Source organism: Emys orbicularis, chromosome 19, assembly GCF_028017835.1.
Source record: "Emys orbicularis isolate rEmyOrb1 chromosome 19, rEmyOrb1.hap1, whole genome shotgun sequence".
Taxonomy (NCBI): Eukaryota; Metazoa; Chordata; order Testudines; family Emydidae; genus Emys; species Emys orbicularis.
This window is the reverse complement of record NC_088701.1, coordinates 229,142-344,333: the sequence shown is the minus strand read 5'-3', so window position 1 is coordinate 344,333 and position 115,192 is coordinate 229,142. Positions and strand designations below refer to the sequence as shown.

General features: G+C 46.4%; 5 protein-coding genes across 8 annotated transcripts; 1 reads left to right on the top strand and 4 right to left on the bottom strand.

Annotated features, from left to right (window-relative positions):
- Positions 1-8,682: 8,682 nt before the first annotated feature.
- On the bottom strand, positions 8,683-11,315 carry CHCHD5 (coiled-coil-helix-coiled-coil-helix domain containing 5). 2 transcript variants are annotated; one of them, XM_065419508.1, is made up of 4 exons: positions 11,212-11,315; positions 10,997-11,133; positions 9,948-10,080; positions 8,683-9,112 (listed from the first exon to the last, which is right to left on the bottom strand). In XM_065419508.1, exons 1-4 carry the CDS (start codon positions 11,293-11,295, stop codon positions 9,020-9,022), a joined length of 447 nt encoding a protein of 148 aa, XP_065275580.1. In that variant the 5' UTR covers positions 11,296-11,315; the 3' UTR covers positions 8,683-9,019. The 2 variants fall into 2 exon arrangements, with proteins under 2 accessions (XP_065275580.1, XP_065275579.1); XM_065419507.1 differs by having other exon boundaries at positions 9,001-9,112; positions 9,929-10,080.
- Positions 11,316-11,439: 124 nt separating this feature from the next.
- ATP13A1 (ATPase 13A1) lies at positions 11,440-38,872 on the top strand. Its single transcript, XM_065419056.1, has 26 exons — positions 11,440-11,754; positions 18,277-18,366; positions 18,752-18,942; positions 19,290-19,362; positions 19,976-20,131; positions 20,902-20,971; positions 21,656-21,762; positions 22,437-22,566; positions 22,855-22,910; positions 23,491-23,617; positions 23,875-24,012; positions 24,636-24,756; positions 26,199-26,356; positions 27,106-27,281; positions 27,765-27,875; positions 28,556-28,681; positions 29,145-29,253; positions 31,626-31,822; positions 32,319-32,415; positions 33,576-33,757; positions 34,413-34,527; positions 34,962-35,158; positions 35,665-35,807; positions 36,645-36,756; positions 37,205-37,348; positions 38,440-38,872. The coding sequence occupies exons 1-26, from the start codon at positions 11,440-11,442 to the stop codon at positions 38,548-38,550; spliced, it is 3,552 nt and encodes a 1,183-aa protein (XP_065275128.1). The 3' UTR covers positions 38,551-38,872.
- Positions 38,873-39,837: 965 nt separating this feature from the next.
- Positions 39,838-44,660, bottom strand: MVB12A (multivesicular body subunit 12A). Of its 2 annotated transcripts, XM_065419057.1 has the most exons (9): positions 44,549-44,660; positions 43,936-44,034; positions 43,473-43,569; positions 42,743-42,869; positions 42,512-42,643; positions 41,040-41,146; positions 40,508-40,572; positions 40,209-40,265; positions 39,838-40,084 (listed from the first exon to the last, which is right to left on the bottom strand). In XM_065419057.1, the coding sequence occupies exons 1-9, from the start codon at positions 44,630-44,632 to the stop codon at positions 40,022-40,024; spliced, it is 831 nt and encodes a 276-aa protein (XP_065275129.1). In that variant the 5' UTR covers positions 44,633-44,660; the 3' UTR covers positions 39,838-40,021. The 2 variants fall into 2 exon arrangements, with proteins under 2 accessions (XP_065275129.1, XP_065275130.1); XM_065419058.1 differs by lacking the exon at positions 43,936-44,034.
- A 360-nt stretch (positions 44,661-45,020) lies between these two features.
- Positions 45,021-56,580, bottom strand: DSN1 (DSN1 component of MIS12 kinetochore complex). Of its 2 annotated transcripts, none has more exons than XM_065419414.1 (12): positions 56,496-56,580; positions 56,024-56,060; positions 55,378-55,438; positions 54,479-54,841; positions 53,438-53,511; positions 51,543-51,615; positions 50,650-50,737; positions 49,973-50,032; positions 49,401-49,472; positions 48,625-48,772; positions 48,079-48,166; positions 45,021-45,384 (listed from the first exon to the last, which is right to left on the bottom strand). In XM_065419414.1, the coding sequence occupies exons 1-12, from the start codon at positions 56,528-56,530 to the stop codon at positions 45,278-45,280; spliced, it is 1,206 nt and encodes a 401-aa protein (XP_065275486.1). In that variant the 5' UTR covers positions 56,531-56,580; the 3' UTR covers positions 45,021-45,277. The 2 variants fall into 2 exon arrangements, with proteins under 2 accessions (XP_065275486.1, XP_065275487.1); XM_065419415.1 differs by having other exon boundaries at positions 55,378-55,423.
- Positions 56,581-59,300: 2,720 nt separating this feature from the next.
- Positions 59,301-87,656, bottom strand: PBX4 (PBX homeobox 4). Its single transcript, XM_065419071.1, has 9 exons — positions 87,427-87,656; positions 80,532-80,605; positions 69,938-70,179; positions 69,373-69,563; positions 68,915-69,050; positions 68,455-68,611; positions 64,494-64,600; positions 62,312-62,398; positions 59,301-60,127 (listed from the first exon to the last, which is right to left on the bottom strand). The coding sequence occupies exons 1-9, from the start codon at positions 87,654-87,656 to the stop codon at positions 60,035-60,037; spliced, it is 1,317 nt and encodes a 438-aa protein (XP_065275143.1). The 3' UTR covers positions 59,301-60,034.
- Between the last annotated feature and the right edge of the window lie 27,536 nt (positions 87,657-115,192).

Below are 115,192 nucleotides of genomic sequence, written 5' to 3'. Positions count from 1 at the left end.
TGATGTTGTTTAGCTGTAACTGTAGCGGTTTGTCCAGTGTTTATGCTTTAGAGCATTACATTCTTCAAACGAGACTGGCCAAGTTGCCCAGAGTCAGGCTGGGAAGCAGCATCTCCTCTGTCGGCTGCATTTATTTAAACCTTGGTGCAGCTGATCCATTTGTGGTGCCATTGTGCCCCGCTGCGAGGGATTTCACCAGCCTGCCCCCTCCTGGGCCTGCGTCATGGGACAACATTAATTTTCCTTGGGGAAGGCCAGTGACTGAGGATGCCTCTATTTGATACTACTGCCATTTTGGAGGCTGCCTTCAAGGGGGGTGATTTAGGCTTTTTAATGGCTGACACCATGGAGAAATGCAAGACAGGTTGGTCCCTGAGGGAAACGGCTTTGCTTGGGGACAGTATTCACCTTCAGGAACAAAAGATTATTTGGTCTCTATTATGATGCGAGGAAGCCAAGGGACATGTCCCTGAAGAGAGTAACACATCTAGAGAGGCGTATCTGCCTCTCCCGACTGCCTCTGCACCCCTTCCTTTAAAAGGAGGCTCACTCCTTCCATTCAAAGTAGAATGAAGACCTCATTCTCACAGCTGTAACACTGCAGATGCGGTCTGCACTGGCTGCTGTTTGTTTCTTTTAAAACTAGTGGTGTGAACAGATCTTATTTAAAAATGTTCTTACCAGAAACCCCTCCCTACATGTTTCCATCTCGAGTGGGATTTCTCCCCCTAACCATTTACCCAGTTCACTGGGACCGTCCACCATTTTGCTTCCCTCAAATACACGAGAAGAGGAAAGGGTTGAATTGTGTTATCTTGGAATGTGCTCTGTGCCAAGTCACTTCCACTCCAACAGCCTGAGTTTGTTCTTGACTTTGAAGGCAACAGGTAGGATGCCCAGAGTCCGCTGAGAGACCGCACTCTTTCTTTGGATGGGGAGGAGCAACACTTCTTCTCCAAGCATGAAGCTCTTACAAGCTCTCAGTGTGGGGCAGTTTAGGGTTAGAGATTAGCAGGCAGATTTGGGGTTATGACACAGAAGATTTATAAAAGATGCCACAGACAGCAGCAAGAGAGAGTGAGTGGAAGTTTAAATCAGATATTTAAGAAGAAAATTCTTTACTCGCTCACCCAGTATTTTATGTTTCAGATACTGTATGGACAGTTGGCACCCCCAGAAATGGCAAATGGTTCCCTGTGAGCCCCTTTTTGTGCAGGCTGGTGGAAGGAGTAAGAGCCTCCAGAATTTGCCTTCCCTCAGTTATTCAAACACTCATTGAGGAGAGGACATCTCCAATGGAAAATAATAACTTGGCATGAGCAGGATGTTTAAACCCTGATTCCTAGAGTTGCAAATCCAGCAATTAGGTTTGTGTGGCAGCTATCAGAGAACCTGGCTCACTGATGTTTCTGTACATAGTGTTGATTTTGGTTCTAAGCTCCCCTGCCTTATCAATCTGGTTTCAAAGTTATGCAAACCCTTCTCAAATGGAGAGGAAGAAAAGGCTAATCGTTATCATTGCTGTATTTCTGTGGGAGCCATTTGTGAACATTAATAATCATGAGCTGTAGGAGCACAGGAGACCCATTCCCAATATGCATTGCCATCTGTCAGGAGTTCCCCATCTAGTCAAGGGAGCTCAGATTGTGGTGCATAACTGAACCACAATCTTCATAAAGCTCATACCATCATTGCTTCCCCCATTAATACAGTTGTGTAAATGTGCCATTCACCCACGGGCAGTCCCTTGCCTCTTTGTTTACAAAACGATACTTTTTATCTGGATTCTCCTACGGTCATCAGTATTGGATGATTTTTGCCTTCCAGGCAGTTGTGTAAATAGTTTACAGATATTTTGATGTTTCGTTTAAGGGAAATGTCTTCTCCCGGGGAACTGGCAATTTGTGAGTTACCTCCATCCCCGGCGAGTTCTGTGGAAGCAGATTTTCCCTGCTCCTTCCAGCCTGAGTTGCTGCACTCGGTCCATTCCCACCTCTGTTGTGTGTCTGTCCGCCCATAAGAAATGAGACTGAAAACTCCCAGCGCTGTTTCTTTCTTTCTTTCGGTGGCTTTTGCACTAGAAATGGTCTCAGTTTAGATTAAATTTTAAGAAAATGTTTCAGTGAACCATGTGCAAATTGATATGTTTCCTCCAAGTGCTGGAGGCAGCTTCACCCCTGAAATCCTACCCTTGCTCCCGTTGTGATCTAGTGCTGTAATGTGCCAGTGTTTTTGCATGTACATTTGGAAATAAAAACAAACTTAAAGCTGAAGTCTAAAGTTTGCCTAAGCACAAACAGACAAATTGTCTGTACCTTCACTCTGCTTAGATTAGATCTAAGTAGGCCTGTCCATCTAGCTACTTGCTGTGCAATCCCATGGGGATTTGGCCTGAGGTCTTCAGGGGGACATTTAATCAGAACCTCATCTTTCCCTGGGGTCAGACATCCTGGAGCAAGAAGTGAGGAACTAGTGCTAACAGCTGTTCTTACTTTGATAAAGAACCAGCAAATACAACACCAAGAGTCAGTTACAGTTAGCTGCAAGAGAAACTGAATTCCCCATAGGAACAAATAAGACACTGGTAAATGATGTGAAGAACTATCCTAGGTGCTGGACCACTAGTGCCAGGGAGTCTAAAAAGATGACAGTGACCTGAGCTTCAGAACCAATGTTGAGATTCACTTGCAAGAACTGAAGGAGGAGATCACGGCCAGACAGACTGACCCCAGTTAGGAGAACTAGCAGGACTTCACCCTGGCATAGTCTGAACTTGTGCTGAATCAAGAAGTGGCTAGTCAGCCCGTAGGCACCAAACCAACAGCTGAAGTCCTTATAGTCTGAAAAACTAGCACATTTGCCAGGCAAAGTCCTGTTGCTTCTCTGATCTCAGCATCATTCTGAGGGACAGAGATGCTCTTAGTATCATCAGCATTGCCAGGTAGTTTCTGTGGCTCCCAAGGGCTGCAGTTCGTCCCAATGTGTTTTGCAGCAGCAACTCTCAGCTCTTGCCACCAAGGAATGACAAGGCTTGGAGCAGAGACAAAGGGCCGGTTGACATCAGTGCCAGTGGGAAGCAGCTGTTGTAAATGTGAAGGGGCAGGAGGAGTAACTGTGCATGTGAGACGATCCCAGGATATCCCCCGTGTGAGCTCTCGCTGTCATTGATCACTTTGTGCCCTCCGAGCTGGCCCTGAATCACCCGGATTGGTAAAGGGTGGCTTTTCCTGGTGCGTGACTCCCACCTAATGGACAATCGAGTGCTAGCTGAGTTTCAGTTCTGTCCCCCCGGACTGCGTGTTCCTGAGTCGTCCAAAAGTTTCTGACTGGATCACAACTGCTGGGTTCTCTTACTGATATGCCCCAGGCCTCTGCTTTCTTGGTTTGTTTGCTGTCATCTTCCTAGGCTGTTCCTTCCTGTCCGTCTGCTCTGGTATTTGTGACTCGGGCGGCTAGTGTGGCTCCACAGGTGTGGCATTGCTGAGTCCCGGTAAGTTGGCGTTTTCAGGGAGGGAGGCTGTCAGCCTTGCCCAAGGCTCCAACATACCAATGGCTTTGCAGGGAGTAAGACCTGGGAGTTCCCGACTCCCAGTCTTGTGCTCAGACGTGTTTGTTTTCTGTGTGTCTAGCTACACTTTCAAGATGACGGTTGACCAGAAGACAAGGGTGCTCCCCTCTGCCCATGCAGCCTCTCTCATGCCTAGCAGCGACTTGATGTCAGCTGGATGAGAGCCAAGTAAAGCAACCGTGTGTGTGAATGGAATGTGGTTCTGCACAGCTCTCTACCCTCTGCCACTGCCCATGTCAGCCCTGGGCCTGCCAGCAGTACTAAATCTTCCCCATGACTGCCGACACCAAAGGAACATGCTGATTTATGGCTCTTTTAAATAAGAGAAACAGAGTGTAAAATTAGAGCATTTTCTGGATGAAAAATTAAAGGGATGTTTTTGTTAGTTCCTCATTCTAGGCTCATGTGTAATTCACCTTGTTGGTTTTAAAGTTCCACTTGAAAGGAAACTTGACTTCAACAGAAGTTAAAGTACCAGGCTGCAAGACTCCCAGCACACTTAATTTCATATTCAGAGGGTTCTAAATCAAAAGGAAACAGAGGAAAAACAGCAAAGAATTAACTGAACTAATGATCTTTGGCTTTCTCTCTCTTGTGGACCTCAAAGCCCTTTACATGCATTAATTAGCTAACCCTCATTACTCCCTGACAAAACAGGTGTTATGTGTTTCAGAGATGAGGAAACAGAGGCAAAGAAAGGTGCAGTGGCTAGTCCTAAGGTCACACAGCAAATCATTGGTTGAGCTGGAAACAGAACCCAGGAATCCTGATGCCCAGGCCCCTGTTATACCTATCGGCCAACACGGCCTCTTGGCTGGAAATAAGAATCCAGAACAAGTGAAAGGGGAGAAAAGCAAAGTGCAGCAAGGTAGTTGAGAGATCATTCTTGGGCAGAGGAAAGGAATGTCCATGCTTTGAAGGGGGGAGGGATAGAACAGTGGTTTGAGCATTGGCCTGCTAAACCCAGGGTTATGAGTTCAATCCTTGAGGGGGGGGCCACTTAGGGATCTGGGGCAAAAATCAGTACTTGGTCCTGCTAGTGAAGGTAGGGGGCTAGACTCAATGACCTTTCAGGGTCCCTTCCAGTTCTAGGAGATAGGTATATCTCCATTTATTATTATTGAAATAAAGCTTCCACTTCCATTTCTGCCCTCTGTGGTGTGGCCTCCAAAGAAGCCTGTTATTGCAGTGGCACAGATGGGTTGTGTGTGAATTAAAGGGCGAACACCCCAATAGAATTAACCCCCAGAGTGAGAATGTGTCAAATGTCTGTGACAGCCAGAAATGTTCTAGCAGTTCTGAAGTAACTTAGAACTTGGGGCTTTTTAGGCGCCTATCTGTGGATTCTGCAAGGTTTGAGTATTTATTTCAGGTCTGTTCTAAGTTTATGAGAACAATAAGATTGCCAGTCCACTAGAAGATGGCTCTAAATCCATTTTTGTGAGGCTCCCACCATGGAAAACACAGACTTACTCACTTATTGATTTGGGCCCTTTGGGATTAATTTCGCTGAACCTCTCTGCAGCCTTTGGCAATGGAGCAGAATGTATGGGTTTGATTGACTGCCCACGGACTTTTCTACTGCTCAGCCCAATGCTGGTGCATCTCTAACTTCTAACAGCTTCCTGGAGTTGTTTGTATGGGTCTATTCTCTCTTGACTTGGGATGCAGTTTGTACCAGAGTCCAGCCATAAGGGCTGTAAGCATCCTTATGCAATAGATTCTCCATGTCCTAAGACACAGGAAATGAGGATGGGCATTTCCTGGATTTCTAATGTTTGTGTTTTGTTGCATGTGTTTTCTGGTTCTCAGTAGTTTCAGTTTTCACCATTGTGGAAGGGAATCAAGCATCACTAAACAACCTGAACAGCCCAAAAACAGCAGTTGGATGTAAGAGTATAGAATTTGCATTGTCAGATCAGACCACTAGCCTGTGTAACCCAGAACCCTGACTCTTGCAGGAGCCAATACCTTATGTTTCAGAGCACTTGCTGGTTCCATGGTGCTGGCTCCTTCTTATTTCCAACTGCTACACTGCGTTAAAGCAAACCAGATGCCCACTGGTACTTCCCTAATGTTACATACCCATCCCAGCAACTGCTGGCACCATGATCTTATTCTATCACAGGCCAGAGGAGATGGCCCACATGTTTGCAAAGGGAAGAGGAGGTGGCCATGAAAAAAAAAAAACCCTCTATAAAACTGTACTCCACCCTATGAAAAGATTTGAGACCCCACTGCTGCAGAGCCAGATGACGAAGACTACTGCTGATCAGCTGTGCAATACTATGCAGAGCTAAAAAATCCTTCAGGTCAAAGGAGTGAAAAAATGCCACATGCTCCCTGCAGCCAGTCCCTGTGCATGTGCAACTTTAAAGGAGACGGACTGCGGGTGATGATCTTCATTTATAAGTCCATTTGCCCCTGCCTTTCCACAGAGGATTTGCCAAATGCAACGAGGCCATTGGTTCATTTAGTTCAGGAATCTGCCTCCAGCAGTTCTTGATAACTTTGGGGGAAGGCAACCTTTTAAAAGCTGGCCACCTATGCAATTCTGCCCCATGAGGGCAGGTTCCTTCCTCAGTCCTGCAACACAGGGCTTTATGATCCTAGTCTACGCAAAGGTGCATGACGTACATTCTGCATTCAGAACATAACCTACCACCGCCTTGTTACGATGTCCTCAGAAGACGTGGTTCTCCTTGATTGTCAGAGCCTGAACACACAGGGCACAAGGGGCGGCAACCCCTGCATTTTATCCTCCCTGTTCCTCAGTAACTGGTTGACTTTGTGACCAGTTGTCAGGGTTCAGCTGATCAGCTGCAAGCTGACATGGACAAATGCCTGGCAGCGTGGTGGTTAAAGCAATAGACTCTGAATAAGTAATAATGGAGTGGCTCAGTCTGCTGAGCAGCAGGAGACGTAGCTGGGCTTAAAAGGGGGCCCAGTGCACCCTAAGCATAATGAAAAATGGCTTTTCTGCTGACAGTCTGACATTTCAATACAATTTCAACAACATGTAAAGCACCTTCGTTCCTGCATAACTGCGGCCTTAATAAAGCTCTTCCCACTACAGATATTTATGACTAAAGAGACCCTAGCTGCTATAAATAATCCCAAGGGATCAGCTAAAAATAGATTTTTCCATCTCTACAGGCAGTTGCAGACTCTCTCTAAATTCACTCCGAAGCTGAGTGGCCATCACCTCCTCTTCCAACTTTCCTACCACTTTGCCACTAAGCAAATTGGATTCCCTTTGAGCAGCTCACAGTGCATTAAAGGGATGAAAGCAGAAAAATGCTCCCTGCCTAATTTGTTTATAAAATACCCTTAGTTATAAGTGATCCCACACACACAAATCATATCACTACTGAAATGCAGCCACCTCTGGGGTAGAGGACAGCAGCTAACAGGGTTACAGCAAGCAGCTCAACAGCATTGTCAGCCAGCTGGAAGAGACAACCTTCAATCTGCCACCACCTCCCTGGAGAGGGGAATCTCTGCCAAGATGGGCTATTGGAAGATGGCGAATTATGTTCACCAAACACCACATGCTCAAAGGCAGGAACCTGGCCACCTGCCTCCGCTGAAAGGCGAACAAGGAATGTGTCCTGGCCAGGGAGAATGAAATAGTTGGGAACCAAGTCAGAGATAAACCTATCTTGGTCCTTGCTGAGCCCATGTGAAAGGTGGCTGCCTCAAATTAAAGCATGCTACAGAATTACAGTGGGATTTAGAATATTGGACTCAAGTAATATGTGATCTGACATCCTTGTTTCTATACAAGGCATAGAGATCACTTCCCTGAGCAAGGTTGCATTGCCTGGGTTCCTGGCCCCTTACCCGTCTCACTTGTTGGGCGGCCCCAGCAGCCTGGCAAGCTAAGTTCTCACGTTTCTAGTGCTCACAGCCATGAAGCTGTTGTTAGGAAGCCAAATGGTTGGAGTGCAGAATCTGTATAAGCGTATCAGAGGGAACAGTGCTGTCCTTCTCTAGGGCCTCTGAGTGTCTCAAAGCATCTGAAGAAGTGAGGTTTTTACCCACGAAACCTTATGGCCAAATAAATCTGTTAGTCTTTAAGGTGCCACCAGACTCCTTGTTGTTTGAGTATCTCAAAGAACTTTAGAGCCCAAATTAAGCCTTACACTTCCGGCGGGAGGCAGAACTTAACCCCGTTTCACACACAGCACGTTACACAACACCGCAGAGACTCATCCAAGGACGGAAATCAAAACAGCAGAAGCGCTGGGAATTGAATCCAGGAGTCTTAACTCCCCGTACTCTGCCCTAACCAGCAGACATGGTGTTTCTTGCACATCCATCCTCCGCTTTAGGCATGCTCAGGATGGCTCTCTTTGCCGGGTGAGGAACTCAAAGGATTCACAAGGCCAAACCTCCTGTTCTTAATTCATTCCTCTCACGAGAACAATCCACTGTGTTTTGTGTCATTTTAATTCCCCTACATGGTTTGCAACCTTGAAATAACCTCTCTTTCCCGGTCCCCTGTTTCCCCTCCCCCATATGGTGAACATCAATGTTTCCCCAGCATTTAGGAATTTGTTTGTTGTCTTGTTTCTACAATGGTCAGGTTTTGTAAAGCATTTCAAACATGTGCAGTGCTAGTTATTAGATATCCCTACAGCTCTGCTGCTGACAAGGCTCCCTCTGCTGGCTCCAAAGCAGAGCGTAAGACATGCTAGTCCAGTGGTTCTCAAACTTCTGTGCTGGTGACCCCTTTCAAATAGCAAGCCTCTGAGTGCGACCCCCCCCTTATAAATTAAAAACACTTTTTTATATATTTAACACCATTATAAATGCTGGATGCAAAGCGCAATTTGGGGTGGAGGCTGACAGCTCGCGACCCCCCATGTAATAACCTCGCGACCCCCTGAGGGGTCCCAACCCCCAGTTTGAGAACCTCTATGCTAGTCTATAGCCCTTCCAGAACATTTGTCAGCAATGGGAGTGAGGAATAGTTTTGATGCTGTTCAAATTTGGGACCTAAACAGATTGATGTTCTCTCTTCAGTTATCACCTGGATTTCAGTGCTGTCAGCCAGACCCTCACAGCAGCTCCCCATATCAACTGGAGGAAGGCAGAGCCAGCCCTTTAGTCTTTAAGAATTATTTTATTAGGGCGCAGAAATACTGTGCCTAAATATTGCAGGGAGTAGGAAAGAATACATGTTACAGTAAACAGGACAAGTTAAGGACCAATTTCAGCCTTCGGTCTCAATTTCAGTGCAGAGTTGAGCCTTTATTGTCATTTTAATACAGTTTCTGTAGCTTATTAATTAATGGTGCTGTCCAGGGCTGTGCGACCAGCAGAGACAAGAGGCGGCACTAACAGCATACTGACAAATGCCGACAGATTCTGATGTCCTGCTGCAAATCCAACTGTTCAGGTGCATGTGACCGGAAACTGATGAAAGCCAGAGCGCAGGGACTCGTATCATTCTGTGTTTTCTGCCAGGAACCATAAGAATGAGGCTCCACAGCTGGGAAAGCCTGTCTCATTCCTGAAGGTGAAGGTTCTCAGTGTCCCCTGTGGAAAGACAGCAGGAATGAAAGTCAGTGGTTGTGCATATATGTGAAACTCTAGTCCTGAGAATACAGCGTTTACACAGACAGCTGACAAGTAATTTTGTAGCTTTCTAGGGGTTTCCACAAACTTAATAAGATTTTATTTTAATACTGCTCCATCAAAGCACAAATCCTTTGAAAGAAAGTGCTCAGTGTAGTAATGTAAGCGGACTCTACTGAGAAAGCTTGATGTACATTACTGCATAAACTCACTGCTCCAGATTGGTTCATAAAGTTAGACTGAACTCATGGCAGCAACCAAGATGGCTCAAGGGCTTGGCAGCAGTGTCAGGGCTGGAGCATAAGCTTTCGTGGGTGAATACCCACTTCGTCTGACGAAGTGGGCATTCACCCACAAAAGCTTATGCTCCAATACATCTGTTAGTCTTAAAGATGCCACAGGAGTCTCTGTTGCTTTTTACAGATCCAGACTAACACGGCTACCCCTCTGATAAGTGTCAGGGTTTTTCATCACATGGCTGTCAGCTCAGAGTCATTACCTTCTGATACCCATTTGGAGACCTAGGTGAAATGAGCTAGCTGGTCAGGCGGGCGTCTAGTGGTCAAGTGTCACTACCACAAGAACCACCGTTACAACTGGCATTTACTGTCAGTCTCAGCAGAGAGGCCAAGTAAAGAATGAGCACTGATCTCCAATCTCACTCCTGGAAGGAATCTCTAGGGCAGGGGAGGGTGGTAGATGGGGAGGCTAACCGGGAGAGTGCCCGTGCTGGAGATGAACAGGGGATTTCAAGTTTCCAGCTAAGCCTTCATTCACCTTAAGTCATTAGCTTCACCTGCTCAGCGCAGAGCAGGAACTCGTTGACGTGTTCGGTGCAGTTCACCACGGAGGCCTGGTTCTGTTTCAAGCACTGTTCAAATGCAGCGAAGGGCTCAGCGCAGTCGTGGCGGATCTTCTGCACAATCGGGCTGCAACAAAGCAAACACACACAGACACTCAGCTCCTCACGGGGAGCTTTGCTGACGGTCACAGGGAACTGAACAGACCCTGGAATAAGCCTAGAAAGAACATTTTAAAATCTCTAGACAAAGCAGCTGTAGGGAAGTTAGGAATGTGCCCAGTAGCGGATGTGAACCCCCAGTGATTAGCTGCCCAACAGGTGGAGCAGGCTGGCCTTGCGGTTACAGCATTGGTACCACCCTCAAGAGAACAGGGTTCAAGACCCTGCTCTGCCGCAGAGTCCCTGTCTGGGCAGGTCATGTCTTCTCCCTGCCCCTCAGCTGTACAATGGGGTGTGACGCCAGGGAGCAGGGCGGATTGACCTGGGAATGTCATCTAGTTTTACTGGGACTGTCTGCATGGGGGATGGGAGAGCAGGAGGTAACTTTACTTGAGGGACGATACCTGAGCCAGGAGGGGGATTGGGCCAGGTGACACCTTTGCCCGGGGAAACTGGACAAAGGCGGGGGGAGGAGCCGGGGGAAGAGGAGTGAGTCGGCTGCAGGGGAGTTTCAGTTTTGGGCTGGCTGGGGAATCGGAGGGAACCCCAAGGTTGGGGTCTAAGCTCCCTACCCCCTAGAAGGACCTGACTAAGGGGTCCTGTTTATGCGGACAAGCTCTGGTTTAGACCGTGTTCCTGTAGTCTAATAAACCTTCTGCGTTACTGCCCGGCTGAGAGTCCCGGTGAATCGCAGGAAGCCGGGGGTGCAGGGCCCGGACTCCCCCACACTCCGTGACAGCGGGTGAGCGGCCCCTGGCTCGCAAGGGCGGGGGACAAACTGGGGCAGGTGCGGGCGCCGCCCAGACGCCGCGGGGATGGGAGGAGAGCGGCAGGGCGGGGGGACCCGGGGCAGAGCGGGGGGACCCGGGGCCGGCCGCACTCACTGCGAGGAGGCGCAGCGGGCCATGCTGAGTTTGAGCTGGTGACAGTCCTGCTGCCAGGTGGCGGGGCTGGCGGCCACGCAGCGCCCGTACTGCTCCAACTCGCTGCGGCAGTGCCGCGCCGTCACCTCCAGGGCGGCCTGCCTGGGGAAAGACCGGACAGTCAGACCGGACCGGACCGGACCGCGCCCCCTCCCCCGTCCCGGCCCCACACTCACATGCTGCCGCGCAGAACACACCCGGAACACGCCGGGCCCGCGGCCCGTCCCAGTCCGCATGCGCGAAAACCCAACCGTGGCCATGACACTAGAGGCAGTCGGGCTCGGGCCGGTCGCCGCGCATGCGCGCCCCCGTCCGCGAGGTTGCTGCGCACGCGCGGTTTGGACGCCAGGGCGCCGTGGCCCCCGGAAGCGGAAGCGGCGCGTTGCTAGGAGGGCTCCCGGAAGATGGCGGTGGCCGCTCCGGCTCCGGGCCCCGCGGACGAGCTGGTCTCTGCGGTCACCCTGTACCGGCGGCGGCCCCGGCTCCTCCACGGCACCGTCCTGCCGTTCGTGGCCGGGCTGTACCCGGCCTGGCTGTGGCTGTGGGGGCCCCGGGTCTGGGCCGCCTGGGGGGAGGTGGAGGAGGAGGAGGCCGGCTCGGGCCGCGGCGCCCCCGAGGCCGCGCTGCTGGCGCTCGCCGCCATCGGGGTCGCGCAGCTGCTCACCGCGCTCTCGGGGCTGTGGTCCGTCCACGCGCACTGCGCGCTCACCTGCGTCAGAGTGAGTCACGGGGGCGCGAGCGGGCGGTCGTTTGGGGTCAAAGGTCGCCACGTGTGAGGTCTCCATTGGTGCGGGCTGAGCCCCTCGGCCCGCCCAACTACCGGGACAGGGCCCAGGGCAGCCGGGGGGCCCCTGGGGGCCGCGAGCAGGGCCGGTGTTGGACTAGCGGGGGCCCGGGGCAGGAAGCCCAAGCGCCGCTGTGCAGGGCTGAAGCCGGGGGCCCTGAGCCCGAGCCACTCAGCTTTGTGGGGCCCGCTGTGGCGTGGGGCCCTGGGCAGTTGCCTGCTTGCTACCCTCCAATGCAGGCCCTGGCTTATAAGAACGGCCAGACTGGGTCAGACCAAAGTCCATTCAGCCCAGTCTCCTGCCATCCGACAGTGGCCAATGCCAGGTGCCCCAGAGGGAATGAACAGAACAGGGAATCATCCAGTGACCCATCCCCTGTTTTAAAAGAGGAAAAACAGTTGTTGGGGCACTGATGGACTGTGGAGTTTTTATAGCATGTTGCAGGGGCCTCAGAAAGAAAAAGTTGAGAACCTGTAACCCAGGGGATGCCGTGAAGGCCAAAGGTATAACTGAGTTCAAAAAAGACTTAGATAAGTGAATGAAAGGGTTGGTCCATCAATCGCTGTTAGCCAAGATGATCACTGTATTTATGTATGGCTGTATTTTAAAGAATCCTTATTGCGGTTGCAGGAACAAACCATCCCGATGTGTAGAAAGAATAGTAAATATGGCAGGCGACCAGCTTGGCTAAACAGTGAAATCCTTGCTGATCTTAAACGCAAAAAAGAAGCTTACAAGAAGTGGAAGATTGGACAAATGACCAGGGAGGAGTATAAAAATACTGCTCAGGCATGCAGGAGTGAAATCAGGAAGGCCAAATCACACTTGGAGTTGCAGCTAGCAAGAGATGTTAAGAGTAACAAGAAGGGTTTCTTCAGGTATGTTAGCAACAAGAAGAAAGTCAAGGAAAGTGTGAGCCCCTTACTGAATGAGGGAGGCAACCTAGTGACCGAGGATGTGGAAAAAGCTAATGTACTCAGTGATTTTTTTGCCTCTGTCTTCACAAACAAGGTCAGCTCCCAGACTACTGCACTGGGCAGCACAATATGGGGAGAAGGTGACCAGCCCTCTGTGGAGAAAGAAGTGGTTCGGGACTATTTAGAAAAACTGGATGTGCACAAGTCCATGGGGCCGGATGCGCAGCATCCGAGGCTGCTAAAGGAGTTGGCGGATGAGATTGCAGAGCCATTAGCCATTATTTTTGAAAACTCATGGCGATCGGGGGAGGTCCCGGATGACTGGAAAAAGGCTAATGTAGTGCCCATCTTTAAAAAAGGGAAGAAGGAGGATCCGGGGAACTACAGGCCAGTCAGCCTCACCTCAGTCCCTGGAAAAATCATGGAGCAGGTCCTCAAGGAATCAATTATGAAACACTTAGAGGAGAGGAAAGTGATCAGGAACAGTCAGCATGGATTCACCAAGGGGAAGTCGTGCCTGACTAACCTAATTGCCTTCTATGAGGAGATAACTGGCTCTGTGGATGAGGGGAAAGCAGTGGATGTGTTATTCCTTGACTTTAGCAAAGCTTTTGATACGGTCTCCCACAGTATTCTTGCTGCCAAGTTAAAGAAGTATGGGCTGGATGAATGGACTGTAAGGTGGATAGAAAGCTGGCTAGATCGTCGGGCTCAATGGGTAGTGATCAATGGCTCCATGTCTAGTTGGCAGCCAGTTTCAAGCGGAGTGCCCCAAGGGTCGGTCCTGGGGCCGGTTTTGTTTAATATCTTTATTAATGATCTGCAGGATGGTGTGGACTGCAGTCTCAGCAAGTTTGCCGATGACACTAAACTAGGAGGCGTGGTAGATACACTAGAGGGTAGGGATCGGATACAGAGGGACCTAGACAAATTAGAGGATTGGGCCAAAAGAAACCTGATGAGGTTCAACAAGGACAAGTGCAGAGTCCTGCACTTAGGACGGAAGAATCCCATGCACAGCTACAGACTAGGGACCGAATGGCTAGGTAGCAGTTCTGCAGAAAAGGACTTAGGGGTCACAGTGGACGAGAAGCTGGATATGAGTCAACAGTGTGCTCTTGTTGCCAAGAAGGCTAACGGCATTTTGGGCTGTATAAGTAGGGGCATTGCCAGCAGATCGAGGGACGTGATCGTTCCCCTTTATTCGACATTGGTGAGGCCTCATCTGGAGTACTGTGTCCAGTTTTGGGCCCCACACTACAAGAAGGATGTGGAAAAATTGGAAAGAGTCCAGCGGAGGGCAACAAAAATGATTAGGGGTCTGGAGCGCATGACTTATGAGGAGAGGCTGAGGGAACTGGGATTGTTTAGTCTCCAGAAGAGAAGAATGAGGGGGGATTTGATAGCAGCCTTCAACTACCTGAAGGGGGGTTCCAAAGAGGATGGAACTCGGCTGTTCTCAATGGTGGCAGATGACAGAACAAGGAGCAATGGTCTCAAGTTGCAGTGGGGGAGGTCTAGGTTGGATATTAGTAAACACTATTTCACTAGGAGGGTGGTGAAGCACTGGAATGCGTTACCTAGGGAGGTGGTGGAGTCTCCTTCCTTGGAGGTTTTTAAGGCCCGGCTTGACAAAGCCCTGGCTGGGATGATTTAGTTGGGAATTGGTCCTGCTTTGAGCAGGGGGTTGGACTAGATGACCTCCTGAGGTCCCTTCCAACCCTGATATTCTATGATTCTATGATCAGTCCCATGCTCTCCCTGTCCCTAAACCTCTGACCGCCAGAAGATGGGATTAGATGACAGCGGATGGATCACTTGATAACTGCCCTGTTCTGTTCATTTCCTCTGAAGTGTCTGGTATAGGCCTTTGTGGGAAAAGAGGATACTGAACTAGATGGATCATTGGCCTGACCCAGTATGACTATTCTTATGTTCTGACACGGGGTTACCTCCCTCCTCGCTTGCCTTTAGTTTTCTTACTCTGGAATGGATCTGCCCATTGTCTGGAGGGCTCTGAGTGAGACCCTGCCCCTGTCCCGTGTGGACATTGGAATGTTCGCTGGGCTCTCTACGTAATCGTGGGAGGCTGCTCTAATGTCTTGAGCTTGGATTCTTCCCCTGCTGGCCATGAGCTGTCTGCCACTTCCAACCTCCAGGGCGCTGTAATATTCTGGTGCTGTGTGTGAAGAATTTCTGGATGGAAGAGGCTGTAGAGGTGTAAAGTAACAGTAATGAGTGATATCAGTTCTGAAGAGCCACCATGGATATCAGAAACTATCCAGCAGGATTGCTTCCCATACTGTGGAAATGCAGCCACTTCTGAGGTAGGAGGTGGCAGCCGAGTATACAGGGATAACTCATTTGCTGTGACATGGCAGTGGTTTAATAGCTGTATAGCAACACTGCACTTTTAGACAGAAAGTGAAACAGAATGGGAGGGTGATTATGGGTGGGGGTTATGAAACATTTTCTTGTACAGAAATATCTCTCCATTGAAACTGGTCTGCTTTTACTTGGGACGTGTAGGGGAGAAGTGTGTGTGGCTGAGCTGGCCCTGCTTGCAGGTGTGATAACTTTTTTAGCACAAAAAAGTTGCTTTATAACGACTGAACTGCTCTGGGTGCAGCTTAGCTTTCTCTGGCTGGTTTGCCTCACTTCATGGCAATTCCTGTAACTGTCTGTGTAGCTTCCTCTTAGGAACTGCAAATCGTCTCGGCAAAAAACATCTGGTACAGCTTCATTAACTAGTCTCCCGAGTAGTTGGCATAGGTCTGCAGCTGTATCTTGGGCATTTATTCAGACAATCAAGGAGCTCTCAAAGCAAATGAGCCCCTGGAGCCGGCTGCCAACACTGTGGGCTGTATCCTAGAGTTTTCCCAGTGTTCTGGTAGTGTTACTGACTAGACAACTTGTTACTGCTTTGGATTGCAGGAAGTGGTTACTAGTGTTGCCAACCCTCTAGGATTGTCCTGCAGTCTCCAGGAATTAAAGATTAAACTTTAATTAAAGATTATGTCATGTGATGAAATCTCCAGGAATTTGTCTAACCAAAGTTGGCACGCCCAGTGGTTATTCAAAGGCCTTGGTAGCTGTATATGTTGCAAATATAGTTATCTTGATCATTAGAGTTAAAAATCCAAACCGTGAGCTACAGGAATTAACAATGTAAACAGCAAGGAAACAGGGTGGCTGAAGGGGTCCTACAGGCAGGTAATTGCATGAAAATGAGCAAAGGAAAAACTAGGCAGATTATTTGGCAAAATGCTCTGAGATTTGTTAGGCTGTGGATTAGTTTCTTCAGGACTGGGGTGGAAGCTACATCGTGTGGAAAACTTAAACTGACAAAGCCTTGGAGAACAGAGTGTCGGGAACATTCCTGCTGTGACCGCCAGGGTAGGGGCAAGATTTGACCTTTGACTAGTCACTAAAGTCCTCCACCCAGCCATGCTGCAACAGTACCCCTCAATGAGGTTGAAGATTTCTCTGCCCTTTGTGCTTTCCCTTTTGTGTTGTTTTGGATGTTATTTTTAGATGCTGGGATAATGTCAGATTAAATAGACTAAAGTCTGGGTCAAACTGTGCAGCTGGATCCAGAGGAAAATGTGAAGAATAAAAGGGTTAAAATGTTGCTTCTCTTGATTCCTTTTATTCAGGAAATCCCCTTTTGCCAGAGAATCTGCTAGCGCAGGTTGAGCTGCAAGAATGAAACTAAAAGTAGAGTGTGCCCTGATGGTTTCATTGTAATGTGAGTGGGCTGTCACAATCCTCCATTCAGGGTATTAATCTGGTAACCTTTGGTCAGCATGAGTTTGAGATGTGACATGGCAGAGTTTTATGAGATTTTCCTTATGTCAGGGGACAGTGTTATTATTTCCGATGTGTTCATAACTAAAATCTGAAACTTGCTGTAATGTGGAAAGTAGCATCTCCGAGCTTTTTTTGTTAGTCAGTTACCTTTTATTATTAGATGCTTTTGTTGCACTTGTAAGCCTTTCTTCTAAGCAATGGATCCTCCTTTTTTCATGAGTATATAGTAAAAGGTGTTGTCTATTCACATGCCCTCCCAATATTGCTAAATGTCAGTTGAGACCATTACAGACTTCATTATAATGGCAGATGGAAAAGCTCTGTCGGTTTCCATCTATTCCACTTTCCTGATCCTGGGGGCCAGGGCAGGGTTGTTCTCTGGTCCTTTGCCTAGTTTGCCCAACAGGGCTTCCATCACTCCCCTTAGGAGATTCTGCAGCCTAATACATCTCACTGTCAGAAAGTCTCTCTCCTAATACTGTCTGTTGCCCATAAGGAACTGAAGATACCATTGGATTACATCTTCCCCACCACCACAACCTGTAGTCAGCCTTTTCTCTCCTTTATGTCTGAAAACTAAACTCTCAAATTGGTGACAAAACCGGGAAACTGTTAACAAAATAGTCTGGTATGATGAATGGTCTGAATTTAACAGTCTCCCCTCTCTGTTCCTCACCGAGCATCTTCAGAGCTCATTATAACGATCCTCCGCTCCCTATTGTTCCTCCATGCTAGAGTCCCCAAGCTGTTGAGTGAATCCTATGACGTTTGCACTAATCTAGCTCAGTAGTCGTGAGTAGAAGGGAGACCGTTTGACATTGTTTGAACATGGCTTGTGATTTTTGTTAGAATGGCAGTGGTAGGTTTCTGGGAACAGGCTCCTGATTTTTGTTTAAAGCAGCACCAAAGGTTTTCTGATATTGCAAGGATGTAGATGTATCCATCCCAGTTACAGAGAACTGTGTAATAACATCTCTCTGCAAAGCCAAGTCTTCTCTCTCCTGTGAGGTGCCCAGCCGCCTAAGGATGTGCGTGTGGGGGGGGGGGGGGGGGGGGAAGGGGCACATCAACAAAGTGGTCCAGGTGCATCCTGACCTTCCGTAGACAGATGACAGCAACTCCAGGCGTGCAGGGAAGGGTTGAGATTGCTCTGACAATACTTGTGTTTTTTACTGGGCATCGTTAGAGCACTCAGAAGTGGAGGCCCCTGTTTGAGGAGCAACTGTGTTGATCATGTCAAAGTTAATGGGACATTGAGTTTGTTGATCAAATCTGAGACTTTATCAAATTTATGGGAAACTTTCATTCCAGCAAGATGTGACCTGACCGTCAACAATTGCTAGGCTGGGAAGAGTTTGTGGTTAATTGTTTTTGCATTCAGAATCTCAAACTGTGCAGTTATTCCCATTCACTTTTCTATCCTCTGCAGCATGTTGGGTGGGCTAAGTTCATCTGATTCCTCTGCCTCACTCTCCCCCCTCCCCTCTAGGAACTCAGTCTTTCCTTGGGAGTCAGCATACAGGGTAATTTTCATTGCAAGTGTTGGTCTTTCCTGGGTGGTTTTAAAATATCAATGAAAAGTCCAGATAAGCCAGTAAAAATAGAGGAATGTTCTCTGTGTTTGAGTGTTGCTCACAGTGGCTCATAATGACTGTATATGGATCCCTCCTGGCTTCCACTTACCTTGTGACCTGCTTTACAGAGTGCATGTTTGCTTTGTGTTTTTCAGGAACCCAGTCCTAGGAAAGCCACATTAGCTAAAGTTGTGCCAACCCCAAATAATGGATCTGCAGAGCTTGTGCCACTCCATCGAGACCAGGTACAGACTTAGACTCCAGCTCTTTATAAGAGCTGACAGCTGCCTGGGAACTGCTGTTCCTTAGCAAACGTACTCATCTCCAACCTGCCTTTCCAAAGCCACTAATTTAAATTAAAACCTTAGAGCTTGGCTGAAAACCAGCTGATATCCATCACAGGCAAGGAAGAAGAGGTTTTAGAAAGTGCAACATTTGTAATTAACACCTGTAGTCTCACAGACAATGTTGTTTAGGAACAAAAGTTGTAAATGTCTAGTTGGTCCCATCTAATCCAGCCTTCCCAGCCAGTGCAGTTCCCTATAGTATATGTGAAGTGATGTGGCCCTACTGTAAGGGCCCTTTGATGTGAAAGTCTAAATGCTCTTCCCTTCTGCATAATCCCTGCAGGGGGAAGATGGGCAGGAAGCCCTTTCCTTTGAGTTTCAGAAAATTAAGTACTCTTACGAGGTCGATGACAGGAAACAGTTTCTCCCTGTGGCTTTCCCTGTGGAGCACCCCCTCTCCTATTACCAGAGTGCCCGAGGCTACCAGGAGGACAGAGAGATCCGAGTGGCTGAGAAGAAATACGGCACAAACAAGTGAGTGTTCGGGGGTAGTAACAAGGATTTCAGGGACTGGGGGTTCCAGGCACTGGGTTTTGAATGTCCTTGCTCCAGATTATCAGGTTTTTGGGAGCTAAATCCCCCAGAGGAAGGAGATAGCTACTTCCTACAGCAGCATAAAGTCTGGGGTTTATCCCTGAAAGAGCCCTGGTTACAGAGTCAAATTCCTTACATCTAAGAGTAATGAAGAGAAGGGGAAGATGTTCTGGTACAAAGGGGAACAAAGCCCCCCGTTCATACTCCAGAGGCTGCAATAGCTTTTGGGTTGGGATGGTGCTGTGAGGCCTGAACACCAAGATTAACAAAATTTTATTCTTTCCCAGGGCAGAAATGGTGGTGCCAGAGTTCTTGGAACTCTTTAAAGAGAGAGCCACGGCCCCTTTCTTCGTCTTTCAGGTAAACAAGAGCTGTAACTGTTGTTTGTAACTGCAAAGAAGTGAATTCCCTCCAATCTGCAGTCTTAGTTTGGGAATCTGAAATCGGCTGGCTGTTTCCAAAAGCCAAAAATGCACCGTTCATACACTGCAGTGTCTACTGTGGGGGAGACTTTATTATTCTGGGGATAAGGGCTGACATATCTTTGGTCAGTCATAACTGAAAGTTGTTACCGTCCAATGTGTGGTCCAGAGCCCATCATAGCTGGCATGAACTGTCCCCTTTGGTAGCCTCAGCAGAAAGGCCAAAGACCAAGGCTAGAGAATGCCCTTCTGGCCCTCTGAGTCAGGGCAGAAGTAGAGGAGGTGTTTGCCTGGTCACTGCACAGACTGTATCTATTCTCTCGAGAACAAAGGAGTTCAATCCCCAGCAAGCCAACACTGTTCACTGGCTCTAAAAAAAAGACTTAATATTGTCTGTTTTCTCCTGCTGGGCTGTTACAGTGACATTCTAGTGTCCAAGCACGTGAACAGTACAGGATGTGCTGATCTACTGATGGACTTGAGTTCTCAGGGACATGTTAGCTTCTTTATGGGGTGAGTGCTGGAATGGCTTCCACATCTGTTTCCTCCAGGTGTTCTGTGTGGGTCTCTGGTGCCTGGATGAATACTGGTACTACAGTGTCTTCACTCTCTCCATGTTGGTGGCATTTGAAGCTTCTCTGGTCCAACAGCAAATGAGAAATATGTCAGAGATTCGAAAAATGGGTAACAAGCCATACATGATTCAGGTACGTGAGTGCAGAGGGATGATGATCAGAAACTCAGCACTGAGAAACTGGGGAATGTAATATAGAGCCCAAGAGCATGCAAGGCCCTTTAGACATGGCCTGTAAGAAAGAGCAGAGTTTACCCTCTAAATAGACACACCTTGCTGAGGGAGCAACAAGACTTTCCTGTGTTTCCTGTTTTCTTATGTCCAATTTGCCTTTTGACATCTGTTGCCTTTGCATGCACTTGTTTAACTCTTAAGTTCAGATTTATTATAAAACAGCAAGATTATGTCCTGCGTGTGTGGGTGCTCAGCTGGGGGAAAGACAATTGATTGGGAACAATTCCAAAAGAGCCAAGCTCAGCTTGAGGCCCCAAAATTTAGTCCCCTCCTCCTTCGGTACTTTCTTTTTCTTGTATCTGTTTGGAAAATGCATGTGATTCTTGTGTGTTACACATATAAAATGATATTTTATATATAAATATACAGACGGAAACACACATAGAATGAGCACCTACAGCAACAAAACACTCTGTGCCCAAGGAAGGGAAAGAGACTTCAACTCTGCGCTTCCAAGGGGTAGTAATGGGGAATTCCAAACTGTAAACTCAGGGATGGTTTGTTGATAGCTGGGTTGAGGAGACGGTTTATGCAGATTCACTGTTTATGTGCAGAGCTGTGCTTTTGTTGTCTTGTCATCTATCGCTCTCTCTCCCCTGTCATACGTTTCTCTAGTACCCGTCCTCATAGTATCTAAGTGCTCTTTCTCACATTGCTTTTGTTCTACAGGTTTACAGAAACCGGAAGTGGCGTCCCATTTCCAGTGATGAGATCATCCCAGGGGATATTGTTTCCATTGGTAACAGCCTGCATGCTTGACACAATCAAAAGCCCTTATGAAATCAAATCACTTCTACCTGTATTGACTGAGGTTAATTAAATTTACAATTCAACCCAGTCAAAATGTCCATACAAATTCCAACAAAGAATCTTTAAATGCCCATGAATGGCTGAAAACTCATAGGCCTGAGAGAGAGTCCTTCAAGTTCCGATCCCACAGATCTCTAACTTTATTCTCAAAGATTAGAGTCTAAATATTAGGACTAAAATCAGCCACAGCTGCCCTGCTTCAGATCAGAGGTTCTAAGAGTGGAAAGTTCCATCCAAAAGCAGAGGATGGGGATGGAGGACAAGGGGGAATAGGATGCTGTCCCCATCCCTGTACTGTGATTCTTTTTTAGATTGCATTGGCCCAGAAGTGTTGTCCCCAGTCTAAAGCTTGAGTGGCAGTAAGAATTGTGCTCCTTTACTTTTAAATCCCTCTAGTTTCAGGGCTTTCTCGGAAAGCTTCTGGTTCACATCGAAGCTTGTGTTTTGGTGAGGGTCATGGGACAGATTTGGGAACTTGCAAGTGCGATTTGCCCTTAGAAATCCGCCGCATCTCAGCCAAAGCAAAGGGGAATTGCATCCTGCCAGACAAACGGGCTAACAATGGCCAGCTCTCACAATGAGCCACTTCTAAGCTTTGCTCTCTTGATTTCAGGCCGATCTCCTCATGAGAACCTAGTGCCATGTGATGTGCTCTTGCTCCGTGGAAAGTGCATTGTGGATGAAGCCATGCTGACTGGAGAGTCTGTGCCTCAGATGAAGGTGAGAGACAGGTCCTCAGTAATGCTTGATACGTCTTCATTGTTTATGCACCAAGTTTCATTCCAGCCACCGCAGCATCTAAACAGTGCAGGGTTTATAGGTGCAGATCAATCTTTGTGTAAACTCTGGCCCAGAAAATCCGGGTCTGTTGAGTGTTATCCACCCCCATATCCATGACTGACGATCTAGTAAATGAGAAACAGACTGTCTGTTTTGTCTGGCTGTGGCTGCGGCCTCTGGGGCTGGATTGCAGTGTGTGGGCACAGCCCACCACTCCCCCACATTCCCCAGTCTGGGCTGCTTTGACTGGGCAGACAGGGGAGGGACAAGCACAGAGAGCTTCAAACCCAGTGAATCTCCCTTGTTTTTATGCCAGTGCGTGATTTAAACATGATAAAATCACATTTAGAATAGCCTCCCTGTGGAGGCCGGTGATCCAAGTGTGAGCAAATTCTCTGACCCCAGGATTCTCATGGGTACCAGGTATCTGAGCTAGGACAAAGGCAGGAGCTCAGTATCCTGTTCAAGTCCAGGGTCAGTTCCTGCAGACTGCTCGCAGGGGAGCTGAGAGTGCCTCATGGAGATGGGACCGTAGAGGAACGTTAGGAGTCCAGTTGTTGGCAGCTAACTGGAAACAAGTCCTGCTTCTCTGAGTCCCGAATTCTCTCATTCAGGAGCCCATTGAGGATCTCAATCCAGAGCATGTACTGGACATGCAGACAGACGCCAGACTGCACATCATATTTGGGGGAACAAAGGTCGTGCAGCACATTCCACCCCAGAAAGCCAGCACAGGACTGAAACGTATGTACTGCCAAGCAGGCGGCTTTGGTCAGATGGAATGCCATGGCCTGGCCCACTCCTTTTAAACAATGTAGCTTCTGGGCGATAGTGCTGAGTTTGTCACCCTGCCCCGTCCTTTTAGATGGCAGCTTAAATTGAGTGTTAAAATGAAATAATCTTTTGCTGAAGGCCACCGTGTTCTCCTGGAGGGTGAGAGGGACATGCAGCCCCAATTTTGTTCTAGCTATAATGTGTGTATAAAAAAGATCTCTACTGAGCTTAATGCTGCTGTTACTGCTCCTGTTCCAGCTGTTGATAACGGGTGTGTGGCATACGTTCTGAGGACTGGATTCAACACATCTCAGGTAAGAAGTGCATGAGAGAACACCCGTTTAAGGGAGGTAGTTCTGATCAATTGCTGGAGAGAAATTCAAATCAGGGTGACACAGTTACTCACCTGTTTGGAACAGTGAGGTTGGTTCTTGGAATTCCTTTGTTGTGGGTGGGCGGATGGAATGGTCTAGAGGATAGAACACAGGGCTCCGAGTCAGGATTCCGGGGCTCTAATCCTGAGTGCCACTGAGTCACTAGGACTTTGAACAAATTACTGTGTAATAACAGTTACTGCCCGTGGGTGCTGAGGTGTGTTTTGTAAATACCAGACAAGTGCAAGGTAATACGCTTTTAAAATCTGATGGATGGAAAGTCAAGGCCACTTAAATAAAGAGCAGTGAGAAACACACTTAACTGACCTACAACTGATTAGCATGCTAAAATCCTGCCCGTGGGTGGCACTGCATTGTCCAGTGAATGGAATGCAACACGTGCAGCAGAGAATCAGAATGCAGGCTATCTTGATTTTATACATTTGTCATGTATTTTACAAGAAACTGTACTGCATGCTGCAGAACTAGCTTCGTGCATTGAAGGCAGTTCTCCTTTCAGGGGAAGCTGCTGCGAACAATCCTCTTTGGGGTGAAGAGAGTGACAGCCAACAACTTGGAGACCTTTATTTTCATCCTGTTCCTTCTGGTCTTTGCCATTGCTGCTGCAGCGTATGTGTGGATTGAAGGTGAGCACTCCTCGCACCTCGTCCTGGGAGTTAGCTTTTGCCAGGAGTGTAGGAATAGCTATTGGTGTATTGGCGGGGAAGGGAGGAGATGGTAGCTGAAGAAGCTGGGCTGTTTCCGTGCGTGGGTGTGAGCCGTGGCTCATTCCATTTTTCTCCCACATTCCTCAGTAGTTTGTGCCCTCTGACGCGTCCATTTGTTGTCCTGTGGCACCTTGTCTGGAGCGGAGAAGCAGCATGTCTCTGGTTTTATTTTGTAGGCACCAAGGACCCCAGCAGGAATCGATACAAACTCTTTCTGGAATGCACTTTAATACTGACTTCAGTAGTTCCACCCGAACTTCCTATTGAACTTTCTCTGGCTGTCAACACCTCCCTTATTGCCCTGGCCAAACTCTGTAAGTACTAAGCCCAAAAGCAGGAATAGAAACACTGTGCACTCTGGTGTCCAGTATCCCCGGGACTGCAGCACATGGCCACGTAAAGTGTGTGAAATTGCTGGCTTTTATACACCATGGCAACCTCCTCTCTCCAAATAGCAACAACTGGGTTGGCTCCCTGGTTCGCCGTGTGTGCTGTGTGAGTGTCTGCAGGATTCCTGTGTCATTCAAAGCAGGGAGGTGACTCTCAGGGTCGGGTAGAGGTGGTTCACACTGTTTTGAAACTTGGAAATAGCTCCTAAGTAGAGTGCGTGAGGGAAACAAGCTCCCACTCAAAAATCCAGGTTCGGTTGCTTTTTCAACAAGTGTTCCGACCCGTAGTGATGGTGCCCGCCTAAGAACCTACCTGGGTAAACGGCCTCCAAATGTATCACTGCTCTTCCACACCCCTTTGGGGTTAAATCTGACTGTAACTTCACAAGCTACAGAGCAGAAGGTTTGAGGTTGTTAAATAAATTGTGGCTGAGCACCAGGGTTTTTGGCTTGTATGTTGTGGAAAAGATTCTAGGTGGCTGCAGACCCCAATGTGCCCCTGCTGTGTCTCTGTGATACACGACAGGGTCCCATCTCCTCTCTTTCAGACGTGTACTGTACAGAACCTTTCCGAATCCCCTTTGCTGGGAAAGTTCAGGTTTGCTGCTTTGACAAAACTGGCACCCTCACCAGTGACCACCTGGTGGTAAGAGGTGTGGCTGGGCTCAGGTAAGCCATGGGATGGGTTCCCAGGGGTAATGTTAACCATATTGTACAGTCGACTCAGGGTGTGATGGGGGGTTCACTGCCTTTTTAGCGTCTGGTAGTGGGCCCTGTCACAGCCGGGATGCACGACTGGGTGGGCCAGTGATCCAAAGTACCAAATCCCGTGTAGCTAAGTAATCAAATGTGGGTGACATTTGAACAATGGAGGCCCCAGTGAGAGCTTCCCTCCGCTGGAGGCGAAGTGCCAGTCCAGTGGGGAAGAGAGGATGAATTGGGGGGAGTGAAGGAGATGAGCCAGAAGCGGGTTCTAGGCTAGGGGAAGGGGGATCCTGCAGGTTCTCTGGCTATGGCACTTGTGCAGCAATTTGCAGCGTCAGAGCCCTTGAATTTGGTGGTTCTTTTGGGATTTCATAAATACGTTCTTAATTGCTAAAACCCTCTGTGCCTCTCTGCACCAGCCTGCAGCCCCCACCCTGGTGAGCTGCACCTCAATGGCAGAGTCCCTCATAGAGAAACCCCTCTGGTTTATTTCATTTTAAATCTTACCCCTCGGATTATGGGAATGTTGTGCCTTGTACACTGAGGAGTCAGAAGTCCTCACGCTATGGAACATGTGGAAAATAAATATAGAAAATCACTGTAACCAAAATATTTCAGGGGTCGGAGCAGTTACTTACAGAATGAACAAAACCCTGGTGAGCGAGGCTGAGTGATACTCACGCACTCTAGTCAAAGGGTTACAATGAATGTTGAGCTGGTGCAGCTGTTGTAAACCACAAACACTTGTGACTTCGTGCCCACTTGTTCTCAGGCTTATGAGAAATGGTTTAAAGCCTCTCGTGTCCTGCGAGTCTGTTAATGAGCTACAGTGAGGGTGGGACATTGCCCAGGTGACATAACCAGCCTGGCATGTGTGTATCCCTCACTCTCCCCCATCTCAGACTGTAGCCTGGCCACTGACTGGTATGTGTTCCGCCCTAGCACGCAGGGGGCTGTGTGGGGAGAGCAGTTTAGAATGACTTCTTGCACTAGAAACACCCCTTTGGAGGCTGCACATGAATGTAATCTAAGTACGATACACATCTGTCTGAGCAGACCCAGCTAGACAGGCTGGTGAATTACACATCTGTCTGAGCAGACCCAGCTAGACAGGATGGTGTGTTACACGTGCATTCAGTTGCCTTGAACAGCACTTCTTGGTGCTCCAATTAAGGCCTCTTCTTTGAGGAATCTGCTCCATTGGGATTGCTCAGGGGCAGTGGCTGTAGTTGCAGCATTGAGAAGCTGAGTCATTGGGCCAGCTTTCCCACAGCTTTGCTGTTGGTGTGAGAAGCTCTAGCAGTTCAGGACACTGGGACAGTAATTATTTGCTTGGAGAAATTGTAGAACACGTATAGCTTTGACGGCCTGTCCAAGCCTATTAACGTAGTCTCTCCCCACTGTAGGGATGGGAAGGAAGTGACGCCAGTGTCTGACATTCCTGTAGAAACCCACCGAGTGATCGCAACTTGCCATTCGTTGGTCCAGTTGGATGACGGGACGTTGGTGGGAGATCCGTTAGAGAAAGCAATGCTGATGGCTGTGGATTGGACTCTGACCAAAGGTAGAGACAATGGCCAATTCCTACATGTGTCCAGTTGCACAAACTGGTACCACGTGTGTGTGTAGATATTAGTGATAATAAAGCTGCTCCTCCCAATTTCGTTCCTGTGGGTGAAATTCACCCCCCTTTGTAGGCTTATGTGGGCTTTGTAGTAGTCCTCTGCATGGGGTGAGCTTTGCCCTACATAAACCCTGGCGAGTGCTCTGGCACTGCCGTGGAAGGGCTGCGGGAGACCTTGTACAGGATCTCTGCAGGGACGATATGTGTACGCAAGCTGTTAAAGTACACTTGCACTAGCTCAATAAGAAATAGTGTAGCCGCAGAAGCACGGGCAGCAAGCGAGTATGTACCAGTGGGGATCAGGTGGGTTGTACTTGGCATGGCTAAGATGTGCTGCCGCTGCCCGTGCTATTGCAGCTACGCTATTTAGACCTGAGCTAGCATGTGTATGCAAGCTGGGTATCACACCCCAGCTCCTAGTGTAGATGTAGCCTAAATCTAGAAATCTACCACGTGCTGCAGATGTGGCATGCTCAGAAGCAGCTCTCTGTTCTGATCCCCAGAGATCGTCCGGGCAATTCCATCCCTCAGTCACTGGGGCCAGAACTTCCATCATCACCATGCTGCAAGGCTTGGGTGGGGAGACTTGTTTGTTCTTAGTGAATGATTCGTTCCTGGGAGCCGAGGGAAGTGATGCTGCTTGCAATGCTGAGAAACCTTTCAGGATTTCCCGATCTGTTTGTTTCCAGATGAGAAAGTTTTCCCCAGAAGTATTAAAACTCAGGGACTGAAAATTCACCAGCGCTTTCATTTTGCCAGTGCCCTGAAAAGAATGTCCGTCTTGGCTTCATATGAGAAGATTGGCTCGACTGATCTCTGTTACATTGCAGCTGTGAAAGGGGCCCCAGAGACCCTGCATGCAATGGTGAGCACATCACACGCAAGGAATGGGCTTTAAGCCAGCGAGATGTGTCCTAAAATGGGAATCGGTTCATGGGGCCTCCACCAGCTTGCCTGGGTTTGGGTGACTCCATCCTCAAATCCAGAACCTGAATTATGTCCTGAAAATGGGCCCAGACACCCCTCTTCCCATGTAAAAACAGTCTCCACTGCAGAGGCTCAACATTTATCCCCGTTAAATCAAGGGTGGCTCAGTGTGTGATGTTCCTGGCCTCGCTGTGCTTGTTCTCAGGCCTGCAAATACGAGTGGCAGCAGAAGGGTGAATATCCGATAAAGTCACTCTCCTGCCCTCGGTCGGGATATTTGCTGCTGCTTTGAGCTCCCCGCTTGCCTCACCCCTGCTCAGGCACGGAAGCGCCTCTGCTTCACAGTGTATTTGATATGAAGCATTGTAACCTGCGTATAGTGTTTAACACATTGGTTTCCCCCCACCCCCATTTTCTGCAGTTCTCTCAGTGCCCGAGCAGCTACCGCACCATGCACACAGAAATCTCACGCGAGGGGGCGAGGGTACTTGCGCTTGGCTACAAAGAGCTGGGGCACCTCACTCATCAGCAGGTACGCTCGGCTCCATGCAGTGGTGCTGGAAATACGGGTGCTGCCGCACTCCCTGGCTTGAAGTATTAGTAATAACCCAAATATGTGGTTTTCATCATCAGCACCCCCACTATAAAAATTGTTCCAGCCCCCCCGGCTCCATGCCTAGGCCCCTAAAGTCCGAGCACCCACCCAAAGGAAGGCGCCCACATGGGAGGGGGTGGCACAGACACCTCATGGGGAGACGATTGTCATAAGCCACAGATGAACCTGTAACTGCTTTGGTTTTTTTATACCTGAATCCTGTTGATTTTATTTTATTTTATTTATTTATTTATTTATTTGATTGTTAGAGCCAAGGGACTGTGGCTCAGGTCTCCTGGTTTCTATTTTCAGTTCTGGCACTGACTTCTTGTGTAACCTTGGGCAACTTGCTCTGCCTGCCTGTGCCTCAGTTTCCCCTCTTGTAAAACGGAGATCATATGCCTGTGAGAGGAGCGTGTGGAGGCTCAGAAAGTGGGGAGGTGACTATATTACCAAAGGGGATGCTGTCTCTAGGGCAGCGGAGGGAGAATCCAGAATCATTCCATGCTCCTCAGGCTGCCCCTGGCGTTCCCAGTCAGGATGGTCTCCAGTGGATGGGGGTCTCATTGCTCGTGAGACGGCGTGTAACACTCCGGTGTGGTTCTTTTCCGTGGAAGGTGCGAGAGTTCAAGCGCGAGGCTCTGGAATGTGACCTGAGATTTGTCGGCTTCATCGTGGTCTCCTGTCCTCTCAAAGCTGATTCCAAGCCCGTCATCCGGGAGATCCAGAATGCATCGCACCATGTGAGTGTCTGCAGGAGAGAACGAGCTCCCGGGGCCGTGCAGACGCCTGAGCTACTGGGCTGGTACCAGCCTCTTCCAGGATTGCGGGGCGTGGGAGGGGCAGCCGCTGCCCTGAGCTGTGCGTCATTCGTGGAGTCCAAAGCCAGACGGGACCACTGTGATCATCTAGTCTGACCCCCTGCAGAGCACAGGCCAGAGACCTGCCCCCATGTAATTCCCAGAGCAGTTGTCTTAGCAAAACATCCAGTCTTGATTTAAATATGACGCTGGGTCGGGGCTCTGCCTTGCCCCTGGTGGTTGGATTTCTGGACAAGGTGCTGTACAAAGCATCTGTGATCATTAGTGTCTCAGATGGGACCTGGTCAGCGTACAGGAACTTCTCTCTGTTCTGTGTAACTAGGGCCACGTGCATGTAGCGTGACCTCGGTAACCTCGTGTGACCCCACCTGTTTCCCTCTCCCAGGTAGTGATGATCACAGGGGACAATCCGCTCACTGCCTGCCATGTGGCTCAAGAACTCCACTTCATCCAGAAGGAGAACACCCTCATCCTGCAGCCTCCCCACAGCAAAGGTGATGGATCCTAGCCCAGACAACAGGCCTGCTCTGATGTAGTATCCAGCCTGGCTGCCTGCACAGGTCACCGGGGTGTAACAAGAACAGGAGTACTTGTGGCACCTTAGAGACTAACAAATTTATTTGAGCATAAGCTTTCGTGGGCTACAGCCCACTTCTTCGGATGCATAGGGGTGTAACACTGACCTCTGGTGGCAGAAAGTGTAATGACTTTGCTGCTGAGAGTCCCAGATAATCCAGTGCCCCTCTGCAGGGCCTTCCTCCGCACATCTCAGAGCAGGTCACAAACAGCAGCTGGCAGGAGCAGTGTGCGTATGGGCTACCCAGCCCATCACTGGGGTTCTGAGCACCTAAGTAACAGCAGCTGGCAGGAGCAGTGTGCGCATGGGCTACCCAGGGGGTCTCAGCACCTAAGTAACAGCAGCTGGCAGGAGCAGTGTGCGTATGGGCTACCCAGCCCATCACTGGGGGTCTGAGCACCTAAGTAACAGCAGCTGGCAGGAGCAGTGTGCGTATGGGCTACCCAGGGGGTCTCAGCACCTAAGTAACAGCAGCTGGCAGGAGCAGTGTGCGTATGGGCTACCCAGCCCATCACCAGGGGGTCTGAGCACCTAAGTAACAGCAGCTGGCAGGAGCAGTGTGCATATGGGCTACCCAGGGGGTCTCGGCACCTAAGTAACAGCAGCTGGCAGGAGCAGTGTGCGTATGGGCTACCCAGCCCATCACTGGGGGTCTCAGCACCTAAGTAACAGCAGCTGGCAGGAGCAGTGTGCGTATGGGCTACCCAGCCCATCACTGGGGGTCTGAGCACCTAAGTAACAGCAGCTGGCAGGAGCAGTGTGCGTATGGGCTACCCAGCCCATCACTGGGGGTCTCAGCACCTAAGTAACAGCAGCTGGCAGGAGCAGTGTGCGTATGGGCTACCCAGCCCATCACTGGGGGTCTGAGCACCTAAGTAACAGCAGCTGGCAGGAGCAGTGTGCGCATGGGCTACCCAGGGGGGTCTCAGCGCCTAAGTAACAGCAGCTGGCAGGAGCAGTGTGCACATGGGCTACCCAGCCCATCACTGGGGGTCTGAGCACCTAAGTAACAGCAGCTGGCAGGAGCAGTGTGCGTATGGGCTACCCAGGGGGTCTCGGCGCCTAAGTAACAGCAGCTGGCAGGAGCAGTGTGCGTATGGGCTACCCAGCCCATCACTGGGGGTCTGAGCACCTAAGTAACAGCAGCTGGCAGGAGCAGTGTGCGCATGGGCTACCCAGGGGGTCTCAGCGCCTAAGTAACAGCAGCTGGCAGGAGCAGTGTGCGCATGGGCTACCCAGGGGGTCTCAGCGCCTAAGTAACAGCAGCTGGCAGGAGCAGTGTGCACATGGGCTACCCAGCCCATCACTGGGGGTCTCAGCGCCTAAGTAACAGCAGCTGGCAGGAGCAGTGTGCGTATGGGCTACCCAGGGGGTCTCAGCACCTAAGGAACAGCAGCTGGCAGGAGCAGTGTGCACATGGGCTACCCAGCCCATCACTGGGGGTCTGAGCACCTAAGTAACAGCAGCTGGCAGGAGCAGTGTGCGTATGGGCTACCCAGGGGGTCTCAGCGCCTAAGTAACAGCAGCTGGCAGGAGCAGTGTGCGTATGGGCTACCCAGCCCATCACTGGGGGTCTCAGCGCCTAAGTAACAGCAGCTGGCAGGAGCAGTGTGCGCATGGGCTACCCAGCCCATCACTGGGGGTCTCAGCGCCTAAGTAACAGCAGCTGGCAGGAGCAGTGTGCGTATGGGCTACCCAGGGGGTCTCAGCGCCTAAGTAACAGCAGCTGGCAGGAGCAGTGTGCGCATGGGCTACCCAGGGGGTCTCAGCACCTAAGTAACAGCAGCTGGCAGGAGCAGTGTGCGTATGGGCTACCCAGCCCATCACTGGGGGTCTCAGCGCGTAAGTAACAGCAGCTGGCAGGCCGCCCCTTTCTGTGGAAGGTTTGCGGGGGCGCAGTGGTGGTAAGGGACTTGGTTTGGTTTCTAGCTCTGCTGCAGACTCCCTGCATGACCTTGGACAAGTCAGCCTCTTGCGCCTCCTCCCCTGTCTGTGAAACATGGGCAGTAGCGCTGCCCTGCCTCCCTGGGGACTGTGAGGATAAAGTCACTAAGGACACTGAGGCGCTCGGGTTCGGTGTGACAGAGGGGCCATATAAGTCCCATAGATAGCATGGGGGCAAGCAGGTGGCCCCAGAGTGTAGACTGTCTGGCGATGTGCCAGCTTTCACTAGGGTAGCTAGTCCCTAGTGATGAGGTGCTGCAGACACCTGGCTCTGTGCAGTCTCCCCCCTGAGTCCCGCATGGCAGTGTCCGTGCTGACTCCCAACCCCCCTGCGCTCTGTTTCAGACTCCTGCTGGCAGTGGCAGTCCATCGACGGTACCACCACGCTCCCCATCTTTCCACACTCCCTGCAAGAGCTGACACGTCACAACCTGTGTGTTACGGGGGAAGGGCTCTGTTATCTGCAGACTGCGAGCAGACAGCAATTGTTGAAGCTCATACCCCATGTTCAGGTGTTTGCCAGGGTGGCACCGAAACAAAAGGTGAGATGCTCGTCCTTTGTAAAATCTCAGTGCTGTAGGACTGGGCTCTCCCCTGGCTGGGCTTCTGCCTGTCTCGGTGCGTCCTACCTACTAACAGTAACAGCACAAACCTTACCTGCGTTCCCAAATCCAGAATGACTCCAGCACACCGGGGGCGTCCGAGAGTCTGTGGGGCTCAGCACCTGCCACTCGCATTCATTGTAACGAGCTCAGCCCCTTGGTCCTCTGCTGAATTACTTCGTTCAGAAGATGCAGAGGGGTGACTAGTGAGAGCTGTAGGTGGCAAGTCAGCAGCATGATTTCCTGTCTTGTTCACTGGAAAGGAGCCCTCTGATCTGAGTCCTTAGCCCCAGTACTAAAAACCGAGTGAGGCATAAGACTGGGTATTTAACAAGGTGCTATTCAGCGTGTGCCCCAGCCCATTTCAGTACCTGGCACACACAGTCCCAGTAGCTTGGGTAGGTGTTCGTTCCTGACTGGGCACTTCTCACTGCAGGAGTTTGTCATCACAACATTAAAGGGGCTTGGCTTTGTCACGCTGATGTGTGGGGATGGAACTAACGACGTTGGAGCCCTGAAGCATGCAGATGTGGGTGAGTCAGCATGAAATGAGGAGGAAGGTTGTGTGTGGCTTCCTGGGTTTGGCTTGTATCCCTGGGTGCAGAATTCAGCATTTGGACCCTGCTGCAGGCATCTCTAGGGACTTACTTATTTACTGGGGATTTTCTCAGCTGGGATTCGCCAGTATTTAATGTGTCAGACTCCGTTTGGAGCTGCATCGTCTCTCCCCGGGGGGTGAAATGAGCAGTAGGCTGGCGAAATATACACACAGCTTCTGCTTCTACATGGCATGAGCCTAACCTAGAGGGGAAAAACTGGCTACAAAGCAGTTACCCTGGGAGCGCTTTATAGAGCAACTTCTTCCCCGCTCCTCTGCTGCTGCTTCAGCCCCTGAGGGTAACATGCCTGATGGGGACCCCAGTCTGGGACCTCCCTGGGTAACCAGACTGCGTATCAATCCTGCATTCCGAGTCGGAGACATCCCTAAATCCGGATTAATCTAAACTTTCCAGATTCTTGTTTCAGTTGGTTCAGTAAATGCCTTCTGTGGAATCATTTGGTGAGAATGCTCCAATTGCTGTCCTCCCCCCCCCTTTTTTTATTCTGTTCTGTCTCCCTTAGCAAAATAAGGCTGAGCTGAGTAATGTGGTATATTTCTACCTAGGATAGTAGGCCAGCTACGGTCCCTTGGATACAGGCTGTGGTTTTAGTGCCTTCAGTATTGACTCCTAGATAATACTTAAAACCTTCCTTCAGCAGTGACGAGAGCTTTACTGAGGCCGGGGGTATTACCACATTCCCATTTACAGATGTGGAAATGTCTGCAGTGTTACTGTAGCCCTGTCGGTCCCAGGATATGAGAGAGACAAGGCGGGGGAGGGGATATCTTTTATTGGACCAACTTCTGTTGGTGAGAGAGAGCCGAGCTTTCGCGCTGACACAAAGATCTTCAGGTCAGCTCACCAACCTTGTCTAAGGTCACACAGAGTTAGGACTGGAACCCAGAAGTCCCACTCTCCTGCTCTAACAAGTGCTACCTTCCCCTTCGTACGTTTGCTCTGCACCGCTCTAAGGTGGGCTGTGAAGGGCGACTCTGCCACTGGGAGCTGAGGGTTCCCACTTGGTGAAGTCATTTTGCCAGTTCGGGTTTTTTCACCTTTCTTTTCCTGAAGCTGACATTTTGGTCTTACAGGGGTGGCGCTGCTGGCAAATGCTCCCGAGAGACTCCCTGAGCGGAAAAAGAGACCTCGCGATGGACCCAACGATGGGAGACCCGCCTTGCCTGCCATAGGGAGCAGTGCCGTGAAGCCCACCTCCCGCGCCGCCAAGCACAGGGTCATGTCCCAAAGAGAAGAGCAACTGGCCATCCAACGGGTTGGTAACCAGGTCTGCCTGGACCCCAGCCCCTTCCAGGTTCAGTGGCTGACTCTGTCCACATCCCTGGGACGGACGCACGCACGCACACAGACACACCCCAGCTCACTGGGGCTTGTATTTTTAATTCTTGAATTGGAAATGGCAGTACACCCCAGGAATGTAACTGATTGCAGCAAGGCCCTCCACACACTCCATTCGGTGCATCTGGAAGGCTTCTCGGGCCAGAAAGGAAGTCAAAGCTAGAGGGAGGTGTCCTGTTCCTGAGCCCCCACCACTGCAGGCTCATTCTAGTCAGACTTGCAGCAGCTGCTCATGACAATATTGTCCTTTCATGGGTCCATAAACCAGCCTTCACATTTCCAGTTCTGCCCAGGGGAGTCCACAAGCCCAGCCTTCCTCCTCCCTGCCCCTAAAATGACACTGGTGGGTGTCGGCTGACAGGCCTCCTGGAGGTGGGTTCAGTCACAAGATGTCTGGGTGGGGTGAGCTCTGTAGCCGGCTCACGGGGTGTAGGCTGAGGGGTTGTCTAAGGTCCTGGCAGTGTGGAGAGCCGCTCAGAGCAAGGATCAGGGCTGGGTCGAGATGATGCAAGTCTCCCTATTATCCCAGTCTGTGATAATGAAATGTCTCCTCCTCTCTCACTGGAAACCAGGAGCGGATCAGCCAGGTCCTGAAGGATTTGGAAGAGGACCACGTGCCTATTGTGAAACTGGGTGACGCCAGCATCGCTGCTCCCTTTACATCGAAGCTCTCCTCCATTCAGTGCAGTAAGTAGCAACAGGGGAGCAGGTCTGTGCTGTAGGATTGCCCCTCGGCTGGTGACCCGTCCTACTCCGATAAGGAGAGCAGCCTGGGCGCATCTCTAGTATGAATCAGAACAGGCCCTCGCAAAGGCAGGAGGGCTTTGGGTGGGGTGGGGAAAAGTGATTCAAACACTGACTCTTATTGGGAGGAAATGCCTCAAACATGAGGCCAAGAGGGTGCTTCCCGTATTCCTAGCTTTCATTTCCCCTGATGGATTTCCCAGCTTGGAGATGTAAACTGAGTGACCATGGCCCACTGGGGTCAAGGGAAAGGTGAGCTCTAGGCTCATAGCAGCTCCCCCGTGCTGGGTCCCAGCGAGTGGAGGGGGCTGTGCCAATGGAGCCACAGAACTTGCTTGCATCCTGAGGACAAACTGCTGTTTCCTCTTGCTCTTCAGTCTGCCACGTGATCAAGCAAGGTCGCTGCACGTTAGTGACCACGCTCCAAATGTTTAAGATCCTGGCCTTGAATGCCCTGATCCTCGCGTACAGCCAGAGCGTCCTTTACCTGGAAGGAGTGAAGTTCAGTGACTTCCAAGCAACGCTTCAGGGTTTGTTACTGGCTGGCTGCTTCCTCTTCATCTCCAGGTCAAAGGTATGTTGCATGGTGGCCTCCTGGACCTGGGAGTGCTTCCGAAGGAGGGAATGGGAAGGGTGGTTGTTGTCTTGTGAGGAATGTGGTAGGGAAAGCAGCTCTTCTGTTCTTACAGTGAGTGCTGTCCAGCCAGTTCACTGCCTGCCCAGAATGTGCAGTGAGTCACTTCGCTCTTCCCCGGATCCTGGCTATGGGAGGCCTTTCTGAGGCCAACACATAGCACTTTAGGGAATGTCTAAGAATGAGATCAGACAGTGCATTTCTGTTCAGTGTGCCAGAGCACATGGTCAGATGCAGGCATTAATCACCTGGGATACACTGTTGCCTGCAGTATGCAGCTGAAGGTCTCACTGTGTGAAGTGGAATTTATAAGAGCTGGGCATTTCATGGGCACAGTTGACACAGGTGGGATCTTGCTGGCAGCTTGGCCAGTGGCACCAGCTTCATCGTCTTCGTACAATATTTCCATCTGTTAAATCCTGGTGTCTCTTTCCTTTGGTTTCCAGCCTCTGAAGACACTTTCCAGGGAGCGTCCGTTACCCAATATCTTTAATCTCTACACTGTTCTGACGGTGCTGCTGCAGTTCCTCGTCCATTTCCTTAGCCTGGTGTATCTGTACCATGGCGCACAGGCTCGCAGCTCTTCCAAGTGAGTGCTGCTTGTTTCTGAAGTACAGAATGTTAGCACCTATCTTCAGGCTGCGACTGAGCACCAAGTTGTTAAACTGGATGGGCAAATCCCATCTGGGAAGGAAGGTGTAGGGAAAATCTGCTGCCTTCATGGTGGTTTTCCTTCTTATTTTCACTTAGAAGCCCCTGCCTGCTTAATCTTAAATTTGGTAGGAAGGAGGGAAATATGCAAAAAGGTGGATTTGATTTGCAAGTCAAATGAAGGTCACCAGACAACTTAGCAGAGTTGAGCTGAGAACTCTTTATAGTAAGACTGGGTGGGGATCAGCCTGAGAGATGCTGAACTCAGACAGAAGTTATGGGCTTGGTGCAGAAATTACTATGTGTGAGTCTAGGGCCTTATGTTATGCAGGTCAGATTAGATCAGGAGTCTCCAAAGTGTTGGGCACGGAGGAACGTTTGGGGGGCGCAGCGGGGACTGGGCCAGCCCCCATGGAAGCGGGAAAGGACCGCCACCCAGCCCCCATCTGCCCCCTACTCTGTTCCAGCCTGGCCTGGGCCCCGGCGGTGGCTTCGGCCCCCCACCTTGGCTCCCAGCTGCAGCCCTGGCCTTGGCCTTTGGCTTCCGGCCCACGGTTCCAATCCTGGTTGCGGCTTCACCTGACCCCTGGCCGCAGCCAGGTAAGAGGGGAGGCGACAGAAAACATTTGGGGACCACTGGACTGGATTATCACAATGGTTCCCTTCAGAGCTTTAAAATTTCATCTGATGAATTGGCCCTAGTCCCAGTTATTCTGAAATCCCAGAACTGGGCTCCATTGATCAGAAAGGGCTTTGTCTGGGGTTTTTTTTTAAGGAAAGAAGAGTTTGTGGATTTGTACAAGGAGTTTGAGCCCAGCCTGGTGAATAGCACGGTTTACATCATGTCAATGGCAATGCAGATGGCCACCTTCACCATTAATTACAAGGTAAGACGGGAAGGAACAAAATTGTATTTAAATTGTAATGTTACAGCAAAGCAAATGCACTTGTAGGAACTGAGCTGTTTGCAAATCTGAAACTTTTTTTTAAACCCATGTGGGCTTAGCAGTATGGCTATGGGTGTGAAATACAAAGATTTGTTCTAAATTATTAACTGCAGTGTCACAGATGTAAATCCTTCAGTAGAGACATCCGTTGAGAGTTTGGAAAAAGTTTGCTTATGTACAACGTTAGCTGTTCTGAATGCATCAAGGCGAGACCCAAATTGTACATCAGAGTATCAGTTCCCTGTCCGGGACACCAGAATTCCTGTCCTGTTTTTAAACAAGCTTGTGAATTTGGCGTTGAAAACTGCCTCCCACTGAACCTTGTGAAGATGAGCTGCAGCGGCTCTTCTGCTCTGATGGTGTCTCAATGCTGCATTTGCCATTTCAGGGCCACCCTTTTATGGAGAGTCTGCGGGAGAACAAACCTCTACTGTGGAGCATTATCCTTTCAGGACTGGCCATTGTGGGCCTTCTGACAGGCTCCTCACCAGAGTTCAGTGAAAAGTTTGGGCTGGTGGAAATCCCCATGGAGGTGAGCAGGGACAGGATGGAGTGTTCCACGCTGGCAGACTCTTCTGGAGTAACTGCTATAGAAACCAATGCTATGGAACTGCTACAGCCAGGACTTTCAAAGTGGCCTGATGAATTTAGGTGCCCACTGATTTCAATGGGAGTCAGACACCTAACTCAACTTAGGCACCTGTGAAATTCCCAACTTCATGCTTCACTTACAGCTCCTCAACACTCATTGGAAAGTAGCCCCTTGTACTGAAGACTAGACCCTCAAGGATTCTCTTGGACAGGAATCCATTTGGGTTCTGAATTCCCCTGTGTACAAACCAAACTCAGCTCGCATCTAAGGGATTAGACTGAATGACCCTTGCGGTCCCTTCTAACCCTATGGTTCTATGATTCTAAGGGGTGTTTCTTTTTAAAGATAAAACTTGATTTAAAATCTCCTTACCTATGGACTTCCCAAAACTCTTCCATAATGTGGCTTGTGTTCTCAGTGTTTGAGAACGATAACAAGCAATTGTTTTCAAACAGCTACAGCTACTTGTTCTAAATACTCTTAAACTAAGAACACCTGGGTTACTCTCCCCAACTTGCCTCTGTGGCTGGGTCTGACGTTGAGGTTCTGAAGATCTGCATCCTCCCTGAGGCACAGCAGCAGCCTCTCAGAACTTTCTGTACAGATTTACTTCGCTTTAGACAGGTTTAAATTCCTGAGTAGTGCAGCTCTGCAGTTACTGGCTCACTGAGCTTTTCATGTCACCCCTGCTCTTCTCTCCTAGCCCCACAGAGCAACCCTGCACTGAGCTGTCTTTCCCCACCTCGAGGGAGACTAGACTTCTGGGTCTGGTCACATGAGGCAATGCATCCCTGCTTCCTTTGTGGCAGTGCAGAGCTGAAAGGGACTGGACTGTCCAGTTCCGTACTAAGTGCTTACTTGCCACCATTCACTGATGCTACATATTGGTTCATTTATTTTGCTGAAGCCCTGCTTGCCCCTTAATAATCTCCCATTAAAAATAAGTTAGTTCTGTTGAAACTTCCAGCAGTTAAAACCTGTTGTAATGTTGTTTAGCCAAAAATAACTTATCTGAGCTGCTTCCCTTTCAGTTTAAGATTGTGATTGCTCAGGTCTTGCTGGCTGACTTCTTCCTCGCCTTGGTGGTGGACCGAATTCTTCAGTTTCTGCTGGGGAGTGCAAAACTTAAAGTGCCTTCCTGAAACAGATTCCAAGCCTCCAACATCCCAGCAGTGCTGAGTATACAAGTGTGAAGGACAACACCGTGGGGACACACTTCCAGATTGCAAGAAGAATCTTTATTCTTTTGACAGTGACTTAACCCTGCTCTGGAGCAGGCCTGGGAAAGCCTTCTGATGTGCTCATTTGGAGACCACTTGGTGTAACAATCAAGGCTGCATGGGGCAATACACTCTTAAATAACATTTCCAGGACGTGTGACATATTGGGAGTTTTGTATTGCCCTATGCTTGAGGAAGCGTTTACAGAATTTGGTAATTAAATTGGAATCAATGTATTTTAAAACACATTTGGAATTTCTTTTTGGGGGCTAGTAGTGTAAGAGCTCGACCTTTTGAGTAACTAACAGCTATTCCCCCTACATGAGTTCTGAGGTTCAGACACTTAAATTAGAATCCCTTAATTATGAAAGAAACAGCTGGAATAGTAGCTAGGTTCACTTAGTCATAAATATGCAAGGAGGGCTTGAACAAAGACTGGTTTTAATTAGTATGACAATATCAGCAACATATCTTTAAGCCCTTAGTTTGCTTAGTATTTCTGCTGTATAAAAAGTTGTGTCCTCAAAAATAAAAACAAAGTTACCTTACCAGGGGCAACATCCAGAATAAAAGAGTTAGTAACAGAGCTAAGAAAAAATGTTCAATACCCAATGTTCATTAATCTTTAAACACAGACTGAACAAAATATTAGTGTCTTGCTGGCTGCTACACAAAAGTAAAACCTATGGTAAACCCCTGAAAACTTGTGCAAGATGTTTGGTTAAGAGACAAGAAAGATGTTCACCAGGTAACATCAGTATGTCTTCCCCCCAAAAAAAAATAAATCTTAGCTTCCATGGAGAACTCAATGCAGGTGACAGTGGAATACTGGACACCATAGTAAAATATAAACAGCAGCGAGTTTTAGACCCAGGGTCAGCTGACTGGCTGCAGGTTTAAAAATTGTAGTGTGGATGTTTGGGTTTGGAGTGGAGCCCTGGCTCTGCAACCTCACGACTTGGGGGTGGGGGGGTCTCCGAGCCCAGGGTCCAGCCCAAGCCTCTCCACTGCTATTTTTAGCCCACCAACCCAAGCCAGCTGTGGCCATGCCTGGGTCTTTTATTGCAGTGTAGACCTAGCCCTAGGCTGCAAGCATAAATGCACTTATTTGACTTTGCTTGTGAATATAATCTATCAAAAGTTGATGGAAACTAGAGAGCACCAAGTGGATTACAGATTTAAATATTACAAAATTAGAAGGCAGAAGCAGAGTTCATTCAGTTCTTTACAGGAGTGTCCTTTAGAGAATTGAGTCCATCACATCGGGTTGTGCAGTTTATGCACCTGTGGCAACAGACAGCCTCAATGGAATGATTTAGTAGGCAGAATGTAACTTTATCTGCTAGAAGGGACATGTACCCTGTGCTTTAGTAGCACTCTGTGCTGCTCGATGCTAACAGATGCTGGGTGGGAGTCTGGCAGCCGCAGTCCTTTCAACTACAAAGGCATAGTCATACTGAAACAAAAAACAAGGGTTATAGACAGAACTCATGTTCAGCCACACTAAAGCTGCCATCCTTTTGTACTCCAACTTGGTATTACCAGTGAGAACAGAGGGCAGGCTGCAGTGAATTACTTACCTCCTTCTCAATGTCAGCAAGAGACTTAATGTTCAAGTCCGTGAAGATGGAAAAGGCCTACAAAATAGAGGTAACTACAATAGGTAATATATTCGTGTTGTCCTAGGAGCTTCCTCTCACACTGGTTGTTTATCCTGTAGAACTGTTTGCAACACCCAGGAAACTGAAGACTTTTGCCACATGAACATATACAGAATCATTAACTCGTGGGACTACATGACCCTCTTACTCACCCCTGAAATAGCAATTTCATTGAAAGGAATTGGTATAATGTCCTTGTCACTTATAGTGATACTCACATTAGTCCTAGTAGTGATGCTGCTTTCAAATCGGGGGTGTAGTGCGAAAGGTACCCCGTCCATGGCTGAGAAAAGAGAAACGCTCATCAGAGAGCTGCAGATGAACAATACTATGAAAGCATGGCGTTGCAGTGCACCGGCAGGCCTGTAGGGAAAACCTGATGCCTGGGACAGTCCCTCAACTGGTGAATGCGAACCTGTGAATTGCCAGAGGGCTGGAAGAGTGAGTGAGAGGAAGACCCAGCTGGACTACCTGATCCTGTTCTCGTAACATCGTGTTATGCCACTCCACTTATGAGAAGGAACATGCGATAGAATACCCAAACTGTCTGCATAACCCTGTCCAAGTGGAAGAGGTTAGAAATTCCAACCCCCAGCCTTTCTGATTACATAGTAGCTTTGACTGGATTTTTTTTTTTTTAAACTAAGCGGAAGAAAAAGAGCAATACGACATTAAGCAACTAATATAATGTGGAGTGTTTCTCCTAAGCTAGTTGTCAGACATTGTACTTAGAAAGAGGGATTCATTTACCTGAAATGCCATAGAGGTTAGATGTATCATAAATGGAATCATCTCGTTTGAGGGATACATATTTTGAGCCAATTCTAGTCAAAGACTTTTCCGATGAAAATTCTGTCCTGCAAGGGATTAGACAATTTACAAATTGAGGCCCTGGAGTTTTACATTTGCAAAACAGCATCAAAAAGAAAAAAAAACTTTTATGTGAAATGAAAAATCTCCCCCTGCAGCAGCAGTTCCTGCCCTTGGGGCTCATTAGGCTGAGCTCCCAGTTTCGGACACTGGCACGCAGGGTGGCAGAACAGCTCGGAACTGGCCTAGCCCCCACCATCATGACAGAGGAGCAGACGGGTCAACGCTGAGTGCCACTGTGATCCCTGTGCTCAAGGGGCCAGTCGCAAGAGCCAGACAGCTGAGCCCAACAGGCAGAGTGCTGTGTAGCTTCAAAACTTGTCCCGCTCACCAAAAATGTCCACACACCCCTCATCTTGCTAATATCCTGGGAGCAACAATACTGCAAAATACTCTAAGATTCATTAGTGCCTTACACCAGAGCTGTGCCCTTAAAGCTATGCAAACCTGAGGCAAACAGTATCCTCCTTCCATACAGTTCCAGTCCCACCATGAATGATGCATTTCCTGTGTGTGAAAAGGGGCTCAGGGCAGTGCTCTTCACTATTTTTGAAGTGGGGGCCACTTTGGCAAAAATCCTTCAACGTGAGAGCCACATCAACCCGACACACAGTTGACCACTCCGGCTTTGTTGGTTGATATGGTAATAGTACCATTATGGGTAATAATGCTTGCGGTGTGGGCTCTGGGAGGAGGCTCAGGGCTGTGGCTTGGGATGCAGGAGGGGGTGTTGGAGGCTGGCTGGGGGGGGCTATGGCCTGGGGCAGGGACTTGGGGTGCAGGAGGGTTTATGGGGAGCTGGCTCCAGGAGGCTGCAGGTTGGGTGGTGGAAGACCTATTCAGAACCTGCCCATTAAAGGGGATGGCACTTCGGGCGGTCCCAGCCCCACGCCGCTCCTGGAAGGGGCCAACGCACCCCTGCAGCCCCGGGGGGGGGGGGGAGGGGGGAGGCATGTGGCTCTGCGTGCTGCCCCTCTCTGCAGGCATCACTCCCGCAACTCCTGTTGGCCACAGTTCCGGTCCAATGGGAGCTGTGGGGGCAGTGCTTGCAGCGCGGCGCAGCATGTGGCCAGGGAAGGCAGGGAGCCTGCCTTAGCTGCAGCCCCACTGCCACCGGAGAGTGTGATCGACAGGGACCCACACTTAGGGTCTATGGGAGCCGCCACTGGCTCGCGGGTTGTGCAGTGAAGAACACTGGGCTAAGGTATTTTCCACAACCCTTGGTAGTAGCACAAGGAGAGAGACATAGGACAAAACATCAGAAGCCAAATGGTCACACCATAACAAACTGGGACTTACTCCTAATTCAAGACCGGCACCAATAAAATCAAAGGTGACGACTCATTACTTACTTTTTGTTATCCAGGTCTGTTGTCTCCAGTGAAAGCCCCTTCATTGCTGGACTGATATTCCTTGGTTTTGGAAGGGGTTTAGGTTTGAGAAGGTGCCCCTTTTTACACCAAACAGCAAAGCTGCTAATTTCCCTGGCGGGGAGTGGGGGAGGAGAAAAACAGATTATACTGAGAACTAAAGCCCCAGAAAGCTGGACTTGCAGCCAGAGTGAAAGGATGGCAGCATCTTACCCTATCTTCATATAGCATGGAACCACTTTACTCTTGCCACTCAGCATAATGTCAAAAACAACTAGTTCTGCCACACCTAAGGGGACAAGCTTCACACAAATTCGTTTCTTCTTGGAAATGGACGTTTCTAACGGGGAAGCAGAGATCATAACATCACAAGAAATTCCTGCAGTTAACAATAAAACTCATGGTATATAACATCAGGCTCTGCTGCTTGCCTTAACTGAACAGTGTGAATGCTGGCTCAAGAAAAAGCCAGGGTTAACGCTAGTGTTATAAAAAACATTACTGTTGGCAAGATGTTCTGAAGAGCCAGACTAGACTGAAATCCTAATCACCCAGCGTTAGATAACAAAGGCCCAGCATCGCCAAAACAGAAAACCTTGCACAACACTGTTCCATAAATGGGGCCTATGAATTTTCAACTCTGTCTATACAAAGACAGGTGCTGTGACATGTCTGCGACCTAATGCCCCTATTACACAGGACTACAACTCCCAAACATAGAACATGGATTAAGGCTAGAGGAACAGGCACCAGAGCCAGGTATGCCTGTGTGCTATTGCCAGCAAATCAATGGCACACCTACATCACATTGTGTGCTGTTGCCTCATTTTCTAATACAGTAGAAAAATGCTATAGCTGAGCTAAATGGGACGGTTTGAGGTGGGGTGGAAGGGGAGAGCCCAACATGCATTTGTCATGGGGGGGGGGGGGCAACAGGACTCACTTGGTTCTAAGAACTCCCTAATGTAAATGTATCCTGTAGGCAGAGGTGTTTTCTCGCTCAGGATCTGTACATCGGCTACCACATCGCCTGGGGAGGTCTGAAAGAAAGACACTCAGGTCAGTCTGTAACATTGGGTGGCCAGGGGGAGGTCGATGCTCTCACGTGCGTGTGCAGGTTACAGTTAGGTCCATAGCCTCGGGGGGGAGAGGGTGTGTGGCTAGGTTAAGGTTGGTGCTATGCACGGAAGTAGGGGGTCAAGGTTAGGGTGAAGGCCTAGCCCGCACACATTGGCAAGTAGCATTGGGTCAAGGCCCTCTGGGTTAGGGCCATGACCGCACGGGTGGATGTGAACCCAACTGGGTAATCACAGGGTAGGGGTAGGGCCATGCCCTGGTGGGGGTTGGGCTAGGGGCAGGTTGCTGGCGGGATAGGTGCAGATGCAGCAGCGCTGGGCGCCTCCTACTTCACTGGCCGCCGTGGAGGTGATGCACAAGACGTAGCCTGATTTCTGCCCAAATCCTTTCCCGAAGTTGGCTGTGGCTCCTTCCAGGGTTGAGGTGATCTGGGGGGGAGTACAGACAGGCTGTGACCTTGAGGCTGGGCCTGGGCACAGGGAGCATGGAGGGGCGGGAGTCGGTTCTCACCCCTTGTGGGGGGCAGGCCAGGGCCTCTGCTACTTCCTGTGCAGTGGGCTGGAAGTGGGGCAGAGGGAAGGGGGTGGGAGGAGTGGGGCTGTTCCTGTCGGGGGAGGGCAGGGCTAGTCATGTCCTGGGGTGTGGGGAGCGGTTCAAAGGGCAGGGGGCGGGGCCTGTTCCCGTTCCCGGCGCAAGGGAGCAGCCTGTTCCCGACGCAGGGGGCAGGGCCTAGTGCCGGGGCGGGGGGGACAGGGGGCGGGGCCTGTTCCCGACGCAGGGGGCAGGGCCTAGTGCCGGGGCGGGGGGTGGGGGGGGACAGGGGGCGGGGCCTGTTCCCGACGCAGGGGGGGCAGGGGGCGGGGCCTGTTCCCGACGCAGGGGGAGCAGGGGGCGGGGCCTGTTCCCGGCGCGGGGATGTCCGTCCGGGGGCCCCGCTCTCACCGGTGTCCAGCCGAAGGGCGCCGCGCCGGGACTGGAAGCCCAGGCCACCCCGGTGAGCGGGGACTGCTCCAGCTGCGCCGCCATCTCTCGTCGCCCGGCGGCTTCGCTCCCCGAGTCCGGGCCCCTCCTCGCCTCACGGCGGGAGGCGGGGCTGGAGGGGACTCGCCCTACCGCTTTCTCCTCCTATTGGTCGTCTCGGCGAACAAGCTCCTCTGATTGGACTCTGCGCTGAGAGTGACACATTCCGACACCAGACAGAGCCGCCCTTCTGGCCAGGGCGCACGCGTCATTTGAACGCGGAAGCGGGAAATCACTCGGGTAGGGCTGATACGCATGCGTCACCCACTTGCACAGTGCGCAGGCGCCACTGTTCTGTTCGCTTCCCCCCCGCCCCTCTGTTGGTTCGCCCCCTTCCCTTCCCCCCTCCCTGGCCCCGCCCCCCCCAGCAGCAGAGCCCACACGCAGCAGCACAGGGGGGGGCGACGCCCCGCAGTTTTATTCACAGCACAGGCACCAGTGACAGCAAGGCAGGGTCAGACCATACAGTTCAGTCCCCTAGCACAATCCCGGGACAGGAGTTCCCCCAGCCCATTTACTAAGGCAAAGTGGTGCTACCCCCCCCCAGGCCTGCTGGACCCACAACCACTTAGAGAAGGGAGGAAAGAGCCTGCAGGGAAAGGTAATAAAGGCAAAAGGAGGCAATGACAACTGTCCACTGCAAGTCTGTGTTTAACCCTCAGGAGGCTGCTGGCATTGGCTGACTGGTGGCTTCTTTTGGGGAACTTTGAGTAGTTTCCGAATAGGTGAGTTTTCCAGTTGCTGAAAAGTCCTTGATGCTGGAAGAGAAGCAACAAAATCCCCAGTTATCTCCACACAGTCTAGGGAAAGGCTTTGGCTAATCTGAAGCAGTTACAATGGAGCAGAGACCTGGATGCCAGGAATGCCAGGATCAAATTTTGGTTGTGCCCCAGCTTGGCTGAGGTCTTGAACAGGTCCCCGTGCTTTTCTGTGCATCAGTTTCCCCACCCCTGGAGCGTATAGTCTGTTTTTAAGGATGTGACCTAAACATGTCTCCACAAACCCATCAGTGTGAGTCAGACAGTAGGGAAAGGGGTCTTAGACATTTAAATTTCCTCTTGCTCCTAAAGGCAGAGTTCAGCATCCATAGATTTAGGGCTGATTTTATGAATCCTCAGACTGGTGAAGAACATAAGAACAGCCATACTGGGTTAGACCAAAGGTCCATCTAGCCCAGTAGCGTCTTCTGACAGTGGCCAATGTCAGGTGCCCAAGAGGAAATTAACAGAACAGGGAATCATCAAGTGATCTATCCCTTGTTGCCCAATTCCCAGCTTCTGGCAAAGAGGCTAGGGACACCATCCTTGCCCATCCTGGCTAATAGCTATTCATGGACCTATCCTCCATGAATTTATCTAATTTTTTTTGAACGCTGTTATAGTCTTGGCCTTCACAGCATCCTGGCAAACAGTTCCACAGGGTGACTGTGCGTTGTGTGAAGAAATACATCCTTTTGATGTAGACCTGCTGTCTATTAATTTCATTTAGTGATCCCTAGTTCTTGTGTTATGAGAAGGAGTAAATAACGCTTCCCTATTTACTTTCTCCATATCAGTCATGATTTTATAGACCTCAATCATATCCCCCCTTACTCGTCTCTTTTCCAAGCTGAACAGTCTCAGTCTTTTTAATATCTCCTCATATGGAAGCTCTCAATACCCCTAATCATTTTTGTTGCCCTTTTCTGAACCTTTTCCGATCCAATATCTCTTTTTTGAGATGGGGCAACCACATCTGCACACAGTATTCAAGATGTGGGCGTACCATGGATTTATAGAGGCAATACGATATGTACATAAGAGACCCGATATGGGAACAGCCTTAAATAGGCAATTGTGAGAGGTGCAATTTGTTATTTTCACTAACATGGCTAGATACCAGGGGTCTCAAACACGCGGCCCGCGGGGCTCTTGCGTGTGGCCCGCCGAGCTCCCCCCCCCCCCCGCCTGCCCGCGGGATTGCCCCTGTGGCATTGCGAGCCCCACGCCACTCTCTGAAGCAGCTGGCAGCATGCCCCTTCCGGCCGGGGGAGGAGGGGGAAGGAGGCAGAGGGCTCCTGCATTGCCTCTTTCCAGGCACCGCCCCCCGCAGCTCCCATTGGCCGGGAACAGGGAACCGCGGCCAATGGGAGCTTCGTGGGAGGTACCTAGAGGAGCGGCAAGAGCAGCCCCCCTCCCCCAGGGGCTGCAGGGACACAGTTCCAGCTGCTTCCTGGAGCAGAGCGGTGTGGGGCCGGGGGCCAGGGCAGGGAGCCTGCCCTGGCCCCCAGTGCGCGCCGCTGCCACCCCGGAACCGCTCTAGGTAAGCGGCACCGGGCTCGAGCTCGCACCCTGAACCCCTCCTGCACCCCAACTCCCTGCCCTGAGTTCTCTGCCACATCCTGCACCCCTCCTGCACCCCAACTCCCTGTCCTGAGCCACCTGCCGCACCCTGCACACCTCCTGCACCTCAGCTTCCTGCCCTGAGCCCCCTGCCACATCCCACACCCCTCCTGCACCCCAACCCCCTGCCCTGAGCCCCTTGCCACATCCCGCACCCCTTCTGCACCCCAACTCCCTGCCCTGAGCCACCTGCTGCACCCTGCACCCTGACCCCCTGCCGCACCCCTCACCTTCTTGCACCCCACACACCAACTCTCTGCCCTGAGCCCCCTGCTGCACCCTGCACACCTCCTGCACCTCAACTCCCTGCCCTGAGCCCCCACCGCACCCTGCACACCTCCTGCACCTCAACTCCCTGCCCTGAGCCCCCACCGCACCCTGCACCCTTTCTGCACCCCCTGGGGGCAACGTTAGGGTGGGGACTTCGGGGAAGGGGTTGGAATGGAGCGGGGAAGGGGTGGGAAGAGGTGGGGCAGAGGCGGGGCCTAATGGAAGGGGTGGGGGCGGGGCCAGAGGCAGCGAGGGGGGGTGTCAGTGATAAGGCCCTCGGGTCAATGCACTAGTCCTCATGTGGCCCTCGTGGTCATTTGAGTTTGAGACCCCTGTTATATACTATGGTCTCTCACAATACAATATTCAGTAAAATGTCCTCAACACCTATAGGAATCCAGGATTTCCTTGTGTAATATACTAGAATGTATACATAGGCAGAACGTCAGCAATGAAGAGGGTGGAGTAAGAGCTTAAGTATAAAATAAACAATAAACCCTTTTTAAGGTAACTTGCACTCAATGTCATTTTTCCCTCAATAGATTTTTAATGCTTCCTAGAGTGGTCTAACAAATACTGTGTGAAGCAAACAGTATCATTTAAAAAAAACAAAAACAAAAAACAACTCTTCTAATGACAGCTTGTCAAGGTACTGCCAAAGCGATTTAGGGGTGAGAGGAAGAGAACAAAAATTAATCCATCTCCTTCTACAGCCTTCGGGGTTTTATTGGTTAACCACAAAGGTTCTGTATTTAATGGATAGGAAGCATTTACTGTCTGATGGCTGGAATGTCTGCTTACCAAGTTGCTCTGACAGATTCCGGAGGTACTGTGTACTGTCTTCTATGAAAGCCTGCAACAACTTCACTGCCTGCTGCAGTTCATCCAGCTGCAAAATAAAACAAAAAAAAGTTTTCAGGGAAACTCAGAAGATAAGAGAGAAAACTCTTTGGAAATTTAGTGAACTGAGTGAATAAAGCAAATGCCAAACCAAAGCATTTGGTGATGATTTCATTAGAAATTTCCACTTATTTCCCTTTCATAACCTGTAATGCAGGTTTGGACTCTAGAATGATATTGAAATACGATAGCAGATTCCTTGTGTTCATTGTGGGAAAACATTTATTAAACAATGTACTATGTTCAGTGACCTCACTGTGTCAATTCCTCATTGGCGTAGAGAAGAGAATCACTTCTCTAAGGTAAACAAGCTAATTAGTGGGTCTTGCATAGTCTGATATCTTCTAAAGACGAATGATTCAGACTCAACAGGTCAGCTGACACTTCTGTGTTTGCACCATTAATGATTTTTAAACTCTTTAGTGCATTTCAGACCCTATAACTCACCACGAGCTCCATGCAGTCAAAGACCTCACCCTGGCTATTTAGTATTTTCTGATAGTTAGGCTTGCTACTGAGAACTTTGGCCTGTGATGCTCCGAGATAACTAGCAGGCTCCATTTGCACTTCATTCGTCTTGCACTGCTCCAGTTGTCTTGAAAACAAAAAGCATGGTACACATATAACCACTGCACATGGGGAGTACCCACTTTCCAATGGCGCCTAGCATAGATATGGCTAGAAGCAGATTATTTGCATTTCTGTCATCTGCCACAAGATCTCCAAAGTGACCCATTAAAAGAAATTTTAAAACATCACAAATACTGTCAGAAAATCAGTTCCTGGCTACACATCCTAATTAAACAAGTTTCCATAATTTACCACATCTCCAATGACAGGACCTGAGTGTACTTTTCATTTCAGAGTCCTTTGCTGAGTATTTTTAAACAAGACTTAATTCCTTTAACATATTATCTTCCATGTGTTCTTCAGGACTGACAGCATGATTAACAACCGGAATTTCTGGTATGACCTTTGCTGCTGCTTCATTATGTAACTGTGGGCTGATGATATTTAAATTAAACTATGCATGGAAAGAACACCTGATTGACAACTGATCACAAAGTGCTGAAGTCTTTTAACATAAACAATTTGGGTTCTAGAGGACTGGAATTAAATACAATAGAGGATCACATTAACCAATGACTAGCACTATTAGATTCTCAATATTAAATCTAATTTTTGGCTGAAAAGGACAGACAGAAAAAGGATAATAATCTAACCTGGACATTTCTTCTGCACTTTTCTGGAAACTCAGTAAAAGCTGATCCCAAGTTTGAGACTCTGTAGTAAACCTTTAGAATGAATGAACAGATGAAAGAGCGTTACTACATACTTTGGGAGAGGAATTACCTCCCTTGCGCTTCACTAATGTAAGGGGCCTATAGAAATTACACCAGAACCCTAGCTTTTACTCTGGGCCAGAATTTTGCCTTCTGATTTACAAGAGACAGATATACAAATGCACAATGGGGACAAATTCAGCCATGAAATAAACAAGTTCTGATTTAAGTGGAGTTACATCACAGCACAGCCAGGCTCTCAGATTTCTGTGTCATGCGAATGCTAGTGATTACCTCCAAAGCAGAAGTTGCTTGCAATTCATGCCCTGCTCGTGGTCCAATACTAGGACTTACAAAGGCAGGCTTAGAGGTTGCCCAATGTCTCTTCACATAGTGTCCTGTCCCCATTTCAGATGCTTGAATCATTGCTGATAACACCAAGAACTATGAGAAAAGGTCCAACTCTGTCCATTCAGACATACGAAACCAGGCCTAGGCTCAGTTATTCTTACCTGTTTATATATTCCTTCATCTGGGTCAATGACGCATTGAGCACAGGGTCTGATAAAATACTAAAGCAGAGAAGTACAAGATCAGAGAGATTTTAAGGAGGTGTTTATGGGCACTATCTACACCACGCAGGATTGTTATGATTGTTTAGTGTTTGTGCAGCGCCTCTGTGTAAATGCAGTGTATTATACTTCATTCAAATTTTTGGTTATTCTAGGATATAAATGTAAACAAGAAAACTCCTGCTGATGTGCCAAGCACTACAGTAGACACTTTGGTGCCATGACTATTAAGATGAACATTCTCCTTTAGAGTCATTAGCATTAAAGACATTAAATACACTTTCCAAATTTTTCACATCTATAGCTGACACAGCCCTGTATAGCACATTTGTCTAATATGTGGACTCTTAGCACTCACAAACGCCAAGTTCCAATGTAAGTTCTGCAAGCAAGAATTGTGGCATTTTAGCCTGCCGACCCTCATTATAAGTTGTACCCAATATCAGACACTAAGAGCCTGCAATAGGTCATTACTGTCTCCAGTGTCTGCAGTATGAATCTTGACAAGTTTCATGAATTGCAATGTAAGATAATCAGTCAGGCACTGGGACAGGAATAGCAAACTCCAGCTCCATGACATGTTGCAACAACACTGTGTGACCACAGGGAGTCATTACCCTTTCAACTCTTCTGTACATTTCTTTAGCGTTCCATCTAGTTTCAGTCTCTCCGTACAACGCATCAGCTCTTCTGAAACTGAATTCACTGGAGGTGGGGACAAGACAACAATAAAACAAAGTGAAGTAGTTAAACAGCAGACAGTACCTGCTCTCTGCAGAACTAACTCACACTAAAGTAAAATACATGGAACAGTAGTACTCAGGGCTCACACGCCAAGATGTTATGTAACCCATGAACCCTGTTTTTACAGCAAAACCAGTTCAGTTCCCTAACAGAAGACATTTCAGATACCAGTCACGCTAGCTTTGGCGGAAAGAGAATATACGTGATCAAAGCTTACTTTGGGCATTCTCTTGGCACCACTGATGATGCACAGGCTGTTATTAGAAGCACCAATTTAAAGGGATTTTTTTGGCTGCTCAAGCTCCTTCTTCCCCAAGACATTTGGTTCCCTCTGGAGTGGAAACTGAGTGTCCCTTCCCCTGTGCAAATTGAGAGCTAGAGATAGATTATTACTCTCCTCAATGTATAGCAGGGGTAGGCAACCTATGGCACACGTGCCGAAGGCAGCACGCGAGCTGATTTTCAGTGGCACTCACATTGCCCGGGTCCTGGCCACCGGTCCAAGGGACTCTGCATTTTAATTTAATTTTAAAGGAAGCTTCTTAAACATTTTAAAAACCTTATTTACTTTACATACAACAATAGTTTGGTTATATATTATAGACTTATAGAAAGCGACCTTCTAAAAATGTTAAAATGTATTACTGGCACGCGAAACCTTAAATTAGAGTGAATAAATGAAGACTCGGCACACCACTTCTGAAAGGTTGCCGACCCCTGACGTATAGCATTACCCTTTCATTAAATATATCACATGGGGACCCACCATTTGCTTTAAAAGCCTCAGGGCTGAAGCCATCAGTCTGCTTCAAGAAGTGCTGAAGCTTCTGGGCAGAGAACTGGGAGAACAGAGAAGAGAGTGAGGTATTTGTTTTGTTTTTCTTTTTTTAGACTATTCAAAATGTCCCATCTGACACTGGGCTGCTTTTCATTAGACCATCCAGTGGGGAGAAGCAGTTATCAAAGTTTTGCCAAGTGCAACAGGATGATGATTATAGAATCTCAGCAGGTTTTCTCTTTCAAGCTTATTACAAACAACGGAAAGCACGACAAAAGTGTCTTTTTTGCACTCGCTCTGTTTTAAAGACTGAACACCGGGCATTGACGTCAGTGTGCAGCCAAAACTAGAGAAAAGCTTTCAGCATTGCTCAGTCAAATGCCTGTGGTATTACGCAGCAGGAAACAGTATCTTGCTAGGAGTGAAATTATAAAATCCTACAAACCAAAAATCACAAAGCTTACTGCACCTGAAAATTTTCTGGCAATTTGTCTTTTGATAGAAACATTTTATTTTCTATAGGGCTCCAATATGTATAAAATCAATCCAAAGTTAATACCTCTTAGTTGGTATGACAAAGTAAAATGTGCCACAGCCTAAATTCTACAAACTATTTAATCTCTCTCACTTGTTTCACAGTTACATCAGTTTATAAGAACATAAGAAAGGCCATACTGGGTCAGACCAAAGGTCCATCTAGCCCAGTATCTGTCTACCGACAGTGGCCAATGCCAGGTGCCCCAGAGGGAGTGAACCTAACAGGCAATGATCAAGTGATCTCTCTCCTGCCATCCATCTCCATCCTCTGACGAACAGAGGCTAGGGACACCATTCTTACCCATCCTGGCTAATAGCCATTTATGGACTTAGCCACCATGAATTTATCCAGTCCCCTTTTAAACATTGTTATAGTCCTAGCCTTCACAACCTCCTCAGGTAAGGAGTTCCACAAGTTGACTGTGCGCTGCGTGAAGAACTTCTTCCTTTTATTTGTTTTAAACCTGCTGCCTATTAATTTCATTTGGTGACCCCTAGTTCTTGTATTATGGGAATAAGTAAATAACTTTTCCTTATCCACTTTCTCAACATCACTCATGATTTTATATACCTCTATCATGTCCCCCCTTAGTCTTCTCTTTTCCAAACTGAAGAGTCCTAGCCTCTTTAATCTTTCCTCATATGGGACCCTCTCTAAACCCTTAATCATTTTAGTTGCTCTTTTCTGAACCTTTTCTAGTGCTAGAATATCTTTTTTGAGGTGAGGAGACCACATCTGTACACAGTATTCGAGATGTGGGCGAACCATGGATTTATATAAGGGCAATAATATATTCTCAGTCTTATTCTCTTATCCCCTTTTTAATGATTCCTAACATCCTGTTTGCTTTTTTGACCGCCTCTGCACACTGCGTGGACATCTTTAGAGAACTATCCACGATGACGCCAAGATCTTTTTCCTGACTCGTTGTAGCTAAATTAGCCCCCATCATGTTGTATGTATAGTTGGGGTTATTTTTTCCAATGTGCATTACTTTACATTTATCCACATTAAATTTCATATAAACTGTAAAGTTTAGCTTTTGTATCATTTTCAAAGTGTTTGCAATCAGTTAACCTTCACAACACTTTTATGGAGTTTATTCCCCCATTTTACAGAAAAGGAAACCAAGGGATAGGGAAGTGGAGTGACCTCTCCTTGCCCATGGAGGGATTCAGTTGGGACTAGAACTCATGAGTCCTGCCTCTTGCTAGACCACCTCACCACATTTCATTACTTATTTACAGATTAAAACCCACCAAGAAAAATGAAGTATAAGAAGCAGAATAATACACAAATAATTTGTTTTTAGCAAAAAGGTTCCTTCAGGGACCTAGGACCTCACCTGGAAACTAGACAGCAGGAGCATGGAAAGCCTGTCAGTCTCAGGCAAATCAAGGCTGATTGATTTGCTCAGCTCTAAAAGTTAAACACAAACACATTTAAAAAGACAAGTTTACCTCAAACTGTGAGCAGCTGAAATGTCCCTGAGCTGGACACTGTAAATACTGATGCATATACACACAAGAGTGGGGACAGTCTATCCAGCAACTTCATTGCCAGAAGAGCCAATCTCAAGTGCTAAACAGGGGGAGGTAACAAATCAGATGCTACATGTTGCATGTCAGAAGGGTAATGAAAACTTTAACATAGAAGTTCCTTTTTAACTCAAGCAGCCATTAAGAGAGCTGTTAACTCCCAAATGCTGAGTCCTGCATTCACTTCTGCACTGGAGGAGGGTCCATCAATCTGGGGCTGGGAGGTTCCTTTCTATGCATGCTCTTGTGGATGAATCTCACACACTACAGAACTAAGGAACTGCTTTGTAAAATAAAAGAAAAAGAAAAGGGTTATGGAGAATCAAATATATAACTCAGTCTCTGGGCTGCCTGCATGGAACATGCTCCTGGATAGGAGCTTCCAACTTCTACAGTAAAAGGTCTGATGAGGTACTCCAGATTTTTATTAAGCAGAAGTAGTGCTTTGCACTCAGCCAGATGCTGCTCCTCACCCTTACAACCTTTGTACTCATTGTATGTTATATGCACACACATTTCTGAGCTGTTCATGCTAGCTGGTGTTCATGTCACCATCTTCTTTTGGGCAAGGACACCTGACAGAGCTATAAATAGCCCTTTAGCTTAAACTGGACCATTGCAGCACTCATGGTCTAAACATCCATTTTAAAGTCAAAATTGCCAGGTCTCATTCAGTGCTGTACTCAGAGAAAGTTGCCAAACATAGCCCTAACTGCAGCAAAGTCTGGGCCCAATCATTGCATTGGTGCCTTTCACATTGCACCCATGAAGTCAGAGTTCCACTTGTCCAGAATTCTCACACAAGGATCTCAGCATAGTTTAATCACAAGGAAGTACATGGCACCTACCAGTGACATCCTGATGGAAAGGAGGCAGCGACTTCCGGCGGTTGGTTCCCTTCAGACTGGAGCGAGACCAGGAGCGACGTGTGATTTGTGGGCTAATGGCAAGTGCCCTTGGGGACAAGTTAAATGAACTTGAAGTGAGGCCTTTCCTGGGACTACCTCTCCAGGGAGATATCCTCTTGGGACTGGGACTCCGGGCAGCTTTCTTGGGGCTGGGGCTAGGACAAGACCTTTTCCTGGTAGCCGCTCTGACTTTGTCATTGGGACTTGCTCTCACATTAGCCTTGTTTCCAGGCCCAGGACTAATAACATTGTTTGGCTCTGAAAAGTGTTCAGGCTCCACTTTCTCCTCACTGCGGTCACGTTCTAGAAGAAATACACATATCAGATAAAATCCACTGAAACACTAAAGTGGAGGGAATGACCTCTCATGGGATTTGGAATGGGAATATAGGGCATTTCACCTATGCATCACTGTTTCAAACCCAGCCCAGGGTGGCAGTGACTGAAAGATATTACAATCTGATGGCTGTGTTACCTTTTTCATGGAACTGCCACAGAGTAAAAGTGTGGACCATTTGAGCCCCCTGTTACCACCCGCTCCTTCAATTCATCTTTAGATCCAGCCTCTGCAGAATCCAGGAAGGGAGGAAGAACAGGACTGTAGAGATGAAGGACGACTGTGCTTTCCCAATCTGGCTCCGTAAACAATCTCACATCTGGATTTGCAATCTAATACTGCAAAGCCCTTCACACTCTGCTCATAGCTAATGTGAACGCTGTGATTATCCCTGTGTACGAAGCAGCTCTAGAAACCAAACTAACTCGGCTGCTGAGAATGTGTCACATCACTATCATTCACCCAGGGAACTAATAATTAGTTCTTTGAAATAATACCTTACCTTGTGTCCCACCACCGTTCTTTCCATCTTCAACACCGGGGAGGTTCTGTTGGAGGGGATTCTGATAAATAAACATTTTCCATATTTTAGTTCTACAAAACAGAAATCCATGTGGACACAAGGGGTGGGAAGAGTTGAATAGGCAGGATGCCTGCGTGGCTGATCCTCTAAAGCTTAAAAAGATGCATAATCAAATTATTTCTTTCCCCAACAATCAATCTCAAAGCCCATTGACAATGGCTAGGCAGCTGGTATGCTGCAACTGCTGCTTATTATGCGCAACATGATCAGTTCAGTGCCAACTTGTCCTTCTCCACATCCCCCAACTGTTGACATCTGGTCTCATTTGCTTAGACCAGTGATGCTCCACCTTTCCTACCTAGCAATACATGAAGCACAGGATGACTGTGACTCCTTGATACCCTGTTTGCAACCCCTTTATGGGTTGTGACTTCCAGACCAAGAGCCCATGGCTTAAGCTGCAAGCTCTTTGGGACAGGGACTGTCTTTTATTACATGTTTCTATGCAGAACCTAGCACAAAGGGGCCCTAATCCCAGACAGGGGCTTCTAGGCACTACTGCTATACAAAGATATAACAAAAATCCATCTTAAAGCTGGGGCAGGGGCACAGTCGGACTCCTCACCTGCAGCTGCGTTTCCTGTAGCCAGGCCTCTTCGGTCCTGCAACACCAAACACACAGGGGGTAATAACCTGGCCCAAGCTCCTGACTGCTGGTGGCCACACGAGGCTTCTCCGACCTGTTTGTTACTCCAGGACACATGTCGTGTCAGACAGTGCGGGATGCCGGGCACGGGGCGCCACCCCGCCCCGCCGGGCAGCTCGGGGGCATGAGGCCTGTCGCCTCTGGGGGACAGCTAGACCCGGGCCCCGGCTGGCCAGGGGCGGCTGCGGGCCCCAGTGGAGGAGGGGTTACACCCTAGCTAGCGAGGGGCAGCACCGCGGGGAGGGGCGGGGTGACCCCGGGGCGGGGATAGGCGGTTAGCTCTGCGGGGGCCACCCCCCCCGGAGCCCGCGGAAGGGAAGACGGGGGACACCGCGGCCGCCACCCCCCGGGGGTTACACTGCGGTGGGGGAGGCCGCTGCACCCCACTCACCGGCCCCGCCCAGATTCCTCCGGCTTCGCCTCCATCCCTGCCGCCTTCTGCCCTCACTCAAACAACCCGGCGGCCGCCCCGCCACAACCGCAGAGCCTGTCGGGACCTGTAGTTCTGGGCGGGAGTCGGGCCAGGGGCGGCGCATGCGCAACATCATCCTGTACGCACCGCGGAACCACTGGAAAGAATAATTTATGCGCGGGGCTAGGGCGCCGCCAACGTTCACCCGCTGCAAGGGCTTCTGGGAGATATAATAGGCAGGGCCTATAGCCGATATCGCGGTGGGTGCTGGGAAATGTAGTTGGGGGGGGGTAGCATCGTGGAAAAGGAGCCAGGGTTCTAAGGCACAGAGCGAGGTTGCAAAGGCGAATCTGTAATGATTCTTTACATAGAAATCCTTGTGAGAGGTCGTCGGTCAGAACCTGAGCCGGCCAGGCATGCTGTTACCAGACTCATAGGCCCTAAGGCTCTCGCATCATGCTATGTATAACAAAATAGCCCAAAATGGACTGACTTGACAGACTGTTTATGAACATGTAGGCCCAAAGACAGGCATGCAGGATTTGATAACTTTTTATATCCTATTTAGAGGGAAGTTGTACGGATTATCCTATCCTAAAAGTCCCTACTGTGTTAGTTTGATAAGTCACTTATGTTTTGGCCTCAGTTTCTCTATAGGGGAATAATGATACTTTCTCTTTAAAAAGGCAGTTTACATTTTGTAAAGTTTAAGCACAATATAAGACACTAATGCAGTCATTTTTGGAGGGCTAAGTCAAATGTTTTAAAGGGTATTTAACGTGGATACACAAACACGGTTGTGTATTTTGGTTAGACATATTCCTGGAGGTTTCATCACATGCCAGTCTTTAATTCCTGCAGATTCTAGGACAATCCTGTAGGGTTGGCAACCCTTTAAGTTATATAACCCCAAAACAGCAAAGAGCTCCAATACTACTGGAGAGAGGGTGCAGAATGGCAGTGAAAAATAGATTAGCTTTTTCCTTAACAGGACTGTCACATGATTTATCCAATTTGTCCATGTTTAAGTTTCCAAATTAAAAAACTAGGTATTATAATAAGATGTTCATTATCCAGATGTACGTATCTCCTAAAAGAAACACGGATAAATTTATTAATTTGATTTTCCCCAACAGATTTTTAGAAGCCTTCATTAGTCCCCTACACAGTCTTTGCTATCTTTCATATTACATTCTGTAAATTGGCAGCCTTATTTAGATCATTCTTATACAGACTTTTTAAGCCCACAGATTTGGGGCAATATTGCTCACAGAAAGTTAAATATTCAAACTATATGATATATATTAATTAGAAACCAGCCCTTGTTAGCAGAAGCAACTTTCTGAAACACCACGCAATCACCTACTATCCAATTCATAATGGTCTAAACCTGTTTAGCTTTTAAGTCAGTAAGAGAGGCAAGACTCCTCTCTAAAGCACCTGTTGTAGGATCACTTGGATTCTATACAATTCAAAAAAACACAGGGAGACAAACATGGCTTCCATTTACTCACGTGTGTGTAATGGCAGAATTGGACCAATTGTTTCTGTACTAAGAAGAGCTAGACAGTACCACGAGCCTTCCTCTCAGCATGTTTTTAAGTGTCACACACTAACCTCTATATTCACCAATGTTCTAAGATTAGTATATGTTTTGTATGAAGTATGCGGTGTGAGGTATCATTTGAAAAGTCATAACCTGTTAAACATTACTGTCCTGTTAAAATGTGTGTATCATCATTGTATATGGAATTCTGATTTTGCCATATGCTTGTTACTGAAACCTGTGGGTCTGGGAAACACCCACAGACCAGCCCCTCAGAAGTAACAAAAACAGTAAACAAAAGCCATACATGTGAAGCCTCAGGTGCACAAGAGGTGTGAGTAATACATTTGCAATCCACCGGACAGACACTATGAATTAATTGTCTGCACCCCAACAGAGTGTATAAATAAGGGACAGTGACATCACCACGGGGCCTCTCCTTCTCCCTCTGTACTCAAGGAAGCAAGATTGTCTGGAAGACAAAAAGACTCATCAGTGAACTGTGAGAGAGGGGCATGGTCCTGACTGGAAGACTGTCCAGTTAGCATGGACAGCTGAAAGATTTGCGTAAGAGAAATCCTTTTGCTTTCAAAACTTATTTATCGTGAAAAAGTGTAGGAATTGGCTTGCAATTTTGTCTTTTATTTCTTTTGTAATCAATTCTGGTTTTCTATGCCTCTATCACCTATAATCACTGAAATCTATATTTTTATAGTTAATAAATTTGTTTTAATATTTTATCTAAAACAGTGTGGTTGATTGAAGTGATTGGGAAATCTCTTTCCAGGTTAAAATGACAGACTTTATGAGCTTGTATTGCTCAGTAACCAAATAGTATAAGATGGTACATTTCTGGGGTGCAAGGCTGGGACTAGGGATATGCAGGTGTTGCCCATATATAATTCAAGAGTGGCTGGGCATAACACTCTGGTATAGGTCTGGGGGTGACTTGCGTGCTAAAGGCTGGGGTAAGTGGGCAGAGTGGCAGCTTACACAGCAAAGCAGGGCATAGTGTACATCAGACTGGAGAATTAAGGGGGCACAGCTGTCCTACGATCCGGATTGTACCCTGGCAGATGTAACAGGTCGTTTTAGCAAATGCTGTTTTGAGTAATGGTGCATGGGTTGTTTTTGCCTTCATATATAGTGAGATTTCTGCACTGTCAAAATGGCTGCACTAAGCTGCTACTAACCAGCAAGTCCATAAGGATAAGGGGAGGCTCATGAAAAGGCAGGAAGGAAAAAGGCTTTGGAAGTTTATTATCTTTGATAAAATTTCAACTGAAAATGAGGACTTTGTATTAACATTTTCATAAATGCACAAAATCTATTCACAGGGAAGTCTGAGTTTACACTAGACATTAAATTAGAACTACATGAAATGACACAAAAGATGGAAGTTCCTATTCAATAGCAAAGTCCAATGAAAGTTTTGGTAAAGCAATGTTCTGTTCTGGTTAATTAGTTCAGAATGAATTTGAGTAAAGAAAAGAAAAGCTTGTTTTCCTATACAAAATTACAATACAGAGAACGCGTACAATTACAATACAGGGGGTTTAATTGTTAGTAACTATCAACTAGAACAGAAATTTCATAGTAAAAAAAAAATCTTATGGAAATTAAAATAAGTCAACTTTAACTGGAAAATCTGAGACAAATGCCAAGTCTTAGAAGAGATACTTTCAGATTCTTACCATAAAATTGATATTTAAAAAATGAATTTGGTTAGGAAAATGAAGCAAGTTCTTTTAAAACAATTTCACATCCCAATGGGCAGAAGTAAAAAGAACTCAACCGTGTCATGCTGAGAGGTAGAGAGGTATCACTGTGATCACAATCTTCTATTGGTTCCAGGGTTTTTCTGAGGTAATTAGCTGTGTGTCAAGTTGTATAAACAATAGTATTGGCAAGAGAGCAACATTGACAAGTTACACTAATGACCTCTTTCCTCTCATCAATAGGTCCTAAAAACTTAATTAGACGCATCCGAATTAACACTTCCAGGGTCTCCAGCAGGTGAAGTAATTGATGAAGGGGTGGTAGCGTCCTGCCAGCTGCCATTAGCCTGAATGGGGGATAAATCTATTGTCATTAAATCCTTAAGATGTTACTTGCATCCAAAAGATAAAGCATTTTAGTTATCTTATTTCCACATTTCAATAGAACAGTTTTGTGCTTATGAAAGTAAGGAATTAAACAATTAGAACAGGGCTCAATGCAGACATGTGCTACAAAAGCTCCTCCTACACACACCTCTTCTGTGCAAGTTACCTCATCACCTGCATCACGCCAGCTGCTCTTCTATTCCAGATAGAGATTGTAATATGCATGAATCTGAGACTAGGACATGACGCACCAAAATCTCACTGGTGACCTATGCCTAGATTTTAACTGCATCTCCAGAAGTGAAAGATGGGTGCATTAACCTCTTTGCCACATAAGGCCCCTTCTCCCACCCCCAGTAAAGAACATTCCAAGCACAATTTAAAACAAAAACAGGAGAATCTATAACATTTACAGGTCATTAGCTAGCCTGAAACGGATATGAAGTTTGTTGTGCTTGTAAAGCAGTGTGTTTCAGATAAGAATTTCGCATAAGCCAAGGAAAATGCTAGTGCTAGACTGAGTGGGGTCTCAGCATGCCATTTCCTTTATAGCTAGGGTGACCAGATAGCAACTGTGAAAAAACAGGACAGGGGATGGGGGGGTAATAGACACCTATATAAGAAAAAGTCCCAAAAAACGGGACTGTCCCTTTAAAAACGGGACATCTGGTCAGCCTATTTATAGCCCACTGGATATTTTTTAAAGCTTAGTCCAGTGGTCCCCAAACTTTTGAGTGTCATCCCCCCACCCCACCCACCGAGCCGGGGTTGGGAGCAGGACTGGGGCTCGGGGGTGGGGTGGTGTGGTGGAAGAGACAGGGGTAGAGGCAGGGGCCGGCATCTGGGCCTGCGGCCAGGTATGGGTCCATCCCTAGCTTTGCCCCCAGCCTCATCCCCAGGCCAGGAACGGAGCCACAGCCATGGCTGGTGCGGGCCCAGGATTGGAGCCACACTGAGGTTGGGGATGGGGCCAGGCACAGCACTGGGGGTCAGGGACGCAGCTGGGTACAGGACCAGAGCAGAGCTGGGGCCAGGGAGGAGCTGGGTGATACTCCCTTCCTGCCCCCATGGAGACTGGCCAGGGCCCTACCACACCCCACCCAGACATCCCTCTACACTCCCGTAGTGGGGCACGCCCCACACTTTGCAGATCTCTGGCTGAGACAATAGCCTTTCCATTGGAGTAACTCAAAGAGGCTAGCTAGTCCCTCTACCTACACAGGCAATCATTTTGGGCATGGCTACACTTGCAGATGTAGAGTGCTGCGAGTTAAACCCGCTTTCAGAGAGCGCAGTAGGGAAAGCGCTGCAGTCTGTCCACACTGACAGCTGCTTGCGCACTGGCATGGCAACATTTGCGGCACTTGCAGCGGCATTGGGAGCGGTGCATTATGGGCAGCTATCCCAGCATGCAAGTGACTGCAACGTGCTTTTCAAATGGGGGTGGAGTGCGACAGGGAGTGTGTTGTGTGTGTATGTGGGGGGAGAGAGTGGGTTTTTGGGGGGCCGAGAGCATGTCAGCATGCTATCTTGTAAGTTCAGACAGCAGCAGACCTCCTCCTCCCCCCCGCCCCCTCACACACAGCATTCCACACTAATGGTTGTTTTGTCTCGGAGCAGATAAGCAGCCGGCTGTCAGAAACTGAGCTTTCAAACGGCATATCCGCATTCCTACAGCGGGTTCAAAACAATGGCAAGAGTGGCCATTTGACTTAAGGGGATTATGGGACGTTTCCGGAGGCTGATCAGAGCGCAGTAATGCAACACTCATCCACACTGGCGCCGCGGTGCTCCAGTGGGGGCGCAGCAAACGTTATTCCACTTGCCGAGGTGGAGTACCAGTAGCGCTGTAGCCGCGGAGTCAGAGCGCTCTACGTGCCTTGCCAGTGTGGATGGGTAGTGAGCTAGTGCACCCGGGGCTGCTTTAATGCACTGTAACTCGCAAATGTAGCCAAGCCCTTAGTGTCTGGGGGTAGAGCAGGAATAGCAGAAGACCACTAGGTTCTGGAAATCACCTTTTTATAAACAAACAGTAATTTACAACTATGTTAAGACACAGGAGTCGTGTATAATATAAGAAATGCATTCTCTAATTTATGCTAATAAATTCACTTATCTACTGAAAGTGAAATCAAGCTCCTTACATCAATGCGCTGCGTCGTATACAAAGGATTCCCCACAATGGTGTCATATCTTCCTGTCTGGTGTATGACATGATGTAAGGAATCCATCTGTAACAAGACCACATATGGGATGGGATTAACAAGGGAAATGATCCGATAAGAAATGAAGCCGTGTGGTTGTAACACAGCATTCTAATGCCTAGAGCATGTGGCAAGGAAAGATGCAGAGGGCCAAATAGTTTTAACTTGCACCTCTCAAGTGGTTTTCTTGTATGAAGGGAATTGCCTTCATGGTTCTCTTCCCTCCTATTTGGGGATAACAGGTTTTTGTGTTGTTTTTTTTAAAGGCAAAAATATTTCTTAACAAAATTAAATGAAAAGTCTAAACCTATGGTGGTTTAAGGTAGACTTCCTGACTGCTGCTCATATTATCAGTTGGATTATCTGAGTAGCTCACAATCAGCGAGTCACCAGTTCCGATGGAATTACAACCTGGCTCCCAGCCCACTAGGGCATATAGCCTCTATTAAAGAGATAAAGAAGTTCTTATGTAGCTTACATAATATTGCTAATTATTCCATTTAAATTTAAAAAAAACTTAAATTTTAAAATACTGTTAACAGGTCAAACTTTCCTTAAAAGTATGAAGCAAGACTCACTTTAAAATGAGAAAATGTTGATATTTACAATGTAAATTAAGATGCAAAGCTTTTGATACGGTCTCCCACAGTATTGATGCCAGCAAGTTAAAGTATGGATTGGATGAATGGACTATAAGGTGGATAGAAAGCTGGCTAGATTGTCAGGCTCAATGGGTAGTGATCAACGGCTCGATGTCTAGTTGGCAGCCGGTATCAAGCGGAGTGCCCCAGGAGTCGGTCCTGGGGATGGTTTTGTTCAACAGCTTCATTAATGATCTGGATGATGGGATGGATTGCACCCTCAGCAAGTTCGTGGATGACAATAAGATGGGGGGAGAGGTAGATATGCTGGAGGGTAGGGATAAGGTCCAGAGTGACCTAGACAAATTGGAGGATTGGGCCAAAAGAAATCTGATGAGGTTCAACAAGGACAAGTGCAGAGTCCTGCACTTAGGAAGAAAGAATTCCATGCACCGCTACAGGCTGGGGACCGACTGGCTAAGCGGCAGTTCTGCAGCAAAGAACCTTGGGATTACAGTCGACGAGAAGCTGGATATGAGTCAGCAGTGTGCCCTTGTTGCCAAGAAGGCTAATGGCATATTGGGCTGCATTAGTAAGAGCATTGCCAGCAGATCATGGGAAGTGATTATACCCCTCTATTCGGCACTAGTGAGGCCACGTCTGGAGTATTGCATCCAGTTTTGGGCCCCCCACTACAGAAAGGATGTGGACACATCGGAGAGAGTCCAGCGGAGGGCAACAAAAATTATTAGGAGGCTGGGGTACATGACTTATGAGGAGAGGCTGAGGGAACTAGACTTATTTTAGTCTGCAGAATAGAAAACTGAGGGGGATTTGATAGCAGCCTTCAACTACCTGAAGGGGGATTCCAAAGAGGATGGAGCTAGGCTGTTCTTAGTGGTGGCAGATGACAGAACAAGGAGTAATAGTCTCAAGTTGCCGTGCGGGAGGTCAAGGTTGGATATTAGGAAAAACTATTTCACTAGAAGAGTGGTGAAGCACTGGAATGGGTTACCCAGGGAGGTGGTGGAATCTCCATCCTTAGAGGTTTTTAAGGTCCGGCTTGACAAAGCCCTGGCGGAGATGATTTAGCTGGGGTTGGTCCTGCTTTGAGCAGGGGGTTGGACTGGAAGAGACCTCAGGAGGTCATCTAACTCTAATCTTTTATGATCCTATGATATATGGGATCACTGTTAGATCAATTTAGGCCCCAAGTTTAGACTTTATAAATCCAAAGTTCAAGAGAAATGGGTCCTTGAAGGGTTCCCCCCAACCTCCAAATTCCACATTAAAAAACCCAACTTTGTTCAGCTTTAATCATTCCTTGAAATCTAATCAACAGAGCACTGTTCTAATACAGGAGAGCTAGGAAGTGGGGGTGGGAATCACTACTCTATCCTCATTAAAGTATGTGAATACTGAATGTGCAAAACCAGTTATTTAATTTTACAAATTTGAATCCACATAGGAGGGAAGAACAGTACCAAATGAGACATTTGCCTTGTTGATGAAGCTATGTGCCAGTTCTCCCACACGCCTACCTGTGACTGCACATTGGCTCCCACTGGGGAGCTCTGATAAGAAGTCAGTGACTGCAAGTTTATAAATGAATCTCCAGAATTTGTCATCTTAAAAGAGCCAGAGGAACCTGAAAAAAGCAAGAATAAAATTTAGCCAAATGCAGAGAAACTGTTTGGCTCTTTCTTCAAGAGCAGAAATATTATGTTATCTTAAGTTTGAAGGAAAACTAAAAAACTAAAAAAAAAAAAAAAAAAAAAAAAAAAAAAAATTATACATACAAAAAAGGCAACTTTCAAACACTGCCAAAAGATACCCAGGGCAAGTATATGCCTTCAGAAAGTGAATAAAGGTTAAATAAGAGAAACAAACCGATACAAGTACTGTCTTGATTGGCAAAAGACAAGCCATCTGGGTCCATGATACACACTCCCCTGTTTGGTAAGTATTAAGGATACACCATTATAAAGAAGACATGATACAGCGATTACTAAACATGAGCTGCACTTGAGATTTTTAGAGGTATTTAGGCATCTAAAGATGTAGACAGGTGCCTGGTGGGATTTTCAGAAGCATCCAGTTACCAAACTTGCCACTGAAATCAATGGGAGTTCAGCATCAGGATGCTTCTGAAAATCCCAATAGGCCACTTATCTGCATCTTCAGTTACCTAAATACCTTTCACAATCTGGCCCCTAGTCTACAACCTAGAATTCAAATTAAGTAATTAAGTTAATAGGTGTTCAAAACAAAACTCCAATTAACATGAACAGAGATTAAAAGGGTAATCCTTGGGTCTGGCTAAGCAGCACTCAGTGCAAGACCCAAGTGTGGAGGTAAGAGGTAGAAAGGTGGTTTTATGCATGTTTCTGAGACTGAGCCTCAAATGCGTTCTGCACTCATCCCCAGTGCAGAGCAGCCATGCCAACAGCAGCATTCTCCTAAGAACCATTCTGCTAGCTAGGGATTGCTGGCATGCAAGCCACCACGTCCCCTCCCCCATGGCTTCATGTCCCCTGGGAATTCCCTATGGGCAGCTTCCAATGGGGAAAAAAAAATAGAGAGCCAAGGATCTGGTCCCAAAGGTATAACACATTGATGGGAAGAATGATACACACACCTGGGTCTATGAGATATAACCAGTGTTTAATTTGTGCCAGGGCTGAGCCCCAGCATCTTAAGGCTTGGCAGTTCATAGCCCTGGCACTTATGGCCTTGCCGCATCAGTTATGAATGTAAATAATAATAATAATAATAATAATAATAATTTTTGCTTGAGCCCTGGCACCTCTTTCATTACAAATTAGGCTCTGGATATAACCCTCTATAAAACAAACCTCTCATGTCACATGATAGTGTGACAGCTCTGCAAAGGGCATATTTCCATGTAAAGAGGAAAGCGGTAATGTCTTTTTATTTTTAAACCACCAAATTAAACCTCTAACATTACAAAATGGATCTAGTTTTTCCACTCCTCTAGTCACTGTCTAAAAGGAGGTGGTGGTAACTCCCTGATGTAAAAACACTTCTTTAGGTTTTTCCTTTGACAATCTTCAGTAAAGCCACACTAATGTGCATTGCTGATGGGAAGTCTCACTGGTCTACTGAAATTACCCAAGTAAGCAAACAGAATATCCAAGGATAACGGATCACCATCTGACACATTTAACTTAGATTTGATTTATGAAATATTTTGTACTGTAACATCTTAGTAAGCCTTCTGTAGTATAACTTTTAAAGTAATAAATACTTAGTTCTTGGTTAATATCTGTTGGTAATATTACTCCTCGGGGAATTCTGCACCACTACACATTCGCAGAATTAATGTCCCCCGCAGAAAAATGCTTTCTGATGGGGAAGCAAAGGGAAGCCACGAGAGCGGTCATGTGACCCTTCCCAGCAGTATGTTTCAGGTGCCCAGGGTAGCCGGCAGAGAGCTAATTCACTGTTGGGCAAGGGGCGGGACTGGGAAAAACTCGGCTGGTGGCTCCTACTCTGTGCCGGACTCAGCTGCTAGTCCCGGCTGGGCTGGGAAGAGGAAGTCCTCCCCCTGCACAGCATTCAGGGCCGTGTCAGACCCATCCCCCAGATTTCTCCCCCGGCTGTAGGAAGCTCTGCAAACTCTCCCCCACCGCCACGCTTCCTGCACCCATCGCTCCTCAGCTGCAGGGGGAGGGTGTGACGAAGTGGGACTGTTCTTAATGTTTCCTCTAAATATTGTAGGGGTACCTCAGTTTCCCCTATGCATTTCTTAAGTCTCTAGGTGGTGGGATAAAGGCCAGTGTGCATAAATGGCTGACACTCTGTCTCCTGGCAACTAATGGCCGGGGCTCTTCCCCCCTGCAAGGTGATAGCTAAAGGTGTTGGAGAACAAAGGAATCAGGTGACCTCCTGGCCCGGAAAGGGACAAAGCCCAGAGGAGGAGGGGCTGGAGGGGAAGTCAGTTTGGAGCTAACTGGGGACGAGGAGTGAAGTGCAGACGTGGGTGTCTGGCTCACTGCCCCCCAAAATGGACCCGGCTGAGGGGTCCTGTTCTCTGTACCTACAAGCTCAGTTTTAGACCGCGTTCCTGTCATCTAATAAACCTCTGTTTTACTGGCTGGCTAAGAGTCACGTCTAACTGCAAAGTGGGGATGCAGGACCCTCTGGCTTCCCCAGGACCCCGCCAGGGCGGACTCGCTGTGGGAAGCGCACAGAGGGGTAGAGGATGCTGAATGCTCCAAGGTCAGACCCAGGAAGGTGAAGCCGTGTGAGCTTCTTGCCCTGAAGACAGTCTGCTCACAGAGAGGAGACTTCCCCAGAGTCCTGACTGGCTTTGTAGGGAGCAGTTCCAGAGCATTGCCCGGGGACTCCGTGACAGAGGGATCACTGTACAGGGAGCTGCTCCCACATCCGCCCAACCCCTGTGCATCCAGAGCCCCTCATATCCAGTCCCTCCCGCCAAGCCCCATTCCCCCTGCCCGTGGACCACCCCAAATGAGCCACCCGCACCCAGATCCCCATCCTACCAAGCCCCAACCAGCTGCACCTGGATCCCCACCCCACTGAGCCCCACTCCCCCAGCATCTGGACCCCTCCCCACTGAGCTCTCCACACTCAGACCCCCCTGCTGAGCTCTATCCCCCCCACACACCCAGATCCCCCCCCCACTGAGCCCCAACCACCTTCACCTGAACCCCCCTGCAAAGTCCCATCATTATTTCACCCAGAACTCCCCCCAACAAGCCCCTGTGCATCCAAATCCCCCCAACACCCAGATCCCCCATTGAGCTGCTCGCACCCAGTGCCCCACACAGAACCCTCTCAACCCACACCTGGACCCCCCATACTAAGCCACTCCACACTTGGATTGTGCCTTCCCACACCTGGAGCACCTGGCACGGAGGGGCAGGGCCCTAGGGTGTTTCTGAGGCAGGCCCAGTCCTTGCTCTGTGTCAGGGTTGGGTGCAACCTCACCGCTGAGTCTGTGTCCCTGGGGTGGGGTGTGGTGCAGAGTGCTCTCCCACCTCTGTGCAGCCAGTGGCCTGTGCTCCCCAATGCCATGCTATAGCTTCCACATTTATTTGACAAATAAAATTTGCAGAATTTTAAAATATTGCGTGCAGAATTTTTAATTTTTTGGTGCATAATGCCCTCAGGAGTATAATATGAGGCTTCCCTATAGAACTCGCTACTAATTTTTTTCTGAGGAGACAGATGTGGTCAGGGATGCCCAAATTATGTGGGACAGATTAGGAAGGTGAGAATTAACAAGTTTCAATTGTATCTTTTAACATGTCTGCATGATTAGTCGGAAGTATCAGTACACACACACAGGCTCTCATCCTTTGTGGTGCTCTGACAGTGTGCTATATAGAGACTAGGAGGGCCATTTGCAATAAGAATGAGAAGCCTCTGGCTCTGGACTAGAGAGGCTTCTCAAAGCAGCAACATGAGAAATACCTTTTTTAGGGGCAGCTTTTCCTTACTGGGGTTCTTCCTTACCAGAATTTGGTGTTGATGGAGAGTTTGCCTGGTTACCTTGGGCCACCACATTTGTTGCATCCACTGCTGTTTTTGCTGCATAAATGTTAGCCTCTTCCTGGAACTTCCCCATATTTTTTTTGTATCGGATTCTCTTGTTACCAAACCAGTTGGAGACCTAGAAAAACATCCCTGTCAGTACTTGACCAAACTATCATTATCTCCTAGTAGTTATTAAGTCTACCACCAAAGGTAACCCTTAAACTAAGGTTAGAGGGGAAAATTTGCCTTACAGCTTCTAACAAAATCTAGGATGCATAAAAGCATCTTTCACCATAATAGATGGTAACAATGAGCCATGAGAGTTTAACTGCAAGTCTCCTAGTGACAGAGGACTATTGACATTCTACAAAAAACACACATTATTAAAATAAAAAAGCATCTTTACAATGAGAGCAATTTCAAATAAAGCACTGTATACCTGCGAGACTGTGATGCCACCCTTCTTCGCTAGCTCTTCTTTGGCTTCTTCACTGGGGTAAGGATTACTCAGGTGGGAATAAAAATATTCATTCAGTACTTCTGTTGCCTGTTTGCTGAAGTTACGCCGTTTACGCCTAAAAATACACAATAGTTATTCTTCCTGCTAAAAAAAGTGTTAAAGAACATACCACAGGGATTTGTCTCATCTCCTCTATATTGTTTCAGCAAATATGCAAGACAGACTTAATAGCTATTAAAGATTGTAATATTAATCATAACTAAGCATACTTAGTAACACACGACATGTGGCGTATATTTAAAGATATTTATACTAGTTCACGGTTGTAAATGCAGGCATTATAACTTTTATAATTACTAGCATCAAGCAACATAAACACATCAGAAAATGTGGTCAGAGCCAATAGCTGTTGCCATTGGTTTGTGCTTGTTTATTACCTTGCATCAAGAAATCGTGAGCGCAAGATCATCACTGCCTCACATGTGCTCTGTTTCAGCTGCATCTGGATAGTGCTGAATTTGCCATGGATTATGTTCACCATGCGCTCAATTTCTTTTGGCGAAATTGGCCTTGTTCTACTCTGTTCTCTGAGAAGGTTCATAACGTGGGTGGTAAATTCACTGCATGCCTGAAAATAAATTAAATCAAAAACAAACAATAAAGTACCCCTAAAGTTCAGTTTAATTTCCCCAATAAGTGAATAAATCCAGAATATTTTAATTCATGTTTAGCTTTACTCCTCCATTTGCTCTTAAAAGTATTGCAACAAGTATAATCTGTCAGTTATCTTAGACATCAGACTAGGTAAGTTAATGAATGTCAAAAGTCCTTTCATTTTAGAAATATTCTAACATAGTGAGCTGAAAGATTTTTAACTGAATTTGCCATGCTTGCATTCATATGAATAGATTATACTCCCTGTTCTGCGCTTACAACCAACAGCAAAGGAAAAATGGTTATTTTTTTAATTGAGATAAAAACTCTTCCATGCAGAAAGATCACCTGTTCATATTTCTCTAGCTCAGAGTGGTATATCTGTCGGATCTGTGACAGCTTGGCCCTGTAGTCAGAGTGTTCAATGCTATTGTCATTTGGACAGCCACCTGATGTTGCTGCTACAGTCGTAGGTCCTCCTCTTCCTCTTTTCTCGGGCCCGGAGACACCCTCTGCCAGCAACATGTTATCTAGTCTCATTAGTTGAGCATCGGGGGGATCTTCCTCCTGAATACCGCGAATACTTAACACTAGATAAATATAAACAGGGATCAACAGGTTATTTCTGAAGTAGGAAAAAAGTCAGCTTTAACTCTGGTGATTTATTTATATTCTCTTCACAGATTTTAACAGAGTCATGTCTTCACGTACAAGGAAAAAGGGGACAGTTAATGAAGCTGAAAGATGACAAATTCTAAATTCACAAGATGCTGCTAAGACCAAGAATTTACCAAAATTCAAAGAAAGATTGTACATTTATATGTATAACAAGAATATACCGAGTTATAGTAATTAACATTAAAACAATACTGTTGGAAGGGACTTAAAACCTCATGCTTCAGGTCTTAGGCTAATCTCTAACTATTAGAGGTTAGGTTGAGAATGTCATGGAACAGATAACCCCCCCATTTGCCCCTGCAGGGTTTCACCATTCTCAGAAGCATATGGTGCTGGCTACTGTTGGAGACAGGATACTGGACTGGGTTTGATCCACCATGGCAATTGCTTTATTCCTAGACATGTAACTGAAAAGAATGACACAAAAGTACAAACTTCTACGGAAGTCAGTACAACAGGGATGAATTTTGCCTAGTCTGTTTTATGTCACCAAGTCTGACACCTCTGAATTTCCATTAGAATCAGACCTAGAGGTATTACTTTGTGAATAGTCTAAAACCACCAAAACAGTCCTATACTTATATCTGAATTGTTCATAAGTCTCTACTAATTGCAAGAGAGCCAAGCTTTAGAGCTGTTTATGAACTTACATGCTTCTACATATGTAGTTTGCTTAAACATGTTTATTTAAAAAAAAAATGCTACTAATGATTTCCTTCTCCCAACTATGTTTTGTCTCAACAGCTGATTGGGGACAATCTCCATTCTAAATAAGAGCTTGCGGGACAGTTCATCCAATTGAGCAATATACATATGCAAACACTTTTCATTTCTTTCTAATTCAAATTCTATTCTTTTCTTGTTAATCACAATTTTTTAGACTCAAGAGAACAGTAGGTGATAGACAATTTTTGTTAAATGACTGAAGGTTGCACAGCTTCACAGATTTGATATCCTATAATGTTCACACACCAAGGACATTTTTTTTTTATACAAAGATTCAAGATGAAGGAGATGCCATAATTATGAAGCAATTGGGTAAAGGGACCATCTTTCACTGTAGGCAAAGCCAGGATCCAGATTAACAAGTACACGGACACTTAATATACACAGATTACAAAATACTGAAACAATATAAATAAAAATCAAGGTTACCTTACAATTAGAAATTCATAAGCCAACATTCACAATTCTGAAAACACACATACAATAAAAATTAACCTTTAACTTTTGTTGAGTCTCACAATATTTTACAAACCATATAGAAACTATAAACCATGCAGACAGTGAAAAGAGACCTTATACAATCTTACTCTAAACTGCCAATGTAGTCAAATTCTTCTCCAAAGTGCACCTCCCTGAACCCACTCTTTCTACCTTTGCCAGCAAAAAAAATGTAGAGCAAGGGCATGCACACAGGGTGTCAACATCAAACCTTGCTCCATAAACCATAAATCAGGCTCCACATAACAGCATTGGCTTTAATCAAAAATAGTTCTATTATATCAACTAAACCTCAGTTGCTTAACTTTAGAAAAGTTACACAACTCCAGCAAAAGTTGGAAAAAGCTGAAGTACTCAATGCTTTTTTTGCCTCGGTCTTCACAGACAAGGTCAGCTCCCAGACTGCTGCACTGGGCAGCATAGTATGGGGAGGAGGCGAGCAGCGCTCAGTGGTGAAAGAACAGGTTAAGGACTATTTAGAAAAGCTGAACATGCACAAGACCAAGGGCCCGGATGCAATGCATCCAAGGGTGCTGTGGGAGTTGGCCGATATGATTGCAGAGCCATTGGCGATTAGCTTAGAAAACACGTGGCGATCAGGGGAGGTACCGGACGATTGGAAAAAGGCAAACATAGTGCCCATCTTTTAAAAAGGGAAGAAGGAGAATCTGGGGAACTACAGACTACAGCCTCACCTCAGTCCCTGGAAAAATCATGGAGCAGGTCCTAAAGGAATCCATTTTGAAGCACTTGGGTTGAGGAAGGTGATCAGGAACAGTGAACATGGATTCACCAAGGGCTAGTCATGCCTGACCAACATGATTGCCTTCTATGATGAGATAACTGGCTCTGTGGATATGGGGAAAGCGGTGATATACCTTGACTTTAGTAAAGCTTTTGATACATTCTCCCACAGTATTCTTGCCAGCAAGTTAAAGAAGTATGGATTGGATGAATGGACTAAGGTGGATAGAAAGCTGGCTAGATCATTGGCTCAATGGGTAGTGATCAAAATGAGGTGTTGATATTTACAATGTAAATTAAGATGCAAAGCTTTTGATACGGTCTCTCACAGTATTGTTGCCAGCAAGTTAAAGTATGGATTGGACGAATGGACTATAAAGTGGATAGAAAGCTGGCTAGATTGTCGGGCTCAACGGGTAGTGATCAACGGCTCAATGTCTAGTTGGCAGCCGGTATCAAGCGGAGTGCCCCAGGGGTCGGTCCTGGGGACGGTTTTGTTCAACATCTTCATTAATGATCTGGATGATGGGATGGATTGCACCCTCAGCAAGTTCGCGGATGACAATAAGATGGGGGGAGAGGTAGATATGCTGGAGGGTAGGGATAAGGTCCAGAGTGACCTAGACAAATTGGAGGATTGGGCCAAAAGAAATCTGATGAGGTTCAACAAGGTCAAGTGCAGAGTCCTGCACTTAGGAAGAAAGAATCCCATGCACTGCTACAGGCTGGGGACCGACTGGCTAGGTGGCAGTTCTGCAGAAAAGGACCTGGGGATTACAGTGGATGAGAAGCTGGATATGAATCAACAGTGTGCCCTTGTTGCCAAGAAGGCTAATGGCATATTGGGCTGCATTAGTAGGAGCATTGCCAACAGATCGAGGGAAGTGATTATTCCCCTCTATTCAGCACTGGTGAGGCCACGTCTGGAATACTGCATCCAGTTTTGGGCCCCCTACTACTAAAGGATGTGGTTAAATTGGAGAGAGTCCAGCAGAGGGCAACGATAATGATTAGGGGCCTGGGGCACACAACTTATGAGAAGAGGCTGAGGGACCTGTACTTATTTTACTCTGCAGAAAAGAAAAGTGAGGGGGATTTGATAGCAGCCTTCAACTACCTGAAGGGGGGTTTCCAAAGAGGATGGAGCTAGGCTGTTCTCAGTGGTGGCAGATGACATTACAAGGAGTAATGGTCTCAAGTTGCCGTGCGGGAGGTCTAGGTTGGATATTAGGAAAAACTATCTAACTAGAAGAGTGGAGAAGCACTGGAATGGGTTACCTAGGGAGGTGGTGGAATCTCCATCCTTAGAGGTTTTTAAGGTCTGGCTTGACAAAGCCCTGGCTGGGATGATTTAGTTGGGGTTGGTCCTGCTTTGAGCAGGGAGTTGGACTAGATAACCTCCTGAGGTCTCTTCCAACCCTAATCTTCTATGATTCTATGAAAAGAAAAGAAAAAAAGAAAAAATCAACCATCCTCCAACAGCAGGAAGTAATCCTGAATTCCTTTCAGATCACCTAGAGAAAACAGTTCTTAATTTTTGCATCTTATGTTTTTGCATATTCTTTGCAAGAAAGCAAGAGCGTGTGTAACAGACTGATATGGATTACACCATTTCCTCTAGATACAGTACTTCCCCTACTACATATTCAGTCTTAAAACAGTGTACCGTATTTACTGAAGAGTTTCAGACACAAAATCTTGGGCAACACAGACTGCATTAACTCCAGAGAATGGGCAAAGATTTTTTTTCCACTTTTAAATGGGTTTTAAATGGCATATGTGCATAGTGAAACACCATTTATGTAGCAAACACTGCCTTGCCACCCATAGCTAGCAGTTCCATGGTCCTCAACTTAGTTTTACTCTCTCACTTTCAACCTAGTAAGTCTGTTCCTCTGACTTCTATAATTCACCCTCCTTGGTGTAAATGGCCTCTCATTCCAAGATTCAGTCACGGAAAATGGAACAAAACCAGTTCCACAGAAAGAAGAAAATGAAAAGCAAACTGAAGAGATGCTCTCCATTAAAACATAAGTGGGAAATTCTGCTAAAGGAGCGTAAGGAAGGGACACTGTTGCATATTTTTTAATCAGCAGCAATTCAAATTCTTACCAGAAACTAAAAGAAAGGAAAGCATATTTTTTACTGCAGACCATACACAAAAGTGTTCCTCTAACAGCACCATTACTGAATAGATATTTTTGTAACATGGAAACAAGAGGGGGAAAAAATCGTAATTTTTTTTTTTTTTTTTTTTAACTGCCAGTTCTCTATTTCCAAATAGTTCTGAACCATGGGTTGGCCATTGGGACTGCAATCACAGGGGCAAGTGAGCCAGAGTTCATTTGCTAACTAATCTTGGCTAAAATTCACATTAAAGTATTTTGATTGGTACGTACGAATACAATTAACAGGAGCAGATATATTTGGGTCTCGCTTGCTATTTGAAAGCAATTCTGCCAAACCCTTTTCCATATGTACTATACTGCATATCAGAATCTGCCTCAGTGCTACAGTCAAGCTCCCAGCTGCAGCTTAATTTTCTGTCACTTGTCTAATTATGGTAATTAGACATTAGTTATCAATTACACATAGGCTCATCTCAAGTCAACTGTTGAAATGCATGTATAAAATGCTTGTAAAGTCTCAAGGGAAGAATTTAGTTGGCTGACTCGAGTAAGTCACAAGTAACTAGAGAGGAGTTAAATATAATTAACATTTTGTAGGCTACACTTCTACACTGGTAAGTCAAATGTTTGTTTAATGGAACTCTGTCAAGATGATTAAATCTAAGCATTACAACTGAGCTCTCTTTTTTTAAACCTACTACACAACATATATTTTAAACTCCTCCTGGTTTATCTGAAATTCACTTAAATTATACATATAATTGCCCCAAAGATCAGATATTTTAATAGTTAAATAAAGCCATTAAATTAAATTCCTCAAAGTCAGGCCTTCACTGGGACAGCTGTCATAGGTGGTCAATTTTTAGGCCTAATACTTTCAACATCCCTCTTCAACTAGTTTAACTAGTGAGTTAGTTTTGAATGAATCAGACATTTTTTATTAATACCAAAAGTATCTATTTGAAGAATATATAACCAAGAATTTGCTGCATGTAGCAGCCTGTTCAAATCAGTGAGAACAAAAGCTGCATTCATTTATGTAACAACCCTCTAGAGCCAGTAATCATGGAAGAGGATGATTGGATGAACAAAACCATAACCAGCACAGCCACTGTACAGGGTGGTATTAAAACCAGCTTGTGGAAGAGTATTTAGATACCACAAGCTGCCTGTAAGTCATTTCAGTCGACACCATCTGGATTTAGTACTGGTTTGCCTTCTACCAAAAAAGAACGTGTTCGGAGCAGTAGAAAAGTGAGAAGCTAAGGATTCTTTAAACAAATTCAAGCCTATGACAGAAACACAAGAATAATACCAGGATTTTAGAGTCTGTTAAGAAACAGGTGAAGCTCCTCATACTTTTGATTTTTTTCAAATTCAGGCCAATCTCATCCCTACCAACCATCATTTGCCACACCCATCTGTCTGCCCGCAACGCAATCTTTGTCTCCTCAATACAACACCAGCTTCAGGATCTGACAGAAGTAAAGTGGAAGCATTAAAAAAAAAACACTAGTCAATATGCTCCTTCCCCTGCTCCCTCCCCACAAAAATCAGGGACATTTGTAGCACAAATGAACCTTTAAAGCCTCCTTAAAAAAAGCCTTTTTCATTGGCATTAAACAATGATTAATTAAAAGCAATGACAATTGACATGGAGACAAATCAAAAGTGAAAAGTTTAGCTTGAGCTGCCCCAATCTAATCAATCTCCCAAAGCTAGTAAAGAGAGAACATGCTAGTCTCTCACAAATATAAGAAAGAAAGAAGAAAAACTAAAGTGATCACAAACTTCTAAACTAACATGGGTATCCCACATGATTTTCCCCAAATGTTACTGTGTGGATTGGTTCGGTCACGTAAGTTTAGAGGTGGGCTAGCAATGTTTTGCATTTTGGTAGCCCACTGGACCACAATGCTAATTAGATCCATTTGTTCATCACTGTATCAATACCTTAATAAGTGATCAACATATCAATCTGGACAAAAAGATCAACACATTTTTTAAGTTGCAGCTACACTAGTGTGTACTGCATATTAAAACACTAAGATGTACAATAAACAACATTAATATTACGGGGTTGTGTGTCAAGACTTTACTGAACAAAAGTGGGAGTAGTTGGGTTTTTTCTAGCAGTTGTACTGTACTCATAAAGGTAATTACCATGTACAGTACCAGAGGATGAGTGAATAAAAGAAAAATAAAATATATAGTTCATGGGTTCCTACTTTAGTTTTTGGTACAAACTTGGGACCAAATATAAATTAAGACTAATTTATTTTGTTTTTTATCTGACCAGTAGATAGACAATTCTAAGTAAACGTTCTGCCATTCTGCTTATGTAGTTACCTATCACATATTCAATGTTTTAAGCATGACTCAGACTTGTCCGGGCTTAGTATTATGCCCAAATCTATCACTATCCATCCATCATATTTATGAATGCTTTTAACAAACACCCTTCAGGATCATAAAGCATTTTAAACTGGTGCTGTCATATACACTAACACGGTATTATACATTCCCCAGCACAACACCCACTAGATATTCATCAAAATGTAAAATAATTATACTAAGGCAAATGAAATTCCCATCATTTCTAATTAATCCTTAATTAAAATACATCACAACCTAAGGTACTGAAACCTCACTCAATATGCAAATGCAATCATTACAATATATTTACATATCATTAATTAAAGATCTGCAGTTCTGTAATGAACTGTATGAGATCACTGATGCCAAAATAAAAATGATATGCAATTTGTTTAGGCTTGTTTTCCTCTCCAGATTTTCTTCCACGTGGCAACAGAACAGAAAAGCTAGAGGTAAATACATCTATTGGCCGTATGGCACACAAAAACAGAACCTTGAATGTTAACCCCTTTGAATTTCAAGGCATTAGAAGAAGAGGGATAGGGTGGATTTGAAAATGCAGGTCTTACTGGCCCACTTTGTACAGGTGTAAAATGACTACACAAAGCGCAAGGCACTGGGAGTCAGAGGGTTGTACAGATGTTGACTGACTGGAATTTAATAAACAATTCTGATGAGACATGAGGGAATCTATGGAGTAAGAAGATTCCTTTTTAACAGTCATTTTTAAAAATAGAACTGCAGAGTAATTAATTGGCTCTCAGCAGGAACTGGGATTAACTAATCAGCACTAACTAACTGCATGTAGAAAGTGTACACATTTTATATTATTTTAAGACTTGGTGCCTATCGCAATGGCATTTGGTAGCCATACAATTTTTTTTTTTTTAATAATCTCCACACACATCACTTCAAGCCATCCCTTACTGCTACCAAGAGAGAAACCCTCATAATCGCATCATTTAACAAATGGGCCTCCCATTGCACCCTGAAGGCTATCAAATCCAAGCTATCACTAGCCACAAGAGGGAGCAAATTCCACAGCCAATGACCCTCTGCTAAGAACAACAGCCCTCAACCCCCACCTCCACCCTAGGGAGTCCGCTTCTCCTCTTCTGGTGTCAAGTGTTGTGACAGGACAGAACTTTCTTAAAAGTCAATATCTGAAGGTCTTGTAGATTCTCCACCACAGAAGAAGAAAACTAATTCAGAAGGAAGACAAGCATGATTCTGAGTGCTAAGGAACAAGACAACAATGTAGGAATGTCGTCAAACCCAGCGACAAAGGGAAAACACCCATTTAGCCCCACAGCACTTGCCAAGTTCTATAATGGAATGAAAAAGTACAAACTGAATTAACCTATTTGAACAACCAGCATTTTAGAGGAAGGACACCGTTCTGCAGTCAGTGGGAGGGGGAAAAAATGGTATGTATTATACATTGCTAAACAAAATACTTATTGATTCTTTGTACTGCAGTCATGCCCAGAAGCCTCAATCAAGATCAGAGCCCCATTTTGCTAGGCACTGTACAAACACATAAGGAGACAGTGCCCCTGCCCTAAAGAGCTTGAAACCCAACATAACTCAGGTGTTTGCTGCAATCAGTCAGGAAAAGGAAATCCTCAAGAATAATATTTGCTTGTATTTCCATCAATGTACACACCTGGACATTAAAGCTATAAACAGCTTTTATATTTGGACAAGCATAGCTATCTGATGTCCATGGCAGCTGAACACCAAGAAAAGAGTCTGCTAGACAGATTTATTTACAAAAAGTTTTTAAAATATTCTAAGACAGAATAGTACTTTTGCCAGTTCTCAAAAGAACTAAGTGGGTATTATTGTGAAGGAGGTTAGTATGGACTTAAGTGGAGCAATGTGCTGTTGTACTCCTTGAGGGAGCACTGTCTGCCCCCTCATACATTGCTTGGGTTAGATGTACCTTCAATAAATGCATGTGGAGTGTGTGTATCTAGGACATACTTGAAAGTGAAATACCTATTTCAGTATATTTTTCCTGGTGAAGTATAGAAATAAAAATGTCATTCTACAAACTACAGTGACTGAATTATTTAATCCAAAAAGAGAAATATAAAAGAAATCATATAATCCAGAGTTCAAACAGTAGTTTGAGAGAAGGCTAGATTTGGATAAATCAATTTAACTGGCAAACAAGAATAGTTACTTTTACAAGTATTTTTTTAAAAGCACTTTCTGGGCAAAATTTCTCTACACTTTCCAGCTGGCTGCTCAATGGAGGGGCACATGGCTTATCCTGAGCTATTGTGAGTGACACTGGCACACTAACAAAGGGAATGTGGGAGAGAGGTTTGGGGGGCCAAACATGTTTTAAACTGATTCAGAGCTAGAAAGGAAGCCTGTGCGCCTGGGTCACAAAGAAAGCCTAAACCTTATGCTACAGTATGTCCAGGCTTTTATTTGCTTGAAGCCATAACATCTGCTCTCCATAATTTAAATAAAGAACAGACAGGCCATCAGACATTCAAAAACCTATGAGACCAAAACAAATCCAGCGTAGCCAAGGTACTGGAGTCTCTTGTTACAAATATGTTTAAGTCAAATAGAAGTTAAACTTCCAGGTTATAACACAGAGCAAGCAAATCCCAACATGGAAAAACAAATAAAAAGTGTGCTGAAGCGCTTGGATTAGTCTCCTTTTAGCTGTCCTAAGATTAGCTCCTGCTCAAAGGAAAAAAACCACATAGGATAAACAGACATAAGAGACTACAGCATAACAGTTCAAAAATTTCTATTCCTATAAAATTTTCCTACAACAAAAGAAAATTGCTGCCATGAGAACTCAAAATACATCAACTATAACATTTTCTTAACACAAAAGTGAAAGTGTGTTGCATTTCATTTAGTATCACATACTGCCTTTGATGCCAAGGACATCATTGAAGATAAAACTAGATGGCCTTTAGTTTGGAAATATGGTACAAAATTGATATACAAGATAATTACAAGTTATTTTTTCTGTACACATTCAGTATCAAGGGCAGTATTAGGATATTAATGTTAAGCAACCTATATAATAAAGAACACATTTTCTACAATTAAACAGGTTCTACAAGTAATTATCCTTTAATATAGCATCCAAATTCAGTAAGCTCAAAAGTTTACACAACAAAGCGCAATAAAACATCCTGACATCACTGCCCAGAAGTTTATAGATGAACAATTGATACACTGGGTGGCCAAAATCAAAATCCACTCGCTCCTAACAACCCCATTCCTGCTCACAAAGAAAATAAGTCGCATAATCCACCTGTCAACTCAGTTTCCTGCTGCTTTTGTCTTCTTTCCCCATCTATCTGCTGCTTCTCCTCACAGACTCTCTTTTCTGTGGTCTAGTTCATTTTCCAATGTTAATCTCCTAGTCCCTCCACAGTACTGGGACCATCTTCTTTCAAGAAATGGCATGATATGGGCATTCTATTAAAGACATTCTGGTTGTCACCCCTTTGTGTCTACACATGTCTACTCAGAGATTATAATTGTAATGCTTATATTTTATTTTGTTTTTCAAATCAAAAAGCAGTGAGCAGTAATATTTCCTTCAAATCAGGGCACGGCCTACATTGTAGGAAGCATGCTACAAATAATCTCCAACCTACAGAAGCACAATGGGCCAGGAAATCACCATTAAAGCCTTAAGCTGTAAAAATCATTCACTCAGTAAAGACCTATTTCAATTGCACTTGACCCAGGAGCTGTTCATTTCTGATACCCAACTTTCCAAAAATCATTCAAAAATTCCAACACACCTGTTTTTTCCTTGATCTCACACAGCACGCTGAAAAGAGCTGGTTTCATTCTGTGGCAATTCAAGGCATGTTTTCTGAAAAGGAGAGAAAGAAAAGATGAATGCCAAGTGGAAAGGGAAAGAGGCAGGAGTGCCAAGGTTTATAAAAAATAGATTCCATGTATTTGTAAAAATGAGCAAACCAGAGCATAAGATTAACGTACATTTAGAAGTTCTAGTCACACAGTTCACTCAAGGTCGTCACCAGAAACTCTCTACCAGAATAATTTATAGCCTTGAAATACTCAATTGCTTATAGTTGGCAGAAGCAAAACAGAAATTAAACTCTACCGAAAGTATATTTTATATGATGTAGTCAACAAACGGCTGCTTTCTGAATTAGTATTCTTCCAATTGCTCTAACAAAGTAGTCCATCTAAAATATGAGCGAGATCCACATTTTTACATTATACAGATTCTGAACATTAAAAACAAAACAGAACTCAATTACCATTGATCAAATCAAATATTGTTTCTTTTAGTTTAATCAAACTCAGAACAAGTATCAGTCTCCAAACAAAAGGAGACTGTTCTTCTCCTAGAACAGAAATGGAAGAAATTGCACCCAGAGGATTGTTGGGATCTCTGGGCAAGAGGGATGAAAGGTAGAGATGCTTTTTAAGGAGGGGTGGGGCCTTAATTGGATCAAGAGCAGGCTGGTTGTCTGTTAAGGGACACCTCTGTGCAAGCAGGAGGACCTAGTGCCAGAAGCCACATCATATGTAACTAGTTATAAATTCATACTGTGGAATACCATGCAGACTGTGTCTGACTGCATCCTTAGTATGAAATCATAGCATACATTAACTGCTTCTTTGGAGTGATTATGTTTGTTGTGAATATATTAAAAGCATCATTTGCATATTATGAGCTATACTTCACCTTGATGCACTCATGTAATTCTATCAAAGAAAGGGATTTACAATAGAAACTCTGACACAGCTGTAGCTGGAGGGGCACTCAAGCCCCACTAGAATGTCCATGTCCTTTCCAAACAACCTAAAGTTCATTCTCCTTTGACAGAAGCCACATGATGCTTCCAGTGTTTGAGACAGATACCACCTCATTTTTTGTCCTTGTTTATCCAAACAGAAATTATGGGAAGGGGAAAAAGATTAATAAGTATGTTACACTTGTTTGTGGAAAGAGGGAGTACATTAAATTACATCACTAGCCATGAGTAAACAATGTTCACTTTATTTCAATGTACCCTCTAAATAAACCTAAGATATCACTCCAGAAATATTTCTTATTTTGTAGTTCAGTACTGCCCAACAGGCACTGTAGATGCAGTAGCTGCCTCAAATAGCTTACAATTGAACATGACAAAATAGATGAAGGGTAGGATAGACAGATATAAAATACAAACTAAGTAATCAGGGAGATGACAGGCAAATGTCTTGTTACTACAGTTTTTTGTTGGTAGGGTATTCTTTTAAATGGGAAAGTATTCATTTTTTGTATGCAATGGAAATTGATTTATACAAATCTCTATGTAAATAAACTTTGTTTTACAGAATGCTGCTAATAGTTTAAGAGGACACAGTCAACTTAAAAAAATCACTTCTGTCAAAAAAAAGTTTTTAATCTACTATTAAAAGCAGCCACTACATTACTTGTAATTGACAGAGAGGAGAAACAAATCATTTTAGTCCTGTTTGACAGAACCCACATAAACATTCACTGTTTCCCTTGCATAGTCAGTTTTCCCAGTCTCTGTGGGTCATTCATAAAACAAAGAGAACATTTTAGAAAGCAGAACACGCGAGTATAAATCCACAAACATTGATAAGAAACTGAGTGGCAAGTGTAGTATCCAAAACTGTTTTTTTTTTTTTTTTTTTCATTTAAAACTACTACTTAAACAACAACAGTCATGGTATCCTGCACAAGTTAACTATTTTCACAATGTTTTACTACATTTGGAACCAATATTGTGTACATCAACATGGGGGGGGGGGAAGAGGGGATATGTTAGCAAGTTTCACACTTTCAAGTGATTACTATAAAGAGTGAAAAAATATGAAATAACTTTGTAATCCTCTATTTTTACCTATGCACACACTCTTTGTACCCCTGTATATCATAAGAAGTTTGAGATAGAAACTACAAAAGGAGTTCTCAAACACCCTGATGAGATACACTCTGCATCAGCAAAAATACAGTTTTCCTAATACCAAAATATACAAGAATGCTGAAATTAATTTCTTTGCCCTTTTTTCCATCCACGGCAAGTAATGTCTGCTTCTCTCCCTATCAATGGTAAAGCTCTTTCCATTACAATCTCAGTTGGTCTTTCCTCTAGTCACAGAAGGCATTAAATTTTATTTCAGTCTCATTCAGAAGCCTTAAAAATAAGCTTGGCCAAGTGTTCTTGTAGGCTCTGGTACCTTCATTTTTTCCCCCCAGACATTTGCTGAGGAATCTTCATACACAGCTGAATACTTAAGCTATTTGAAAAATCTTATATACCATACTACTTCACTGAAGAGACAGCAATGGCATCAGCTCTGGTGTATCTCTCACCCAAAAAGTGATGCCATATTCTCAATTACAGCCAGACATATAGCTGCAATTGCATCTTAGCTTCCAGACACACTGTGAACCATCCTCACAAAGTTTGTTAGTATCCTGTTCCAGAGAGATGTTCTAAAAAAATTTACATTTCTCTGGGGGAGATTTTTCAAGGCAGAAATGGCAATTAGGCACCTGTCTTCCACTGGAAGTTAGGTACCTGCCATTTATGCCTTTAAAAATTCCCTCCACCACCACCTCCTTTGATGATGACCCCTTTTGTAATTTTTAAATTATTTAATTAAAGTACATTCAGAGCGAGGAGTAACCCCTTTTCAGAAGCTTTCTTTATTAAATACAGATCATCTGGATATGGGTAAGGGCTTAAAAGGGAACTCAATTTCCTTACAATCCCTCACCAATAAGATTTACAACAGGTAGCTGCAAGCCTCCCATAAATATTCAAATACAATACAAGAATTAAGCAAAATATCACAAGTTGAAGTCCACCGACCAGGTTACTTCAATACATGGAACCAAGAAAGGCATAATGCACATTATCAGAAATCTAAGCAGATCAATATCTACCCACAGACAAGCAGCCTGAGAACAAAGGCAGCTGAAAAGAAAGCCAAGTGAATTCTATTGTCCTTGCTTGATGACAAACCACCAATTCCAGGCCTTAAAACTCAGCTCCCATAAAAATAGGGCTAAAAAAAAAGCTGATTTACACACTAAATAAGCTAGATGTGTTACAAGTTCTCAGAAACAGGCTGTCCAGAAATCATTACATAGCTAATATGGCCAATATTTATTCTTTTGTAGAATGATAAAGTTGATTAACATTGATATTAAGCAGGTTACTTAATGTAATTTTTGGCAGATTAATTTATTTGAAATAAAACAACTTCTCTTCAGTTTTTAGCTTGCAGTCTACAATTTAGAATATAAACACTGAAAGTTCTGAAACTCAAGAGGCCCCAGTGAAGCTATGAGGATTTGAAACCCAGTACAGTTCAATATGCAGATTTTTTAATACAGAGTAAAATTAAACTCTAGTAAATAAAACATCTGGAGCTAAATCATGGCCAAGCCATCTTGCAGATAGGTAGGTATTCCAGGACACACTGCCTAACATCCCTGAAGCATCTGTGCTACTGGTTACACTAGATTTGAGGAGGGTTGCTTTGCCTTCTTTACAATGACATATAGACCTTCTTACCAAGATTCTCCGTTTGCAAGTAGACTGCACAGATGGACCCATAATTGTCTATAATGCAAGAACCTGTGTTGTGCATGCACAATCATCTCAGATGCAAGGGCACTTTTTATAATGTTTGAGCCTTCAAAAACTTTGTGTCTAAAAGATCTAATAACATTTTTTCTAGGGGTTTCTGTTTTCTAAAAACACTGAAAATAGCTAAAGCAATTTAGCCTACACAAAAAGCACTATGACCCCATAATTAAATTATTGTTTATGGGCAAAACAAAAACTTCCTAAGCACTCAACTTTTTCAGCTCTCTTGTAGATGAGTTTTGAAAATCAAACAGAACTGCAGTGCCTTGTGTGACATACACATTAATCTGTGCATGCACTTACTATGAAGCAACTATAGGCAGCTTTAATTTTGTGTTGCAGTGACTGGTAAGGAGAGCATATTAGGGGATGCCTCATACCACCACCAGTAATGGAAAATATGTAAGGAGCTTGAAATAGTAGCGACATCCCCTTCAGTATTTATTTTTTTTTTTTTTCATTTCAACATGCATTGTTTTGGTGTAAGAGGAACACAGAAGAGCACCTCTGAAGTGTCCCTCTGACTCAAACTAGTCCAGAATGTTGTTTGAAAAACTATAAGGTAGAACAATATCTTTCCTCAGTAAATACAGTCTACAAAACTCTAATTTTACCACAAACTCTCTCCTAGGAAGCCCCATCATCGTTCTTTTTTTTAAATCAATAACTATATGGTTAGAACTTATCTTCAGACCATACCAAACATGTTTATGGGCCTGGGGTTTATTTTCAGTAGTTCTGTGTACTTGGATAAATCATTTTCACACGGTTTCCAAAAGTGTAGTTAAAACCTGCTCTACAGTTTCTGAAACAGTGCAGACCATGACTTGCCAGTGTCTACATTTACAAGTTAAATCATTTTCAGCACCAGTTCAGCTGCTGACACCAACAGGTAGTTTTCCTAGCATAGACAAGGCTTAAATGTCAGGCCAAAGAAACTTCTCAGAGTAAATAAACCTTGGTTTAGGTAATTTATAATGGAAAGTCAGCCAGACTCCTAACCAAAGTCACAAATCACTGTCTGGAATCTGATGCATGAGTATTCATTTGCTAATTTTATAAGCCAGATCTGTTTTACAATCCTCCACTTTCCAAACTGCTTCCTCTAGTCTACGTACTTTCTACAACCCGTACATACCAAGTAAGCAAAACATATAATTACAGAAAGCCAATCAGGAGCACAGACACCTCTAGGGCAGAGAAAAGAAACTAGAAGATCTTGAATTATGCTGATATTTTTACATCAGGTTATGTTATTCACTTTATTAGTTACATCCCCTTGAGGATCACAAGAGCATACAATACGCACAAAAGAGAATGTACTCCTCAGGTAGGCTTTTCTCTTTAAACACAAGTACAGTTAGTTCTCGCCCAAGTGTGGGGTGATTCAGACATAGTGCAGCCAGGTGCTGTGAAACTGCTCACACATAGCTCTGCCAAAGCACCTTAGACCTGAAATGTAATACACCTGCCATTCAGTTCCTGTGTGCACGTGCCTCTCCCTACCACAAACACAACTCTCTGCCAGGGCCCTTCAATCCTGAGCTGCAATCACATCCTTGCATTTATTCTACTCCTAGGTCAAATTATACAGTAGTCGTGCAACAGACAAAAAATCATTTTCACTTGTGACTGGAGCTATGATTTGAACCCCCATCTGCAGTAGCGAAAGGACAATTCATTAAGACAGAATTATTTTTTACAAGCTAGCCTAAGAAATCAACTCACCTCTACAGCACTATATGCAAGTGTTAAACAGTTCACAGTCTGTTATCAATGGGACAAAGGTACAAGAACCTCTCAGACAATATACAAATTAACTGTTCATCTCCCACACTGAAAGTCTCCACTCTTATTCTTACTGGGATGGGAAAATAAAGTCTAGTTAAAATTTTTCCCTGAGCAGAACTAGCAAGTGAGAAATTAAAAAATTAGATCCACAGCCTCAAATCCTCCATGTTCAGGGCTCTAAAGAGAATTGAAAAAAGGAAATGGGGTGGCTCAGGAAATCAGTAAAAGAATGTAGAACTTTTCATCTCTAGGTCACTTGTGCCACTACAGCTAGTGAGTCAAAGACATTCTCATTAGGTGACTTCATTAAGTAACCTGTGTGAAATAAACTTGTGGGTCTCAGCTCTATTCCTAGCAGATAAGTGTCTATATCAAAAATCTCCACCATCGAACTTCCTGTGCCCCAAAAGCTGTCTCAGCAGCAGCCAAAGAATGAGAGGCCAATAAAAAAATGGACTGCTGTCATCCATGAGGTGGGGGTCTCTCCAGGGCAGGGCTGAGACACACTAGCTAAACAGTGCCTGAGGAAAGTTTGCTTTATTGCTGCCTGAACTGTTACCTGCCCTGAGGATGTATAGGGAACTTCAGTCTCCAGGACTGTCAGGCAAACACCTTTTACCAGCACTAAAGTCCCTTAAATAAACTGTAACCCTATACTGAGGGTTTGCTCCTAAGACATTACCAGGGTCTCAACACTATAACTCACTCTACCGTTTTAGGCAAAGTTCCTCTGTGAAACTAAACCAGGCTGCCTCACGCCTTGCCCAGCATACAAATTCACAAGCAATACGGGAGATGGAAACAAGCAGGGAAGTTAGTACGCAGGAGCCTGATCACCTGGTGCTCACAGCCCACCTAAAGCAGATGCCAGACACTACCCCACTCTACACTTTAGTGACACACACTGCCATCCCCTGGAACCAGACTCTGGTTCCCAAAGCTTCCAGGATTTGGAGACTCTCTACCCATATCCTGGCCCCCAGAGACTGCCCTACACAGCCCAGGCCCTGATGCCTAAAAACCCCAGGACTCGAGACCCTTCAGTCCCCAGAGCCTCGAGCTTCAGAGACTCCAGCCAGCCTCCAGGTCCCCTAGTCAGGCCCTCTATGCTCAGAGCCCCCTCCGGCCCCGCGCCCAGACACCCCCCTCCGCCTAGCCGCGGCGCTGCCGCCCACCTATGAAGCCTCCCCGCAGGCGCTGCTCGGACCCCGGATCTCCTGCCCGACGGGCCGCACATCCCCGTCCCCTGCGGTACCTGGCTTGCGCCTCGTCCAGGCTCTGGTCGGTGATAGCCATGATCTGCTGCAGGATGTCCCCAGTATCCTGGTGCCCGGGGGGCGGCGGCCCCGGCTGGAGCCGATGCGGGGGCGGCGGTGGGGGGGCGGCGGCGGCCGGGTCTCCGGCGGAGGGAGGCGGCGGGATCCCGCCGGGCAGGGAGACCCCCGCACCGTGCGCCGCCGCCAGCAGCCGGGACGGGTCCTCCATGGTGGGGGGGAGGGGAGGCGGCGGGGCTGGGACGGGGGTGGGGAGGGAGCCGTAGAAGCCACTAACGGGCTCCCGGTACGGCCCAAGCTCCTCACACACAACAGGCCCCAGCCCAGCGCCGTGCGGGCCCCGCCCCCTCCTGCGTGACCCCGCCCCAGCGTGACGCGACTCCGCCCCTTCCCTGGCGTCTGTCCGCCGCGGCGCAGCGAGACCCCGCCCCTCCGTCCTGGCGCTTCCTTCCATCCTCGACCCAGGCCCTGCCCCGCCCCTTCCTCTTGACTCTGCCCCCGGGGCGGGGAGAGGCGAGGTGCCGAGCACCTACCCAAGAGCAGGCTGCCCCTCCCGCCAACGGCCATTCTCCAACTGCCCCCTTCAAACTGCTCCTCACAGCCCCCTCCCACTGCCCCCAACGGCCATTCTCCCATCTGCCCCCAATGGCCATTCTCCAACTGTCACCTCCCGCCTGCCCCAGGGCAAAGTGTGCCTCTGGGCTGCCCCGTGCAGACTGTCCAACTGCCACCTCCCGACTGCCCTTCGCAGCCCCCTTCCCTCTGCCCCCAATGGCCATTCTCCAACTGTCACCTCCTGACTGCCCCGCACAGCCCCCTTCCCGCTGCCCCCAACGGACATTCTCCAACTGTCACCTCCCGACTGCCCCACACAGCCCCCTTCCCTCTGCCCCCAATGGACATTCTCCAACTGTCACCTCCCGACTGCCCCTCACAGCCCCCTTCCCTCTGCCCCCAACGGACATTCTCCAACTGTCACCTCCCGACTGCCCCTCACAGCCCCCTTCCCTCTGCCCCCAACGGCCATTCTCCAACTGTCACCTCCCGCCTGCCCCAGGGCAAAGTGTGCCTCTGGGCTGCCCCGTGCAGACTGTCCAACTGCCACCTCCCGACTGCCCTTCGCAGCCCCCTTCCCTCTGCCCCCAATGGCCATTCTCCAACTGTCACCTCCTGACTGCCCCGCACAGCCCCCTTCCCTCTGCCCCCAACCGTCATTCTCCAACTGCCCCCTTCAAACTGCCCCGCACAGCCCCCTTCCCGCTGCCCCCAACGGACATTCTCCAACTGTCACCTCCCGACTGCCCCACACAGCCCCCTCCCACTGCCCCCAACGGCTGTTCTCCAACTGTCACCTCCCGCCTGCCCCTCGCAGCCCCTTCCCGACTGCTCCCAACCACCATTCTCCCAACTGTCCCCAACGGCCATTCTCCAACTGCCCCCTTCAAACTGCCCCTCACAGCCCCCTCCCACTGCCCCCAATGGCCATTCTCCAACTGCCCCCTTCAAACTGCCCCTCACAGCCCCCTTCCCTCTGCCCCCAACGGCCATTTTCCAACTGTCACCTCTCGACTGCCCCTCACAGCCCCCTTCCCTCTGCCCCCAACGGACATTCTCCAACTGTCACCTCCCGACTGCCCCACACAGCCCCCTTCCCTCTGCCCCCAACGGACATTCTCCAACTGTCACCTCCCGACTGCCCTGCACAGCCCCCTTCCCTCTGCCCCCAACGGCCATTCTCCAACTGTCACCTCCCACCTGCCCCAGGGCAAAGTGTGCATCACCCTCCCACACTCTGGTCACACTCCAAATAGCCCCAGAGGGTGTCACTCCATGTCCCTCTGATTCTGTGGGAATTCAGCCATGTCAGCACAAGCAGATTGGACTACCAGCAAGCCAGCATTTGTCTGCTATAGGGGCCCAGGATCATCCCAGTCCCTGCTGCCACTCTCAACTGCTCCAGTGCAAATTGCCCTTCCCGTTGCCATCATCTTTTGGCAATGTACCTGAGCACCAATGGATTAATCCATAAGGTGCTGAGCATCCTTGATTCTCATTAACTTCACTCTGAGATGAGGTCACTCTGGACCTTACAAGAGCAGGCTCTGTGACAGGCAGAGTAATGCTGGTGCTGTGGTTAACCATTCTTATATCTGTATTCATATTCATATGTGCAAGCCTGCAGGTGTGAGCTCCTTCCAGGAAGAGAACAGATTCTCCAACTAGAAATGCTCTGATCTGACTAATTGCTCTAGAAAGACAATGAAAACATGTGAATCATCAGTTATATGAGAGGCATAGATTCTACTCTCTGCTAAATGCACCACTATCATTCTCAGACAATTGGTGTAAAGCAGAATTCTGTACTGATTGAAAGCTTAATGATCCCAACTCTCCTCTCATTTACCCTGATGTAAAACAGGAATAATTCCATTAAAGAAAATGAAGTTTAATTAGTATAAAACCCATGTACATGAGATGCAGGCTATATATTTCTACTTCATTAATTAAAATCACTACTAGGTGCCCTGCTGCAATGATTCATTCTCTCCAACTCATGGAAAGTCTTCACTTGAACTGATTTACTCCACCCAGCTGAGCTTGTCAAAGCAACTAAATTGGGAGTCCTCTGAAACATCAACAATGCTGATCCATCTCATAGGCATGGCTGGAAAGCTGCTTAATCATCAAATGCCATTGTAGCATCCCACCCAAAGGGGGGGAACAATGTGTCAATTTAATTATAAAGTAATAAGTAATAACAACTAACAACATTTAGCTCTTATATAGCTCTTTTTATCCATAGAGCTTATTAGAGGTACTTTCTTTAAGCCAAAGTACGGAAGCTAAGGTTATTGCTATCAGTGGCTACCAGAACAGATATGCTCCTGGGTTATTCTGGTGGCAGCTCTGTCCAAAAGAGTAGGATGCTTTATTCAATCTGTACATGGTGAGAAGAGTGCGACTTTTCTCTCAAAGGTGGATCTTGCCACAGTTACCGATGCTTTTGTCACTTTGAAAATATGATCTAATGCATTGTACATGGAAGTACATGAAATTAATAGGCAGCGGGTTTAAAACAAACAAAAGGAAGTGTTTTTTCACACAACGTACAGTCAACCTGTGAAACTCCTTGCCAGAGGATATTGTGAAGGCCAAGACTATAACAGGGTTCAAAAAAGAACTAGAAAAGTTCATGGAGGGTAGGTCCATCAATGGCTATTAGCCAAGATGGACAGGTATGGTGTCCCTAGCCTCTGTTTGCCAGAAGTTAGGAATGGGTGACGGGGATGGGTCACTTGATGATTACCTGTTCTGTTCATTCCCTCTGGGGCACCTGGCATTGGCCAGTCAGAAGACAGTATACTGGGCTAGGTAGACCTTTGGTCTGACCCAGTATGGCCAATCTTATGTTCTAAGTACATGATCTACACCTTAGACATATTGGAAACCAGAACTAATGCAGATTGCTGCTTTTTAAGCTGTGCATCTTGCAGAGAGCACCTCACACACATGCTCTGTAATCTAAACGGGAGGTGAAATTCACCTCTGTGCAGAAAGCCAATCCAAGGACTATGCACCACAATGCATGGGCATCTTGATAAATGCTTTGCAGATGTTTCTTTTAAAACACCTAAAGCTAAGGACAGGTGCAAAATGTTTTCAAAATAACAGAACAATCCAGATTTAAAGCACATGCCATGTATTTAGAACTCGTTAAAGTTGAATCCCAAGCACAAGTGTCATTCATCTTCCCTGTAGCTTGTCTCCTCACTTCTCAGGCAATGATAATTTCATGCTGCAATGTAGTCATTTCATGGTGATTCCAAATCTTTAAATAACACCTGTTTTACGCATGTTAAAACATGTATTCAGGTTCCAAAGCAGGGACCTAATGGTCATGGTCCTGCTCTATCATACGAAACCCAGGCTTGATGCCTCCCTCAAACTTCTGGTGCCCAGGTCTAGTCACCCTGTTCTGCACCATTTAGTAGTGTCAGCATCTCTGGCTGTTCAGCAAAACATTTCCCATTTTGCTCCTAGACAATTATCATATTAAAGATGACAAACAGTGAATATGCTGAGAAATGATATGGGGCTTCCCCTCTGGGGATTTTCTGTAGCGAGTAAGTGCTGCATATGGGCAACTGTTCAGCTAATGGAATTGTGCTGTGTCAACATGAAATTGCATTTTCCCTTTCTGTAGCAACTCAGAAGAGTCTACGAGCAAAAACTTTATTAGAAATGACAAGCCCGGTAACTTGTAGACCCTTCCTGTCATCCTGTTGAAAGACCTGAGCTCAGCCCTGCCTGCTTGTTTGTAGCTTTAGCAGTTCGACAACAGTGACATTGTTTTAGTCTTGCACAAGTCTCCTAGTCCAGGACTTTTTATTGTCAAAGGGAAGTCTTGTTAACCGGGATGAAAATGGATTTTGTGCAATGAGTGCCTTGTTGCCATTTATTTTTACGAGTGACTCCAGCTATTGATACTACATGAGGCTCAACCTCTTTCACAAGATGTAGCTGTAGAAAACCAAAATAATTTGTGATACCTGTTCTATCCACCTTTGACACCATTTCGTAATCAGAAAAGCAATTTTGCTTCTATTGACATCAAATTTTTCCACTGATTTCAGTGGAAGCAGGACAGGAACCCCTGTTCCATTTAGCAATGCTTTGGGGTGAATTACTTGATTTACAGACAAGGTGGGTGACGTAATATCTTTTATTGGACCAACTTCTGTTGGTCAGAGAGAGAGAGAAGCTTTTGAGCTACACAGAGCTCTTCTTCAGGTTTGGCAAAGATAGTGTCACAGCTGTACCTTTGCAAACCCGAAGAAGAGCTCTGTGTAACTCAAAAGCTTCTCTCTCTCTCTCTCTCACCAACAGAAGTTGGTCCAATAAAAGATATTACCTCACCCACCTTCTCTCTCTAGTAGCCTGGGACCGACACAGCTATAAGAACACTGCATACATTACTTGATTTATGCAAGTTTATGGTGATGGTTGGGGGTTAGAATGTCTTTTAGTGAGACCTTCAACATGCTATCCCCTCTGTATGAGCTTGAACCCCTTAATTCCTAAGAGTTCATAAACGGGCATGTTCTGTACATGGTTACAAAGGAATCTGGAATTAAGGAGTTAAAAAAAAAAACTTTGAGCACTTTTATTAATTGCTCAGTGTCCCGAATCACAATTTCTCTTCCCATGTGATTATTGTTGGGTCCCAGGTAGCTGCTGTCCTCCACCGCAGAGGTGGCTGGGTGTCAGTAGAGGAGTGATTCTGGTACATATCAGTTTGGAAAGCCCTTTTCAATGAAAGACCCTGCAGAAATGTGATCTATTCTCATTCATTATTGATTAATTTACATTTCACTCTCTGTATGTGGAAAAGCTTCTTTCTTATCTTATGGTTTCCAGGACTGTTCCAAGCAGTTACATGCAGTGATTTCCCTACACCCCTGAATTTCCCCAATGCCACCCCCCCCCCCCAGTTTTGTGAACTAGTTACATGCCAATTTAGTGACTGTTTGGAAATTTGAATTGAAATTGAAACATTAATACACACTTTAAAAGCATATACAGTGTATGATAAAATATGTGTATCTGAAAAAGTATAATAGATTTGAAAAGTATGAATATAGACTAGCTTCCTTATACAGCTGTTGTTTTTTATGACTATGTCAATGCATTCATTTCGGTGATGTTGGCCAATCTAATAATTTCAAATGATGATTTGTAAGCAAAGTCTAAATGAGCTCTCCCTGACAGCTAGTGATGAGCTGGGGCTGGGGGGAAAGGCTTCAGGACCAGATTGTATTTACATTCACACCTAATCTACCTAGGTATCCAGCAAACAGAGCTGTGTTGCCCAAGTGATAGATTTTGGCTAGGGTTGGGTTACAAATCACTTGAATGCAGGGGGGCGGAGGGAATGAAATGTTGTTGTTCTTATTGTATGTGTAAAGGGCAGTAGAACTGTACTTAGCCTGTGCTGATTGAGGGCATCAAGAGAGAGGATGGGGACCTGTCCCTCTCCACTGTTTAAAGACAGAGCTGATTAGTCTCCATAGATAGTCTTTTGTTCTGTTAAGTGACCACTGTAGCTGAAATCACTGATAATCAGGTCTAAGTGCTTAGTCCTGCTGTGGGGACAGTGTTTCTGTGGAAGAGACAGCCCAGACTGCACTAGCAGCGAGGTTCCCCCACTGAGAGCTCAGCTGAAATTACTGAGAGCTGGGTGAAACCTCAAGAGACCAACTCGCAGAGGTCACAGTGGCAGGTGGCAGCAGAAGGTGACTGCGCAGGGCCATTGGCAACAGAGTGGTGGAGTGAATGGTGGCACAACAAACAGCCATGGCCAGAGCAAACAGTGAGCAGCTGGAGGAATGAGCAAGGTGCCTTCTTGCCCCCCACCTGGGAGGTGTACTCACGTGAAAGCACCTCTGAACTCTGAGTCTCCACTGACCAAGGACAACACTGGTGAGTGGGGTGCGATGGAGGGAAAAGTGAGAGGTACGTTAAATATACATTTGTTGGTTGGACTATATTTTAGTGACTTTGCTCCAGAATGCTAGATTTGTTACTGGGAATGGAAACTTATATAAATGTTTCCTTGCAGGCCAAGATTTTTAAAATGCATTATTTGGCAAAGTTGTTATCTCACATCATTGCTATCTTGAGAGGTCATTATGTTGGGGAGTTTCTGTACTAAACATTTTTATTATTATAATTATTTTTTACATAAGAATGGTCATACCTGGGCAGACCAATGGACCATATAGCGCAGTATCCTGTCTTCCGACAGTGGTCAAGGCCAGGTGCTTCAGAGGGAATGAACAGAACAGGTAATCATCAAGTGATCCAACCCCTGTTGCCCATTCCCAGCTTCTGGCAAACAGGCTAGGGACACTCAGAGCATGGTGTTGCATCCCTCTCCATCCTGGATAATTGCCAATGATGGTCCTATTCTCCAGGAATTTATCTAGTTCTTTTTTTAATCCTGTTATAGTTTTGGTCTTCACAGCATCCCCTGGCAAAGAGTTCCACAGGTTGACTTTATGTTGTGTGAAGAAGTACTTCCTTTTGTTTTGTTTTTTTAAAACCTGCTGCCTATTAATTTCATTGGGTGACTGCTAGTTCTTGTATTATGTGAAGGATTAAATAACATTTTCTTATTCACTTTCTTCACACCAGTCAAGATTTTATAGACCTCTATCATATCCCCCCTTAGTCGTCTATTTTCTAAGCTGAAAATTCCCAGTCATTTTAATCTCTCCTTCTGTTTCATACCCCTAATCATTTTAGTTGCCCATCTCTGTACCTTTTCCAATTCCAATATATCTTTTTGGGGATGGGATGACCAGATCTGCGCACAGTATTCAAGTATCAGAGGGGTAGCCGTGTTAGTCTGGATCTGTAAAAAGCGACAAAGAGTCCTGTGGCACCTTATACACTAACAGACGTATTGGAGCATAAGCTTTCGTGGGTGAATACCCACTTTGTCAGATGCGTCTGATGAAGTGGGTATTCACCCACGAAAGCTTATGCTCCAATACGTCTGTTAGTCTATAAGAAGCCACAGGACTCTTTGTCGTTTTACCCAGTATTCAAGGTGTGCACGTACCATGGATTTATATAAAGGCAATATGATATTTTCTGTCTTATTAACTATCCCTTTCTTAATGATTCCCAACATTCTGTTTGCTTTTTTGACTGCCGCTGCACATTGAGTGGATGTTTTCAGAGAACTATCCACAATGACTCCAAGATCTCTTTCTTGAGTGTTAACAGCTAATTCAGACTCCATCATTTTGTATGTATAGTTGAGATTGTTTTCCAACGTGCATTATTTTGCATTTATCAACATTGAATTTCATCTGCCATTTTGTTGCCCAGTCACCCAGTTTTGTGAGATCCCTTTGTAAATCTTCGCAGTTTGCCTGGGACTTAACTATCTTGAATAGTTTTCAGAGTAGCAGCCGTGTTAGTCTGTATCCGCAAAAATAACAGGAGTACTTGTGGCACCTTAGAGACTAACAAATTTATTAGAGCATAAGCTTTCGTGGGCTACAACCCACTTCTTCGGATGCATATAGACAACTCCCACCTGTTCATGCTCTCTGTATGTGTGTGTATATAGATCTCCTCAATATATGGTTCACTCTATATGCATCCGAAGAAGTGGGTTGTAGCCCACGAAAGCTTATGCTCTAATAAATTTGTTAGTCTCTAAGGTGCCACAAGTACTCTTGAATAGTTTTGTATCATCTGCAAATTTTGCCACCTCACTGTTTACCCATTTTTCCAGATCATTTATGAATATGTTGAACAGTAATGGCCCCAGTACCGACCCCTCAGGGATACCACTATTTATCTCTCTCCATTCTGAAAACTGACAATTTATTCCTACCCTTTGTTTCCCAGTTACTGATCCATAAGAGGACTTCCCTCTTATCCCATGATGGCTTACTTTTCAAAAGTCAATTTAAATTAAATACATTTTTTTAATTATATTTTTTTAGAAATCTAGACCTGTTATGTGTTTTAGTGTAACTTGCATTATCCTTATGTTAAATTTGCATTATCCTAACAAAACACTTACTTTATTCATATCTCTTTTATATGTTGCAGGTCAAAGTTAAAATTAAAAGACAAAAAAAAAATACAACAATTTTTCCACTCAAAGGCCTCAAAAACTAACCAAGGTGAAGAACACATCAAGCACCAAGAATATATCAACATATCGTCTGAAGGTTCAAGTGGTATATCTACATCCGACCAGCCCGAAGCACAAATACAGCTACCTACTGAAGAAACAGTGTCTCCAAAACCTAAAGGCAGTTCCCGATGTATGTCGGTCACAGTGTTCCCATTTACTGAAGTTACAAAAGATGGCTACTGATGCACCTCTTGCAAAAAAGCTTACGAAGAAGGAAAGCTTCCCAATGCTATAATTGGTAAAAGTGGAGGAGCTTGGTTTGTCAAACTGATCAGCAAAGCCAATGCTGACAAACTACGTAAAAAGGCTGCAAAACACCAGGCCTCTGGAGTGCATCAACATGCAGAAAGCCTTATAAGCCCACTTTCAAAGCCAATTTTAGAAGTACTTAATGAGGTTGTTAAGAATGCTGGAGACACAACACAGTTCATGTGAACAAACATGGCTGTGGCATCCTACTTTCTATTTAAGCAAGAGATACCACACACTACAAACTGGAGGCCAATGTTAAGTGCATTGTCACTTGTTCATCCTCAAGTTGAACACTGGTTCCGAACAAGACCAGCAAATGCTCACTATCTTTCTGCAAGAAACTCAGCTGACTGAGTATGCGGTGCAACAGTGAAAGACTCAACAGTTGAAAAAGTGAAGAACTCTCTCACCACATTCAAAAAATTTGCATACATGCCTGATGAATGCACCAATGCAAATGGGCATCAAGTATTAAGTCATTGTGTATGTTATCTTGATGTCAGGAGTAGGCCAGTAGATGCATTTCTAGATGTTCAAGTTATAGAAGACACATCGGCTGCATCTGTGACAACCCACATCTTAGAAGAGTTAAATGCTTGTCAATTGGACCCCAAGCAGATGGCTGCTTGTGCATCTGATGGAGCTGCAAACTTCTCTGAAAGACATGGTGGAGTACAAGCTTTGCTCAGAGAAAAGTGTAACCCTAATCTCTCCCATACACACTGCAGAGGCCATCTACTCCAACTAGTACGAGCTGCAGAATCTTCAAAAGACATTAAAAAAGCTATAAATTTAATGTCTTCATTATATTATTTTTTCAGCAAGAGTCCAAAAAGACTGAATATCTTGGAAAATATAGAAGATACACTGGGACTGAAGTTCAAATTAGTCCAACCTGGGAAAACCCGCTGGCTTTCTCATAAGCGATCCTTGGCTGTTGTCTTAAAATTACTCCAGCCATTATTACTAGCTTTGGAAAGTATCTACCAAGATGGGATGGATCTAAGGAGTGAGGCTGGTGGATTACTTTTGCTACTATATTCAGATAAGACTATTGCCATTCTCCCTCTCGTAAGTCTACTGTTGAAACCACTTGGGTCATTAAACAATGCCATCCAGGCATCTGCTACAACAGTAGTAGATCTTTGTCCAGCAATAGAAGCTACATTTGGATCAATCAGAGAGCTATCCATTGAAAAAATACTGGAAGAAGCAAAGCCTTCAGTCCAGAAGTTGACTAATTAAGGCATTTATAGTGAATCCTTAAGTGAAGAAGACAAGAAATGTTTGTTAAGACAACTGAAAAAGTACACAGACTTGATTCTTAAAAATCTACAACAGCAACATCTAGATTCTACTCAACCTCTACGTAGCTTTTACAGATGCCTGTCCTATAAAACACCAACAGTTGAGTGGAGTGAGGCACTACCAGCAATGGGGCTGCCATGTGTTCAGGACAGAATAGAGAATTTGAACATAGAGTGGAATATCATACATACAAGAAGCCACCAAAGATGAACGCATTGCATTCAAGAAGTTCATTAACAGAGTTGTGCAAAATTATAACGAGAAACCAAGAAGGATGTAGACGTCATGCTTCATAGAAGGCTTGAGTAGCCAACTTTAATTTGTGTGATGATTTTAAAACATGAGTTAAATCTAATAAAATGGTCATGAAACATTTTTGAGTTTTTACTATGGTGCCATACAGCCCATCTTCACCCTCACAGTCTCACCCCTCATCGGCCCTGACACACACCCCTGTAAATTCGAACCCCCCCCCCCCAATTTCAATTCCTGGGGAAACCACTGGTTACATGCATGTGGGAAATGAGTGCAGAGATTATGGGTTTATTTTCCAATGTACCATTTGTACACTTTGTTCCTCTCTGCTCCACCAGTAATTGTTGCTGTATGATCAACTCCATCCCAGCACAGTTCCCCACACCACCACCACTTTTTCATTTCCCTCTTAAAATTCTATTCTTATTTTTTCAGCCCACCTTCTAGCAACCAGCTTTTTAAAAATTGCTCAGAATTTTCCAGTCTTCTCAATGGGATTGGCAGGGCTGAGCATTTTTGAAAATCTGGCCAATTACATTTTTTTTCCCTCCTTAGCTGCAAGATTGGGGCAGAAACCATGTATTTTGTACACAAAATATTGTGCATTTTTGGAATTAACCAAATAATAAGAATGAATAATATGCCCCTCATTAAACTGCTTTTCTGCGGATTTTGAATGATGGTCAAAAGGTATTTATTTCTTCATCTGTTAAATGATGAACGCACTTGTCTCTCTGGGGGTCCGGGTTCACAAGTTGCATTTTTTCATAATGAAGTCAACTTTGTATCATGAGTGCTTCTAACCCCAACCCCATGGTAGATACCACACTACTTCTCTTTGAAGAAAGCAATCTGCACTGCCATTCCCTAGGATGTAAGTTTAGCTGGATGAAACTAAGAGTAAGCTGGTGCATTAATTTATTATGAAGAACCCTGGCACCTGGGTGCAAATTTCCCCTGACCAAGAAGGACATATGTAAACAAGACACTTTCTCTGGGGCAGGCACTCAAGCTTAATAGGCTTGTAGGAATTACTGCCCCTTTCATCGTGGGCTTCCATTTTGCCACCTGAGTTGCTCCCTCTTCAATGTCTGTACTCATATGTAGGATGCTACTTGGTCCCAATTCTACAGAGCTTACATGTCTTTTGTCTGTGTTTTGTACAGTGATGTTTTTAGTGAGGAAATAACATCCTTACATCTTACCTATACAGGCGAGTCTCATCTTACGCTGGGGTTACGTTCCGCTGTCAGCGCGTAAAGCGAAAATCGCGTATAGTCAAAATTACATTGAGTGTAATGGCGGGCGGAATTGCCCGCACTACAGGTACAGTATTTAAATTGTTATTTTTCTCTTGTTTGTTTTTGTTTTTGCTGACCGCGCAAAGCTGAATTCGCACATGTTAAATGCGCGTAAGACGAGACTCGCCTGTATATCTATCATCATATGACAGGCATGATCACCCAAGAAAGAAGACAGGGAATCACAACTGACCATGTTTTGTTATAGAAAGGAAGGATGTCTAGTGGTTAGGGCTCCAGACTGCATACCTGATGCAGAAAATAAAGCCTTCCACCTATAGAAACTGGGGAAAACCCTCATCCCATCCCAAATACACCACTGGCTCTTTCATTTAATCAGAACATCTTATTCTCACTAGCATTTACAGACACCCACACAGCCAGAATCAATATACATTGACGGTCAAAATAAGAGTAACACTGCACTTACTTGGGACAATTATTGTGTCAAGCAAATAGGCTGAGAGGTTTTGTCTGTAGAAAACTTCAAGGAACTTGCTGGTATCAGCAAACACAAATATACAGCTGCGAGTTCCCAGAACTCTGCTGGCGTCCATGAAATCTTGTTTCCAAGCAGAGCATTACCTTTCTATTAGTATTGGTGCATTTATTGATTGAACTGACTGAAGCTTTAAATCTGCAGGGAACACAATAACCCCAGTAACACTCTCAATCGATCTGATCCTCATATTTAAGGGGGGGGGGGTGTTCTGTGCCGTGTCTGGACCAGAATCTATATTGATGCCTAGAAACAGAAAAGCTTGTTGCTCTCCCCACTTCTTTACACTGTCCTATTTATGATTGATAGGAAGCTTAGGTGCTGATGTCTCTATCCCTAATGCTCTCTGGATCTGACACTGCCTAGTTGATGCCTGTGTTTCAAAACAATACTTCAGCTTACCTGACAACTGTCTATCACTACAAGTACTTTATGGAAATTAGAAGGCAGAACAGCAGCACTCTGGCCAAAGTTTTCAAACCAGCATAACTAAAGTTAGACTCTTAAATCTGCATTTAAACAATTTCAAAGACATCTATTTAGGTGTCTGAATATAGATTTACAAACCTCCTTTTAGGTATCCAGGTATGAAAACTTTGGCCTCTGGTCCTTCAATTTAATTAGTTTTATCAATAAAATCCCTAAAACTATTTTACAAAGTGTTACAGAAAAAACTCCCTCTCAATTGCCCCTCCTAGTGCACATTCTGGACTCCCTTCCATAGAACCACCTCTCCCTGATCCCGTAGCAGGTTATGCCATCCATGGAATAGGAAGGGAACTGTGTACAGGAAGCAAGGTGATTTTGTTAATAGCCCCACTATCCAGTTCCCAGACAATGTCTGATTTTAATGCATAGCGTACTCCAGGTATCACTAAAAGATTGTGACGTGCAGGTAAGATGTCAAATGGTATAAATATACTCAGTCTTGCTTCAGTGCAAGGGATGACCTCTTGAGATTCATTCCAGCCCTACACTTCTGTGATTCTCTCTCCTCTCCCATATAGAATTTCTATTTCTACCATATCCTAAGATGGTAATTTTGTTATCTAATTTTGGCCAGTTTTGTATATATTAACAGTTAATTGCACTTGCAAAGTTTTGGATGCCAAAAAAGAGGCCAATAATTAAAAGTGTGGCCCATAAAGTCCACCTTTGAGGATTTCTATGGCCTTGTCACATGAACAAATACTGTTCTACTAAAGTGTTAAAAATTGTGTTTGAGTTAGCTAATACAATGCTGGCCAGGGCTTTGCAGTCAGCATAGACACGGCAAACCTGGTGGCTGAACTTTGTGACTTTGTCCTCACCCACAACTATTTCACATTTGGGGACAATATATACTTTCAAGTCAGCGGCACTGCTATGGGTACCCGCATGGCCCCACAGTATGCCAACATTTTTATCGCTGACTTAGAACAACGCTTCCTTAGCTCTCGTCCCCTAACGCCCCTACTCTACTTGCGCTACATTGATGACATCTTCATCATCTGGACCCATGGAAAAGAAGCCCTCGAGGAATTCCACATTGAGTTTAACAATTTCTATCCCACCATCAATCTCAGCCTAGACCAATCCACATAAGCAGTCCATTTCCTAGACACTACTGTGCTAATAAGCGATGGTCACATAAACACCACCCTATACCGGAAACCTACTGACCGCTATACTTACCTACATGCCTCCAGCTTCCATCCAGAACATACCACACGATCCATTGTCTACAGCCAAGCTCTAAGATACAACCGCATTTGCTCCAATCCCTCAGACAGAGATAAACACCTACAAGATCTCTATCAAGCATTCTTAAAACTACAATACCCACCTGCTGAAGTGAAAAAACAGATTGACAGAACCAGAAGAGTACCCAGAAGTCACCTACTACAGGACAGGCCCAACAAAGAAAATAACAGAACGCCACTGGCCGTCACCTTCAGCCCCCAACTAAAACCTCTCCAGCGCATCATCAAAGATCTACAACCTATCCTAAAGGACGATCCATCACTCTCACAGATCTTGGGAGACAGACCTGTTCTTGCTTACAGACAGCCCCCCAACCTGAAGCAAATACTCACCAGCAACCGCACACCATACAACATAAACACTAACCCATGAACCTATCCTTGCAACAAAGCCCGATGCCAACTCTGTCCACATATCTATTCAAGTGACACCATCATAGGACCTAATCACATCAGCCACACCATCAGGGGCTCGTTCACCTGCACATCTACCAATGTGATATATGCCATCATGTGCCAGCAATGCCCCTCTGCCATATACATTGGCCAAACCGGACAATCTCTACGCAAAATAATAAATGGACACAAATCTGACATCAGGAATCATAACATTCAAAAACTAGTGGGAGAACACTTCAACCTCTCTAATCACTCAATGACAGACTTGAAGGTGGCAATTTTGCAACAAAAAAACTTCAAAAACAGACTCCAAAGAGAGACTGCTGAACTTGAATTAATATGCAAATTAAATACAATTAACTTAGGTTTAAACAGAGACTGGGAATGGTTGGGTCATTACACTAATTGAATCTATTTCCCCATGTTAAATTATCCTCACACCTTCTATGGGTCATCTCGATTATCACTTCAAAAGTTTTTTTTCTCCTGTTGATGATAGCTCATCTCAATTGATTGGCCTCTTACAGTTGGCATGGCTACTTCCACCTTTTCATGTTCTCTGTATGTATAAATATCTTCTTTCTGTGTGTTCCATTCTATGCATCCGATGAAGTGGGCTGTAGCCCACGAAAGCTTATGCTCAAATAAATTTGTTAGTCTCTAAGGTGCCACAAGTACTCCTGTTCTTTTTTCATAGACAGAGAGAAGCCACATTTAGCATTATGGTTGAAGCCTGGTCCCAGAGGGTTTAACCATGACTAACTTACAATGCTGAACATGATCCATCATTGTGTATACTAACTGCAAATTTGTGATGCCCAAGGTAACAGAAACACCCCTCTGAAGTACACCCTAATGGCATGCGGTAGCCCTGCAGACAACCCAACCTCAGTTCCTCCTTGCATCTGCCAGTAGCCATTCACCACCTAAAGTATTAAAAACAAGAGTCCCCTTCTGGGGTCTAATTTACTGAGTTTTTCCAATAGCCAGCTAAGCCCAAACCCTTTTCTCTTAGCTAAGCAATTCCACAGCTCTCCTTCCGGGGCTTATGTTGTGGTTCTCCATGGTCCCTTTATAGTGCCTTCCACTGGGTCCACCCAGACTGGAAACAAAGTCAAGAAACAGAACCCTGAACATAAACCTTCATAAGAGTCTTTCCTCCAAGGCTTAGCAGCGAGGATACACAAGAAGCCTTTCCTAGCTAGGTTTCAGAGTAGCAGCCGTGTTAGTCTGTATCCGCAAAAAGAACAGGAGTACTTGTGGCACCTTAGAGACTAACAAATTTATTTGGGCATAAAAGTTATGGGAGGGTCCTCTGCAGTCCTCTTTCATTTCTTTTGTAATGAAAGAGTGCCAGGGCTCAAGCAATTTTTTTTTTACATTCATAACTGATGCAGCAAGCCCAGAGGTGGTAGGGCTATGAACTGCCAAGCCTAGAAGTGCCAGGGCTCAACCCTGGCAAGCCCTGGCACAAATTAAGCACTGGTCCTCTGCCTCCTGGGCCCCACCAGCCCATCTGGTCCTGCTCTCGCCTCTGCCCCCCCACCACCTCATGCATTCTGTGTTTGCATGGGACAGAGCCCCCACTAAATTTCTATTGTGGGGGTGCTAGCCCACCCTTCCCGGCCACTGCTGAAGTTTGGGACTCAGCACCCCACCTCAGCTTAGCACCTCCCATTGGCTACCTCAGGGGAGGCACTATCCCCCATGCTAACTTTTGTGAATCGCAGTCTGTAATGGGGTGGCACCCACCTCTTGTGAGCACCCACTGGCCAGGTGTGTCTGCACCTCTCTCAGTCTGTGGTGACCCCTATCATAGGGTTACCATATTTTAAGTGTCCAAAAAGAGGACACTCCACGGGGCCCCGGCCCCGCCCCAACTCCGCCCCTTCCCTCCCCCGCCCCTTCCCGGCCCCGCCCCAACTCCGCTGCTTCCCACGAACATTTGATTCGCGGGAAGCCTGAAGCAGGCAGGCAGCAGGTAAGCTGGGGCTGGGGCGGGGGGGCGCGGCCCAGTCCAGCCCCCCCGGCCGAGCGGCTCCCTCTGGCGGCCGGCCGGCCGGCCCAGACCAAGAGGCTCTGGCCCCGGCGTCTCCCGCCCGGCTTGGCTTGGGCCCTGGGGTGCTGGCCCCCGGCCGAGCACCGCCGGCCCCAGCCCGGCCCCCGGCCCCCGGCCCAGCCCCCGGCCCCCGGCCGAGCACCGCCGGCCCCTCCCTCCCTATTTTCCCGGACATGTCCGGCTTTTTGGGATTTCCTCCCGGATGGGGATTTGAGGCCCACAAAGCCGGACATCTCCGGGAAAATCCAGACGTATGGTAACCCTGCCCTATCAGCGGTTTCTCAAGCGGTTTCAGTGACTCAGCCCTCCAGCCGAGTGCCACACAGTCTGTAGATAATGCAAACAAAACAAAATGCAAACCCCTTCCAGGGTAGACAGTCCAACAGAGACCTATCACAAGGCCTCTCAGTCTTTAAGCAGTCCCACAGTCACGGCCTGACACTTCTAGGCTTGGCAGTATCAAGCCATATCCCCAGGGCTTCCACCTTGGAGGCAATGGTTTCACCCTCTCTGGGAGCACTCACTAAAAGATCATAAAGTTTAAATTACAGACTGAGCCCTGAATTAGCATGCACATCCTCTACCTTCTGGTCCCAGACACATGCCGCTGTGGCCCTTTAACTGCTCACTATGCTACTACGATTCCATGGGCCACTTCCCCAATGCTTCACCCTTAGTTTAGGGCTGCAGTCTGGTACTCAGTCCCAGCAGCCGGCAGAGGGGCAATCTAACCACTCCTATTCTGGATGGAGCGAGCAAGATCTACCTACCAATACATGTCAGTGGTATTTACGCTGCATCTTCAGGCAAGTTCTAGCAACTGACCCTACCCTGACTTAGCAGAGGCTCCTGCATTCCTAGGCAGAGTCCCAGAACCTTCCATCTATTGCACCATTACAAATACAATACAACTAGGGTGACCAGATGTCCCGATTTATAGGGACAGTCCCGATTTTTGGGTCTTTTTCTTATATAGACTCCTATTACCCCCCACCCCCGTCCCAATTTTTCACATTTGCTGTCTGGTCACCCTAAATACAACATTAGGCCCTGATCATGCAAAGACTTACACACATGCTTAGCTCTATACACTGGAAGGAGTCCCACTGAAATCAGCAGGGCGACTACCTCCAGCGTGCAAAGTTAAGCACACATGTAACTCTTTTCAGGGGGGGGTCCTTCTTTTATACAGCATCTTTCCTACAAGCTGTGGATTGGATCCTGCTCTCAGTTAGACCATTTTAAATCCTGAGTAGTACGGTAAGTGAAGGCAGAATCTGGTTCATCATGTTTACACTTGAAAGGATTTCACCAATGATGACATCATTAGGCCTATATATGAACCAGAGTTCTTCCATGTTTAAACTCTGTTCTTCCATGTTTAATTCTAAGCGGCCTTAAGAGCCAAGGACAGGAATTGGAATGTGTAAATAGCCAGTTACCTATTACGACCTTGCTTATAACCAGGTCCTAAGCAATAGTGATGAGGTTTGCATGTTTCTAGCTGGAGGAGAGGTGGTAAACTAGAGTAAATAAGACCCAATGATTGTTTAGAGGAATGTTACTAACAAGCTAGATTTATAGCCCTAGAATGACTTAACGGCTTAAATGTATGAACATGTCTTCGGTAGAGCGGGGAGGGGGAGTGGGGGGGGGGGGCTTGATTGTAAAGTATAAGAAGAGAGAAGCTGCTTTGTTCTGTGTGCTCGATTTGAGATTTGCCTGTCTCCTTGCACCACTTTGAGATCTCAAATAAACCTTTGATTGTTTCTCCACCCCGGTATGTTTATTGGCGCGAAGCACGCCGGGCAACGAACCCCTGTTGCTTTGCCTCGGGCACCTCTGTGCCAGCAACACCAAGCTGGAGCTAAGTTTCCCATGTCAAAGGGCTGAGTGTTTACGACCCCATAGCTGTCAATACTATTCAGTGAGCCCTGGGAATAGTGAGTGATGTGATCTAGTGCAAACACCATGGAGGAAGCACCATATTTTTCCACCTTTTAGTAAAAATGATTAATAAACCAGCTTTTCTCATTCAAAAAATGCCTGTGGGGGAAAGGAGCAGGATTAAAAGATGACAAGAAATTAAATTGTATTGTGAACGTTCTTGCTGATGCAGCCAAGGGAGAGCTGTCTGCAGCCCTCTGACAAATCGCCCCACGCATTTTGATAGGAAATGGACGGGAGTATAATTAGCAAGTGAATTCTCTCCTGTCAGCAAAAAAGAAAAAAGAAAAAGGAAAAGGAAAGTTAATTTTAAAATTGAAGCTAGAACTTTAGAACCTGATTGGCAAGTGTTTTTGCGGAGAGAGAAGCCACGAAGCCATAAATCTGCACCGATTCATTCCCCACCTCCGAGTCATGCATTATCTCCAGGAATGGCAGTGGCAAGGGCTGAAGCTTCAATAAATGTTTGCACAGTGATGGGATTAGATTAACTGTCAGGCCAGTGATTGCTGCCTTTGCGATCCAGGGAGATAATATGCTGCACAAAAGTGAGGGGTTCCATCTGGAGAGAGAACTGCACAGTCTCAGAAGGAAATGTAAGTTCCCCCCTGCTGTTTCTCAGAGAGTTTTCATAGGGTGTGCCTGTGGGAGAGAGAGCGAGAGTGAGTGTGTTGGGGTGTGTGACCGCTGTCCTGCTGGAAGGAATACTTGGAGCTGTTCAAGTGTCTGTGACTGCTCCTATTACTACTATACAAGCTTGAATGTTTCATGGATAGCAGCTAGTTTTCTAAAAGGAGCCTGATTTTACTGATGCTGATGCAAAAGCAGCAACAGTGAGCACAGACCCAGGTCCAGTGTAATGCATCTTTATGTAAAATGTGTACAAAACTGTCCTGATGTTACATCACAAAACTAAATCTTTGGGAATTGCAAATGATTTTTAATTAATGTCTAATTTCTATTGTGTGCTGTGTGTGTTTGTGTGTATGCCACGCACATGCTCAGGTAGGAGCGGTGAGATCATTTGGTGGGTGAAATACAATTGTTTTTTGTCAGGGGGGTACTGGATTTTGTGTGTGTGAGAGCTTTTATGTGTGGTGGTTACCTCTCCTTTCCCTGCAACCTCAAGGAGCATTTTACATACACACACAAGCTCATGCACATTTCATATATGTGTATAAGCAATTCAACACACAGTTGCATGCTAGGAATTACTAAAGGGTTGCTGTGTGATTGAAAGGCAGTAGCCATGAAATTAAGTCTCCAATAAGAGGTGACTTATATTAACATAATGTTTGGGAACCTCTGCATTAGAATAACACACTGGCTAAGTGTGCTGTGTCTCCCCCAGTGGCTGGGGCATACAGAGGATAACAGCCTACTATGGCTACCACTTAATTAAATGACTCCTTTAACTCAAGTGACAGGGTCTGTTCTAGTGTTGGAGAGATCACAGTCAAGCCCTGCTCATGACCAATTTACTCCTGAGGGCATTCTGCACCAAAAATTATGCACACAATATTTCAAAATTCTGCAAGTTTTATTTTGTCAATAATAAATGCAGAGGCTCCAGCACGGCAGTGGGGAGCATAGGCCACTGGCTGTACGAAGGTGGGAGATCACCCTGCAGCCTTCCCCCCCAGGACACGAACTCAGTGAGGCTGCACCTGACCCCTAACACAGCACAAGGCCTGGGCCTGCCCCAGAAACACCCTGGGGCCCTGCCCCTCTGCCCCAGGCACACCAGGTGTGGGGGCAGCCAGGCTCAACCAGGCAGGATCCAAGTGTGGAGGGACTCAGTGTGGGGGGATCCAGGTGTGGGGGGAGAGGATTCTGTGTGGGACAATCTGGATGCAGGCAGCTCAGTGGGGAGCCTAGGTGTGTAGGGATCTGGATGCACAGAGGCTTGTTGTGGAGGTTCCAGGTGCAGGGGCAATGGGACTCTGCAGGGGCTTCCAGGTGAAAGTGGTTGGGGCTCAGCAGAGGGGTCTGGGTGTGGGGGATCTCAACAGGGGGGTCTGGGTTCTGGGGGCTCAGGCTTATCAGGGTGGGAGTTTGAGTGCAGGGAGCTTAGTGGGGGATGGTCTGGGTGCAGGGGTGGGAGTCCAGAGACATGGGGTCTGGGTGCAGGGGGGTTCTAGCTGTAGGGGTTGAGATTCAATGGGGATGGGATTCAGGTAGAGATGGCTAGGGGGGTTCTGGGTGAGGGTCAGGCTTGGCAGGGGTGTCTGTGTATGGGAGGTCCAGATGCACAGGGGTTGGGCAGATGGGGGAGCAGCTCCCAGTACAGTGACCCCTCCTCCCGCAGAAGAGGAGGAATGGGGGCAGGAAGCAGGAGAGGATGCTGAGCTTCCTGCAGCTGGGGGAGGTTTCTGGGGGTGAGTCTGACACAGCCCCAGCCACTCCTTACAGGGGAAGAGGAAGTCCTATCCTCTCCTACTTTCAGCCCAGCCGGGACTAGCAGCTGATTCCGGCTCAGGGTAGGAGCCACTGGCTGGGGCCCCCAGCCCTGTGGTGATTTACCTCTCCACCAGCTGCTCCAAGTGCCTGAAACAATGTACCTGCGCAGCTAGGGAGTGGTGTGTGACGCTCTTGCAGTGTCCCTTTGCTTCCCTGTCAGAAAGTTATTTTGCTGCGGGGAAGCAAAGAAATCTGCAGGGGACATGAATTCTGCTCACGTGCAGTGGCACAGAATTCCCCCAGGAGTACCAATTATAGCTAATGTACACTAGTGTAATGCATGGTGCAGTTATATGTATCATTGCTTGGCAGCTGGAACAACTATTGAATGGCACTGTAGTGATGAAATTCTCTAACATGAGGGGATGGGCTGATTTGGAGACAGGCTTTTCTGACTAGAGAAGTACACCATGCTATTGAGAAAGAGGCATGGTAGTTGCTGGCACGCCAATATGGGAGTCAGACCACCTCAGGGCTAGTCCTAGCTCTGCCGCTGACTTGCTTCACAACTCTGTGTTTCAGTATAAGGGGTAATAATTATTACTTCTCTCACAGAGGCGTGGAGCGATCCAAACTCCTTAGCTAACATGCAGTGCAGAAATGCAAAGAATGATTATTAGCTGCTGCCCCGAACAAAGCCACCATTCTCCCAGCACCAAGGAGGAAGATACTTGTTATTTTTATGGATAATACTATAGTATTTTCTCCTAGCTCTCAGCCTGCTGATCCAAGCTTGGTAAAACTGCCTCGCCCTGGGTGTTGCTGAATCCCCATTCGACAGCAGATGACTGAGTCTGGGAGGAAGGGGTGGTACATGTCACGAAGGCGTAGAACATATTTTTGTCAGTGAAATTACATGGAAACAACATTAGAATCACAGAAGTCAGGATTCTGTGAGCCTGAGTCACTGCTGCCTTACTCATCTTGTGCTGTCGTAACTGCTGATTTTAATTTGTTAGGCTCCCTAATGACTAAAGGATGGAGCCACTACTTCCACTGATAGGCCGTGGCTGCTACCTTGCATCTTCACACCAGGGGTTTACTCTCCTGTGTAGGTTTTAATTTTCATCTCTGATCAGGACCTGTAATCTAATCTAGTTTGCTAGCTATCCTTATCACTGTGGGATTTGAGCACCTCCTTCCCCGGTGCAGGCTGATGCAGGACTATCCAAAACCACTTGCCATGCCAGTCATGGTCCAGAGCTAATCTGGCAACACCAACCACCCCAGGCTCACCCTGCAGCGGCAGGACCAGACCATGAGCAACGACTCACCAGGCTTAGACAGCTGCCTGAGACCTACTGGCGACCAGAGGTGCTCCAGTCCCAGAGTCTCATCTTCGCAGCTCAGTGACTTTTCATGCGAGATCTCGGTGTTGGCCTCTTACTGCTCACAATTTCCTCACACAGGACCTCATTCCCCGTATTCCTCACTAGGATTAACACTGCACACAGGGCGTGCAGCCTCCCCCAGAGCATGGAATGCAAAGCACAAGCACTAGTAAGGGCCAATAAAGTAGCAGCAGTTCAACAACTGCATTATTCCTCGACTTGCTATCAGTTCCAGAAACATAAAATAACAACTTAATTATCTCTCTGTCTGTCTCCTTTTTGGCTTCCACGGCAGAATTTTACAAGAAGGCCAGTACAAAGATGACAAGATTTATGGTAGAAGCTGGCAGCTTGGGTGGTGGATAATGTGCTTTTCTAGAAAAAAAAAATTATTTGATGGAAAAATAATGAAAAATAGTTTCTTACTGTATCCAAAGAGATGTTTTATGTTCAGATGATGCATTGCAATAAATGTCTCTGATAGTGTGGCTCTCACACTCTATGCGCATTTGATGCAGATGAAGCCATCAAGAGAACATTTTTTAGGCCTTTATACGTGTTGGAAATATGTGAGTATTATTAATATAATAAGCGTTGAGAGTGAGATCAATGGCAGGGAGACATAGATCAGATCCTCTGCTCTGAGCTTAGGAAGAAGCTGTGTCAGGACCCATCTACACAGCAAAAAAACAGTTACAGAACTGGTGACATAGCTGTGACTCCTGCAGGGACATGAGTAATGCTGCTAAAGCAGTTTGTAAAACACATCCTCAGGGCAAAGGCTAGAAAAGAATCTTATTAAAGAGAAGGCTAAGAGGTGGCGGCTTGATCCATAGGCACCGACTCCTTGGGTGCTCCGGGGCTCAAGCACCCATAGAACAAAAATAGGAGGTGCTCAGCACCCACTAGCCACAGCTGTTTGGCAGGCCCCATCAGCTGTTTGGCAAGCCCCGGGGCTGGCCGCTGATCAGCTGTTTGGCAGCTGGTGGAGATGCTTAGGGAAGGGCAGAGAGCGGGCAGGGGTCTCAGGGAAGGGGAAAGGGGAGGGGCAGAGCATGGACAGGAAGAGATGGAGTGAGGGCAGGCCCTCAGGGATGGGGCAGAGCAGGGGGCAGGGCCTTGGGGCAGAACAGGGGTACAGCACCGACCAGGAAAAATAATAGTGCCTGTGGCTTGCTCTCAGTCTATCAGTACCAATGCAGGGAGGTGTTTGATAGTAGAAGGCAGAACAAGATGCAATGACTGGAAGTTGAAGTTAAACAATTAAAAACTACATGGATGAGAATTAACCATTGGCGCAGCTTACCAAGGGGTGAAATGGCTTCTCCAGCACTTGAAATCTTTAAATCACAATTGGATTTCTTTTCAGATGGTACACTCTAGCTCAGCCAGAAGTTATGGGCTCGATGCAGCAATTACTGGGTGGAATTCAGGGGTCTGTGTTATAGAGGATGTCAGATTAGATGATCATAATGGACCCTTCTGGCCTTAAATCCTATGAAGCTATGAAAATCCTGCATGCTTGATAAGGGGTGGCAAAGGCAGCTCTGTTCATCATTCACTCACCCAGTGTTTAAAACCATTGTCCTGCTGCTGTGGGATGGAGTCACCCAAGGTCTGCTTCTTTGTTAGAAAGCCTGGCCAACTCCTGAGAGAACCAGGGCCTTGACTACACTTTGCTACGACAGCAGTGTCAGCAACAGACGTTTTGCCTAAAATTTCTCCAGGCTGCAGCTGCACAATTGGTAGCAATGTTGTCAGTGCTTTAACTATCATGTGACATAACCTAGCTAACAGCAAATCCAGACAGCACAGTGGTTAAAACACTGCCAGCTCCCTAGCTATGCTAGCATTCTCAATGGAGAAGCTATACCAGTACTAGCAATGGTGGGAAATTTTAGGGCAAAGTCTACTGTAGCCAAGGCCAAAGGGGGTTGAACTTAGCTGGCTCTGTCCACACTAGAGGGATATGCAAATTAGATACAATTAACTTAGGTTTAAACAGAGACTGGGAATGGTTGGGTCATTACACTAATTGAATCTATTTCCCCATGTTAAGTATCCTCACACCTTCTATGGGTCATCTCGATTACCACTTTAAAAGTTTTTTTTCTCCTGCTGATGATAGCTCATCTCAATTGATTGGCCTCTTACAGTTGGCATGGCTACTTCCACCTTTTCATGTTCTCTGTATGTATAAATATCTTCTTTCTGTGTGTTCCATTCTATGCATCCGATGAAGTGGGCTGTAGCCCACGAAAGCTTATGCTCAAATAAATTTGTTAGTCTCTAAGGTGCCACAAGTACTCCTGTTCTTTTTGCGGATACAGACGAACACGGCTGCTACTCTGAAACTAGAGGGACAATAACTGTCAATACCAGCTGAGCTGTGGTCAGGGAAGGGAGGAACTGGATTTGACACCTACCCCCTAAGTTCCCTGCCACTAGCTGTTTTCACTGACAGACACTGAGAAAGCAACCTCCTTCCTGTGATGTGGCAGAGAAATTCAGCCCCAGCAGAACCCAGGCAGCCCAAGAGAGACAGAAAGCTGCATTTCAGGGTAAACTGGGTCTGGCACACATGAAAGGTGCACCTTCTCTCCCTTCACCAGCACGGAAATGCAAGTTCCAAGAAGGGGAGGCAAGACAACCCCTCAAAAAAACACAGCAGCCCCAAGGACATCTGCTTTGCATGAGCAGCAGCATTCCAGCTCCAGCCACACCCACATCCTGCAAAGGGATAAGAACAGCCTGTAGAGCAGAGATCTATGGCTTTACAGTCCCTGTATGCAACAAATACCTGTAGGGCAGAAACCTCCAGCATATTGAGGGCCTGAGTCTCCACTGCCCAGCACTCTGTGCCATCATCTACACCTGCCCAAAGTGGGTACAAAGCACTTCCATTCTGATTTAGCGCTGTTTTAACACCCACTTTGGTGCTCGCTTTTCAAGGATATAAATAATTGTACAAAGTGCAGTGCAGCAGAGAATCAGGCCCAGTCAGTTTCACAGGGGGAAGATTTTCAACAGCACAAAGGGCAGCAAGCACCAGATTTTTAAAGATATTGAAGCATCTAAAGATGCAGATTGATTGGGAGTTAGGCACTGAGGAACTTCTGAAAATCCCACTAGATGCCTAAATACTTTTGAAAATCTAGCCCTAGCTGCCTACTATTTGTGCCTTTGAAAATCTTCTCCACTATCTCCATGTTGTTTAGTCTCTTTTAGTTTGTTAGAGGAAGACTGCTCACCTGCTAGCTACCGGGGTGCTTGCTGGGACCCCGCAAATCCATCGGCGTGTATTAAAGGTCTGATTAGGCAAACAGATTTATTAGAATTTGCTGCTGTCAAATCACCAGAGAGGGGGCTTCTTTGCCTACCAACTCTCATTCTGATCTCATTTACTGCTGTGTAAATCAGGAGTGAGTCCACTACAGCCAATGGCGTCACTTCGGTGTTGGTGAAATCAGAATCAGATCTACACCCATAAGCAATACTGCCCCCTGGGGTTTTCTGCCGTACCGTAAGCGGTGTCACTATAGATTCAATTCCAAAATATTGTCATCAAATACACTTAAGCCTTAGCTACTTGTTTGTTAAAACCCCAACTCAACCTTGCAGAACCAGGCTTTAATTCCTTGCTGCCCTGCACACTGTAGAGTAATTTACACCTATTAAAGCAAAGTGGATGCAGAAATCAGACTTCTTCCGTCAGCCACCCTCCTGGGATAATGCTGCACCCACTTTGCATACCATAAATGATTCCAGAAAGAGCCAGGCGCCAGTCCCAGGGAGAACCAATGAATTAGGCAAACTTTGATGCCCCTAGTGGATACACGTCTCCATTGCGCTGCAGAGCTGCTTACCTTGTAAGCCGGGGTGGGCAAACTTTTTGGCCCGAGGGCCACATCTGGGTGGGGAAATTGCATGCAGGGCCATGAACGTAGGGCCGGGGCAGGGGGTTGGGGTGCAGGAGGGAGTGCAGGGTGTGGGAGTGGGTGCGGTGTGCAGGAAGGGGCTCAGGGCTAGGGGTTGGGGCGCACGAGGGGTGCGGGGTGTCCAAGGGAGCTCAGGCAGGAGGTTGAGGTGCAGGAGGGGTGAGGCAGGGGGCTCAGGGCAGGGGGTTGGGATGCAGGAGGGGGTGCAGAGTGTGGGAGGGGGCTCAGTAGTGGTTTGGGTGCAGGAGGGGTGCACAGTGTACGAGGGGGCTCTGGTGCAGGAGGCAGTTGGGGTGCAGGAGGGGTGCGGCAGGGGGCTGGGGTGCAGGCTATGGCCCGGCACCGCTTACCTTGAGCGGCTCCGGGGTGGCAGCAGCATGCAGCGGGGCTAAGGCAGGCTCCCTGCCTGCCCTGGCCCCGTGCCGCTCCCGGAAGCGGCTGGCACCACATCCCTGTGGCCCGGGGTGGGGGGGTGGGGGTGGCAGAAGACTCCGTGCGCTGCCCTCGCCTGCGGGTACCTCCTCCGAAGCTCCCATTGGCCGCGGTTCCCCGTTCCCAGCCAATGGGAGCTGCGGGGGATGGGGCCTGCAGGCAAGGGCAGCGTATGGAGGCCTCTGTCCCTCCCTCCCCCCGGTGCCACAGGGATGTGGTGCTAGCCGCTTCCGGGAGCGGCGCGGGGCCAGGGCAGGCAGGTGGCAATCCCGCAGGCCGGATCCAAAGCCCTGACGGGCCGGATCTGGCCCGCAGGCCGTAGTTTGCCCACCCCTGTTGTAAGCGCTACACATTTCTGATATGAACAGTGATAGCTGTTACAGGATTTTTCCAGACTCATCAACATGCATAATGCACAATCAATGCCCCAGAGACAGGAACGATTGATCGCACCATGTAGAAACACTAAATCTGGCTTTTTAATAGAAAAACAACGTTGCACATAAGAAAAAAAGAAGTCCCAGCTTGACACGGTGCCAAACGGAAAGTCCCAGGCTGCAGAGCACTTTGGGTAGCAGCTTTCCCTGTCCTGGGATTTATTTTGAGATATGAGGCATGTCCTGACTCCCTTCAGAATGGCTTGGCTACTTCTTTCCAGGCAGACAGTAACTTGCTCACTACCCAACTTTTGTCTGGATGTCAGAAGCCCAAAGACATTCATGTGTTGGAACATGACAATATGACAAAATGTACTGCTCATCCTTGGGATCCTCCTGGCTTTGGCCTTCACATTCCTTAAGGACTTTCAGTCAGTACCTCCAACTTTCATTATGCACAATCTGTGCTTAAAGGTTCTGAGGAGTGATCCACTGAACTATTGTGATGCCACCCCGTGGGTATCTGTGGCATTGCAGATGCTGGCATATGGACTCACTCTTAAGGCACATTTTCCACTAGAGTTTCCAACACAAACTTTTCCAAATACTGCTGGTCCCTGCCCCATTTTGGGCTTTGAATGCCACATTTACAGACAGATGTTTTTATTTCTTTGGCCAGCCTGACACGAACAGCCTCATCGCACCCTCTAGTCTAAGAGCCCTTGCAG

Excerpts from the sequence above, each read along its gene's own strand:
- PBX4 (XM_065419071.1), bottom strand. The coding sequence starts at position 87,656 with ATGGAGGACCCGTCCCGGCTGCTGGCGGCGGCGCACGGTGCGGGGGTC. Across the intron at positions 70,180-80,531 it reads TGAGATCAAGGAAAAAACAG|TGTTAAGTATTCGCGGTATT; the intron begins GTGTGTTGGAAT and ends ATATTTATCTAG. Across the intron at positions 60,128-62,311 it reads ATACGACGCAGCGCATTGAT|GCTAATGGCAGCTGGCAGGA; the intron begins GTAAGGAGCTTG and ends TCCCCCATTCAG.
- CHCHD5 (XM_065419508.1), bottom strand. The coding sequence starts at position 11,295 with ATGGCCACGGTTGGGTTTTCGCGCATGCGGACTGGGACGGGCCGCGGG. Across the intron at positions 11,134-11,211 it reads TGTGTTCTGCGCGGCAGCAT|GCCGCCCTGGAGGTGACGGC; the intron begins GTGAGTGTGGGG and ends TTCCCCAGGCAG. Across the intron at positions 10,081-10,996 it reads GCCCGCTGCGCCTCCTCGCA|CCCGATTGTGCAGAAGATCC; the intron begins GTGAGTGCGGCC and ends GCTTTGTTGCAG.
- DSN1 (XM_065419414.1), bottom strand. The coding sequence starts at position 56,530 with ATGGAGGCGAAGCCGGAGGAATCTGGGCGGGGCCG. Across the intron at positions 51,616-53,437 it reads TCCTGCTGTCTAGTTTCCAG|TTCTCTGCCCAGAAGCTTCA; the intron begins GTGAGGTCCTAG and ends CTGTTCTCCCAG. Across the intron at positions 45,385-48,078 it reads GAATCTGTCAGAGCAACTTG|CATCAAGGACTTTTCAGCAA; the intron begins GTAAGCAGACAT and ends CTTCTCTTCCAG.
- MVB12A (XM_065419057.1), bottom strand. The coding sequence starts at position 44,632 with ATGGCGGCGCAGCTGGAGCAGTCCCCGCTCACCGGGGTGGCCTGGGCT. Across the intron at positions 43,570-43,935 it reads CCTCCACGGCGGCCAGTGAA|ACCTCCCCAGGCGATGTGGT; the intron begins GTAGGAGGCGCC and ends TCTTTCTTTCAG. Across the intron at positions 40,085-40,208 it reads TTGCTGACATTGAGAAGGAG|TATGACTATGCCTTTGTAGT; the intron begins GTAAGTAATTCA and ends TTTTTGTTTCAG.
- ATP13A1 (XM_065419056.1), top strand. The coding sequence starts at position 11,440 with ATGGCGGTGGCCGCTCCGGCTCCGGGCCCCGCGGACGAGCTGGTCTCT. Across the intron at positions 19,363-19,975 it reads CCCCTTTCTTCGTCTTTCAG|GTGTTCTGTGTGGGTCTCTG; the intron begins GTAAACAAGAGC and ends TGTTTCCTCCAG. Across the intron at positions 23,618-23,874 it reads AGCGTATGTGTGGATTGAAG|GCACCAAGGACCCCAGCAGG; the intron begins GTGAGCACTCCT and ends TTTATTTTGTAG.